This window comes from Papio anubis, chromosome 9, assembly GCF_008728515.1.
Source record: "Papio anubis isolate 15944 chromosome 9, Panubis1.0, whole genome shotgun sequence".
Classification (NCBI taxonomy): Eukaryota; Metazoa; Chordata; class Mammalia; order Primates; family Cercopithecidae; genus Papio; species Papio anubis.
In genome coordinates this window covers 19,696,579-19,814,822 of record NC_044984.1, presented here as the reverse complement: position 1 = coordinate 19,814,822, position 118,244 = coordinate 19,696,579, and the positions used below count along the sequence as shown (strand labels likewise).

Sequence of the window (118,244 nt, the reverse complement as noted above, 5' to 3'; positions counted from 1 at the left end):
GAATGGCACCAGCATGACATTGGTTTTCTCTAACAGAAATCCAAATTAATGCTCAGTTTTAAGATATTTGCTCAATAACACAGCAAACAAAATATTTTTTTTCTGGAAATTTCAACTTTCCTAGAGACTTAGGAAATCATTTGCTTCCACAGGAAATAGCCAAGACCAGGCACAATTACCCAGGTTTTCTTTGGATGACAGTATCCTCCTGCTCTCAACTCCTGATAATCAATTGTCTTGTGAGATTCCAGTTGTGACTATACTTTCTTGGATCACCCTGCCCGTTTTCCTCGGGCCTCTATCCATGTATTCTGTGTGGTATGAACTTTGTTAAGTCTTCTGATGTCCTCTCGGATACCTTGGATATCTGTAGCTTCTTAATATTTTTTTAAAACACAACATTCTGGCTAGTTTTATCACTGATCCCAGAGGCTAGACCTACAGAGATCTGGTAGGTTTTGGAGTGAAGGAGAAGGCTTACATGGAAAAGAGCTGACATTATGCCTAGAAATCAGAAACAAATATAAAGATTCAAGTAGAAATTACCTGTAGAGTATTGATAATTGTGAAATTCTCCAACCAGTAGGTGGAAGCAGACTCCTATCTGTAGAGATGGAGAGTCCAAGCAGTTCGCACATCTGAGTATGCGAAGTCATTTAGCACTTGCAGCAAAGAAAACTTTCACTTGTCAGCAATCAGGAATCAGCTGTTTCTTGGGGAAATATTTATGCAACCACTAATCCCTACTCAAAGGAGATTAGGTGCCTAAACAAATTTAACTCATGCCTGAGCTACTGCAATATTTTCCCAGGCAACTCAGGTTAGAGGATATAAACCTAATAAATACACTTTAAATCATCATCTTAGTAGGTGTTTAATGCTAACAAATTGTGTTACAAAGGTTCCCTGTTAAAATGAATGCTGTTATTGTCTCATCCTCCCCAAATACTGGTCCTATTTGTCTTAGAGTTAGGAAGAGAGGACTGGAATAGGAAGGATAAATTCTGCATACTAGCAGAAAAGGTAGTGAGCAGGATGACATACTTGATTGAGCAAAAAGGATGACATAACCTGTGAGCTCCATGAGGGCAAGAATGTATCTATGAGGTTGGCTTCAAAGGTTAACAAAATTCTAGATACCTGGGGCACAGTTATTAAATATTTGGTGAATAAAATGTTGAAGGACAAACTAGAAGTATGCACTGCCTCTGTTCCCAGGATTTGACATATCAGAATATTCCCTTAAAAATTATGCCGTGTGTGGTGGCTCACATTTATAATCACAGCACTTTAGGAGGCTGGGGCTGGCAGATCACTTGAGGTCAGGAGTTTGAGACCAGCCTGGCCAACATGATGAAACCCCGTCTCTACTAAAAATACAAAAATTAGCCAGGTGTGGTGGTGCATGGCTGTAGTCCCAGCTACTAGAAAAGGAGGCTGAGGCAGGATAATCTCTTTAACTCAGAAGGCAGAGGTTTCAGTGAGCTGAGATGCACCAATGTACTCCAGCCTGGGCGACAGAGCGAGACTCTGTCTAAAAAAATTAATAAAATAAAAATTATGCATTATATAAAAGAAAGGTGAAGAGCAGTGAAGATTGGTGGTATGGTAGGCCCAATCCCTGGAACCTGTGGATATTAATTTATATGGCAAAAGGAACGTTGCCGATGTGATTAAGCTAAGAATCTTAACATGGGGAGAGTACCCTGGATTATCTGGTTGGGCAAACTTCTATTTTATCATTCAACATTTTTTTTAACATCCACAGGTTATAGCTCCAATCTGTGCAATGCACTTTGAAAATGGAGAAATGGAACACGTCAAGGAATACAGGAAGCCGCTAGAAGCTGGAAAAAAGCCAGGAGACAGATTTCCCTCCCAGATCATCCAGAAGGAATGAACCATGCTAAAACCTTGACTTTAGCTCATTACAAAGGATTTCAAACTTATAGCCTCCGTAAGGGTAAGACAATACCTTTGTGTTATTTTAAGCTACCAAGTTTGTGACACTCCTACAGTAGCAGCAATAGGAAAATAATACAGATGGTAACTGGCTTCTTTGTCCCTAATCATCTCTCTTCCTTCACTAACTCCCACACTCCTATCTCTTTCAGAGACTGTCAATAGTGAAATATTGAATCAAGTCCCCCTGAATATTTTATACACACTCTTATGAGATTAGAGTGTGTGATTACTGTTGTTATAATACAGGATTCAAGTCTAATAAGGTGGGCTCCAGGGACCTACACAACCAAGAACTGGTATTTCCACCATTAAAAAGTATTCTAAACTCTTTCCTTTTGTTATGATTATTATTATTCTAAGTTACTATGCTTTCTTTTGGTCTTGGTGTCCTTCAGAATGCACCTCACACAACTCTAACAACATGAGCATAATTGACCAATGGTCTCAAGCACATTTAATCCCATTTTGTTATTTCCTAATTCTTAGAGACCTAATATATTTGCTATCTTAAACAGAATCCAGTTTTATTTTTCATAGCACTTTATTCTGGAACTTTTCCTAGTCATCTAGACTATTGACCATAGTTCTGTTTAGCCCATTTTCTTCCAAGAAATTGAATATGTTTTGTTCACTGTCACTTCACAATGAGATTCTTCGCTACACTAGGGTATTATAATAATATTGTTCACTCAACCATAGATATTCTATTTTCCCACAGACTCTGGTTGCTTTTCTGCCCATCCTTGGTCACGCTGGAGATAAAGTTTGATGAATCTCCTTAGATGAGGAAGAAATTGTGTGGTGGTTCAGATCACAGACTCTGAATACAGATGGTCTGGGCTTAAATCCCAGGTCTTTCATTTATGAATTGTGTGACTTGGTCAAGTTACTAAATCAGTCTCAATTTTTCTATCTGTTGAATAGTAATAATAAAATATGAAATAAGAGGCTGGGCGCATTGGCTCATACCCAATCCCAGCACTTTGGGAGGCCAAGGTGGGCAGATCACAAGGTCAGGAGATAGAGACCATCCTGGCTAACACGGTGAAACCCCATCTCTACTAAAAATACAAAAAATTAGCCAGCCGTGGTGGCACTCCCCTATAGTCCCACTCACTCAGGAGGCTGAGGCAGGAGAATTGCTTGAACCTGGGAGGTGGAGGTTGCAGTGAGCCGAGATCATGCCACTGCACTCCAGCCTGGGTGACAGAGTGAGACTCAGTTTGAAAAAAGAAAAAAGAAATAAGATTATTGTGAAGATTAAATAAGTGAGCTATTTAAAGCATTTAAAACAGTGCTGGTCACAAAAGATCACATACTTGATAATAGCTTTTGTATGAAAATCTAGAATTCTCAAATTTATAGAGATGAAAAGTAGATTTGTGCTTGCCATGGGCTAGAAGAAGGAGAGAAAAAGAAATGACTATTAATGGGGACAGAGTTTCTTTTAGGAGTGATGAAATTATTCTAAAACGAGGTAGTGGTGATGGGTATACAATTCTGTGAATATATTAAAAACACCACTGAATGATATACCTTTGAAAGGTAAATTTTATCATAGGTAAAGTATATATCAACCAAAAAATAATGCTGGCCCCTTGTATTGTGGTTATTTTAAATTATTATTGAGATCAATGTTTCTAGTCATCCTCTTCAGGGCCTTCTTCAGAAGGAGGTGCTACATACTGAATTGCATTTCTCCAAATTCATATGTTGAAGCCCTCATCCCAAAGTGACTATAATTAGAGACAGGGTCTTTAGAAAATAATTAAGATTAAATAAGCTTATGAGTATGCCCTTACCTGAAAGAACTGGTGGCCTTACAAGTAGAGAAAGGAAGTGCTCTCTCTTTCTTCCTCTGTCTCTCTCTTTCTCTCCACGTGATCACAACGAAAAGGCCATGTAACAACTCAGGGAGAAGGTAGCTGTCTCCAAGCTGAGAAGAGGGCACTTACCAGGAATTGTATCAGCTGGCACCTTCTTCTTGGACTTCTTAGCCTGCAGAATATGAGAAATAAATTTCTTGTTTAAGCCATCCAGTATTCGGTATTTTGTAACAGCAGCCTGAATACTTTAGTACATAGTTTGTTGCCATAGAATAGGGTGATGCTGCAACAAATACCTAAAAATGTGGAAGTGGCTTTGGGGACTAGGTGATGAGCAGAGCCTAGAAAATTTTGAAGTGGCACTAGAAAAAGCCGAGATTACCATGAAGTGATTGTTGGTAGTAATTTGGACAGTAACAGCAATTATGGTGAGGGTTCAAAAAGAAAAGAGGAGAGTTGAAGAGAAAGCCTACATATAATCATAAAAAAATTTTGATAGAAGTACGAACATGAAATGCCATTCTAGTAAGGTCTCATAAAGTAATGAAGATCAGATCATGTGACTGGAAAATGGAGAAAAGTTTTTTTTTTTTTTTTTTTTTTTTTTTTTTTGGTTTGATGGAGTCTTGCTCTGTCACCCAGGCTGGAGTGCAGTGGTGTGATCTCGACTCACTGCAACCTCTGCCTCCCAGGTTCAAGCCATTCTCCTGCCTCAACCCCCCAAGTAGCTGGGACTACAGGTGCCTGCTACCACGCCCAGCTAATTTTTTTGTATTTTCAGTAGAGATGGGTTTCACCATGTTGGCCAGGATGGTCTCGATCTCCTGACCTCGTGATCCACCTGCCTCGGCCTCCTGAAGTTCTGGGATTACAGGAGTAAGCCACCATTCCCAGGATGGTCTCGATCTCCTGACCTTGTGATCCACCTGCCTCGGCCTCCTGAAGTTCTGGAATTACAGGAGTGTGCCACCACGCCCAGCCAAATGGTTCTTATATTGTGTCAGAAACACTGCCAACTGGGGCAAAGGAGAAAAAAAAATTGAACAGAATGAAAGAAGTATTTTGAACTTCTTAGATTCTACAGGGTAAGATTATAGAGTTATTTGGTTCAAAAAAGGCAAGAGTGACCCTAAAGGCAATTCAGAGATCATCAAGGATATCACTCCCAAAGCTGGCAGGGCTAGTTCCTCCTTAGATTCAAAGAGTGGGGTTTTCAAATCTCTTCAGTTTTAGAGGGTCAAAATGCCCCCACCTCGCACCTCAGGGTGGGGATATCCCTCCAGAGAGCCCTAGCAAGGCAGGTAATGCTGTTGTTCAAGTGGGCCTGGAGGGCAGAACACTGAACCACAGAAGATTACTTTTAAGCCTTCAGATCCAATGAAATTTACCTTGCTAGTTTTGGGGCTTGTTTAGGACTTGTCATCCTTTCTTCCAATTTCTTTCATTTGGAATGGGAATGTCTATCCTATGCCCATTCCACCACTGTATTTTGGAAGCTCATAATTTGTCTGACATTACAGGCTCAAAGCTGGATGGGAATTTGGGATATCTGTAATTCAGTAGAGATGTGTTCTATTGGCAGCACAGAATCTCAGCCCAGGAGAATATCAATGAAAAGAGTTGAGCTCAGTAAAATATTTGAAGAGATTCATTCTGAGCCAAATATGAGTGATCGATGGCCCGTGACACAACCCTAGGAGATCCTGAGAACATGCATCCAAAGTGGTGGGGTTACAGCTTCGTTTTACAAATTTTAGGGAGCCATAAGACATCAATTATAACATGTAAGATTGGCCGGACGTGGTGACTCACGCCTGTAATCCCAGCACTTTGGGAGGCCGAGGAGGGCAGATCACAAGGTCAGGAGATCAAGAACATCCTGGATAACACAGTGAAACCCCATCTCTACTAAAAATACAAAAAGTTAGCCGGTCATGGTAGCAGGTACCTGTAGTCCCAGCTACTCAGGAGGCTGAGGCAGGAGGATGGCATGAACCCGGTAGGTGGAACTTGTAGTGAGTTGAGATCATGCCACTGAACTGTAGCGTGAGCAACAAAGTGAGACTCCGTCTCTAAAAAAAAAAAAAAAGGCAAGATTTACATTGGTTTGGTCCAGAAAAATGAAACAATTGGAAGTTGGGGCTTCCAGGTCACAGAAGATTCAAAGATTTTCTGATTGGCAATTGTTTGAAAGAGTTATTATCTAAAAAACCTGGAATCAGTAGAAAACAATGTCTGGGTTAAGATAAGGGGTTGTGGAAACCAAGATCTATCATGCAGATGAAGCTGTAGCAGGCTTCAGAGAGAATAGACTGAAAAAGAGTTTCTTCTGTCAGTCTCAAGGTTTCTGTATTGATGCTAATGCTGGTCAGCTGTGCTTGAATTCCAAAAGAGAGGAGAGTATAATGAGACGTGTCTGATCCCCACTTCCCATCATGGTCTGAGTTTTTCAAGTTAACTTTGGGATGCCCTTGGCTGAGAGGAGGGCTCCACTCAGTGGTTAGGGAGTAGGGAGATTAGAGTTTTACTTTTGGGTTATAAGAAAGTTCTGGGTTAGAGATGTCACTTTTAGCAGTCATCAACATATAAATAGTAAAAGAAATCTCTGAAGATAAAGTAAGTCTCCCAGGTGAGGGTATACATATGTATGTAAACACATGAAAATTCAGCAGATATGATAATGAAAAAAGACAGAGAAAAAACAGATTACAGTCACAGAAGCCAAGAGAGCAGGTAATATCAAGTTTAAAAAAAGAATGAAAAGGCCAGGTGCGGTGGCTCACGCATGCCTGTAATTGTTTACACTTTGGGAGGCGAGGTAGGCGGAATAAAGGTCAGGTAATGGAGCCATCCTGGCCAACATAATTGAAACCCCATCTCTGCCACTAAAAATGCAAAAATTAGCCAGGCCAGTGGTGGGCACCCCAGCAGATCTAATACTCAGGAGGCTGAGGCAAGAGAATGGCGTGAACCCAGGAGGCGGAAGCTTGCAGTGAGGCTGGAGTGGCGCCACTGCACTCCAGCCTGGGCAACAGAGCAAGACTGCATCTCTAAAAAAAAAAAAGAATTAAAGATAGTTCTGAAGAAAGATTGAAAAAATGAGGCCTAAAATTTATTTATTGAATAGGAAACTTCATTATCTGGAAATCAGATTACAGTGTTTTGTAAAATTAACGTGTGTTGAGTTCAGGTAGACAGCGTGTCTTGGCTATCTCAGAATATGGCATACTAGAGTGCCACACCTCTTTTTTGTACATTAGCAGCTCTTGATACTCCTGGGTAGCCGAGAATTTCCAAAGAACTATAAAATGTTTTGATGTTAGCAGCTCTTGATACTCCTGGGTAGCCGAGAATTTCCAAAGAACTATAAAATGTTGGAGGCTGAATGTTAGAAAATACAATCTATTAAAGGATCTTATGTGTGGATCCACCTGAGTAGCCTCAGCAGTAAATTCAAATTAATTGTAAATAATACCTTAATAAGCCCTTTTTGTAGGAATCCATCATGTAAAACTTATGAGTTAAAAGGTTGTTACTGAAGTGGAGCAAGATGTGGAATAGAAGCCTGCACAGTCCATCCTCCTTGCTGGAACATTGCATTTTAAAACCTATCTGCACACACAAAAGCACCATCACAAGAACCAAAATTCAGGTGAGCAATCACAGTATCTGCTTTTAACTTTGTGTCATGGGAAGAGGCATTGAAGAGGGCAGGAGCAACAGTTTCAAATTGCCAATGCTACCCCGTCCACATTTCTGGCAGCAACCTGAGGGAAGCAGAGAGAACCTGTGCACCACGAGGAGGGAAAGAACAGCAACTGGGGGACTTTACATTAAACTCACTGCTGCTCTGTCACAGTGGAGAATAAAATCATGCTGAAATCAGCCTGCACCAATGCACAGAGGGAAAATTTGGACCAGTTCTAGCCAAAGGGGATTCAGCCATCCCAGCTGTTGGAAATTGAGTTACTCAGCAAGCCATGCTACCACAGAGTGAAGCGTTCTGAGATCCTAAGAAAACTTGAAAGGCAGCATAAGATACAAGGACTGCAATTTCTAGGCAACTCCTAGGGTTAGGCTGTGCTTAGAGTCAGTGAATTAGCTTGCCACATGACCTAGGTAGACACTAGCTGACACAGCTAAAGAAGGGCTTGCTCCATCCCTTCCCCAACTGCAGGCAGTGAAGCTCATAACAATAAAAGTGATTCCTTCCTCTTAAGGAGAAGAGAGTGAAAAGTAAAGAGGACTTTGTCTTGCATTTTGCACACCAGCTCAACCACAGTAGGATAAGGCACCAGGCAGAGTCATGAGGCCCCCATTCTATGCCCTGACATTTGTAGAGACATCCTGGGACAAAAGCGAACCAGATAACCTTGATGGGAAGGACCCAGTCCTACCAGGAAAAATCATCTGCTGACTAAAATGCCCGTGGGCCCTGAATAACCAGAAGCGATACTGAGGAAATACACCATGGGCCTTGGGCTCTGAGATGTGCTGGCTTCAGGGGAGACCCAGCATATTCCCAGCTGTGGTGACCAAGATGAAGGACTCCTGCTGTTGAGGAAAGCAGGGGGAAAAGTAAATAGGCCTTCATCTTGCATTCTAGGACCAGCTCAGCCACAGAGGGATAGACCAACAAGCAGGCTCTTGGGGTCCCCAAGTACAGGCCTAGGCTCTTGGACAGCATTTCTGGACCTGCCTGGGCCAGAGGGAAGCCCATTGCCTTGAAGAATGAGACCTAGGGCTTGGCATTATTCACCACAAGCTGATGGAAGAACTCGTGGGCTTTAAGCAAACATGGGAGGTGGCCTAGGAGAAATCCCTGTAGACTAGCAGTGATGGTGGCCACAGGGAGAGGCAACTCTGCCTGTGGAAAGGAGAGAAGAGTGGAAAGGACTTTGTATTGTGGTTTGAGTGCCAGTTTTGCTGCAGAAGAATAGAACATCAGGTAAATTACTAAGATTTTTTACTCCAATTCCTGACTCTCAAACAGCATCTCCAGACATGACCACAGCATTGGGTAACTCACCACCCTAAAGGAAAGGGCCTTGCACAAAGCCCACTGCTGTGCTGTCTTCAGGTCTGAATAGGCACAGTCTCAGTTGTGGCAACAGCATGCTTGCATCACCATAGCTTCAGTTCCAGGTGACTCAGCACAGAAAGAGAGACTCCATATGTTTGGGGGAAAGTAAGGGAAAAGAACAAGAGTCTCTGCCTGGTAATCCAGAGAATTCTTCCAGATCTTATCCAAGGCTACCAAGGTGGTACCTCTATGAGTCTGCAAACACCACAGTGTCATTGGGCTGGGGCGCAAGTCCGTTCAAACACCTAGAAAGCCTTCCCAAGAAGGACAGGCACAAACAAGCCCAGACTGTGAAGATTACAATAAATACCTAATTCTTCAATGCCCAGACATCAAAGAACACCTACAAGCATCAATACCATCCAGAAAAACATAACCTCACCAAATCAACTAAATAAGACAGTAAGGACCAATCTTGAAGAAACATAGATAAATGACCTTTCAGGCAGAGAATTCAAAATAGCTGTTTAGAGGTAACTAAAAGACATTCAAGATAATACAGAGAATGAATTTAGAATTTTATCAGATACATTTAACAGAGATTGAAATAATTAAGAAGAATTAAGTAGAAATTATAGACATGAAAAAATGCAGCTGACATGCTGAAGAATGTACCAGTCTCTTAACAGCAGAATTGATCAAACTGAAGAAAGAATTCGTGAGCTAGAAAATAAGCTACTTGAAAATACATAATCAGAGGAGACAAAAAATAATGAGAAACAATGAAGCAAGCCTACAAGATCTAGAAAATAGCCCCAAAAGGATAAACCTAAGAGTTATTATCCTTAAAGAGGAGGTGGAGAAAGAGATAGAAGTAGAAAGTTTATTCAAAGGGAAAATATCAGAGAATTTTCCAAACATTGAGAAAGATATCAAAATACAAATACAAGGAGGTTATAGAACACCAAGCAGATTCAACCCAAAGAAGACTACCTCAAGGCATTTTATAAGCAAACTGTCAAAGGTCAAGGAAAAAGAAAGGATCCTAAAAGCATCAAGAGAAATGAAACAAATAACATACAATAGAGCTCCAATGTTTTGTTCAGCAGACTTTTCAGTGGAAACTTTACAGGTCAGGAGAGAATGGCATGATATACTTAAAGTGCTGAAAGAAAAAAAACTTTTACCTTAGAATAGTATATCCATTGAAAACACACTGTAAGTATGAAAAAACCCAAAGACATTCCCAAGAAATGAAAGCTGAGGGATTTCATCAACACCAGACCTGTCCTACAAGAAATGCTAATAGGAGTTATTCATGCTAAAAGAAAAATGTGTCAATGAGCAAGAAGATATCATCAGAAGGTAAAAACTCACTGGTACTAGTTAACAGACAGAAAATCACAGATTAGTGTAACACTGTAATTGTGGTATGTAAGCTTCTCGACTTAAATAGAAAGACTAAATGATGAATGAATAAAAAATAACAACTACAACATTTCAACACGTAGTAACAAAAGACATAAAGAGAAACAACAAAATGTTAAAAATTGGGAAGACAAAGTTAAAGTGTGGAATTTTTATTAGTTTCCTCTCTACATGTTTGTTTGTTTAACTAATCAGTGTTATGTTTTCATCAGTTTAAATAATGGGTTATAAGATAGTATCTGTAAGCTTCATTGTAAACGCAAATGAAAAAAACATACAACAGATATGCAAAAAATAAAAAGCAAGAAATTAATGTGTACCACCAATGAAAATTACCTTTACATTTTCTTTCCTAACTGCTCTGGTTAGAACGTCCAGTCATTACTATATTGAATGGGAGTCTTGAAATTAGACATTCTTATCTTCCAGTGCTTAGACGAAAGGCTTTCTGCTATTCTCCATTCTGTATGATGTTAGCTCTGGGTTTGTCATATATGGCATTTATTATGCTGAAATATGTTCCTTCAGTGCCTAATTTGTTGAGGTTTTATCATGAGAAGGATGTTTAATGTTATCAAATACTTTTCTGCATCTATTGAGATGATCATTTAGTTTTTGTTTTTTGTTCTGTTGATGTGATGTATCACAATTATTGATTGGCATATGTTGAATCATCCTTGCATCTCTGGGACAAATCCCACATGATTATGGTGTGTTATCTTTTTGATGGGCTTTTGAATTCAATGGACAAGTATTTTGTTAAAGACTTTTTTGTCTATGTTCATCAGGGATAGTTTTGTGTAGTTTGTTTTTGTTGTTTTTTGTGCTCATGTGTGGTTTTCAAATGTGAGTAATGTTAGCCTTATAGAATTACTCAGTAGGAATTCCCTCATCAATGTTTTTTGAAATACTGTGAGAAGAATTCCTTTTATTTCTTTGTAACAGTGTGAAAAATAGCTATTATTTATTAATTGCTATAAGTTGACCTGTCTTAGCACTGCTTTTGCTGTATCTCATAGATTTTTGTATGTTGTGTTTTCATTTTTCTTTCAATAATTTGTTTTAAATTTTATTCTTAATTTCTTCACTGACCTAATGATCAGTCAGGAGGATGCTTCTTAATTTACATGTGTTTGTACAGTTTCTAAACTTCCTCTTGTTATTAATTTACACTTCTAGTTCATTATGTCCTGAGAACATACTTGATAAGATTTTGATTTTTAAAAGTATGTTGAAACTTGTTTGATGGACTAACATATAGTCTATCCTAGAGAATGTTTCATGTGCTAATGAGAATAATGTGTATTCGGCAGCTATTGGAAATAATGTTCTTTAAATGTCTGTTAGGTCCATTTGGTCGGTAGTGCAGATTAAGCCTGATGTTTCCTAGTCGAATTTCTGTCTAGATGATCTATCGAATTGCTTAAAGTGGGTTATTGAAGTGTGCAGCTATTACTGCATTGAGGTCTGTCTCTCTTTTTAGCTGTAATAATATTTATATATCTGGGTGTTCTAGTGTTGGGGGCATATATATTTATGATTGGTGTATATTCTCTTGCTGAATTGAGCCCTTTATCGTAAAATAATGACCATTTTTGTTTTCTTTTATATTTTTATTTTATTTTATTTTTGCTTAAAGTCTTTTTGTCTTATATAAACATAGCTACTACTGCATGTCTTTGGTTTCTGCTTCATTGGAATATTTTTTCTGTCTTTTTTCTTTTCTTTTTTGAGACGTAGTCTTGCTCTGTCACCAGGCTGGAGTGCAGTGGCGCAATCTTGGCTCACTGCAACCTCTGCTTCCTGGTTCAAGTGATTCTCCTACCTCAGCCACCCAAGCAGCTGGGACTGCAGGCACCACACCCAGCTAATTGTTGTATTTTTAGTAGAGATGGGGTTTCACCATATTGGCCAGGATGGTCTCGATCTCTTAACCCTGTGATCCGCCCTTGTTGGCCTCTCAAAGTGCTGGGATTACAGGCGTGAGCCACCACCCCTGGCTGGAAACTTTTTTAAAAAAGAGACAGTGTCCTGCTCTGTTGCCCAGTCTAGAGTGCAGTGGCATGATTATAGCTCACTGTAACCTCGAACCGCTGGCCTTCAGTGATTGATCCTTCCACCTCAGCCTCACAAAATGTTAGAATTACAGACATGAGCAACCATGCCCAACCTTGGTACTATTAGAACCTGAAAAAATAATCTTGAATATATCCAGAAGAAATAAATATGAACGAATATATTTAAGAAACTTTTGAATCATTCAAAGGAGGATACGAGTTGCCAGAAATTAAAATGTATTTTTATAATTTACATATGTAATTCTTACATGGTATAACCATGGTCAGAAATAGGCATATTGTTGAGATTCATAAGTCTCCAAACACTCATAATATAGTAGTTCTTAAGTATAGAAAACAGGGATTTTTCAATAATCAGATCTGGGACAAGTGGCCAACCATCATCCAAATAACATTTCCTTATTTCGAAATAGAATGTCAAAATAAATCCATGTGTATTAAACATCTTAATTTTAGAAATTATATCATAAAATGCAGATAAATGTAGGTAATTATCCATCTAAAGGTAAGAAAACAATTTTAAGCACACATGCAAATATAAAATCTGTTTAAAAAGGAGATATAAAATTATATAAACATTTTTAAAAACTGTGAGTCAAAATTACATAAAATAAAATTTTAAATTAAGACTTCAAATTGGAAAACATCATTATGATACATGGGACCTGCCAAAGGCTAATATCATTGATAAGATAAATACTCAAATAAAAATATTTTAAAAGACAGTGAACTTATTTATCAAAAAAGTAGATATGACCAGTGCACTAATAAAAGTTCAAACTCACTATTCACAAATTGTATATTTGTGCAAATACACAATTTCATGTATTTTCATGCAAATACATGAAAAGTAAAACATTGAAATGCTATTTTAAACTTATAAATCCGTAACTTGGTGAAAGTTTAGGAGAAGCTAATCTTTTAAATGCTGTTTGTGTTATACTCTATTACCATTCCTTTCTTGAATGCTGTTGGTTAATCTGTTTGAAACAGTGTCTCCAGGAATCCATTTTAAAGAAATAAATGAAGATAGGAAAAAAGGCAAGTGCATAAAATATTCTTTGTAGATTTGTTTATATAGCCAATAGAAAACATATAAAGTAGAAATAATTTATTAATAATTTAGTTCTTAGATTCTTGATTATATTAGCAAAAAATCTTGGCATTGTGGGTAAAAAAGGAGACAGGAAGTAAAATACTTAAGACTTTTAATCTTATACAAAGGGAATCAATAGTATTTATTATTCAATTCTTGGTATTTCTAAGTAGAGATAGTTATTGTTAAGACAGATTTTTATAATTTGTGGGTCATTAATTACAAAATAATTTTCAGTTTGCTAAAATACTTCCACATTTCTAGTGAAAAGATAAAAAGTAATAATATAGTACATTTAGCATATGAAAGAATAAAAGAAAAACCATAATGAAACATTTACAAAGTAATAAACAATAAAACAGAAGTAAAGGCAAACATCTGATATGACAATTAAACTTCTTTAATAATAGAGAAAATTTTAGATAAAGTAAAGATAAAATCAAATTTCTTGCTGTTAAAAAATAACTAACCATGAACAAAACACAGAAAAATTTAAAAAGTAAAGGGAGGACCAAAGATACATAGAATTTAAAAAATTAAGAATAACAACAGTTCTTAAAATCAAATCTATACATAATATGATAGTTACAAAACATAATATTAAATTCTACAAATAAAAATAACTTTTTAATGGAAACAATTCACAAAACTCGATTATATTGGAAAATTTTAGCATATTACTACTCTCAAGAGAGAAAACAGAAAAGAATGTAAGTACCAAATATGCAAATAGTATAATTAGATTTGATAAATATATTTCCATTATTTTCCTCTATGATAAGAGAAATACTTTTTCTTCAAAATCCAAAACATTTTTACAAATTGATGATTTTAAAAGGCAAATTTAAATTAAAATATCCAAGCACAAGAAAATTTTTAAATATTCTCCTTCTAGAGTAAATAGAAATTTTCAATCAAATAGAAAATCAAGAACCTATTTGTAAACAATTCAAGAAACATCATTGCTGCTACAGCATGTTCAACCTTATGAATCATAAAGCTGCACATTGCAGCAAATTAATGTTTGAATTACTAAACTAGAGAATACAGTTACAAGCCTACAAACCAATCATTTAGGAAAATATTTTTAAAAGTATGTCTAAAGAAAATAGAAGAAAGAAAGTAACAAAATTAAACAAAAAATTAATCAATTAGGTAGCAAGGAAACAATTTAAAAGCCATTTCTTTGAAAAATTCAATGAAATAAGTAATTGACAAGCATAATGCACAAAAGACAAACTCAATACACCAAATTAGGAATAAAGAAGCACCATAATAAGAAATACTAAGTTTGGATGCTCCAAGTTTATAAAGCTAAAATTATTTTTTTTTAATCTAAATTTTTGGCCAGCACGGTGCCTCATCCTTGTAATCTCAGCACTTTGGGAGGCTAAGGCGGGCCAGATCACAAGGTCAGGAGATCAAGACCATCCTGACTAACACGGTGAAACCCCATCTCTATTAAAAATACAAAAAATTAGCTGGGTGTGGGGGCGGGTGCCTGTAACCCCAGCTACTTGGGAGGCTGAGGCAGGAGAATGACGTTAACCTAAGAGGCAGAGCTTGCAGTGAGCCGAGATAGCACCACTGTATTCCAGCTTGGGTGACAGAGCAAAACTCCGTCTCAAAAAAAAAAAAATATATATATATATATATATATGTAAATTTTTCTAGAAAAAGTACAAATTTTCAAAGTTAAATTAATAAGCATATACTTTTGAAAAACCACAATGACCAATCAAAAGCTTTTCAAAGTATTATTTTTCAAAAAGACTAAGACATTCTTTCTAACATAAAAGGAACAGATAATTCTTATGCTATAAAAATTGTTCCAAGATATTAATTAAGTAGTTTTCTAGTTAATTTTATAAAGCTGTATAATCCTGATATCAGAATTTGACAAAGATGGCAAAATACAAAAAAGGATGAAATTGTATTTTTAAATATATTTTATTGAAAATTATGTTCAAGACTTGTTATAGAAAAATGGATTCAATGCCAAAGAAGTGTGAGATAATCATCCCCTGTAGAAGTTCAACAATGTACACCATCATATTGAAGAATCTATGATTCTGCAGTTATAAGTGTTATTAACTCAACATATTCCAAAATTATTTGGACAGAAAACATATTTTTATATTACACTTACTAATATTTAAATGTTATATGTCTCTAATGCCTGATACGTAGTAGGTCCTCAATAAATTTTAGTTTGTTTGTTTGTTTGTTTGTTTTACCCTCTCTCATTCTGTTTTCAAGTGCTGAGCTTTTATACCATGGAAAGTGGATGGCGTTGATCTTCATGGTGACTATTCAGGCCTTTCCTAGATTAGTATGACTGACTACAGAGCTGACTAAAAATGTTATTCTCGACAATGTAAAAGTAAAGGTACAGCTAGCATAAAGAGGGAGATAGAAGAGAATTTGAAGACCTGGAGAAAAGTTAGGAAGTTCTAAGTTCTTCATTTTGCAAAATGCACATAGTGACCTGTGTACTTAGTGACCTTACTATGTACAGAGAACAGAAGAACAACGGAGGATTTATGAGTGACATTAGTACCAATCTATCAGAGTAGACAGCCAACAGACATTGCCCAAAGTTGGTAAATCAAGACTAGTCATATGAGCATACATTTAAAGATATGAAAGTGACCTTCGAAAAACCAACAAACAAGCCAGGCACAGTGACTCACACCTGTCCTCCTAACTATTTAGGGGGCTGAGGCAGGTGCATGGCTTGAGCCCAGGAGTTCAGAGGCAACATAGTGAGACCTTTGTTTCTAAAAATAATAATTAAAAAAAAAAAAAAAAAGAAACAGGAAAAGAAAAGCCCACAACAGAAACTAGTGAGTAGTTAGTTGTTGCCTTTGAGGAATAGAAGTCAAGGTGGCATAGAGGGCTATTACTTCTCATTTCAAATTTTTTTCATTTTTTAAACCATGTATATGTTTTAGTGTGTTAAAACTTTTCTAATAGCGATGTCCAAATTTTGATTTTTAGCAGAGTTAGTGAAAGCCAGTGATTTAGGGTATAGATTAATGAAGGCACAACATGGCTTTTTGAACCTGATAACCTTCAGTTTAAGTCTTGGCTCTACCAGCTGCTAAAACTGATTGGCTTTGGACAGACCACTAACTCTTTAAGACTCAGTTTGTTTCTCTGAAAATGTCAGTAATAATACCTTACACATAAAGCTATTTTAATCTTTAAAACTGAGAATATCTAAGGCATTTAGCACACATACAGAGGGTACTTAATATAAATTGTTTCATTTAATATAATAGTGAATATGTTATTATCAAGTATGTGTCAATTCTCAAGTATATGTCTCAAGTATATGTCAATTTATCTCTTGAATCTCTCTTTATGCACAAGTATAGGTATAGGTATGTAATATTTAAGTGTAAATTCTATAAATACTATAAATTCTATAAATACTAATGGTCCAGCAGTTTTTAGAGGCTTCAGAATGTCTGTTTTTTGTTTGTAGTAGGAATCATGATGTAATGAAAGAACCCAGTATTGGCTTTCACACACCCACATTGGGAAAGTCATTTAATCCAATTTAAGTCACTCCCCCTATAAAATGACATTGCTGGAGCTTTACCTGTAGGAAGGTTATAGTGAATCAGATGTTCAGTGGGGATGCTGGTCACCTCTAGGGCCCATGGCTGCAGAATAAGAGAATAATGTTGCCCATTAAACTTGGAGAAATTGTAGGATCCTACACATCAATTACAGCTCTACCTCAAAAGTTTGGTCTTGGAACTGAGGGAATTTCCTTGACTTCTGAAATGGAGCTTGGTTTGTTGGAAAAAAAAAAAAAACTAATCGTGCTTTCTGAGGCATAACAAGTCTGCTTACCTCTGTCAAATGAGTTTACTTATCTAAAATATGAGCGTTCCTCTTAGTAAATTCAATTTCCTGCTAAATGATACCCTCATTTGTTATACAGCTGAGTTTAATATGTGTAATTCCACTGTAAAATTAATGGTTGTGCATAAAAATATGCTTCCTTTAAACTGACCTTCAGTTCTTTCATAAAAAGATCATTGTTTATTCATCCTTTGTGTTGTTTTTTATTTTTCAAGTTATTCAAGAATAAATTGGAAACTATTCTGTTTGGAAATTTACTTGCAAAGAAGTTATTTTTCAAGGTATTGTGACAAAAAGCCTTGAAAAATAACGAGGATGTAGGAGGCAGGATTAAGACTTTGAAGTTTAATTATATCTCTACAAAGAAAACTCTTGGCAAGTGTACTCACTCACCCATTCAGTAAATATTTATATGGGTAAGATTCATACAGGGATGACAAAAAGGATTCTTGCTCATAAGCTAGCAGGGGAGCAGCAGGTCTGAAGTAGGCCTGCTGGAAACGAAAGTGTAAATAAAAATTTAACAGTCTTTATTTTCAAAAATAGCAAAATACAAAACAATTGAACATCACCAATTCAAATAAATTGACAAAGTTAATATACATTTAGAGAACATTTCCTTCTTTCTCCAATTCCAAATTTTCCATCTCCTTTTTTCCCATTAGTATTTGCAAGATTGATATAAAATTAAAAGAATGCAAATGATTTTGGTTGTACTGTATGATCACTTCACCTGAAGGAGCAGTGGCTTGCACCTGTAGTCCTAGTCCTAGCTACTGGGGAGACTGAAGCACGTGCATCGGTTGAGCTCAGGAATTGGAAGGCAACATAATGGGGCAACGTGAATGAGGCCCCCATATTTTTGAGCTGGGCCTTCTTGTTGAATTTAGGCTTCAAGAAATGCCTCAAACAGACTGCTCTGGTTGGAGTGTTCTGTTGACTTGTGCTGATTGTTCTAAAGGCTACTAAAATTGTGTTGCAATTCCAAGTTTCCATAATTCTAAAGGATTATCTTTGATCATCAGACTTAAATGTTTTGGGCTTCTTTGTTAGCACTACAGTATTTCAAAATATAAATCAACAACATTTGGAGAAAACAATATGCTAAAGAAATTATTTGTGTGGTTTATAGTAGTTGTTGATGACCTGCATGGTACTGAAATACGCAATGAAGACAACTATAGGAGCAAACTGATTCAGTGAAATAAAATAATGCAGAGACATTACAAATGACAGTAGCAGTTTAGTGTAACATTATAGGGTCATGTTGGTATGGTGGAAAGATAACTTCAGATTCAACCTGGTTTTAATCCTCTCTGTGCCCCTCCAAGGTTGAGCAATGTATCTAACCTCTCTTAGCCTGTTTCATTGCAAAACGGGGATTCAGATACTAGGAGTGCTATACAGATTAAGTAACACAATTTTTGGTGTGGCTGGTACATAGTAGAATTATGGGTTCCCATTGTAACCTTGAAAATCTCTTAAGTAAGGGTCCTCCTGTGCATTTGAAGGACTCTGTGGCCTCACTTAGGCTGCAGTGTCCTTCAGGTTATCTTTTCTAACCCAACTTTTCCTTTCATCTAGTCTTCTCCGGATTGTACCGGACTAACAGAATGCGGACAGAATTGGATGGTGAGCCAGTAGTAGCTGAACAGGATACCTCACTAGGGTGGTCTCTGTCTTAAGTCTGCTTTTCTTGGAAGGATTAAGCCTTTCTTTACAGCTATGGTGGAGGAGGAAACATATAGTACATAATAGAGCTAAAGATTAAAGATTTTTGACTGCTGAACCTACCAGCCCCCATCAGAAGAGCACCAGGAAGTCAGGAAAGAAGAAACTCTTGGCCGGGCGCGGTGGCTCACGCCTGTTATCTCAGCACTTTGGGAGGCCGACGTGGGCGGATCACGAGGTCAGAAAGTCGAGACCGTCATGGCTAATACGGTGAAACCCCATCTCTACTAAAAATACAAAAAATTAACCGGGCTTGGTGGCGGGCGCCTGTAGTCCCAGCTACTCTGGAGGCCAAGGCAGGAGAATGGCGGGAACCCGGGAGGCGGAGCTTGCAGTGAGCTGAGATCGCGCCACTGCACTCCAGCCTGAGCGACAGAGCGAGACTCTGTCTGAAAAAAAAAAAGAAAAAAAGAAAAAAAACCTCTTGGCTTGACTTTTTCAGTTGCAGAGAAACAGGGCTATCTGGCAAGCTGTCCCCGTGGCAACTCCCTGCGCAGGAGTCCCTCGGCCCTGTGATGCGGGAAGGTGGAGCACCAAAAGGTACCACACTCAGACTTCCTATCACTCATGCATCACTCTCTATTCCTGTTGTAACACCTACATTTATTGTAGACGTTCAGAAATTCACCTTTCAAACATGTTTTAGGAACACGTCATGTATATAAGTAGGAAGTTGCTTACATATATTAAATTAGGGGCAGCATTATATTTTACAATAGTTTTAAATTCACTGAATTCATAAAAGAACAATAAGGCATGTTAACATCAATTTTATTACTTTACAACCGTAGTCACTTATAGCGCCACACAGAAAGCACATGTAAATGAATAGTAGGAGAGCTATTAATTCCAAATTCTAATCCCCAATATAATTTGCTGCTATACATTTCTATATAAATTACTGTATTTCAAAGAAAAGGAGATGCTTAAAATGAAATCTTCCTCTCCATGTTCTGCTCCATCCTAAGTTCATTATTAAAATACACAGATGAAGACAGCTATGGGAGAAAATACTATAGAAGTAATACTTGAAGGAGCCCAAAGTATGAGTTAATTTTTAGCAGTATTTTCTTACTCTAGACACATGACACAGTTCAGAAATTACTTTGAATATAACCATGTGTGACAATAGAGACAATTGTTCTTCTAGAAGTACAGCTAATATATATCAATAAGCACAAGGCAAAATAAAGTGAAATAAGTAAATGATATAAAAAATTCATATAAATTAAAAAGTTCAAAATTAGTTTTATCATCTGCATCTTCCATTATATGTTTCAGTATATTTGTTATCAGTTATATTATCTAATGCCTAGGGCCAAAAACAAAGTAGACATTTTTTGAAAGGAGAAAGAAATTACAAATTTAGAGCTCTTTTGATTACAATTTATTTGTTTGCAAAATGTCCACCAATTAGAACACATGACTTCCAGTTATCATGTTTCTAAAGTTGAGTTTCCTTGCCTGGCCAGTATTTGGGTTGTAGCAGATGATCACTTGTAGTGCAATTTTCCTTTTGGAATCTTGTAGACACCATTGTTCTTTCTCTCTTCATTATAAAACTTCTGTGTTTTGAAACATAATTTTTCTTTAAAATGAAAAGTACTGCAATGCTGAGGAAAATTGACACTGTGCCCAGTATCACAGTTAGTCCCAGATATATATGTCTAGAAGAAGAGAGAATCTCTGTTAGAATTATTGCAACTACCCAACTTCAGAGAAAATTTAAAAGGTAGGTAATAATATCATTCTGATGCTTTTCTTTAAGAATGCAGATTTGGTGGTTTATATAAAAGACGATTTTATGAATACTGACAGACCGTTGAAGGCAGTTTATAAAATAAAGCAATGTCTTAGTAGCACCATCATTTTCAGTTACTACTAATTACATAATCAGTTTTATCCTTTCTGTAAATTATTTCCTTAGACCAGGTAACCATATCCCTGTTTGCCTAGAACAGCCCCGGTTTATGCTGGTGTTGGCCCAGTGTAATTTTCATAGTGCTCCTTTTCACATTCAAAAGTACCCAGTTTTGAATGATAAATTATGTGGCTACCCTATCCTCAGACCTTTCCCAACTTCATTCTTTGGAAAACTTGCATGAAGCAATGCTAAGGGGAACTGGAGCTCTGAGTAAAGCAGAGTGATTTCAGAATAAACCAGTTATTTAAATCAGTTTATTTCATGAGAAACCTATAGTTCTATGCTTTGTCAGAAGATGCTAAGATATGGAAGGGCAGGTTGCATGTCTCATTCTGGTTACCTTGAAAACATACTCTCAATCTCTGATTGAGTTGCATTGTCTCTACATTACAGTTAATACAGCCTTAGCAAAAATGTGAGGAAATCCTAAACTATACTCACAGATTGGGTCCCTTTCAAAAACCAAAATAAATTTCACGCATAGCATCAAAACCTATTAACTCAAACAGATTTATTTGAAATGGTGTACCCAATTCACATCCAACTAAGATGGTTCAGTACCAGGTTTATTTCTCTAGAAAATGCTCAGCTTGTAAGTCTTTTAAACAATCTTCCTTGCTTTTAAGCCATTGAAGCATTGCTTTAAGCAATAAGGGACTAAATGTTTGATGAGCTGAACTGAATGACACCATAGTGAAAAAGCCATGCCACCCAACCCCCATATACACTCACCCACACAGAGAAAACCTTTTACTTTTGTGCATTTCAAGTACGAGAATAATTGAACATCAGTTTGGCAATAAAAGCCGGACAGATTTAGAGCCAAATCCAACTCTTGCCCAGGGGGATTATATCTGACGTAAGTGGTACAGTTTGGCTCAGTTTGAAAAAGAATAAAATCAAACCCAAAATGTGACCTAAATTTAAATGCCTCTGAATTTCAGGGAAATACTTGCCCATTTGTGTGCATAAACTTTCAAAATTCTACTCTATTCTGGACATTTTTGTCATATTTTAAAAATGATTACTCATTTAAAATGGGAGTCAAGGTAATGAATAGGGACAAAAATCAAAGATCTAATCAAATAATAATATAATTATTCTATGATTACAGATCACACTTTTTGATTAGACTATTCTTTACCTTACAAGCAGTGAAATGACATGAAAACTTGTTAGTGTCAGTGGCATTGTGTAAATCTGGGATGCTGTAGCAGTGAGATGCGGGAATGCTTTTGATTTGGTACCTGAAGACATTTGAATCATATAATCTGCATGATCCTCTACTTCCACATCTTTTAAATCCCCATTTGAGGCATGAAGTATCAATCAAAACTCCAAAATATACTGGAGCTGGGATTCCTGCTGTGAGAAAAACAACTGCTGTTAAAAAACATATGCACATCTTTTTGTCTATGAATGATTGTCTGAAACCACTTACTTTAATTTAATTACTGTTTTGGAGATGAAAGGCCATCAATTACATGCTGAAATCTCCAAAACCTCTCTCTAATCCAGTCTTTTCTCATAAGCTCCAGAATCATGCAGTAACTGCCATTTATTTTTCTCCAGAAGCATGTCACTCAGGTACTTCAAACTCAACATGAGCTCAACTTCTTCCCCTACAGACCTGTCCCTTTATCAGTGGAAGCCCAGTCATTAAAGCAGACTTGGGAGTCATCATTGAGCCTTCTTTCTCTCCTCTGTCTGGCTATCACTATATTTAATTTATCCCTCAAACATACCAATTCTACCTACTAGGTATATCTTAAACAGTTTCTCTTCTTTCCATTCCCACTGCCACTCCTTCTACCCTAACATAAAGCAACAGCCAATTCATGATTTCTTGGCTTCCTTCATTAACCTTCTCGAATCTAACCATCATACAGAGATTGCATCAGTGAATTAAGTAGGTGACTTCCCAAGACATCGCTTCCAAAAGAAGAGTAGTTAACTGAACACTGGGTTATTCTACTTTTGTGGCCTCGCTTTGGGCAAGATTGTTGTCTTATATTTCAGAATGCAATTTTCTTGGATTTCTTTCAGTGACTAAAATGTTCTCTCTTCTTGTCTCAATGCCTTGTGTAGTTTCCTTTATCCCAAGCAATACTTTTCTCTTCTTTACCTTCTTAATACACACTCACTTTTAAAATCTCAGTTTGAACGTTTTCCTTCATGGTAGGCTATTTTGATGAACTAAACTTGTTTTACATCTCATAAAACTTTTAATACTCCTGTAATAGCTTGTCGAATTGCCTTGTCTGCTAGACTATAAGCTCACCATGGTAGGAAATCTGTCCTTCTTTTTCAAGCTATAAACCCTCAGAAAATGTTCAGAATTTAATCCCTCCTTAAGAGAAAAGGTATCTCTAGTGTACAAATATTAATGAAAGTATCTTAACTAGTTGTTCATAGCTCAGGGTATATTTTACGTGTTCTAAATTGGTGGTTCATTAACATCTGTTATTTAGTTCTCTTAAGAACTATATTGTCTGGCAGTTCATGGTCATAGTTGGCTGGAGTTGAGCAGGAGCTACCTCCATGCCTCACTCCTCACTCACTGCTTACACTTGGAGTCCACTGCGAGTCCATACAGCTTTCTCTCTGCCTACATCACTCATTTCCATCAACAGCCTGCTTGTTTCTGGCATTTGAGTTTTAACCTTTTTATATGTTTGTAGGCTTATATTGAACAAAATAATCTCATTAAATTTTTAAAATCATCTAATAATATTTATGGCACTTCTAAATTCCAGAGATTATCCATTTGTTATTTGAAAACAAATGAAAATATTTAAAAATATTTTCTGGCCAGGTGCAGTAGCTCACGCCTATAATCCCAGCACTTTGGGAGGCCACTTTGGGAGGGTGGATCACGAGGTCAGGATAGAGACCATCCTGGCTAACATGGTGAAACCCCATCTCTACTAAAAATACAAAAAAAAATTAGCCGGGTGTGGTGGCGGGTGGGTGTACTTCCAGCTACTCAGGAGGCTGAGGCAGGAAAATGGTGTGAACCTGGGAGGCAGAGCTTGCAGTGAGCAGACAGCGCACCACTGCGCTCCAGCCTGGTGACTACAGGCAAAGACACACCGTCTCAAAAAAAAAAATATATATATATATATATATATATATATATATATATCACACACACACACATTTATGTAAAGGTTTACCTAAACTTTGCAAATACTCATGTAAAAAATTGATTCAATCCAGACTCATTGGTGGCTGCCAAAGTTTTGAGTGAAAGATTTTTGGGAAACAGAATGGTGACATAATCTCGAAGTGTCAAATTATAGATGACTTATTAACTGCAGAGTACAATGGAGAGAAAACTTGTTAACTAAAGGACGAGGTAAATTCCAATGATGGTATAAACTGAATTGATGTGCTTCCTGATGTGATTCATTAAGCATCATGCAAATCATCTGTGTAGTATTGCCACCAACAATATTTTACCTGGACATGCTCAAAAGCAAACACATCCAATAGGTGGGATATTTTACAAAACAACTGGCTTTGCCTCTTGAAAAAAAAATGTAAATGTTGCAAAAGAACAAAAAAATAAGAATGAGGAATTTTTGGAGATAAAAAAGGTAACTAAACACAATATGTGGTCTTTGATTTTGGATCAAAAGAGATAATAAAACACTATAGAAGACACTATTGTTATAATGAAAGAAATTTGAATGAGGAATTATATTAGACAGAGTAGCATATCAATGTTGAATTTCTGAAGTGTGAGAATGGTATTGTGGTTATACAGGACGACAGACGTGCTCTTGTAGAAGAATACAAGTCGAGGACTTTAGGACTGAAGTGTCAGCATGTTCACTACTTATTTTAAAATGATTGAGCAAAATATTTGTATGCTCAGAGAAACAGAGGAGAGAGATTTCTGGTTTTTGGACACAGTTGATAAATCCCAGTAAAAGTTTTACAATTATTCATTGTCATTTAAATTTTTGTTTTGTAGATTTCAAATTTTCACAACAAATGGGAGAGAAAGAAAGAGGGAAGTGAAACCTATGGATTAAAAAAGATTTTAGCAATATATCACCTAAATGCAACTGTGGACCTTGTTTGGTTCTTGATTGAAACGTACATGTATAAAGAAACATCAGATAATATAAAGAATTTGAGCAGTAATTGGGTATTTGCTAATATTAAGAAGTTATTTTTTAAGATGCAAGAATCACCAGATTAAAACAGGTCATTATGGTTTTGATTAGAAGAGCACACCAAACATGTTATAGAAGAAATGCAGTAGTCTAAGACTTACTTCAAAATAAGCTAGTTGGGGTAAGGAGTTAGGCACACAGATGTCCTAAGATGAGCTGTGTGTTGATAACTGTTGAAATTGGGTAATGGATAAATGGGAGTTCATTGCTATCTTTGCTGTATACAAACAAAGTTCTTGCTATCTTTGTACATGTTTACATTTTAAATAACAAATGAGTATAGGAATATCTAATTTAATCTATTTTGCATGAAACCCCATGAACAAGAAGAGCAGAAAATTTATCTAGCATTCAGTTTGGATTATTTGGTGCCTCAAAAACCAACCAAATAGATGATTTACCACTTAAAAAATCCAGGTGATAACCAATTTTACATTACCTTTAATGACGTGAAGACAAGCCAAAAGATTCAAATGTTCTCAATTTTCTGTACATGGTTTAAGATTATTGTAATAGAACATTTTCAAAGATTCACAAAAGCAGAGAGAATGATGTAATTAACCCTCGTGTACCATCATGGCTTTGACAATTATTAATGTTTTGCCATTGCTATTTCATCCCTCTCTCCACTCTGAACTCTATTTTTATTTTTATTTTTATTTATTTTTTATTTTTTTTATTTTTTGAGATAGAGTCTGCCTCTGTCACCCAAGCTGGAGTACAGTGGCACAATGTCAGCTCACTGCAACCTCTGCCTCCTGGGTTGAAGCAATTCTTGTGACTCAGATTCCCTGAATATCTGGGACCACAAGCATGCACCACCATGCCAGGCTAATTTTTGTATTTTTAGTAGAGATTGGGGTTTAGCTATGTTGAAACCAGGCTGGTCTCGAACTCCTGGTCTCAAGAGATCCACCCGCCTCAGCCTCCCAAAGTGCTGGGATTGTAGGCATGAACAACTGTGCCCGGCCTGAACTCTTATTTTAATATTTTAAAGGCAATCTCAGACATCATGTCATTTCAATTATGTATATTTCAGCATGTATCTCTACCTGATGACATTTTTTTGTTTTGTTTTGTTTTGTTTTGAGACGGAGTCTCGCTCTGTCGCCCAGGCTAGAGTACAGTGGCCGGATCTCAGCCCACTGCAAGCTCCGCCTCCCGAGTTTACACCATTCTCCTGCCTCAGCCTCCCGAGTAGCTGGGACTACAGGTGCTCGCCACCTCTCCCGGCTAGTTTTTTGTATTTTTTAGTAGAGACAGTGTTTCACCGTGTTAGCCAGGATGGTCTCGATCTCCTGACCTCGTGATCCGCCCGTCTTGGCCTCCCAAAGTGCGGGATTACAGGCTTGAGCCACCGTGCCCGGCATTTTTAAAAAACATGACTGCTATGTCATTCTCACACCTAATATATTTTACAATAATTTCTTAGTTTTACCTAAAATGTAGTACATATTCAAGTTTTTGGATTGTCTCCAAGGATTTTTTTAAAATTCATTTGTTTTTATAAGGATCCAAACCAAATAAATACATTGTATTTAGTTGATGACTCTTTATAGCAATATACTCTCTTCACTTTTTTTCTTACTAATGGTTTTTGAAAAAAAGACACCACCAAGTCCTATAGGATATGCCACAGTCTGGATTTAATTGCTTCTTTATAACATTATTTAATTTATTCCTCTTTCATCCATCTTTCCTAGAATCTGGTAGTTATATCTTGTTAGATTCAGGTTCAATTTACTTCAGGCTAACGTACTGTGTGTTTTTTTATTCTGTCCCAGTTAGAAGGCACATGCAACTTAGTTGCCACTCTTAGTAATGCTAAGATGGGCATGAAGTTCAGACTAGGCCAGTCTGATCCCTCCATTATGCAGTTGTTCATCAACTTTCGTCTAAAGCTTTTAACTATTTTTAAGGCCACAAGACAGAATTTTTTTTTTTTTAAATCTATGCTTCTTACAGAAAGTATTTTTGGGATTTTCTCTAAAAAGGAATTTTCCTTAATTGACTAATTTGGATACTTTGACATACAGTTAATAGAAGAAAGGCAGGATAAATCATTTTTTTCCCCTTTATTTCTCAATTTTCAGAATAATGACTTGATGTCCTGATATTCTCCAGATTTTTAAAATATCATTATAAACTCATGTGTTTTAATATATTCTATGTATTTCAATAAACTGCAGCCATTATTGTTACTACTGCTACAACTATTTTGAGTTTCAATTTATCTCACCTTGAGGCCAATCTCCTCAAATTGGTTCTGTTCCCTTGTGATATATCCTTCTTAGGCTTTGATAGCGCATTCGTTTTCTAGTATAAAAAGATGTCCCATAATCATCTTATGCATTTTCTACCCTAGGCCTTGAACCAGTCATTTCTCCAAGGTGCCATATCTTTTACTGTGAGATTATATTTAGATATCACAGATTAAGTGTTGTGGTGTTCATTTCTTCTGGGTTTCAAAGTTTCTAGAGTTTTCAGGAGATGGAGCTATAAAATACACATTATTTTAAAATAAAAATATGTGAGTTCATATTGATGTTTTAAGTTCAAATTTAAGAATGAGATTTATTTACTTTTTTTTTTTTTAGATGGAGTCTTCCTCTGTCACCCAGGCTGGAGTGCAGTGGCACGATCTTGGCTCACTGCAACTTCTGCCTCCTGGGTTCAAGCGATTCTCCTGCCTCAGCCTCCCTAGTAGCTGGGATTGCAGGCACGCGCCACCACACCCAGCTAATTTTTGTATTTTTAGTAGAGATGGGGTTTCACCATGTTGGCCAGGCTGATCCGAACTCCCACCCTCAGTTGATCTGCCTGCCTCAGCCTCCCAAAGTGCTGGGATTACTGGCATAAGCCACCACACCCGGCCTTTAAATTTTTAAATTTTATTCTTGTATCACTTTTCTATTTTACTAAAAATATTGATTCCAAGTAATCTTAACATATTTCAATTGCTTTGTCTTAAATACATAATAGTTTCAATATAAAAATATTGATATTAGTACTAATAATAACTACAAATCCAGCTAATCTATAAGGATTTGGTAAAAACTTTTATTTTTTAAGGCATTTAAAGTTTTTCATGTATGCTTATTTAACCAACATATGCTTACGTTAAACAGTTTCAGTTTAATATGTGGTTATTTTAAATTTTATTTTCAGTTATATTAAAACTTTATATAATTTTGATTAAACAATCACAGAAAAAGTTATGTTTACAAAGTCTTACTTCCATCCTGAACTTTATCCCTCTTCCCTTTCTTCTCCTACAGGTATAACCATTTTTTAAAATTCATTTTTAGTTTATGCTTCCATTGTTTCTTTTATAAAAAAGAGCAAAATGCCTTTGCACATGCATATAATGTTTACACCGTTCCACACATAACACCAAAAACATCATACAATAAAAATTGTTCTCCATTTTGCTTCTTTTTACATAATACTATATAGTGGAGATCGGTTGGTAACATTAGATAGATTTTCCCCATTCATCTTTACAGCTCTGTTATGTGTGTGTACTACAGTTTATTCAACCAATCTCCTACCGATGGACATTTAGGTCACTTCCAGTTTTTTGTTATTATAAAAAGTCACAATTATTGCACCTATTAATGATTGAATTTATTTTATAATTTTTGCTAGCAAATTTTTGGTATAATTCTTAGAAGTAAAGATATTAGGTTAAAAGGTAAATATATATATATATATATATGTAATTTTACCTGTTATTGCCCAATAAAGAACATCATTTTCCCAACAGCAATGTGTAAGCATAATCTATTTTTCCATACATTGCAAATAAAATTTGGCAATTTGTCAACCTGATAAGAAAGGTGGTTCTAACTTGGCTCTTTTTATGAGTGGATTTGAGCATCTTTCTATATATTAAATGGCAATTACATTTATTTTTCCATGAAAAATTCACATCTTTGGCTCGTTTTCCTACTTTGTTGCTTGTTGTTTTCTTCTCAAAACTTAGGAGTTTTCTTTATAATAGGAATATTAGGCAATTGTCTGTTACATAAATTGCAAGTTCGTCATTTGCCATTTGACTTTGCTTATGATACTTTTGCCAATTTCAAATATTATTTTTGTCAAATCAACTTTGTAAACCATTTGTTTATGTTGGAACAATTTTTGCTCTGTAGGCTCCATCTCTATTCCCAAAGACAGGTAGATATGGGGGCCAATTCTTGCCAGGCATATACTACAGGCTCTATATATGACACTTTTCTAGCTAATACCTATTTTCATATTGTAAAATTAGGGCCAGTCATGATGCCACATAACCCTATTTTTGTTTCTTTTTCAATGTTGTCAGGATTCTATTATCTTGCTATGCAACCATTTTACAACAATATCTATGTAAACCAAATTTAATTTCAGATTTTTTAAGCTTTGAGTTTGTTCTTGTTTCTGGGTTGTTCCTTTCTGACAAATGTCAGTGAAATATTCAAAATTATTTTATTTTATTCTTTAATATATAAACTCTTTAAGGATAAAACTTTAAGGATAAAAACCTTATTTGTCTCATTCACTGTTTAAGGATAAAACTCTTTAACAATAAAACTGTTTAAGGATAAAACTCTTTAAGGATACAAACTTTGTCTCATTCACTGTTTCCTATGGGTTTTAACCAATACATATTTAAAAATTTGGTAGTCACAAAAAACATTTCAATTGCAATTTAAAGTATGACCTACTCAAATTTATTTGCTTGGTTTAAATAACACCTTATCTTTCTCCCTAATGACATAAGGGATAAGCATTGAGAGTAACTCAAAATAATTATTTCCATTTTAAGAACTGAAAAAATTATATTTAGGCTTCAGCCTTTCTTACTCATTAATTTCTGAGAGCTGTCTTGTGAAAGCCATGGGTTTTCTGAGAACACACAAGTGCTAGAAAAGGTAAGATTGTTAAACAAAAATTGTGATTAATTATTATTAATCTCACAAAATCTCTGTTATATCTGGAGCACAAAATAGGCAATACATTTCTGTAACAAAAGAAGAAAGGAGTCAAGAAAATGAGGAAGGGAATAAATAAATGAAGAAAGGAATAAAAAAGACTATGAACTTTGCTACCTACAACATATATTTATGCATGGCAATTCTGTAAAAATATTTAGAAAAGTCTTCAAAATACACTTATGGTGGCTACCATAAATTAAAGCATAGGTTAACTTACCAAGAACTCTTATTGATAATGTGTAGATACCCAAGGCAAAAGACTTAAGCTGTGGCTTAATACACCTAAAATCAACAAAAGCACCATTACAAGAAATATATAATCCATTAAAGCAAATAGAAATTTGAATGATAATCTGCCTAACATTCATGAAATCATGTTAGAATTCAAGTGCCATTTATGTTGAACCCATTGTTGTGCTAACATAGGGAGGGCAAAATATGTAAAAGCCATATTCCATTTCATGCAATGCTATAAGAAGTTTATAATTAATATTTCTAGAAACTAAATCACCCATACATGCCATATTCATATGGTGCCGATAGTCAAATTTAAGTGTAATCACCAAAATGCAAAGATTCAGAATAAAACTCAAATTTCTAAGAAATGTTAGAATTTGAAGCAACAATAAATAATTAATAGCCTACAATTTTTATGGCTTTTTGTCTAAAAGCACAGGGCCAAATTGATCAGCATTGATATAATCACTGTGGCATGCTAAAAAGTTGTTGCTAAATAGAGGGAATTTTAAAAAATCAGAAAAGTGCAAAAACACCTAAATAATAAGAGTGTCATTAATATGACTGTAAAGCTTAAACTGATTGGCCTATGAAATTTAATAGTAATAATCATGGTGATATATAAAATAACTGCTGAGTGTTAACCATGGTATTAACTACTTCTTACATATTATATCTTTTAGTTTCTGTTTAAAAGAGGCAAAAAAAAAAAAGACATGCCTTTTCTTCTGAAATCAAAATTCACAATAGTTAATATGACGGACTAGTGGTTAGAAAGATGCTTTCTGTGGTAAGTAACCTGATTCTACACTTGGCACAATATAAGAAGATGTTGAAGAAGTAGCCACAATGTTCTGGAAAGTCTAGGACAATGTTTTGCCATTTTGTCAAACTCAGGCTGCCATTTGTAAATGTAACTATCTCATGTTCTCCATGCTGTATTTCCCATGATTTGATGAAAGCTGTTTTGAGAATAGCAGGTTTGTGGTTAATAAGTTCTATTTTCTGTTTGTCATTTCTAAACAATTTCCAGATAAAAACTGTGGGAAATAAAAAAAATGTACACAATACTTTGCTTAGTCTTGCTTTAGGAAAAAAATTAGTATTCATCCTTAAATATATGAATTAATTTGAAAATCACCCAGTCCATCTCATAAATGTATAGAAACATTTGCAAAGCTAAAGCTAGCTCAATTAGGTTGAAAATATTATAACTGAGGCTTCTGTTTTCAAAACTATTTACAATTTGGATTCATATAATTTTTACAGGTGTATGATAGCATAATCAGTAAAAAAAAATTCGAGCACAAATTCTGCTTTAATATAAGAAAAACGTTATAGGGAATTTGAATGGAGATATAAATACAGGAACAAGGAAATATGTAGTGCTTGTCACTGTTAAAGTAGTTATACAATTCTTACTCAGGTGATGTTGGTTAACAAATCACTATGTTTTAGATCCCATTAATGACATTAGAAAGTGACTTACATTTAAAACCGTTATTTTTAAAATAGAAATATTTATAATGTACCAGAAATCAATTTAGTTACTATTTAAACTTATGATAAAGATTTTATGTGTCAAATTATAAATATGCAAGAAGCTACATACTGTTACAAATTTTTTTAGGGTTTTATAAGCAAAAATGGTTGAAGTCATTGATATGGTCTGGCTCTGTGTTCCCACCCAAATCTCATCTTGAATAGCAATCCAAATTTTAATCCCCGCATGTTGGGAGAGGGACCTCTTTGGAGGTGATTGGCTCATGGGTGTGGCTCCCCCATGATGTTCTTGTGATAGTGAGTTCTCACAAGATCTGATGGTGTTGTAAGAGGTTCTTCCCTCTTCACTCTGTACTTCTCTCTCCTGTGCCTTGTGAGGAAGGACTTGTTTCCCCTCCCCTGACTATTGTAAGTTTCCTAAGGCCTCTCCAGCCATGCGGAACTGTGAGACAATTAAACCTCTTTCCTTTATAAATTACCCCATCTCAGGTATTTCTTTCTATCAGTGTGAAAATGTAATAATACAGTCATTAACATCATGGATTAGGAGCCTCAATTTACCCAAAAGCCATGAAATCCCCCACAGATAATTCCAGTCATGGCAAAAATATACAGATAAAACTATATATATATAATAAATTCTAATATTATTGTATTAGATGAGCCTTAAAATATTTTATAAATTGTATTTCCCATGATTTGGTGAAACTATATTTAATCTAAAATGCATGTTACCTATGCTAATTAATATTATCACCAGTGTTAGAAGTTGGATACTACATTTATTAAGCAATTCTAGTGATATAGGCACTAACATTGCCTCCTAGACCAATAGTTTACAAACATTTTTAACTAAGAAAACTTCTATTCAGCCACATTTTTGTATAAATACCCAAAGTGCAATAACATATAAAAGTGAAACAAGGATATGGGACAAGTTTCTTGAAAAAAACTAAGAGGAATCATAACGATTCCACAGAAAAAAATTTAAATCATTCCTCGAGATGATTGTGTCTTATATTAAAATTAGAATAGGGAGAATCAGTACTCACCTCAGAAGTAATATGTATCCAGGTATGCCACCTAGGGATAAAGTATAGGATGTGATGACTGAAATTACAAGGAAATACAGAAACATTTGGGGACATCCATTGTCTTTCTGACATCTTCCCACTATGCCTGAGGAATTTCCGGATTTAGAAGCTGCAAGTCCCACACATGTGCAGTTGTAAAATATCTGTAACACAATAGGGAAAAGTCCAATTATTTCAGTAACATTTAAATAAAATTAAAGATAGTCACTTTAAAAATTTTTACAGCACCATAGCCTTGCATTACATAAACAATGAGGAAATATTCTTTTATTTTTCTGTTTTAGAGTATATTGAGCAAAGCAAAATCTATACAGATACAACATTTCATTATCTAAATAGCAGATGGTTGATCTACAAACTACTAATCCTATACAACAATCTCAAAGCAAATCCTGCCTAATCTAACCATACCTTACCTCCTTCACTACTACTTCCAATTCTAAGTAACCATTATTTCTTGCCTAGATTGCTACAATGCTCCCTTTATGCTCAACTCGTTTCCACTCTTACCTAGCTAGAATCTGTTTTCCACCCAGTAAGCAAAGTGAACCTTTAAACATGACAGTCAGACTGCATCAATACCCTCAACCTGACAGTGGTTTCTCATTATACTTGCATGAAACCCCACATCCTTATAACAGTTTACACTTTCTCCATCATGTAGCACCTGCATGCCACTCTAATCTCTTCATTCAGTGATCTTCCCTCTCTTCTTTTGTGTCAGCCACACACGTGACCCTTGCAAAGGCCCTATTTTGCCCTTTCCAAACTTCCCCTCAAACCTGGCAAGTTTATCCATGCCTCATGGCCCTGCTATTTTCTCTGCCCAGGCAGCTCTTCTTGGTGATTACACAGCTGGCATCCATACCTTAGTTCTCTTTATAGAGGTTTTAATAGAGAACTTCCATGACTACCCATTAAAAAAAAAAAAAAAAAAAAAAACTCCCATCTCTCCATTTTCTTATTCTAATTTACGTCTTTTTTTTTACAGGGCTTCTTGCTGCCTATCAGGATATCCTATATTTACTTATTTTTAAAATATACTTTCCCAACAGAATGTAACCTCTATGAAAGCAGAAACTGCTGCTTTGTTATTATGCAACCAGGGAATGGAATAGGCTCTCATCTTAGGCATTTGACAAAACTTGGTTAAGTAATTGGGCACAATTTGAGGATATGACATAATTTACAGTGGCTATGAGAAAAAAATAATTCTGGTGCATAAAACTAAACTAAATTTTGACTGAAGAGAGATAATTTGTATAATCCAATAGTTTATTATTGAGTAAACTCAATAGTTTATTTCTGTAAATTTTATTTATGAATGTGTACATATAATGTTACCATTTTAATCACAAAAGAGTTTGTGAGTTTTTAGACAATAAATAAAGCTGGCATTTCCTTTTCTAAAATAGTAGTAATATAGATTTTTTGTAATGTCAAGTGGAAACCTTTGAATCTTAATTCTGGTTGCCCACTAGGTAACTGAGTTAAGTAAGTCCTTTGTATCTCAGTGCCTCAGTTCTCATATGAAGAAAATACTGAAAATAATGCAAATTATTTTAGGACCATGAGATTTGAGTGTAATTTTGTTCTTAGAACACCAATCTTTAGCCCTTCCTTATAATGTCTTTTATAAATGGTAGCTCTCATTACAAAAAACCTTCATGCAGCTGTGAGCAAAAATAACAGTAGCTGAAAGAAAAATAACAAAGAAAGAAAGCAAAGACAGGAAGAAAAGAGAAGCATGAAAACGTATTTCAGATGAGTAGGTCGTCTTATTCATTGTTGCTAGAAACCAATCCTTTCTGCTCTAAATAAGTCAAAATAATAATACAATGAACAGAGTCAATCAACAAACATAACTGTATATCTGTGGGTATACAGCCTAAGCATTCATACCTAATATGTAAATAAATGAAATATATGTGTGGTCTAATTTTCTGCCCTCTAGGATTGTCAAATAAAGGCAAATTTAATCAGTCACAAATAGGAAGCAGTCTCAAAGAGCAAGGATAAGGAAGAGTCTGGGACAGGAATGGAAAGGTGTGCTTAGAAGAATGAATCTGTTAATGATTTAAGTACTTCATATCCTTCACAATTGCTGTCTGCTAAGGATTGAATATTTGTCCAAAGTTCATATGTTGAAATCCTAACCTTCAATGTGATGGTATTTGGAATACAGCATTTAGGACGTAATTAGTTCATGAAGGTAGAGTCCTCATGAATGTGATTTTAGTGCCCTTATAGAAAGAGACAGGAGACCTGTCTCTCCCTGCCTGCTCTCTGCCATGGCAGGATAGAAGGTGAAGATGGCCATCTACAAACCAGAAAGCGGGTCCTCACCAGGCACCATAGCTGCTGGCACCTTGATCTTGGGCTTCCCATCATCCAGAACTATGAGAAATAAATGTTTGAAGCCACCCATTCTATGGTATATTTGTTATAGCAGCCTGGACTGACTAAAACAGATTCCTACCTATATTTCCTACCTCTTCTCCCTCTTCTGCCCTATGGAAACCCTCCATTTCAGCCCACCTGCGCTTTCATTATTATACAAATTGACTTGATTTTCCAAACAAAGTTGTCCTAGAACCATCAATCTCCTCATAATCAGATCCCTGACCCCAAGGTCTAGAATCTCTAGACCTAAGCCTCCTAACACTGGCATCTATTTGTCCATCCCCTAAAACCTCCAAGAACCACTGGTCTTGGGGTCAGAAGACAGGGATCTGAAAGCATATCTTATTATTTGATCATATGACAGACATTCTCATTCAGGGCTAACACTTCTTAAAAGCAAAATGAGAGAAATAGACTACATAATTACAAAAGCTCTTCCACCCTATTTCGTGACTCTAATTCTCACTCCAATTTTTTCAGCAACTCCAGTACTACTAGGAATAGTTATAACATTTTCTTTTTCTACATAAAAGGACCAGGCAGCAGAGGGGTAAGCCTCCCACTAGTAGTGGTCTGCTGTGAGCCCCCATGGAGTTTTGTTGTTTATATTGTAACAGGACCATCGCCATATACTTGAGAGGTGATTTCTTACAATATTTTTTCCACTCCTGTTGGAGGTTTGACAACCAGCAAGACAAGCTGATACATATGTGATTCCATTTTCACCACACATGGGTTCCCATTTTGTCTCTGAACATTTGCATCTTGAGTTGCAATCTGAAAAGAGAGCTCGTTCATGATAAGAGACAGGTTTGGTTCTGAAAAGAAATATAACAATATAAAATATTACCTCTTGGCAGGTAGCACCCGAATATTTTCAAAAAAATCAATGTTCTTGGGTGATATAAATGATACTACCAACAAAATTTGCCTTTTAGAAACACAGTTGTCATCAGAAATGCCAGCTTCTGGTCATGAAATGTAAGTTTACTAATAAAAAACTTTCTTTTGAAAGTTATCTTTAGAGGTTTACAAATTCACATGATGTCCAATTCTTAGCTTATAGGTTTTAGTCTACTGTCCCTAGGATCGTCTAATATATTTCTGTGCAAAAGTGTACAAAAATAGTTAACAAGGTAGAAAAGTAAACTTTTAGAGCAATTTATGACATTACTTAAATGCATCACAGGTGGTGTGTGTGTGTGTGTGTGTGTGTGCAAATTTCATTCAGAATTGTTGTCTAAGTGTGAGTGCAATGGCTGTTGCTAATGGTCCAGTAAAAGCAAAAATAGCCAATCAGTTATCAGGTAATTCTCTTTCGGTGTTTGCAGGAGTTACATGTCCTCTTGCATATGTGTTACCAATAAGTGCATTCCCAGTTCATTCAACCTTTCTCCCGTGTATCCTACCAGTGTGTAGTGCTCTTTCTTAGCTGATAGCATCCTTTCTTGCTCAAATTCACAAGTAAGTTCAATGACTTACACATTTATTTGTTCATAAAATTTTACTGGAAGCCTACTAAGTGCTAGCTCTGGGAGAATAGGAGATAGTTACAAATATTAATGAGACAAAATTTGTCCCCTTTCAATTGACTTTTTTGAGTTATTACACAAAATTTTGATTGCATTCTTTCTTTTCTCCTTCATTTTTTTTTTGTTCTCTGCCATTTGCTCTTATATTTACCCTTCATCTCTCCCAGTATTCTCTCTCCCTCACTTTTTTTTTCTGTCACATGAATGGCCTAATCCTTCTGCTGTTATCCTTTTTATTATTTATATCCCTCTATTCTCAAAGGGAACTTTTGCAATGGTAAGTCATTTCTATCTGCACCATACATGCCATTCATTGGTCCTCCATACTTCATTCTTTCTGCTCCTTAGTTTCAAATGTGTTTATTTATTTGTTTATTCCTCCTCTTCCCCCCCCCCATTTTTTAAAAAAAAATATTTGAGGAGCTTAAACAAACAAGAAATACACTGAAATATACAATCAACAGAGGTAGGAACTACTTTTTTATTCACTCCCATATCTCCAGAACCAAGAATAATTCCTGTCACACAGCTAGCTAAGAAACAAAACTTCTAGTAAGTTAGTCAATAAAAAAAAAAGATACTTTATTTTGGAGAGAGAAATTAATCACTTGGGATTCTGCCTCTGAGAAGTATTGTCATTAATGATGGCAACCATAATTTCTTAATCAATATAATACTCCGTCTAGTAGAGCTGGTATGATGAATTCTGTCACCTCAAAAGTACAAACCAAAGACCTCTGAGATGTCTCCAAATAGTGTGAAAGGGTACTGAACTAGGCCTTCCGAGATGTGCTATAGGAATATTTAATCCTACTCCCTTCCATAAAATTTTAATTGTTAACTGAGACTGTTTGTAATATCTGAAAGTATAAAACTTGCTCAAATTCACACTGCTTGCTAGTGACAAACCTGGAAACAGAACCCTGCAAGCCCTCTTGATTCTAAATTCTTATGTCACATCAGAGTTATCTTCGTTATTGCAGAAGAGAGATTTCCTCCATTATCATATCTAAGGCTTGTCTTCAGTTTTCCTGTTGAATATCCAGGTCAAGACAGCGTTTGGAATAATGCAACATGGAAAAACCCATGGGAACCATTTTATATTTTATAAAGAAAAATATTTTATATTATTGAGAGTAAGTTTAATTTATCACCAGGAGCAGGAATCAACGGCATACATGTTTTCTGAAGGATGTGCTGACAGTAGATTTGTAATTTAGAATTTTAATTATAAGAAGAGTTTTGACAAATATGCCAGAATGTTTATACCCAAATGAGATTTTCTTTCAAAATAGTTATTTTGAAAGATGAGAGCTTTTCCTTAAAGGTTAAATATTTGACCTTGTTAAGAATATTCTCAAAAATATACAAAGAAATTTCAAAAGAAGAGCCTTAGAATATTTTAAACAACAATAGCATTACTGCAATAGTTATAGTCTTTCAAGGTGACTGCTTTGAAGAGGCTAGTACTCACTCAATGAAAATGTTACCTTTTATTACTTTAAAATATTTAATCTTTGATTATGTAGGAATACTTTAATGGGAATCTCAAAGTTTACTTTTGTTGCCTGCTTTGTGTTTACTTTTGGCTTAGAAATTATAATGTAGAAAGAACGTTCTACTTTGAGTCATGCCTGTGTTCAAGTCCCAGATCCATGCAGTTGCCTTTAAACAAGGATAACAAAACTAACCTCATCAAGGTGTTCTGAGGATAGAAATGAGATCATGAAAGTTAAGGTGTTTTGGAAATCACAAACTATAAAGTCCTCAACAACTGTCCCTCTACTGTGAGGATTTCTGGGACAGTTAAAGATGGCGCTGGGCTTCTGCTGTCTCCAAATGGAAGAATCTTCTTCCATTTCACGGTTACAACTAACTTTCTTAATCCACATCACTGACTTTCACTAAGGCAGCACTACACTCAGCTGAGTCTAACAATGTGGCTGTGATAACTCCCAGAAGCCATAACTTATGAACTTTGCATTAACCAATTTTCCTGAACATTGTAGACGGCCAAAACTATAACAGGTGCTCATTTAGCAGCAGGTGAAACCAGGTTAATAAAGGTGATGGAAGTTGGAACATAGAGACAAGACAGATAAGCAGTGAAGCAAGAGTAGGAAGGGAGATGGACAGCAGGCTATAAGCAAGAAGCCACAGAATAGGCAGGAAACAGAATATAGTGTCAGGAGTGTTTGCCTTTGAGCCACAGGCAGAGTTTCAGGTGGCTAGGCAGATACAGTTGGAGAGGCCTTCCTGGCACATGATGGAGGCTTGACATTTTTTTTAGAAAACAAATAATGCATAGATAGGTGAAATGATGAAGAAAGTTACCTCTGGAAACTCATGTTAAATGGTAGAGTGATGGGAAAGACTCTCAATGGGCAAGGGCAACATAGTCCCTACAAGATCCAACCTTGTATTGAGAGAGACTCTGGGAACCAAGCAATGTAATCACCCACCTCATACAAGATGACAGGCCTGATGACAGGCATCACTAAATATTCTCCTGACCAATTGCAAGACACTCAGCTAAAGAGAACTTTTATGGGGAGCACTGAGTTGAAGGACAGACACTCTTTCCCGAAACTTTACATGATTCAAGCACAACAGCAACTATGGAGGATTGCAAAGAGGTAACTCCAGTTCCTCAGATATCCAAAGGAGAAAAAAACTATTGTTTCCATGAATGGCACATTTATTTTGTGTCAGGCAAGTAGTATTCACTTTCATGTATGTTAGCTTGCTTAAACCCTACAAAGGTTTAAAAGGTAGTTATTCTGTTTTTAAGATGGGAAAATTGAAATTGGATTAGTTTAAACCATATGTACATCATTTCATTAAGAATAGACAGAGGCATGATTCAAGGTTTGTATTTCCACTATCATGTTTTTCTAAATTAATCAGGTTGGTTCTCTAGTGTAAAATACGGGTTTAGCAATTTTTGTATTTCTCTAAAATCAAAGGAGATGACAAATTCTGGTGACAATAACAGATTCTAAATATTGTCAGTTATTCCATAGTTGTGATGTTTAAAAATCAAATTCCTTTTTGCAGCTCCACCAATAATTGATTTAGTTAAACAAACCAATGTCCTCAAACTATTTAATGAGGGAACATACCCTTGGTAGGAGACAGTGAGTCCTGCCACATCAGAATTTTCACAGCCCAGTGCAAACAGGGAAAGGAATAGGAGGTAACCAAAGACAGATGATCCCAAGTAGAGTTTTGCAGCTCCACACACACTGATTCTGAATTTTTTCATAGCTATCCCCCCAGAGAATATTCCAAGGGCCACTGCTGGAATGTTGATGAGCCCTGAGAAATGAGAAAAATATATCATTTGTGAATCTCTAAAAAAGATCTGAGTGCACTAACACAAACTTTCTAAAGACTATTTTGTCACTTTAAATTATAGAAATATTCAGTCACTATCATCTACTGACATATACAAAGGGTGTATGATGAGTGTCTAGGTTATAGATTAATGGTGGTACAACTGTACAGTCTCAGGTTCTGTCTAGCACAATGTCTAGCACAGAGTATTAAATTAATAAATACCAAATGAATCAATAAATCTTTCTGGTCTTTCTGGTCCAATTCCAGCATTAACAAGTACAATTAGGTGCCCATTAATGTTCTTTAACATTGTATATAAAAAATAACAGGCACATAGAATATAGAAAACTTTTTTTTTTAAGTCTTGGTTTCTATTTTCTGCCTCCCACCCTGGCAAAATTTGTTTTTGTTGAGCCAGCTTCTTAGCTTTGAGTGTGGTATCCTTCCTAGTAACAACCACTACCACCTATATTTATTTGCTTATAATGTACCAGTCACTGAACTGAGCATTTGATATGTTAATATTATCACATTGAATTTTCACCACAACCTTAAGAGTAGGCATATTATTAGCTTCACTTCAGAGAGCTATTTGTTCACAGTCACAGTTAGTAAGAGGGCAAAGCAGCTTTGAATGCAGAGAGTCTGATGTCAAGTCCTACGCTTTCAATCACTGCTATGTTGCCTCTCCTTCAGGGGTTTGGGAAATAGTATCCTTGATAAATAGATGTATGTTATCTTTTTTGATAGATGTGCAACCTCACTAGTAATCTAATAACTGTGAGCTGTAAACAATACTAGGAAGAGGTTCAACTTAGTAGTTAAGAGCTTAGACTCTGGAATCCCAGCTGCCTGGGTTTAGATCTCAGTTCCACCGCTGAATAGCTGTGCAACTGCAGGTAATTCTTTGAATGTCTCTAAACCTGTCTCCTCACCTACAATATGGAGGTAATAATAGCATTGTAGAGGTAACTAAATTCCATTATTTATGAAGAGTTATCAGCACAACGTTTAGCACAAAAATATCATGCAATTAATTTCTATCCATTCGATTTACGAAGATGAAAATATTGGAGGTGGGGTGGGGAATGGAACCCTTGTATTGCAAAAGACTTGGGAAAAGAGGCACTTTGGTGCCATATGTTGGATTGTAAATGGTGTAACTCTAAAGAAGAACAATCTGGCACTCAACAATAAATAAATTCTCTGCTAATTAGAATTTATTTCTCATATTGTCTACCTATCAGTCATTGATGTCCATGTTTTCTTGAGGTTTTGAGATAATCCATCTCTTTCAAATAATGAAAGGGCTAAAGTTTGCATGTACTCTAGTCAACAGATAAGGTTCAAAGACAAAATCAGCATTTGCTGTAGTAAAAAATAATCTCAAGAACACAAGTCTGACTTACAACCCAATGTGAAATTGTAAAATAAAAATGAAAACACTGACATCTAGTGATAATGACATGCAAATTTTCTTCTTTCTTTCCCTTTTTTTGTTCTTTTTAAGTTTACATATTTAGTTTCTTAACAAAACATCATAGAACCCCAAATATCAACATACAATGGTCTTTGGCTTGCTATTACATTATTTAAAAAAATATATTGTGGGAGATCAGTCAGAGTGGCAGAAGAAATTATAGGAATAGAAAGAAGCAGACCCTCTTGGAAGACCGAGCGTGGTTTGCATAACTTCAGATAGTTTGGCTGAAGGCAGCCAGATTCTCTTTTCAGGAACCAGATAGCTTAGGGCGCAGATACAAAGGAATATAGAGGAGTTTATCTAAATAGCTTATTTACTCATGTGGTCCTAAAATCAACCTTTGATCGTGGGCAGGATGCCCATCTCCGGGGTGGGGGGCAACCAGGTTAATTACCCACAGGTGTGTTGACTCAACGCCTTTGCCAATTAAATCTGTGCTAAACAAATGCAAGTGTTACCAGCTTGGAGGGGCAGCAAACTCTCTTGGGCCCCTAGTGCCGGCAGCCCCCTGGCCCACTGTTATAGTGATTATCTGTGTCTGAGTACGTGTCTCAGCTGTCATGCAGCTGGGGACTGCAGGACAGACCCCTGCAAAATATTCCTAACATGTACAGATGATAACAAAGGGACATTTTGATTCATCTGTTTTTATTTGACCACCGGTTGTATAAGTTAACATTTAAATTATCATATTAGAAATCAGCCCACCTTAAAGGGGGCATGATCATTAAGTTAGCCAAATGAAAAAGAGAAGAAATGCTAACTTTTGCTTTTCCATCTGAACTGAGGTTCCTGGGTATGGTAAAGCAGCAGAGATGAAAATCTGGAAACCTTAACAGCCAAAAGTCAACTTAGAGGCACCTGATTACTATTTTAAAAACAATGAATAGATTATAGAAAATATATCAACAAACCCAGTTATTTAGGGCCCAATTAATTAATGTTAATGCTTTCTCCTAAATTTTCTGATTTTTTTAAATGTGGAAGTAGATTAAATTAATTTTCCCTTTGTTTCAGGTTTCATCTTCCTTCTCCCGAAGTAAGTGCTGCTATGAATTTGATATATATCCTCGAAGTGCCTACTTTTACACACACACATACATGCAATGAATATATAAAACATAGTACCTGACTATGAATGCCTTCCACAAAGCCAAAGCTGACACAAACAACAGAGTCCTACATTTTCACTCTCAATTCCGTCTCCAAATTGGTTTATGAAAAAAGCATCTTCTGAAAACCAAACTCCAAACTGAAACCTTCAGAGCATCTTTCTAGCATTTTATTTTATTTTGTAAAGTACCAATTGAACCTGGTACTTAAGGAGTAATAACACAAGGTGTAGCCTTGTCTGTAGCTATGTGCCGTGTTGGATTCCATTGACATCCCCCACCCCCAGCACCCTAGAATAGCCTGAGAACTGAAATGAGATAATCCTAGGGACATCTGCACCCTCAGTATAAATTATTAAAAATCAGGAATATCCTTTCCTGATTTACCTCTTTTTGGTGGACAGTGTTTCCTTGAAACTTCCAGAATATTTCTTGACTCCAGATCCTTCCGCACAAGATATTTGCTTTGTCTGATATAAACCTCTACCCTCTTTCTTACATTTTCATCTTTTAATACTTTCTTATCCTTTTCTCTTGATTTAGGTATCATCATCTTCTGCTTGAGAATTCTTCCTGGCTCCAAGATTAGGTTTGTTCTCCCGAGTACTCTGAGCTTCCCCCAAGTAGAGTTCCTTCTCACAGGTTCCACCAATCATATGGGGCTTCCAGAGGACACACTTGGCACCAGGGCTCACAACTTGGTCATCAGAACCTCATTTTCTCGCTCATCAGGTGTTCCTTGTGCAGGGGCCCATAGGCAGCAGACTTGGTGCTTTAACAATTACCTGCTAGTTTTTTCAATTCATGTATCCCAACCTCCAACCAAACCCTCAAAGAAAGAACGGTGAATTGAATTGAATCCCATGTTCTTCAACGGTTTCCAATAAAATGTGCTAAATGAATAAACCTTAGTGTATTAATTTATAGCACTTCTCCTGATATCTTACTCTCCTGTTTCAAGATAACTAAATTATAACACAATTCCAAAAAATATTAGTACATTTCAAATATAATGTTGGTTTGATTCTCCCTTTCAAATTTCACAGGATGTATTATGTTGTCCATGGTGGGTCAAGTTGATGACAAATTTCCTTTACATCATATAAGATGTGTTTCTTCCCTCCCCAGGCTTCTCTTTCATTTTAGGTATTTTTAAATCATTTAGTGAGATAGAAATTAAACTTTGATTTATTCTCCACCCACATCATAAAATTTGTTGATCTAAAAATTTTTACCATCTACCATCAAGGAAGTATTCCAAATGGAAATATTGATTTACACTAGTGTCTGAAATTTGTTTCAATTTATTTTCTGTGTTTTCTTTTGAATTCAACATGCATATTTACTCAAATATCAGAAAAACTTGGAGAAATTTAAAAGCGCATTTATTATTATATTGTTATATTTTATTACATAATTATTATTGTTTTAGCACACTCATCAGGTTAAAGATCTTATTCCTTGAGACTGATGTAAAAAGGAGTTATAAGGGATATGTAAAATGTTTGACTAGATTATAGTAGACTAGGAATTAGAAACTTTGATTTCCATACCGATGCCTTGGATTGAAATAGTTATGAGTTATAATAATAGTACTTGGAGATGTTTTAGAATTTTTCTCCTAGTAAACTTGATGTTATATCCTGGACTTTCACAAGAATAATAATAATGTTTTTTATAAGCAACTGTCCTTCAAATAATTCTCTTAATTTTTTCTTACTTGTCTGTGTAACACCTCCAAAAATTGACAGTGATAATCATTGTCATAAATGATAGTTGATATATCTTGTCTACTAGAGGTCTACAAAAGGCATTCTAAGAAATTAAGCAAAAATTACTAAATTATTACAGTCTCTGTATTGAGAAGGAAAAGATAAGATCATTTGTATGTAACTTAATATTTATAGGAGAAGCTTAAATTGAAATAAAGCCACACACCTACAACCATTTCATCTTCAACAACGCTGACAAAAACAAGAAATGGAAAAAGGACTCTGTGTTCAATAAATGGTACTGTGATAACTGGCTAGTCATATGCAAAAGAATGAAACTGGACCCCTTCTTATCATCATATATAAAAATTAACTCAACATGGATTAAAGACTTTTGGGTAAGAATCTAAACTATAAAAATCCTGAAGAAAGCCTAGTAAATACCCTTCTCAGTCTCACACTTGGCAAACAATTTATGTCTTTGTCCTCAAAAGCAACTGCAACAAAGCCAAAAATTGGTAAGTTAATTGAACTAAAGAGCTTGCACAGCAAGAGACACCATCAAGGAAGTAAACAGAAATTCTACAGAATGGGAGAAAATATTCATGAACTATGCATTTGATGAAGATCTAATATCCAGACTTAAAACAACAAGAAAATAGCATATAACTCAATTAAGAAATAGACAACGGACAAGTACAGACACTTCACAAAAGAAAATATGTAGCTGGGTGTGGTGGCTCATGCCTGTAATCCCAGCACTTTGGGGAGTCGAGGCGGGCGGATCATGAGGTCAGGAGATTGACACCATCCTGGCTAACACGGTGAAACCCTGTCTCTACTAAAAATACAAAAAATCAGCCGGGTGTGGTGGCGGGCACCTGTAGTCCCAGCTACTCGGGAGGCTGAGGCAGGAGAATGGTGTGAGCCCGGGAGTCGGAGCTTGCAATGAGCTGAGATCGGGCCACTGCACTCCAGCCTGAGCAATAGAGAGAGAGAGACTCCGTCTCAAAAACAAACAAACAAACAAACCCAAAAACAAACAAACAAACAAACAAAAAAACATTTAAGCAGCCAACAGAGATATGAAGAAATGCTCTCAGAAATAATCATCACAGAAATGCAAATAAAAACCACAATGAGAAACCATCTCACACCAGTCAAAATGGCTTTTGTTAAAAAGTTGAAAAATAACAGATGTTGGTGAGGCTGAGGACAAAAGGGAATACTTGCACAATTTTTGGTGGGAATGTAAATCAGTCCACTATTTTGGAGAGCAGTTTGGATATTTCTCAAATAACTAAGAGTTGAACTAACATTTGACCTAGCAATCCATCAGTGGGTATAAGTCGAAAAGCAAATAAAGTATTCTATCAAAAGGACACATGCACCCATATGTTCATCACAGCTCTATTCACAAGAACAAAAATGTGGAATCAGTCACCCATCAACAATGGATTGAATAAAGAAAATGTGGTACATATACACCACGGAATATTATGCAATCATAGAAAGAATGAAATCATGCCCTTTGCAGCAACACAGATGGAGCTGGAGGCCATTATCCTAAGTGAACTAACTCAGAAACAGAAAACCAAATACTACATGTTCTCACATATCAATGGGAGCTAAATACTGAACACACATGGACGTAAAGTTGGGAACAATAGACACTGGGAACTACTAGAGAGGGAAAGAAAGGAGAAGAGAAAGATTGAAAAGTTACCCATGCTCACTACCTGGGCGACAGGTTCAGTCATACCCTAAACCTCAGCATTATGCAATATAGCTTTGTAACAAACCTGCACTGTACATGTACTCCCTATTCCAAAAAGAAAGTTGAAAAATAAAAATAAATAAATAAATGACAAAAGAAAAAATGCAAATTAGCTGTTTATCCAAATTTCTTTCGTTAAAAATCTTTTTAAAATTCCACAAACTTTAAAAAGCCAAATCATTTCACAATATGCTTCCCAGCCTTTGAATTTAAATTTTATTGTTATTTATTTTCCTTTATTATTTTTTCTACAAAGTTAAAGTAATTAGCATGAGAAAAAATGCTATCTCTAAATTTTAGAAAGAATGTGGCTAACGTTTAAAAACCTGTACAGCAAGGCTAAGTTATCATTGTAACAGTTGGCCCTTGAACATGTCAGGAAATTTCTGTTTATTCTCCCCTCCATGGTATATCAAATGTCTTCTCTCAAATAAGTAAAGGAAGTGTGCTTTTTTGTGTCTATCTCATATTTTATTGCAGGAAGATCGTTATTCCATAGCTCAAGTTAAAAAAAAAATTAAGAAAAAAAGAGAAAGGTTAAAGAAGAAAGACAGAAATAATATTTATTGAATGAGAGATATATGCATTTACCATGCATTTTATCTGTATACTTTCATCTTTATTTCAACCTAGTGATATATTTATTTTCACCATTGTACAAATATAATCAAGGTAAGAGTGAGAGGATATTGAATAATTGGCCCGCTTACCCTTAGTCGGCTGCACCCCATACTTACTAATGTGAAACCAAGATGATCTCAGGAACAATCCTAGCTATAACGATGTGAAATTGTTAAATACTATTACTTATCTCTCACAAAAGTATTTGAATTATCTGTAGACATGACATGTCAGAAACTTTGAAGAATAGAGTTTTAGGTAAATGCAAATTAAACCACCATGAAATACCACAACCCACCCATAAGAATGGTTACAATGAAAAGAATTAACAATTCCAAGTGTTGATAAGGATATGGGGCAACTGGAATGCTCTTACATTTCTAATAGGAGTATAAATTTGCACAACTTCCTTGTGTTTTGGTAATATCTACTCTATTTAAACACATATTCTCCCTCTGACTTAGCAACTGCATTTAGCAATATAATATATATTATATATATTATATTATCTATTATAATACTATAAATAACTCTTAGCTAAAAGCAGAAAACAACACAAATGTCCATTGCACTCCAGGGTATAGCCATGAAAAATGAGCATAGTGGCCCACCAATAAACATGCGGAATGTTGTTTTCTGCTTTTAACTATTATAAATATATTATTTATAATAGCATTATTATTACACATTATAGTATATGTAATATACTATATGTAATACCATATATTATTACTATATTACTATAGTATTACCATATATTTATATATTATATTATATATATTATATATAATATACTATAAATTATAATAGTGTATATAATACTATCTTATTATATAGTGTAATATGCTATAATACATTATAAATAATATATTATATATTATATTAACATATTAAAATGCATAATATTTTATTTGTATTTTTTCTGCCTTTATATTTAAAATACTATTATAAATAATAATTATAATATGATTTATAATACTATTATAAATAATTGTTATAAAAATAATTATAATAATTATTTTATATATTATATACAATAGTTATAGATCATATTATATATTATATTTATTTTATATAATTTATTATTATATATTATAACATATAATATATACAATATATAATTAATAAATATTACATAATTAAGATATATTACATGGTTTAAATATATATTTTATAATGTAATCATTTATAATACTATCATAAGTTTATAATATAATCTATACATATACATATAAAATCATAATTTCTAATGCTATTATAAATAATTGTATGTATAATTATTTTCATAATACATAAAATTGTATATTTTTAATAATACATATTATTATATTACCTATTATAGTATTATAAATAACTATTAGTTAAAAGCAGAAAACAACAGAAATGTCCATCAACTATAAAATGAATAAACAAACTGTGGTATATTTATGTAATAGGCTATGACATAGCATGAAAAAGAATATACCACTGCTATATACAATAGAAAATAATCTCATAGATTTCACTTCAGTTGAAAAAAGCTAGACACAAAAGAGTATATAATATACTATTTAATTTATATGAATTTCAAAAACAGGCATGGATAGTCTATGATAATATAGTTTAGGATAGTTATTAGCTTTGGGGAAAAGTATTGACTGATAAGAGATTTAAGCTTTCTGGGGAGCTAAAATATTCTATATATTCTGAATGCTGGATGTGACACACGCACACATATATATATACACACACATACATATATATATATATCCATCTGAACTGTTTAAGGTCTGTAGACTTAACTCTTGATAAGTTATATCTCAGTATACACATAAAAATGAAATAAAATAAAGTCTTTCTTAAACTTTAAATCCTCATCTATTCATGTTAAAATCAATATAAAGCATTGATTAGCATGCATGGGGTATTGGAGAAAAAAGCCACAAAATATTTCTTTAGTAATAAAATTAGTAATAAATAAGCCAATAAGAAATAAAATTAATTTGAACCAATTGATGTTAAAAGTAAAAATGTTCAGTGATGTAACCTTAACATCAAGAATTTTGGAGAAAAATCTTTTAAACTAAGAGTCAATTATATTAGCATGTGCTATGTGCCCATTACCAAGATTATCATAGAAAAATTATATCTCCTAAAATACATTTGGCTGTTTTTTTTTTTTTTTTCTCCTTCCAGGTCTCTTTCAGAGGTAGAAATATAAAGTGATTTTTTACAATACTAAGAGAAAATTATTTTTTACCACTGGAGTCTCTTATCATAAAGGAGTATGTCCCAAGAAACAAAATATTTTATGCCTTGAAATAGTAACATTAAATAATATCTTTGTGGATTAAAGAAATGAATCTAGATTTTTTTTTAATATCTAATTACTTCCACAGTGGTAGTCATCATGTATTTGTAGGTTCTGGTTTCTCTTCTTTCATTTCTTCATACTTTTCTATCTTTTTATTGACCATGTTGCTAGAAACACAACCCTTTGAACTAACCCAGTTGCCAGGAGTCAGAAAAGTTTTTTGACTGTGAAAATGCAAGCTTTGTTTTGGAATGAACATCTTTTAACCTATCTCATTGTCCATTTTATATAATCCTGGAAACTGTTCATGTAAAATGGTCACTGTTTTGAGGCTTTCACTACACTTAAAAGACAAATATCCAGTATTATTAACAAATTCCTCATAAAATGCATGTTTCATCTCTATGATATCACTTCAAGAACTGCGTGCTCTCTGGGTTACTTACCCACAGATGCAAATAATTCTAGCTACAAAATTCTTGCTACTTTTTGAGCTCATCTAAAATGTCATAAATTACCTAAATCTTGGAACGATCTTCTCTAAGATTCCCAAGTTAATCAGGTACATCTAAGAGAATCCCTCTGAGGAAGCATGAAAGGCAGATGAGCCTACCGATCACAAAGTTGGCCCTGGAGGATGACTGTCCATACTGCTGCTCAATGTACTTTGGTTTGTACGTCACCATGCCGAACAGAGAATTGAACTGAACAGTGCTTGTACATAAATAGAGGAAGTATACTGGATTTCCGAAAAGATTCTTCAGTGACGGAAGAAAATCTATAAAACAAAAATAACAGACTAATTAAAGTTGCTGTCATGCATGGAAGAAGAGGTAGCTGTGGTGGCAGGACTTTCCATTGTCACAGAGTTTGGAAGTAGTCATAGTTTGGCGCACATACACTATGTATGGTAAGCCACTGGCATGCATCAAGCCTGCGATCTGGCTAGGTTCAAATCCAGACATAGGTACTCATTTCTACAGACGTGCAGTATAGGTTATATTAAAGGTAAGAGTCAGAAAAGAACAGATCCCTCCAACTGATGTGGGCAAAAGATGAAAAGGATGAGAATACTCCCTCATCATCCAGCTGGGAGTCACAGGCAGGACATAAAGACCTTCACTTTTCTTGTCTCTATTCCTCAAACTTATCTTGTGGTCAAAGAGAAAGAAATACGAGAGTTATCTCCATTTAATATGTGAATTTTAGTGTGAGAAATGAGCATTGATCTTTTCCCTTTTTCCTATTATGTAGACTACTAATTAGACATGTGAAGAATTTCTGCAAATGTAACTATTGCTTGAAGGGACACGAAGAGGGGCTGCTCATTTCCATGAAGGGGGTTCATTAGAACACTAGGTTTTTGCCTACAGAACACTCACCCCTCTGATCATTGGTGAGAGACATGCATTGATACACATCTCTCAAATGAATAGATCTTATCTGTGGAAAGGCTGCCAACCCTGAAGATTAAGCTTTTTATTTTCTGTATACACAGAGTTACAGGAAGCAGCAATCCTGGGTAGAGACAACTGTAGGAGCTACACTGAGGAGGTGTGAGAGGGTAGGGACATCAGCAGGAAAGGCTGTCAAGCCTTTGGTCTTTGGTCGTGTACTGCAATCAGTTGTTCAGTAATAAAGCTGACATCAGTTTCCAGTTTTGCTTCTGATATGGTTTCTCAATTTTTTTAATACATGAAGGGAAGTGAAGGATATAATTTATAAATCTCCTTAAGTCCCAACAGAAAAATGAAAATACTACAAAATCGAGAATTTTACTTACCTCTTGCCATTTCCATTATTTTTGCATTTTCTCCCTGGGGTGTTTGGTAGTCTGTGTGATCATCTCTAATAAACTTGGATTTCTCAGAGGAAGAATTAGAATCCTCTCTACTTTGGGATCTTGGTAAACTCTTTGGTAAATACCAGAAAGGCACAGCTGCAAGAAGACTTATGATTCCTGCTATTAGATAGCCAAGCCACCAGGCTCCTACCCACTGGGGATCTTTTGGGGTAATGGTTATGTGATCTGAAAGACAGAGGAGATGGCTAAGTAATACAAACAGCAAAGCTAATATGTTAAAATAATCTACTTAAAAATAAATCATTGCAAAACTCTATAACATCATAAAAATACCTAATAATTCATCTATGCTATTTTTTTTTTTTGATCTGGATATTATCACAGGCATACCTTGGAGATTTTGCAGGTTCAACTCCAGACCATCACAATGAAGTGAATCTCACAATAGAGAGTCACATGAATTTTTTTGTTTCCCAGGGCATACAAAAGTTATGTTTAATTATACTGTAGTCTACTAAGTATGCAATAGCATTATGTCTGAAAAATGTACATACCTTCATTTAAAATATTATTGCTAAAAAATGCTAATGATCATTTGAGCCTTCAGTGAATAGCCATCTCAATGTTGATGGCTGCTGACTAAAGAGGGCAGTGGTTGTTGGAGGTTGAGATGACTGTGGCAATGTATGAATATAAGGAAATGATGAAGTTTGTCACATAGATCAACTCTTTCCTTCATGAAAGTTTTCTCTGTAGTATGCAATGCTATTTGATAGCATTTTACCCACAGTCAAACGTCTTTCAAAATTGGAGTCAGTCCTCTCAAACCCTGCCACTGCTTTATCAACTAAGTTTCTGTAATTTACTAAATATTTTGTTGTCATTTCAGTAACGTACACAGCATCTTCATCAGGAGTGGATTCCACCTCAAGAAGCCATTCACTTTGCTCATCCACAAGAAGCAACCCCTCATCTGTTCAAGCTTTATCACGAGATTGCAGCAATTTGGTCACATCTTCAAGCTTCATTTCCAATTATAGTTGTCTTGCTATTTCTACCACATATGCACTTACTTTCTCCACTAAAGTGTTAAACACCTCAAAGTCATCCAGGAGGGTTGAAATCAATTACTCTCACACTCTTGCTAATGTGGATATTTTGACCTCCTCCTATGAATTACAAATGCTTTTAATGGCATCTAAAATGGTGAATCCTTTCCAGAAGATTTTAAATTTATTTTGTCTAGATTCATTAGAAATCACTATTGATTGTAGCTATAGCTTTGCAAAATATATTTCTTAAATAATAAGACTTGAAAGTCAAAATTACTCCTTGATCCATGGGGTAGAAAATGGATGGTATGTTAGCAGCCATGAAAACATTTATCTATTTGTACAACTCTGTCAGAGTTCTTGGGTGACTAGGTACATTGTCAATGAGCAGCAATATTTTGAAAGGAATCTTTTTCATAATTCTGAGCAGTAGATCTCAACAGTGGGCTTCAAATAGTTAGTAAACTATGCTACAAAAAGATGTGCTGTCATTCAGCACATCTTTATTGATCTAGTTGTAGAGCACAGGAAGAGTCTATGTGTAGGAATTTCAGAGTGTTAAATGAGCATTGGCTTCAACTTAAAGTCACCAGTGGCCTTAGCCCCCCAACAAGAGAATCACCCTGCCCTTTGAAGCTTTAAAGTCAGGATTGACTTCTCCCCTATGGCTGTGAAAGCCCTAGATGGCATCTTCTTCCAGTAGAAGCCTATTTCATCTAGGATGAAAATCTGTTATTTAGCATAGCCACTTTCATCAATAATCCTAGTTAAATATGCTGGGTAACTTTCTGCAGCTTCTCCACCAGCACTTGCTGTTTCACCTTGCACTTTTGTGTTACGGAGACAGCTTCTTTCCTAAAACCTCATGAACCTATCTCCGCCAGCTTCAAACTTTTCTTCTGCAGCTTCCTCATCTCTCTCAGCCTTCATAGAATTAAAGAGGGTTAGGCCTTGTTCTGAATTAGGTTTTGGCTTAAGGGAATGTTGTGGCTGGTTTAATCCTCTCTCCAGACTACTAAAACTTTATCTCAATAAGGCTGTTTCACTTTCTTATCCTTCATGTGTTTGCTGGAGTATCACTTTTGTAATTTCCTGCCAGAATTTACATTCACAACTTGGGTAACTGTTTGGTGCAAGAGGCCTAGATTTTTGCCTGTCTTGGCATTCAACATACCTTCCTCATTAAGCCTAATCTTTTCCAGTTTTTGTTTTAAAGTGAGAGACATGCAACTCTTCCTTTCACTTGAACACCTAGAGGTCATTGTAGGGTTACTAATTGGCCTAATTTCAATATTATTGTGTCTCAGGGCATAGGGAAGTCCAAAAAGAGAGACAGGGGAATGGCCAGTGGAGCAGTCAGAACACAGGCAACAATTATCAATTAAATTTGCTGTCTTATATGGGCACAATTGTGGTGCCCCAAAACAATTACAATAATAACATCAAATATCACGATCACAGATCTCCATAATGGGTATGATAATAATAATAATGATAATAAATAACAATAAAAGCTTGCGATATTAGGAGAATTACCAAAATGTGACACAGAGACACAAAGTAAACACATGCTGTTGGAAAAATGGTGCCTATAGACTTGCTCAACACAGGGTTGCCACAAACCTTAAATTTACTTTATTGTATTTGCAAAATGCCATAAAGTAAAGCACAGTAAAACAAGCTATGTCTGTATTATCTCTGTTATTGAAGGAAAGAGAGTGCTTTTTGGAGCAAGATACTTTCTTTTGTTCATTAGATTAAAAATAAAGAGTCTAAATTCTGGAAGAGGCCTTATGATTTTCTTTTTTTCTTTTTTGAGACGGAGTCTTGCTCTGTCGCCCAGGCTGGAGTGCAGTGGCGCCATCTCGGCTCACTGTAAGCTCCGCCTCCCGGGTTCACACCATTCTCCTGGCTCAGCCTCCTGAGTAGCTGGGACTACAGGCGCCCGCCACCACGCCCGGCTAATTTTTTTGTATTTTTAGTAGAGATGGGGTTTCACCGTGTTAGCCAGGATGTTCTCGATCTCCTGACCTTGTGATCCGCCCGCCTCGGCCTCCCAAAGTGCTGGGATTACAGGCTTGAGCCACCGCGCCCGGCCTGCCTCATGATTTTCAAACCGTGCTCTCAGGTTCTGCAGAGAGACCCCTGGTAAAAGGAAGGCAACCCATGGGGAGAACTTTGAAGGCTCAAAACCTCATGTGGTGGCTCTTCTATATCAGCACCACTTTCATTTGATTTGCATATTGAATATCTGTGTGAGATTTTACTCGAAGAGTTATGCCCTGCACCCTCCAGTCCAAACCCCGTGGAAACCTCTCACTATGATACTAAATTTGAGATTCATTCAAATCAGTGGAATATTTTTAAATAAATGGTGGTTAATACTACTTCAGAGCTATTCTGGATACGAAGAGGTATTTGTATGTGTAACCAAAACTTTAGTATTTTATTCGTCGTAAAAACTTTGTTTTTGAAATCATTTCTGATTTGCCTAAAAATAAGTATTGACAGGTTTTTGAATCAAAGCAAGTGGGTGTTGTTTTCTTCCTAGGCAAGAACCTAGAAAACATTTCATTATATCCTATCATAACATTCTGTGAGAACAAAATAAACACAGGTCCCTTGAGAAGTAGGCTCAACTGCCACTGAATTATACTAGATAAAATGCTTATACTAGGTTATTACTGCATGTGAATTGCTTCCCCTTAACAATTTTCCTCTGTGCTGCTCATTGCATCTATACTTTCTTGTCTTTAAAATCCATCAGTGGATTTTAAACTTTGTGAAGTCAAGGAACTCAACTGATTTGTTCAGAGCTGTAGAATAGCACCTGGCATAAAGTAAATGCAAAATAATTGGATGGGAACTAATGAATGAGTAAATAACATTTTTGAAGCTTGCCTTGTAGTTTATTTGATTTAAATGCAAGAATTTTGCTTTCTGTTTTAACATGCGAAACTTCAAAATGCAATTCCACATTTGTTTTTTAAGTGAAACTTGTTTACTTTGTAACAGATCTCTTGGAATTCTTTAAAAAAAACTGACAAGTGCCCTCTATTTCTAGAGGGTGCATCTCACAGAGATAGAAACAAATTATTAGCTATGAAAAGATCAGTGTCCCCTCTGCCATTTATTTCCTACACAAGCAATATCCCAGAAGAAAAGCCAGTCTTGCTCGATAATATGCTATAATATGTTTCCACCTAAAAATGACTTGTAGAGTAAAAACAAAAAGAAGGGCTGTTTGGTTGCCAGTAGACTTTAAATCCTTGGTCTTTCTGTCAAGTCCCCAAATACATTATTAATTGACGTAACTGTAATAAATGTTGACACACCTGAAGCCAACAAGAACGAACAAGTAGCTACAGTTTTCAGTCTTAACTATGCTGGAATGCATTTAAACTGACAAATCAGATGTGAAAAAGGATACATCTTAATAACAAATCATTGGTCATCCAGTTCTAATCATCACCTATTTTTCGTATTCCATTTATTAATCTGTGTAACTATATTAATAATAAATTTTTAGTTTATGAAAGATTATGACTGCCATTTTATAAAAAGGCAATTTGATAATTTCCACACCGTTCCCATTAAAAAGTTACAGTAACTAAAATAAATGAATAAATAAAAAATAAACTCCCTTACCTAGGTTTACAAAGCCAATGTCAACATATAGTTTGGCACATAATGAGCCTAGCAGGAAACCAAAAATTGGTCCTATAATTGCAACCGTCTGCACACACCCTGCACCAATAAAAGAAAAGGAAGAAAAAAGCTGTCATTTCTTTACTTTGATAAATTAATACAATTTTAAACAAGAAATGTGAGATCCAGTCAGTAGCTCAAAATGTTTTAACTCATTTGCATGTGTTTAGTCAACTTTAAAACCACATTGAATCAGAAAATAATCCTTCACTGCTTTGGGAGAAGAATGAACAATTTTAAGGCATTAAGTATGTCTTAGTAAGAAAATAACATTAATACTCTGAGGAAGTTAACTTTCCAAAATGGAACAAACTGTATTTCCTAGGATTAGATTGCCCATTGATAAAAATTGGAATTGTATTAATTTTGATAGTTTGTCAAAAACATTTTACATTCAGTTAAGCGTAAGACTTGTCTTGACATTCAAATGGATTTCTTCCACTTTAGTAAAAAATTGCATCCATTCACTCCGAGATTCTGTGGGATCATTAGTGAGAGCAGGACCTATGCAGATCCCCAGATCCAGCTAACAAAGGTACTAGGATTTGGAGCAGGAAAAGTGCTCTCTGGAACCCTCTTGACCATTCAGGTCAACCTTCATAGATAGGTGGAACAGATGGCCTAAAGGACACCATTTCTAATAACCAGAAAGGTACTTCTTCCCTTCCAAACATCTCCAATCTGTCTTTCATTTCACCACAAGGTTTAAAACACACATATTCATGGGAGATTAAGTTAACTGGAAGAGTAAACAGCAGTTACTAGATACTTTTTACCAGAGGGAAAAGAGAACAAGCCCTGAGTTCCTAGAGAAGAAGGGGACACCTACGCACCTGTATGCTTCTCCTGGCTGTGACCTTTCCTCCAGTCTCCAGAGTAATTGCCTAGTGCAGGTGATGAAGTGTTTGTTGCAGTTCCAGTTCCTGATTTTTTTTTTTTTTTTTTTTTTTGAGACGGAGTCTCGCGCTGTCACCCAGGCTGGAGTGCAGTGGCACGATCTCGGCTCACTGCAAGCTCCGCCTCCTGGGTTCACGCCATTCTCCTGCCTCAGCCTCCTGAGTAGCTGGGACTACAGGCGCCCACCACCGCGCCCGGCTAATTTTTTGTATTTTTAGTAGAGACGGGGTTTCACTGTGGTCTCGATCTCCTGACCTTGTGATCCGCCCGCCTCGGCCTCCCAAAGTGCTGGGATTACAGGCGTGAGCCACCGCGCCCGGCCCAGTTCCTGATTTTACTGGAGTTTTCTGTTAGAATAAGAGCTGTGATCTTAACTATAGCCTATCTGGGTGTAACCAGCACCCCTTGGAGTCCTGCAGAGCATAGCCCGGGCAAGATTATACAGTGGACCTAGCTGTAGCATCCCCTCAATGAATTTAAATCTTGCCTTTCTGTCCCTGAACGTGAGACCTTTAAAAGATCAGAATTTCAAGAAATCAAGACTGATGTGTGTCAACACCATAGGAAAGGGTACAATAAAAATTTAAAAAGGAGAGACTGACGTGTGTTTCTAGCTTAATATTAAGACATCAGAGGAAACCAAAAAATGCTCTGTAGATGCATCTTACCTTAGGAGTTTGCCTCTGCTATATTATTTTGGTTTTTGAGATTTTTAGTTACTGGTCTATTTACTGGAATGTGTTCCAGAGATGAGGTAGCCTCATGCCTTGCTTCTTTTTTTTTTTTTAAATAATTCTCTTTATCCATTTCTACCTGCTTTTGAGATCTCAAGATTTCTCGTTGCCTATCCCTCATAGCTTAAAATAATTAGGACTCATCAAATGGAAAGCAGTTTCTAAGGCTCAAGAAACAAACTTTTAAGTAAACTAAAATACCTAAATGCTTTAGCTGTATAGTTAACCCACTAAAAATCACCTATGAAACCTGAAGCCCACGAAGCTTCACAAGGTCATACATCATTGCAGTTGAGCTCACAGTTATTTTCTTTTAATCTGATGCTCCCTTTCTAATGCAATAGGTCCCTCTAACTGTGGCGTCTTCATCATCCAAATCTTAAGTGTGCACTTCAGAAATGTGTGAGCTAAACAAAGGAGTTGGATATGAAGTATACAAAGCTTCCACATTTAATCTAGCATAGAGTGGAATTCAGAAAACTAGACACCCTTCTTCCCAAGAAGCTAAGTGAAGCAATATGTCAGTATTACCAATATAGAAAGCTGCATTGTCTTCACTGGCAAAATCATCCAGGTAGGCAATGCCCAGAGGCTGAATGGGAGTTTCTCCTATTCCGCGAAGAAGATTGCCCAGGAAAACATAAATCCACATGGAAGAGCTAGTGTCCACTTCACATTCTTGAAAGAAAGGCAAACCAGAGGATTGAAAATAGATCACTATAAAAATTAAATATTTATTCTGCATTTCTACATTTCTACAATATATCTTAAACTGAACTAGAACGCAGGAGTTTTTGTGCAATAGTCATAATTTGATGGGAGTTTGGTCAAGTTCTAAAAATGTTTTATATCTTCAACCTTTTAGGCAGAGTAAATCTCCGAGAGACTTCACCGAGGAACTCTATTGCTTCTTGCTCCTCATCCCTTTACTTTTTATTCTCTCCTTTCCATTTCATTCCTGCCCTGAGCTATCTGAGTTCCCACACTACAATGACATTCAATATCTATCTGGCGCAAAACAGAAAATTTGGAACAAAGTCTTTCTCACCTTAATTTTTAGTTCTGTTTTTCAGCAGAAATCACTAGTACTCTTATCGTTCCCTCAGTTTTATCTGAAATTCGAATTTTTATATGGTTGATATTCCAACATTTGGGCAGTATTGCCTACATTTATATTTGTTTGTTAGTGAATAACCATTTTTAGGACTCTAGAAACAAATTTACATAAAAATGATAAATCCCTATACTTTAGCAGTATAGTTATTCCAACAAAAACGTTTTGACAGCATTTTTAGAGTAAAATTCAATGCTAACCATTTTAAAATGCTTTTGTAAAACTCATGTCTTAATATGATCATGTGCACTAGGATAATTACCCTCATATCATAAATGAAACATAGCTTTGAAGGTTTAGGTGTTTTAATAAAATTGATAATGTTAACAACCTCCAACAATCATCACTGCTGAATGTTCTTTCTCTGCCACGTGCTGAACTAACTGGTTTGCAGGCATTTTTTAATTGAATCTTCCTAACAATCCTATGAAGCAGGAGTTATCTTTACCTGTTAATAACTCTTAAAGTAATTTTTGGCTGTGAAGAATAGATTATGCGAAGATCCAAGGTGAACACCTTTGGGCAAGTGAATCAGACTGCATAATTAACAGAAAAGACTCCTTTGCACTCATGTGGATTCTATCTGACTCTGCTTCTTCTAGAAAAGTTCAAATGACCATGGAATTTTCACTTGTCTGGATTTCTATTCTGCTTCCAAAAATACTATATGAATTAGTTTTCTAAAATTAACTCTAATGTATATTCTAGCCCTAGCAATTGTATAATTCTAAGAAGCTTGTTGGTAGGAGAGTCTCATAGTAGAGAAGTGTAGACATCTTAGGTGTGTGCTTTTTAATACAGTAACCATAAGCCACACGTGGCTATTAAAATTGAAATTAAATAAAATTAAAATTCAGTTTTTCTGTCACAGTAGCTATATTTCAAATACCCAACAGTCGCCTGCAGCTAGGGGCTACTGTATTGGACAGCAAAGATATAAGACGTTCCCATTATCACAGATAGTTCTGTGGACAGCTCTGCTATAGAGTGTTGTAGGGGAGATGAGGATTGTATGTGGAGCACTTTTGAGAAGATCCTTATTATCAGCTTTAGGGTGAGCCTTGTGTCCACTATGCTTAAGGAAACAGACGTTAAGGGAACAGGACCTCACCTGAAGGAAAGAAAATAATTGTCTGTTTTTCTCTGTATCTGTCCGCTAACTTGTCCTTTTATTAAAAACATTTTAATTACTGAGTCTCTGTTTCACCTTTCACCTTTTTACATTACAGGTTTAACTATTTCCTAACTAGTTGTGCTGTCATTATATCATGTCTCTTTCAAAACAAACCACCTTCCCTGACTGTACATTGTATACAGATGAAACTGCAAGCCCGTAAGTCAGCTCCCTGCCTTCTTATTTGAACCTAAGCCATATTTATTATCCGTTACATTTTTACATAAACAAGGATGCTGTTCTTGTCCATTGATTTGAATGCATCCTCCTGAACATATCTATTACCCCCTTTCCTATTCTCCTCTTTGTCTAGAATGTGTTCTTTCTTTTGATACAGCAGGAGAGGGTAAATTTTTTACATTTCTGTGCTCTTCCCTTCCTTCTCCTTCCACATTTCCATATGTTTTTAGTCCTTTGTCCCCTCCCTTCATTCAAACAGACAGGGTTCATTGCCCAGAAAAAAAAGACATCTCAACAGAAAGTACTAATGAGAATATTAGGGGAGTGAAAAGGTCTTGTGGAATAGATAAGAGATTTGGATGGATCACAGGTACATATTAATTTTAAAAAGGCTTCCATTCTGCCTGTATACAGTGTGGTTCCTCCGGTTAGGAGTAGGGGGTGAAATCGGGAGGTGGCAGGGAAGGATTGTGGAGCATATTGATGCTGAAGGGAAGCTGAAGGGAGAAGAGGGGATTTGCTCTCCCTGCCTGCACTGAGTCCTAGAGACACAGTAAACACCTGTGGATAAATTCATGGCTACTCTGAGTAAGGAAAACCTGTGTTACCTTGGCCAGGTGAAGCCCAGGCAGGAGGCAAGACTCTATTTCAGTCTAGTTCAGATTCCTGCCTTTGACTCGCGGGACTTCCGGTGTCGACAGTGATATAGAAGAGAGTATCCCTATATTCCCAAGGGTGTCTCAGACAAAGCATTGCTGTGCCGTATGCATCAGCCATCTAGAACACTAGACGCTTTGATAAAATTCCTGCATCCTAGCTCAGGTGAAAAATATAATTATTCCCATGTATCTAAGATGGCCACTTCCGTACTAGAGAGAGCTGCTGTGAGAAAAAAAAGTATGAACATGGACATAAGATAGCCCATGGTGACAAGTATGACCAAATATTGTGACCACAAGGGTTTTAGATATCTAAGCTGGCAGGGAACTGATAACACCAGGAGCTCCCCCGACAGGTGTCCATTTTACTCTTATGTAAGCTCCCTAGATTGTAAATAACCCCTGGGGACAAAAAGGGAGGTTAGGGACAAATTGAGATTACATTTTTTGTCAGAATTACATTTGTACTTCTGACAAAAAGTAGCTGAACACAGAAATTAAATTGACTTATGGGAAAAATTTTATTTCTTTGATAGCTGAGCAATGGATTGAGAGTTGTATGTGCTAAACTAGTTTCACCCTGCTTTCAAGACCCACTTATTCAGAAGCATTGAAAGACTTTCCCAGGCACTATCAATTAATGCTCCTTTTTTTCCAAAAGATTTGATCATCTGGTATATTTTCTTAGGATCTAATCAAACATTGCTTTATATTCTAGGAATTTTTATGGCATTGTGATATCTCAATTTAAGTAGTAAAGCTTTTGGAAGCAAAAATCATAGATACTTTTGTCCATCCTAAAGCACATATAAAGTCTTTTTTTAAAAAGCTTGCTTAGTCAAGTCAAAAAAATGATCTTACCGTTACTTATTTTGGATTTTGATTTTTCCATCACTGAAACTGGTAATTGACTGCTTGACTCTAGGAGACATGGAGAGATGCTGAGAGTAGAATTGGAGGAAGGAGAATATATTTCATATTTGTACCTGTATAAGAAGAATGTTTTCTTCATGATAGACTCATTAACATCATACTAAGAATATTATACGTATACTCTATGAATCGTTAGGGTGCCAGGTTGAGCTTGCAGCTGTCTCTGAATCTAATTCACCAAACCAAGCCAACATTTAACAGTAGATTTTGCTGAAGAGGTAGCCAGAAGATCTAGCTCATAGACTCAACACCAAGCTTGTCCTACCCGCGGTCTGTGGGCCGCATGTGGCCCAAGATGGCCTTGAATGCAGCCCAACATGAATTCATAAACTTTCTAAAAACATTATGAATTTTTTTTTTTGCAATCTTTTTAGCTCATCAACTATTGTTAGTGTATTTTAAGTATGGCCCAAGACAATTCTTCTTCTTCCAATGTGGCCCAGGGAAGCCAAAATTTGGACACCCGTGCTTTGCACCATACCTGGGCCAGTCAATTAATGACACAAAATAAAAGTAAAAAGTACTCATAGAGGCTCATCTTAAAGCAAACTAATGACTATAAATCACCTCCCCCCTAGGTGAAAAAGTATTCGACTTGATAAAAGCATGATTTTTTCTGAGTCAGAGAAAGAGCCATAATTAAACAATGTATTGCCATGAGCATACTTTAAAGTTGTACATGTAGTCGAATTACAAGGCTGATTCTGGAGAATGGAAAATGACACACTTTGTACCCTTTATCCTGATGATATTCTGCTTTTTCTCTGCTGGTTACTAGTATAGCAACAAGTTACTTTTTTTTTTTATTTTTTTATTTTTTTTAAGACATGGAGTCTTGCTCTGTCGCCCAGGCTGGAGTGCAGTGGCAGGATCACTGCTCACTGCAAGCTCCGCCTCCTGGGTTCACGCCATTCTCCTGCCTCAGCCTCCCGAGTATCTGAGACTACAGGCACCCACCACCATGCCCGGCTAACTTTTTGTATTTTTAGTACAGACAGGGTTTCACCGTGTTGGTCAGAATGGTCTTGATCTCCTGACCTCGGTCTCCCAAAGTGCTGGAATTACAGGCGTGAGCCACCGTGCCCGGCCACAAGTTACTTCTAATTCCACCCGTTCCCCTGTTTATAAGGTTATGATAGCAGCTGGGATAAAGGGCCATTGCTTAGTGGGCGGCCTGTGATAATGCTAATCTACAATCCCCCAGTTCTACTCTTGCACTCAAATTACCCTTCATATGCCACATTCTCCACACTCTTTGTACCCCTTGGGGGAGAGGTATCTGGTAAGAAAACATCCCAATATCATCTTGATTCTCATTTTATTCAGGCACTATTTGGCCAAAGGCTAGTATTCATAGGAATATGCACTGGCATATTAATAGTAAAGAACAGTTTGTTCAGCATAGTAAAGAAAAGATGTATTGCATTATTAAAATACTCAAGTTGATAAACAGGTTACCTTAAATCTGTTTTGTGCAGTCTACACCTCAATGGGTTGATGAACCCCACTGAAAATGTAAGAACATTTTTGTATGTATGTTTTTATGTGAATGCTTAAGAGAAGAGGGTTACAGGTTTTATAATTTTATCAAAGGTTCCCTGACCGTAGTAGGTTAAGAATCACTCAATGAGGTTGACTGTTTTCGATTCTTAAGTACACATGAAACATTTACCATTGAAATCATGGTAAATATAATTTTATTTTGTTAATAATTACAGAGAAACTATTGACTGTTATGATGCTTCAAGACTATTGAAGTAAGTACGGATGGTGATCATGGAGTATTTTGAAAAATTTTCATTATTTTAACTCAGTTCCTGCTGACAACAGGTTACTGTTGCAAGTATCATAATTATTTTGATTTCAAATAACTGGTACCTTATCTAAGTGCCACTTTTGTTACTAACTGCTATCTGTGATACTCTAAAAAAATTAACGTTTAGGTTTTAATTGATTTAGTTGTAAAATGAGAGTTATGGATGTGGTCTGTACCTAAACTCTGTTGAAGAAGAGACAAAGGTGTAATTATGTAAATCTGGGACTAATATTATAAATGCTTTCATATTAGGGGCTTTAGCTTTAATTCCGACCTGCATTCAAATCCTGACTGATGCACTCTTGACTTTGATGTAGGAAATTTTACAGTAGCCTCCTAAATAGTCTGCCTGCTTCCAAGCTTGCCCACCAGAGTCAATTCTCCAAGCAGCAGTCAGTGTGATCCTTTAAAAATATAAGTAAGATCATGTCACTCTGCTTAAAGCCTTCTCACAACTTCGCATCTCATTCAGAGGACAAACTAAATACTTGTACTTGTCTTAACCTTACGACTCAAAGGATGGTCTGCAGACCAGCAACATCAGCTGAATCTCAGCACCAACCCCAGGGCCATTGAATCACAATCTGCAGTTTACCAAGAGCCTCAGGTGATTCAAATGCCCATCAAAGTGAGAAACAATGTTGACATATTCTCTCATTCCCTTTTACTTCTCAACACTCATCTTCTGTGCTTTCCCCGTGGTCATTGCCTTTTAGCCACACAGGCCTCCTTGCAGGTCATCCATGCGCCACACTTCCTCTTACTAAAGAAACTTTGCCTTCACTGTTCACTCAGGCTAGAAGTCTTCTTCCCCAGATATCCACATGACTGTCCTCTTTACTATTATCAGGTCTTCTTCAAATATCATGAACTCTCTGAGCCATACGTTGACTACCCTACTTGATACTGCAACCACCCCCAACCCACCACACATACTCCTTATGTGTCTTTACTGGGTTATTTTTCTCTGTAGTTCTTACCATTCTCTGACATACTGTATTTATCTGTTTATTTTCTGTCTCCTCCTCAGAAGATCTATGAGGGCAGGGATTATTTTGTCACTACTCTTTCTTGACTGCCTAGAAAAATTATATATATATATGTGTGTATATATATATATATTTGAAATGTATATATATGTGAAATATATATATGTGTGTATATATGTGTGAAATATGTGTGTATATATATATTTCACATATATATATATATACTTGCTAAATTAATAAGTTAAATGAGCTAACACATAAAACTAAACAGCCTATTAGGAATAGGCCCTCAATAGTTGCTATCCATGATTAATAGCTTTTGTTGGATATCAAGGATATTTCTGTAAAGGAGACAGAGCACAGTTATCTGTTAGAGAACAAAAATCACAGTTTGGATAAGTACCCAGTTAGTGACTAATGTTGTGTAAAGATGGAAAGAAATTAGAGTGATAGTCCTCAGTAGAGAGCAAGCCTCATGAAGGAAGAATTGTGTGTGTGTTTGTTCTATTTTGTTTTCTCACAGAAATAGCTCCATTACCTGCCATTGTACCTGGCAAGTATATTAAATAATACATAAACAAATATATCCTCTAGCATATCAAAAATGTTGGATAAGAATCTGTCTCTGTCCCTTTGATATCCTTTGTCAACACTAGCCTGTCTGGTTGTCCGACCTTCTTTTTAATACATTTTTTCCTCTGATTTTCTTATATGGGTATTCGATATTTGTCACTAACCTAAAGTAATAAAATCATCTGTATACAGCAGCTTTAAGACAAAACCATTGCTGGTTAAAACCAGGTGGCTTAATTAGCTAAAAGGATTGATAACAGACAACAATGATGACACAGCTACTAGTTAGGCTGGTAACCTTTATAAGCATTTTACCTGTGTCATCTCACTTAATATTTGCAATGGCATTATGAGCTAGGAATTATTTTTAATACCTGTTTTAAGATGCAGAAAGTGAGACCTAGAAAAATTAAGTAATGTAGCCATTGTCACATGGAAGAGCTACTGATCCACTGTAGAGTGATTTAAGTCTAGAGTAATGGATTTATCCATCCTATGTGACTACTTTCACGTTTTTAATTGTTTCAGTAGTGGAACTGCTTTTCCCCCTGAGTAAACTGTCACATGGAGGCTCAATGAATCGGCAGATAACAGCAACTAAGATCAAGCAGGAATTAGGCAGGTTGGAGACCCATTTTCTCATTCTTCTTTTCCATTCCTTCTACAGGCTGAACACATATAACATTTCTGTGGAATCTCAATGATCAAGGAAACTTCTGACCTAGGGAAGGAGGTTGTCCAAAGAGCAGGCAGCAGCCCCAAACCACAGAACCCCCCAACTGAAAATTTAGGGTCCCAGGAATTCACCCCAATGGGTAGAAAATTCTCAAAGAATTCTGGGCCCTACCTTGATAGATTGGCTAGGGAGGTCAAAATCTGACTGTACTTATATAAGTGGTCTAGAAATTCAAGAAAAAGTTCAGACTAGATCATTTCTAAGTCTCTCCAGCTTTAAACTGTCCTGATACAATGATCTAGAGTGGACAATAAAGTATCACTTGAAATATAATTTTCTAAAATATTCTCTTACTTTGAAACCTTTTGGTAGTCATTTCCTTTATCAGCAATAGATAAACACAGAGAAAGGCAGTGACATGGGTATATATGCAGACTGCTGCTTGATAAGTCAACTGACCTGTTTTAGGGTTCTGGTTCCATAATTACAAGACACCTAAATTTACAAAAGTCATAAAACTCTTCAAGTCATGGTGTCTGGTCCTTAGCTCTAAAGTAAAAAAGATAAACTATGTTCTCTTACCCCACAGGTTACTATAAGGGTAAAAATGATATAGGTAAAAATCTTCGGAACTACTAAAGTCATGTGCATGTATTAACAAAAGTACCAAAAGTAGGCTTTAGGGTTAGAGGATACAGACACCCCGCTTCCACTGATAAAGGTCTAAGAGATACTGTTGAGACACTGAATAGTTGTTTGAGTTGATAATATATCCCTGAGTTAATTATCTACCAGCCAGTGTTCCCTAATCCAGAATTTATTATCTGTAGTGTTCATTAATTACCTATTTGACATTTACCACATGTTAATTTATTTTCAGTTACATATTTTGCCTCCACAGCTAAATTAAAGCATTTGACTCAAAGCATAGTTGGTAAAATCTTTCTTTAATCTTGTTGATATCAATATACAGTAATCTATCAGTTTTTTTACAGTTTGTTGTCAGAAGAAAAATTATAAAATTGTTCTGAAATTTTATCCAAAGAGAATGTAATAAAAGTAAGACAAAGTTATCATGCATTAAGCTTAAATTTACATAATTAATTGTCATCATAAAAGGGAGAAATGCAGTTGTTTGGAAAGGCAAGGAAAAGATGATTGCTTTAGACTTACTGCTCCATGAAGAACTGAGGCATTGCAATGAGCAATGTTCCAACTCCCATTATTAGACACCCTGCTCCAATTATTTTTGGCCTGTGAAGTTTGGCTCCAAAGTAGCTAACAAATGTTATAACTAAGAGATTCCCTTTGAGGAAAAGAATAAAACATCATAAATTAGAGAACTTAGAAAGAAGTCAACAGCATAACCGAATGAATGTATATAGCAGACCAAGCAATGTTTTCTTTTGACTAAGCCATCTCTGCATCATTTAATTTTTTTCCTTTAATCCAATATGACCCTTGAAATTCTCATGTTCATTACTTCAATCACCTCATCCCTTTATCGAAATATTTTAATTCAATCCTTCTACCTCACTTCACCCAACCTAATTATTCTAATTATTTGTCCTTGTAAAATATTTTATCAGTAAGTCAAATTCTAGAAGGCTTCCTTTAGTTTCTCTCTTAAATATTTTTTAGTAATTTTGAAGTAAACTTCATATTTTTTCTTTATTCATTAAAATTTCTGTGAAAACTTCTATTAGTGTTCTAACTGCTCGTGAACTACATTACAAATTATTTAGCTGATATCCTTTATAGAAAAATTAAACACGACTGTACTTCACTTTAAATGAAATAAAATGATGAAACACATTTACACAAATGATATTTTATGATTTGTTAATAAACTTTGTACAAAAAGATTAAGACTCAAAATAGAAATAAAAATTATTCCACATAGGCAACTTCAGGTATACATCAATTATGTAACTACAACATATGTCTATAACACAAATTTTATGAAATACAAAATCTCCATAAAATATGCCCATCTATCTCTTTTGTGAAAAATGGTTTAAAACTCTTGGGGTTTTTTTGAAAATAGAAATTATGGTTTCCCAAAATGTCTCTACTGAAGCATGTGATACATTACTTTTAGTTGATGATGGTGATAAGTGATTAAACACACTTCAAGTAATATCTCTCAGGCTTTGCTATGCATAAAAATACTGAAAGGAAATGGTTAAGCAAATGGAAACTTGTTAAAAATGCAGATTCTTGGCAAATACCAAATGTTTCTGAGTCCATGGCTCTGGGGTCAGGCCAAGAAATCTGCATTTCTAATACTAAGTCCAGTGTGTTGATGGAGATGATTCCTAGAACATGCTTTGATAAACATTGTTAAGGTTTTAGACTTCAAGGGACTTTAAAGCTTTAGCTGTATTTATTTGAGATATTTAGTTTTTAAGATGTACAGTGCTAGATAGAGTAAGATCTTAACAATTTCCCAGCAATTGATTGTGATGGCTAATGCGTGGCCTTGCTTTGAAGTCCTCCTCATTTCCAATTTTGGGGCAAAAGCATGTTTCCCTATATCTGTAAGCAATCATCTAATTTACTACTGTTCACTCACATTGCCAGCTTTAGTAAATTGGAAATAAAGCAGTAATTTTTGTGGGCTTGAGGATAATAAGAGTGATAGTGAGAAACATGACTTGAACAGTGGTCCTAGTCTTTATGGCTCCAAGAAGAATTAAGCTCTTCTTAATGTTCATATTAAAAAACTAATAACTGAGCACAAGATTTCTCATTTGAAATTTAAGAATTTAGTGGAAGACATTGTACATCATATTATTTTGATAATCTATCTATATGTTTGTTAATTTACCACAATAAACAAACCAATAGAAACTGAAAGTTGACTGTGACTTTATAGGCAATTCTCTCCTATTCTCGCCTACACTTCACCAACACCACACAATAAAGGACTCCTGTTTACAGGCTATTTCTGTGTTATGTTAATGGGCATATCATATACAAGACAATATGAGTTCAGTATCTGTAATATGTATATATATATACACATATATATATACACACACACACACATACACACTGTATCTATCAAAGTTTTTGCTTCCTTAATATCTTTTCTGAGATCTCAGGAGATACACTTGGAATGTAAATGATGATACAAAATCTTTAAAAAATGAAATTGGATATAAAAATTTTTCCGTATCTACCATCATTAGCCTCTCACAAAAAAACAGATACAGAAAGTTTTAGAAATATGTCTTACCAAACTTTAAAGTAACATATTCTTGCTCTCTTCTCTCTTTTTCTCTCTATGCACACACATGCACGCGCGCGCACACACACACACACACTTCAGATAACAGAAAAGAAAGAAAGCTATTCAATTCATCTTGTAAGGCTACTATTTTCTTAAAACCAAAACTGGTCAAGGATAATATAAGAAAAGACAATTAGAGCCTAAACTTGGTTATGAAGATAGGTGTAAAAATCCTAAACAAAATATTAGCAAACTGAATAGTATATAAAAATAAAAATATCCTAACCAAGCGCAATTTATTATACTAGTACAAGAGTAACACCAAGTAAAAATAAATTATTAATTAAATCACTATATAACAAATGGAAGGGGAATAATTCCATAGTTAACTTAATAGACATTGTAAAAGTACTGAATAAAATTAACCATTCATTTATGGTAGGAAAAACAAATCTGAGCACACCAGCTTTTAAAGTGTATCTATCAAAACCACAAAGCAAGCATATTGCTTAATGCTAAAATTTTAAAAGTATTTGCATCAAGGTCAAACAGAAGAGAAAGATGTCCATTGTAAATGCTTCTCTTCAACATAGTACTGAGGCTAATGTAATAAGGTAATAACGACAACAACAACAACAACAAAAAAACAGATCCAAGAGTTGCAAAGAAAGATACGAAATTATATTTTGTTTCAGACAATTTGTCCAGAAAACTCTACAGTTTCCATGGAAAATCAATTAAAACTAACAGAATTTCAACAAAGTTGCCACATACAAATAACATAAAGATGGAGGATGATGTTGGTTCCAGAACCTTGGAAGGAAGGAATGCAAAAAGAGGCAAAAGAAATAAATTAAGATTATGTTCAGGAAAGTCATTTGTCTGGAAATTTATGTAATTCAAATAATTAGGGCAAACCTGTGATGTTTGGGATGAAGGTTTTCAACGGAAGTAAGAGAACTTTTAAGCCATTTTAAGGCAACTGATCCAATAAAGAATTTATATACGTAGAATAGTCTAGAAGAATTAATGTGAATTTGGAGTCATGGGTTTCTGCTACTTCCGGTGAAAACTTAGTACTCTCTATCGACTTTTCTCTCAAGTTGCATCGGGACCTGGGACCCCAAACAAAGCTTTGGACCAAATCATTTATATGCCTCTTCAGCTCTGAAATATTTTTATATAATAATCTAGAGTGAGAAAAACATCAAAACATCATGATATGTAATGTTTTGCCTGCTCATATCTGCTCTATTCTTTTATCTGCACCAGTTACCTCTTTCTCCTTGTTTCCTCTCATGATATAATGTGTCAGCCTTTACCTTGATTCTCTTTGGCCCTTCATTCAGCGCAGGGCCATCAGTAGAACAGGGCTCAAGGAATAAATCAACCATCTGGGCCAATCTAAGCAAATTACATAAAAGATTGATGTGATCAGATGTTTCGGAAACCTGCTACACAAAGTGTGATCAACTGACTAGAAGCATCAGCATCATTTAGGAGTTTATTAGAAATTCAGAATTTTTTTCTGTTCCTACCGAATCAGGTTTTAAAAAAGATTTTTAAAAGATTGCCCAGTAATTTGTGTGGACATTAAAATTTGATTGGCACTAAGAAATGTCATTCTGGAAGGATGACAAAAGATGAATTTGGGAAGCAAATGCCTGAAGGCAAAAGGTTACTTACTCATTTTATTTTTTCTGTGATATTCAGAGTGAGAACCAAAACACATAGTATGTACAAAAAGAAATAAATTGTTAAGGGGTTGAAAAATATGTATTCACTGTTCTGAAAGTTCACCAGGTAAAGTTAAAATTGGAGCAGTTAGAGGTTTTACTATAGCGTATATCTGAATCTAAACGAGCCTTAAGGACCAGAGAGGGTACTGTTTTGTTTACTTCAACAAAAAATTAAAGCCTTTTAGTTTATCAATTCAGGAAGCAGACTAACTAGGATTATCCTCTTTAAATTACTTCTAAAATAGTGACTCAAATTACTCGGTCTTTTTAATTTCTAAGGAGTCTATAGTCAATTGCTAATCAAAGACACCTGAGATTTGAATTTTTATTGCCTGCTCGAATCTTGTGCTCTGGGTAATAGAATTCCTTTATTCTTCTTTCTTGGCCACTGGGTGGAAAAATCCCTTTTATGATGTAACTTCTTTCATCATTGCAGTACATTCTTGTAGAGCGCATTTGGATTATTCCACATCTCTAAAATTGAATCATAGGGCTCCCAGGGTGTATTGCTCTTCTGTAAAGACACTTCTACATATTTATAACTCAAAATACCAATTAACATCTCACCCTCTTCGCCAAGAAAGTCACTTACTCTGATGTGGAACTCTGAATTGTGTGAACCATACAATACCGAACACCTTGGGAGAAAAATTTACTGTTGATTTCTCTGAGAAAATTGCCTCTCCTGTAGAATAAGATCATGGCAAATTCTGTCCCCCCCAAAAAAGATTTTATGAATAGAATCAGATCCCAGCAGACAACAGAATGCAGAAGATGTCCTGTAGCGACGCCTCTAAGATCTTGGGCTTAAAATTAAAGTCAGGCATCTGTAATACCTACCGATTTCAAAACTACCATCAATAACTCCCACCAGTGAAGAAGGGATATCAAACCTTCTCTCTATCTGAGTGATGGTGCTCTTCAGATAGCCTTCTGCCAATGCTTTGGCAAAGTAAACAAAAGACAAGGCACCCAAGAACACCTGGAAAATATGACAGGTCACACTTAGTCTGACTCCAGCTTGACATACAGTTGGAAACTAAGTAAACAGACAAACAAATACAAAACAAACAACAAAGAACAATGTATGATATCAACTTTATTCTCGCTGAAATTCAAACACTGATCAAGGTTTCCACCAGCCTTAAGCACATGTACATTTTCAAAAGTTCAAATTCTCTTGGAATTTAAAATATATATTTGATTTTTATGCGAAATGTGTATTGAATTCCCTTTGTCTTCTTCCACTCTGGTCCAGAGGGGCACTCAAAGGAGTCTTACATCAAAGAGTCAGTGTATGGTGAGATATTCATTGGTAAGAAAGTAAATGAAACCATAAGCCACACAACTGACATCCTATAACACATCCAGCATTTGAGAGTATGTATTTCACAGGGTGGTGCGTGCACCAGCAGGGAACATAATGTACAGACTGAAAAAGTGCAACTATTATTCCTTGTGTTTATGTTTATGCTTATTAAATTCATAGTCCAATATTTTTCTCAATGGAAAACATGTCTTTGATATCCAGCTTATATATTTTGCTAGACATGGAACTGTGACAGAACATTCATAGGGAAGGTTAGCATTTATATGAAAAAAACAGATTTGTTGAGCGAATATTTGTATAAAGAAAGAATAGGAGCACACAAAGCTGCATTAAAAAGCAGCTCTTCTCCTTACTCTGTAACATTATTCCCATTTTTATTTGCAAAATGGGAGTAATGTGATGTTTCACAGATTAAATGTTATATCTGTGCTTGGCGTAATATCTGGCACATGGCAGAAGTTCAATAAATAGTAGTTTCTACTATTTCTGTCTTTTCTGTTTAGGAGGGGCATTTAAATGAGCCCTGGAAAGTAATTTAACCCACATGGTCAGGTCCAGAGATTGCTTGCACCACCTGGCAAGGTGTGGTTTTAGTAAATTGCATCTAAGATCGTTTTTTAAAAAGGAGAAAACAATGCTCATTCTAACTTCATATAGAAGATATCTGGACAGAAAACTAAGAGCATCAACACTATTTACTTCTTGGTTGCTCTACCTTTAGTTCACCACAGCATGGTTGCTTTTCCTCTGAGGAGGGATATTCTGTTTTAAAAGAAGGCCTTCCAACAGGTTGCACTGAAGTTTTGCAGAATAACTGGATATTTTCTTTGGATGAAGTGTCCATTATAAACACATTCCTTGACTCTGATCTGTCAAAGTTAGTTTTTAAAGTAAGAATAAATAAATAAATAAATAAATAAATAAATACTACACAATTTATTAAAGTTTTTTATTCAACAGTATACCACAATTCTATGGACCCAATTTAAAGTGAATCTACCTTTTGTTGTCACAGTAAGTTGGCAAATGTTTTCAATTAAAATCAACCAGGATATCTGATTAACTAATCCTGCTATTGGAACTCTGTAGCCAGCATTCTTTCTCAATCCCTCCAGTTTAAGCCTCATTATGGCAAAGAATAAATTTAAGTGTTGCCTTTGGAATAAATAATGAGGCAGAATTTTGCTAACTTTGTGGTCTTGCCAGTTTAAACTAGGAGCAAGCAGGAAAGGAAGAAGAGGAATTCAACTATTTGAATATTGATTCATTAGAATAAAGTCTTTAAAGCCTTTAAATCTGTCTTCATAGCAAAACAAATAGAAAAGTTTTACATTCATTATAGATCCTTATACCACCTTATGATTCCTGTAGCACCCAAAGTGAGCCTTAAAATGGGACAAAAGAGAAGAGGTCCAATTTGTGTATTGTTTTTGTTTGACAAATAAGGGAGCAACATGATTTGTGCCTCAGGCTTAGATTGAATTCAGGTGAAAGAACAGTCTTTGATCAGTCTTAAAAAAGACAGCCTTGCTTCCCATGCTCAATTTCCCACCGCCCCTCACAGGACGGGATCACACATTGAACCTATTTTCTCCCTGTTCACATCAATATTTACATATCCTGTGCCCCTACTTCTTTAGGATTCCACATGGCTCAGTGCCTGCCTGCTAATCTAACCTAAATCAAGGAATTCAACAAAGTAATTTCTCAGTCTCCCTAATATTGCCAGATGATACAATTGTACATTAATAGAGAACTTCTATATCCACATCATAGAAGTGGAATAATATTATTCCTAAAGGAATAATGTTATGAGTCAAATTTCGTGTATTGTGGCAGAAATTTATTCTGACTATGTGTATATCACCTTGACTTTATGCAATGCTTGTTTTGTGTTTACTAAACCTCATCCAACATCATTTCAATTCATACTTTCTCAAACTGAAAAATCAAGTAATAGTAGTATAAACGGTTTGCTTTGTGTTAATAATAAGAAGGTAAAACATCAGAGGACTTCAACAATTTAAAAGTTAAGTAGATTCCTCCAGGGAGTGGGAAATGAGTAAAGAAAGGATGAGGCAAAGGTCTGGTTTCAAAAAAATTATTATTAGGCTTTTAGATTCATTTTATAAGCATGCATAACTTTAATTTTTTAATTGAAAAAGAAGAGTGAAACAGAAAAATTTAAAAACAAAAAATAAGCAAAACAAAGAGCTAATAACGCTAATCAAGACAAAAAACAAAGATACAAATACATATTAATGAGATAAAACAGATATTTAGGAGTATAAAACATAAGAAGATGCATCAAATGTAGAAGTAAGTTTAATATCTTGACTTAATGGTTAAGTTTCTAGCAAATACTCATTACCTTTATTGATAAAAACCAGAAGAGAAAATAGTCAGGAAAGACATTATCAAAAATACTCTGAAACTATTCCCTAAACAAAGATACTAAGGATAGATGATGTACCAGAAGTGCTTTATCAAGGGATATTCTTTGAGGAAAGATAGCAGATAATGGAAACAGATAATCTTTGTCTCCATTAGTTTGACAAAACTAAAATTATCTTGGTAACAAAACAGCACAAAGATAGCACAGTAAGGAAAACTTCAGATCAAGCCCACAGATTACAAAAATTCTAAGTAAAATGCTAGCAAATCCAAATTAACTCTTATTCTATGGTTAGAATTATTTTAAAAGATGAAACAATTGGTTAATTACAGGAAATTTATTCACGTAAATTACCACATGAATAATTCAAAATAAAAAATAGAATTTCAGTACATGAAAAACATGTTGATAAAATTCAGCATCTATTACTGATTTAAAAAACAAAGTTTAAGAAATGAAGAATATAGAGATTCTTCCTTACCAGTATCTGATACCAAAAGCCAACTTCCTATATCTACTGAGTCACTAGGACTACTTTTCTAGAACAATATTTTGCCAGGACAAGGAAAACAGGGTTTGGGAAACACAGAGTTATACAATGACAATGTTAAATAGATATCTTTACTACAAAACTATGAGTAAAAACATTGCCAAGCAAGAGATATACGAACCAGAAAGGTTTTAAAATAAGAAATGGATAATTACTAAATTTATGGCTTAAATTGCAATCTTCTTCAAACAATTAAATTATATAATTTAAATTGGCCTTCTGTTTTGGGGATTCAGATATCATATTATTTCTCATCAGTCATAATATTAAAGCCAGTGGCCAGAAAATACAAATAAATTGTTTAATAATAAAATATGCATCACTTATCCTAAATTTATCTTTAAAAGATCCAAAGTGTTACATCTAGAATGCTAATGCCAAAGAGAAAAAATAATTATGTCAAAAACACTACTGAAAAACTTGAGACACTATAGGACATTTTAAGTTATCTAATATATGGAGGTATTGACAGAAAAATCACTGTAACTGAAATTCAAAAGTGATAACGAAAGATAAATATAGTCATCTCAGTTCACTTTGTGTTAGGGCAAAATAGTATCCAGCTTAAACTATTGGCACTACATAGCTTTACTGAAGTGTCTTGATGGCTAATGCGCAAATTATTGCAAGTGTAGTATGTTCCAAGGAGGCTACAGTTCATCTCCTGTAAAAAGAGAGGGAAGGAAGCTCAATGACATGAATGGAAAGATCCTTGGGGCCTGAAGGCTCTCTCTCTTCATTTGCAACTGCAGAAGTAGAGCAAGAGTACACAGTTATTCAGAATGATTTGCATTTGGCAAATCCTTAATTGATCTCTGGCCACTTGAATAGATTCTTCCAGGAAAAGACATATGACAGTTTTCATCCAATACCCTGGGTTTGGAGCATAACTTATTCTGGAGGCCAAAGAAAAACAAGCCAAGCAGTTTCTCTTCCTTTAGTTCAAAAACATTGAATAATCTATCCTCATGAGTTTCAAAATCAACCCTTCGAATTTTAAATATAGAGAGCAAGTGGCTTATGAAGATTGTAGTTGGATCCCACAGATGTACTCAACCCCTCCGCTCTGCAACTGATTCGGACTCTGTCCAGCAATCGGTCCCCAAGGACTGCCACAGAGAAAGTCCTAAAGGCAACCACGCTCCTCCCTGTCTTCTCTTGGCCATCTCCCATGAGGAAAACCTCTGTCCGGGCTTGACTTCTGGGCACCAGGTTGCCTCCCTTCAGACGAGCTAAAAAATAGCCTCATGGCAGTTGCTGGAGAGGAGTGTGTGTTGTTTAAAAACTAATTTCCCAAACAATACAAATTATTTGTGTCCGACTCAGATTTAATAAGTACTATTTTTGTGTTGGGTGATGTATGTACTTTTTGTAATCCTTAAAACAACCCAACAAGCATAGTATTAGAATTCCATTGTTTAAATTAGATGGCCCAAAGCAATTAAGTGACTTGTCAAAAGCTAAACAACTTACAAGCATGAGATTCAAAATTTGAACTCAAATTTGAGTTTATCTGATTTCCTTAACCAATCTTCTGTCTTATTTCCATCAAACTAACAAGGGGATCATCATCTTTCATTGATAATTTTTATGGATAAAACATAAATAGCACATAAATTAAGGGTTAATCTCCCATAAGAATCTGATGTATTAGTCACAAAATATAAAATGAGAGAACCAAGTCTTACCTGGAGGTAGAGATCAAAGATAGCCAGTTCCTTTCAATGTGCTCAGCAAGAAGATGGACCACACACCACAGGCTGAAAGAGGAAACTGAGGTAAACTCCACAGCAATTTTGAACAATTTTGCCAGGTGGGGAGAGCGTGGGTGAACACAGGCAGAGCAGATTAGGGGAAAGAAAAGATGAAGGGCATGGTCTCACCCCTGAGCAATCTCTTCTCTTTCCTCTTTCCTCCTGGCCTCTTTTTTCTGGCAGTCAGCAGAGAATTGGCCACGCTGGCAAGGCCACTGACGTGCATCTCAGCTCCCAGGGCACAGAAAGAGCTGAAGCTTTTGAGCCATTTCTTTGCAATTTGCTGCAAGTTTAAGGCCACACGTGATAAAGCTTTCTTTATGGGAGAGAGTGAATAAAAGAAAAGACCACTTGTGATCTTACTTGCTGATTCCCAGAAAACACAACTCCGCAGGGGGCAGAGGGTAAGGGAACAGAAGCCAGAGGAGGGCGGAAGTTTATACCAGAGACCTCTCCTCCTTCCAAAAAGTTTTTAAGCCAACTATTCCTTAGGGACATCACTGGGATCCTTGTGTTTTCTTTGTTTGTTTGTTTTTGTTTTGTTTTGTCTTTAATGGTTCTTGGGCTAATTTGCTACATGGTTTTCTTTTCCATTGGTATTCTAGACTCTTTAGGGACGAAGTATCAGGTCACATCAAAGCTCTGCAGTGCTCTGTACAGAAAGAGTTAATTCTCAGAGACATGATCAATTGCTCATATTTACAATTTCTATGAGTTTTGAAAACAGAAAAAAAAAACACACATTGAATTTTTGGCATTGTTTATTCTGCCTAATTCCAAGGATAAAGAAATCCTTGCACTGAGAAAGTCTACAATTCTAATAAATTCTTTTTCCAAGAGAAAAACTTTAGAGGATCTTAAGCAGTATTAGTTTGCATTTGTTTTCTACCAACAAATAAGTTTGCTACAAGAATTATCCAAGATTCACCCTACTCTTAAGTGGCTGAGACTCTGGGATGGTCACTTAATTTTACTGAGTCTCAACCTCTTCCTTTGTAAAGCAGAATTTTTTTTGTTTAAAAAAAACAGTTTTATAGGGTTGTTTTAAGGATTAAATTATATAATGTATTCAAAAGCACGTTGCAAGAAAATGACTGCAAGGTATCATCATTTTATATATATAGAGAGAGATATATATTTGGTTCACATAATGGTCAGGATAGTTAATCAATATTATTCAAGCACATTTTACTACAAAAGAAAGAAAAGAAAAATGGGTTTATCTTAAACCTTGCAATGAAGCAATGGTGTTTTCAGACTCTGAAAGGCCAAATATTTCACTTTAACAATCAAACCAGACTTTTCCATTGGAAATAGTGAGCAAACATCCGAATACATTGAGTGTTAGTCTAGACTTCTCAGTGTCTAACAGGTGGCCAGGCCACTGTTTTATTAAAGAGGAGATAATATTTACCAACCCAAAGGGCATAATTTTCCTCACCAAGAAATGAAATTCTCCCCTGAGAATGTAATTTGGTCTATTCCCAACTGGCTCAATTTCACTCTCCAACATGATTCCTTTTCTTATTTCCAGAGTCCACAGTTAATGTTACTGTTTTGAATGCACATAATTTTTACACTTATTCAGACCTTCTTATATGCACCTTTGCATTGGATTGTGGCCTACTTTAGCCTTTCATTCCCATTTCCAAACTCTAGACCAGGGGGTTAACAAACATCTATAAAAGGCTTTGTAGGATCATGCGATCTCTATCACAACCACCCACCTCTGCCATTGTGGTGTTAAGTTAACCACAGACAACATAAAAATGAAAGCATTTCCTAAGACTGCAGTAACAAAGTACCACAAGCTGTGTGACTTTAAATGGAACTTTATTGTCTCACACTTTTGAAGGCCAGAAATCCAGGTGTCAGCAGAGCCATGCTCCCTCTGAGACTTGTAGGGAAGAATCCTCCTTACCTCTTCCACCTTCTGGTGTTTGCCGACAGCCTGAATTCCTTGTTTTATAGGTGTATCACTCCAACAGCTGCTTCTGTTACCACACGGCCATCTTCTCCCTTTATGTCTCTTTCTTCTGTTCTTAAAAAGACACTAGTCATCTTTGACTAAGGCCCACCCTAATGACCTCATCTTAACTTGATAAGGTCTGCAAAGACTCTCTTTTCAGAAAAGGTCACATTCACAGGTACAGGGGTTCAGGACTTGCTCATATCTTTTTGGGAGACACAATTCAAGCCAGGACACTCATATTCTCATTTTCCTCCTTACTTGAATTTTTTCCTGCAATTATTTTACTCACTTCCTTCTGTATAACCTCAATTCTTCTGTTTCTCTTTCAATTTATTGATCTTCCCAGGCAAACCTCACCTCAGTTGAATCCACTTTCTTTCTCCTTAGTATTTCCATCCGCACTGTTTTAAATGAATGATTGAAGAACAACTGAGTAACATGACCTTAGGGCTTATTTTATATTTATAACCACTAAACTCACTGAGTCATAGAGGCATTGCTAGACATAATACCTTTTAATGACCCAATCACTTTACCTCTCTCAAATCTTCATTTCTGTTTGCACCCTGATTATTAGCTGATGATCTTGTCTAGGAAATTCACTAAAAAAACCCAGAAATATTGGGAGAAATATTACACTCTGTCCTCATGACATCTACTCTCTACCCAAATGTACATTGCTATTAGCTGTCTTCCTTCCTGCTCCTACAGTCCATGTTTCTAAGCCCACATTTTAGTCATATTCCTTGTATATATTTCCTCTCCTCCAGTTCATTTTTCACCAACTCTAATCAGTTTTTTCCTTTACCACTCCAATGCAAATATTTTCATCAATAACATTAAAGGCATTCACAGTAATAAATCCAGTGATCAATATCCAGACCTCCTTTTAATTGATGTATTAGCAGAATTATATGTCATTAATGTGCCCTTCTCTTGGATACATTTTATTCACTTGGTTTCACCACACTCCCCTGGTTTTCCTCCTACTTCAGTGGTCATGTGCTCTTAGTCTTCATTGCTGGAGTGTTCCAAAATTCAATCTGTAGAATATCTTCTTTTGCTGTCTATATTTACTTCCTTAATGACCTTATCTGGTGTCATGGCTTTAAATGTAATCTATAATATAAGATCCAGTGAGGTTAGGCAATATGTTGTATACCCAAATTTGAGTTAAGAGTTTTTCAGTCTGGAAACATGTATACATATATACAGTAGATACACACACACACACACACACACACACACACAGAGAGAGAGAGAGAGAGAGAGAGAGAGATATCTACGTGTGTGTGTGTATTAGCACTCTCCACTGAAAAGGTCTAGAAACAATGATCAACTAAGTAGCAATCAGTGCAACTAGCACCATAAATAAAGGCACCATGGATCCTTGGTAAGTGACTAATACCAGCTGTAAAGACATAAGATGGGCCTGGAATATCTTGTCATAAAAAGGAGCTAGGATGCCTTGAAGAATACATTGTGCCAATAGGAGTCAGAAGCCAGCCTGAACAGGCTCCTGCTAATCAAATATAGGAAAGTTTGAGCATCAGTAAGAATGACTGTAATGGTTGAAACATATAAAATAGTAATGGTTGAAACATTATTTTAATAAAATTTATGTTAAAAAACACTATAAAAACATCACATGGTCATTTTGGAATAATTCTAAACACAACTTAAATATTAATATATTTAAACATATTAATATTTATATATTTATATTATATATAATATATATCATATTATATATAAATATTAATATATTTAAAATTAGCGGTATTTAGGGAGAAATTGTGTGTTTATCTTAGCTTTCCTATTCCATTCTTTCCTTAGAGTTATTACAGAGTAAAGATAAATTTCTCTTCATAGAATTCCAACTAATAAAAAAAGGATGAGAGAATATTATAATTTTCTTTTCTTTCTTAGGGTAATTAATATTTATTGAAATGTAATTCAATCTTAAAGTATCCTGAAAGGATTTTGGTAAGGTTTTGAAGTTTTACTGAAATAATACCAGTGCAACCTTGGTTCAGTCCAACAAATAGTCTGAAAATAAAGGCTATTCTCCAGAGATGACAAATTTATTTGTAGAACAGTTTTAATAAAAACAAGATTAAAAATACAAAATCCTTAAACTTATTTGAGTCAAATGCAACAGTTAAAGGAAAAAATGTAGAAAATATACTATAATTTTCAATCGCTTTTAGATTGGTAGAACTCTAATGGGTTTTATTTGCACAGCTTGGTTTTTGTGTCACAGTAGAGAAATTGAGAAAGTAGTTATTGTATAGGGATAATTCTTAACGGTTTTGAAAAATTTCTGTTAATATGATCAGTTCAGACCCTCTGTGTAAAGTTTTTATAATTCTATATTATATGTAAGTAGATTAATTTCTAGTAAGAATTAAGCTATTACATATTTAATTTTATAATTTTAATTTTTATTTAAGATTCAGAGAGTATATATGCAGATTTTTTACATGGGTATATTGTGAGACACTGAGTTTTGGGGTAAAAATGATTCCATCCACTAGATAATGAGCATGGTACCCAATAGGTAGTTTTGCAGCCCTTGCCTTTCTCCTCCATCTCCCCCTCAAGTAATGTGTCATGTCTATTGTTCCCATTTTTATGTCCATGTGTACTTAATGTTTAGCCCCACTTATAGGTGAGAATAGTGTACTTTTCAAATCCCTAATGAATTAATAAATTTAGCAAAAGGCGATCAATAACCAATAATATCACCAAAAATCTCGAGCCATTTTGAACATACTGGTGGAAGTTAAAAGCTTGAAACACCACCTTTGAAATAGTCCTCCTTTTTACTTCCAAAGAAAACTAATCTTATCGAATCTCAGATTAGATTTAAATACCAGTACATAAGAAATATAGGGAAGAGAAGAAGACGCTAAATGACACTGCAAAAGATACAATCAGCAAAATTGAAAGTAAAGAATCTTTTTAGGACAAATAACTCAATATTTTTTCCAACCAAAAAATGCAAGGAGAAAAGGAGATGAGGGAGAAATTTTATATTTTAACTTAAGAAATGAACTCACCAATTACAATGTATGGACTTTGTACACCTATTCAAAGAGAAACAAACTGTAACAAGACTTCTTTGTAATCTTCTTAGAAGTTTTATAACCTCAGAAATGAGAACACTGTGGATATTTGTTGTATTGAGTAATTTGTGTTAGTTTTTTTTAGACATGATAATGGTAGTGTCATTGTTTTAGAGGTAAATATAGCATTGCTTTTTTTTTTTTTTTACAAAGCATTTACTAATAAAAGGATATATTTATATTTTCAAGATAATTTAGAGGAGATGCACTAAATATTAGGAGGTATATATGGAACAGATTGGCTGTATATTAATTGTTTGAGCTAGGTGATAGGCACCTGGTGTTCACTCTACTATTCTCTCTGGTTTGAATACATTTGAAAATTTTCATATTGAGTTTTAAATAAATGATACAGAGACAGATATATATATATATGTGTGTGTATGTGTGTGTGTGTGTGTATATATATATGTAAATAGATTAAAAAGTGTTACTGGATAAATTCCAAATTTCTTTCTATATTTGGCTACGAAGCCATTGTTGATATAAAAACTTATGTTTTCTACTATCCATTCCATGTTTTCATTGCCGTCTGCTAGGACTTCTCTTGGTGGAACATTTTTACTGACAGGATGACCTGCAAGTTAATTCTTGCCAGGTCAATTTTCTTAGTAGTTCTGTTTTTGTTTGGTGACTCCAGTGTTCCTCTATACTTACTATGTAACATGGAAGCATTAAGGGCTCCATGGAGAATTCTTTGTGTTCCAAACACAATCTTTCTTGCCACTATTTTGTATCAGAAACCATACTTCAGCCTAGTAAATTGGGATCAATCACTTCCTCCTCTGATGGTTCAGTAATATGAGACAACAAAATATCCAAATAGTAGCCTTGGTTCCAGGGTACCATTACTATTACCATTGTGTATTCTGGTGAAAGTCTCCCTTACTTGGAAATTATTTCATCTGGACAAGCCGAATCAAAAATTTTAGAGATAGAAAGCACCCCCAAACCTGCTGAATCACATGGGGTAGAATTTATAGGCTTGGGGGTGACCTGTAAAGCTGGACTAAGTGTGAATTGGTGTGAACAGGGACGCACTAATCTGATGTCTGAGGCTTCCTATTTTAGGTAATGATCATAGTAATCCCTCTCCTCTGACCTGGATGTTAGTCTCCATTAGAACTTACCCATTATGACCCCTCACACCATGTAATTTAAATTTTCCTTCCTTAAGACTTGTTTTGAGAATATTTAATTGAAGGATGACGTTAAAGGTTCAGACTAGACTGCCAAGCAATCATCTCCCTTCCACTCAGAGCCATGGCATGACTGTAAGAGGAAAATCCTGAGAGAGGAGTAAAATACACACCTGAAGAAGAGATAGTCAAACTCGTCTTCTTGTGCTGTGTATAGTTGGAAGTGTGTGTGTGTGTGAGAGAGACAGAGAAAGTATATGTATATAGAAAGTGTGCATTAACTCAACTGATGTATTTGCCCGAGATAAATAAATATAAATGATAAGTGGAAGGTTCCTTTTGGAGCAGGAAGCTGGAGAGGGTAGTTTCAGGCCAGAGCAAAGGGAGATTTGAAAACACCAGGCTAAGGAGTTGGGATTTGATATCATAGGTAATGGGGAAATAATAGGTGTAGATTGAAGAATCAGTTCCTTAGGAAACTTAGCTAGAAATACAACTGTCTATTTTATAGGACTCTAAAGCCGAATGCCAGAAATGTGGATATTTTGGCTTCGGTGCTATTTGATTAAAGAAAGGACACAACTTAGTTGCAGAAAGTTAGATGATGACTAAATGTGGCTATGAATTCATTAGTGATAGTGAGAAAGATGTGACCGTGAGAATGTAAGCCCCATAAGGTTCTTTGGAGACTGTAGGAAGGTCAGGAGATGTCTGTCTCATGACAGAGTAAGTTAGGTACCACACCACCGTATTTGCATATAAGAGGAAAGGATGCCTTCAGAGGACTGGAGGAAGTGGATTGTACAAATACTACATAAATCATAATACCACAGAATTATTTTTATATTATACATTATCTTCACTCATAACATCGACAGATAATCTATGACATAATTTTAATAATTTCGAGTATATATTTACTATAATATTTATATATTATATATATAAAACCATGAGGCACTTCCAGTAATTTTGGCAAAAAGGGAGCATCAACATAGTATCTAAGCTAAAAAATAATAAAAATAAACACAATTGATATAGTTTTTTCTGTACAGATTCTACTTTTTACAAACATTTCTCAGCCACTAAGTCAGTCGCTTAACAATACTTGTGATGGGATGATACTAAGTATTGCTATGTATATTAAATGGAAGGTACAGGCGAAAGGATAAGATTTATTTCAATTGCAAAATGATTACTTAAGTTCAAAAGCCTCACTCTTGTTGTTTTAGAAGTTGAAAAATTTGGCAAAGTTATTAGTTAGTAAACATATTCAGGTTCAGGTCGGTTGAGAATGGTAAGAATTACATTGTTAAAAATTGTCATGTACAAATGACATTCCTACAGTGTCACTTTGGTTGGCAGTTATTTGAAAATATTGCTTTTCAGAAACAGTAAATTCAGCTAATTAAATACTCTCTGGTTTACAAATATCCTTCAAGGTCAATTTTTGGGCCATATTTATTAAAACTTGCTAATGTCATTTTTTTTTTTTCCTGTCAGGAAGAGGTAATGACTGGTCAGAACAAATGCCTGCAGAAATCAGAGCACATTTTAATACCAAAATGCAAATCAAATTATTCAAACCAACCAAAACCCAAAACACTCTAAATTTAGATTAAAGTTCCTTCAGTCACATATCCTAATATATTATAGACAACCAGGGAGAATCTCACTTTTATTATTTTGCATTGAGAGCTTCTGAATATTTATAAAAGCACCAATTTTCATTTTGTGACTTGCATGATAGAAATCTTGAGGAAGAAATATCAGGGGTTGGGTGGGTTCAGTGATATTTATTACCAATGCTTATCAACTAACAGATTGTCCTTGTTGGAACAAAAATGGTATGCATTCTTCTGTGACAATATATTAAGACATAAACTGACAGTCATAAGTGAAAAAAACACCAGTTAAGCAAACATAATATGCTAAAATTCCCATGCAAATATTTTACAAAGTATAAAAAATTTAGTGATTTTTTAAGCTGATGAATATGTATTAAGTAAAGCCATTAAAACTTCACTAACAGGTAATATATAGATATGTTAGAATTATTAAAGTTAGCAATACTACAATACTAAATTATACTTATAGTTAAAATGAAATCTCTGATATAAGATGGAGTTTTGGACCCGTAATCAGTTGGGAATTTTAAAAAGAAAAGGGATAGGGAAACTGCTATCAACCAACACTTTATATACACAAATAACTATTTATTGAAGTATATATACTTCAAACAACTATTTTTAATGTCACATTTAACATCTGAGTATTTTGCCTTTTTAGGGAGTAAAACTACTGGAAAGAAAATCTTTCTCTTCAAAAGTTATTCAAGTAGCAGTTTTCAAACTAATTCAAGGGCTAATTCACATTTGGAAACATGTATAAGTGCTCCTTGTCATACAGAAAGTAATGGTTGAACCGTGTATTCACAAGTCATTTCACTCCAGAGTAACTAAATTGGTTTGTATCAAAGATGGAGGGGTGTCCTGGATACCCTGCAAATTTGACGTAGTGTTCACTTCCAATCCACAGCTCTGCTTTTTTTGCTTCTTAGTACCATCGGTTTTACAAGGAAAGCAGGCTTGAGGAACTAGAACTTAAGTTGAAGGCCGTTCTTTCTTTTTATTATGGCAGAGGAGAATTTCTGCTTATTTTTTTGGTTACTCATATTGAGTAAGAGGAGTATAATTGAAGTGAAGCCATGCTTTCCTCCTATGAGTTTGTCTTTGTTTTTTCTTCATCTGGTTTTTGTTTTGAAACAGGAAAGGAAAATTATCCTGCTGTACTTTAATTTGAAATAGGAACTTTCAACGACACTGAAATATTAAACCATTAAGGCTTACAAAGTTTTGTTATTAGTTTTTTATTAATGAATTTCAAATTCTAACCTACTATCTGATCATGCTAGGCAGATTAATGCAGTGGCTGTTGTTTATTGATTGGTCAGTGTTTCATCTGTGAAAGTCAAGATGAATAAGGTTTAATTTTTCATAGTAGGACAGATAAATATTTGGCCTTTTGTGTTAGAACTTAGTAAAATAAAATATACATTAATAGAACATTTATAACAACACAAAACATAATAAATTGCTGGATAATACACTCCTTTGTCTTATGAAAACTCAGAAGATCTCAGACTATAATTTGTACAAAGTTAAATTACTGACACTAATTTTTATCTAATGTATTTGAATAATTCATAAAACATTTCTCCCATGAGGCTTGTAGAATATTAGAAAAAAAGAATTAAATCTTCTTTCTAGTTTTCTGTTATATGATACTAGTTCTTATTATATCAAAATATTCAGCCTCTGATTATATGAAAATAATCAGTAGTTTACAGTTCTGATTATATGAAAATACTCAGTACCATGGAATGTCGTTTTGTGGGTTTCATTTTAATGGAAGAATTTTAAAATTAAATAACTTTCAAGAAAATAAATCAAATTTAAACATTCTTGAGAGTACTTACCTATGGTGATTTATTATTACTCTTTGAAGCATTTTTGGTTACACTGAATTATTTGCATAATTAAAGAACCACTTCTTAATGCGAAGCAATGAGGAAATCATTGCTTCATTGTCAGAACATGAACATGTTCAACATTTTTATCTGTTAGGAGAAGGCTTTTCTTCTGTGCTCCACAACTTTTCAAGGAAGCAGAAACCCAAGGATACCAATGTGTGTCAAGGCAATCAACCTTTAAAACATGTGGAGAAAAACTAGCTGTCCCTAGAAAGAAAATGCGGATTCCTTCTAGAGTCTTACACATATGTCAAAAGCCAATTTTGTTTTCCATTTATACATAATTCCATATACTGTATTTTATGGTCTTACCTACACTAGTTGATACTAGGTCAGTATTTTTGAATCAGCAGGTGAACATTGAGTTCCACTATGGAAATGAAGCCTTAATCTTCAGCAGTTTTGTGTCTTCACACATATTTTGCTGAATTTTTTTTTCTGAGGCAAAGTTTAACTCTCGTTGCCCAGCCTGGAGTGCAATGGTGCGATCTCAGCTCACCATAACCTCTGCCTCCCAGGTTCAAGCGATTATCCTGCCTCGGCCTCCCAGGTAGTTGGGATTACACGCGTGCACCACCATGCCCGGATAATTTTGTATTTTTAGTAAAGACAGGGTTTCTCCATGTTGGTCAGGCTGGTGTCGAACTCCCAACCTCAGGTGATCCACCCGCTTTGGCCTCCCAAAGTGCTGGGATTACAGGCGTGAGCCACCGCGCCCGGACCAAAAACGTTCATTTTATTTCACCATTGTTAGCCTGCTGTTAGAATGATTTGCTAGTGGGAACACAAAGAGCAATTCAAGTTAGGTAAAAGCACCATTAGGTAAGGTAAAAGCAACATTTATTTTAACAAATACAATGTGTAGGCAATAACACACATTGCCTAACATCCATGGTGCACAACATAGACTGGGAAACATGTTACTGTTCTCTGAGCATGGTTCATTGGTGTGAAACATACAAATACGTATGGAAATCTCAATTTAAGTTATATGTAGTTTTAGCACAACTCATTGTTTGTAGTGTAATTCATTCCCAATAAGAATTTGAGTATCTTCCAGATGAACAAATTGATGGGTGAATAAAGGACCTAAAACTGATATATTTCTTAAAAAGAAAAATTTAATTTTGGAATATTCTTTACCTAAAATTTCTGATTTCTTAATCTCAAAATTGAATTTTGTTGAAGATTTAAAAAATGGACTGACAATATCAGCAAATTCATAAAGACACAAATGACCTAGGACAATGGTCATAAAATGTGTTGCTGCTTGTTCGATCAATGAAATAAACACAGTTTCGTTTCAAAGTACATAAATATTTTAGCTTTCAATTATCTGGAATTGAGCTATTAGCATTTGAACTTTTATTGATATTTCTTCCACACATTAGCTAATAATCGCTAAATAAGGGGGATCTTGTTGGTGTTTCTAGACTATGAAAGTTCATAGAACTTTGTTTTATTGGCGTGTTCTAACAGTTTGAAAGGCAGTTGATTTGCAAATGGCATATAAGTCAGCAAAGGCATTAAACTAGAATCAGGGTTAGGATGACAGAAGAGGACAAGACCCTTATTGAGGTTTCCATTATTATTTTAGAAGTACTATAAATGACGAGGACAATGGAGAGCCCCTTACTGACATGGAAGCACCAAGAATACCTCCCACAGTAGAATATAAATGAGTTTTAGATTATTCACTTCTCATTAATCAAGATTTGATAATCACACAATTAGTTCACTTTTATAAATTAATAATTTCAAACTTTAGACTTTATTTATAATGATAATTTTTATATTTTTATTACTTAGAAAATAATTTATATTTTTCCATCATTTAAACAAAGAGTAGGCCTGAGTCTCATGCCTTTTGCACAGCTTTTACCTTCAAAGAAAGTTCTCTGGGTAAGATAGGCAGGGAATATGGGGAAACTGCAAATTAACAGTCTACATACATCTAATATGAACAGTCTGTAAGATATTCCTTTGCTTTAGTTTAACTGGGATTGCAACGGTAAGATTTGTTCTGGTATTCAACCAAAATAGACAGAATTTGGTGTTCTGTTTTTAGGAAGTAAATACTTTCTTGAACATAATATGAGAAAATTTCTTCGTTCATCAGATGAAGACTAATATAGATAGATCCCTGTACAGAGCTACCGTCTTCATCTTTTATTGAGAGCCAAACCAGGTCTTATACAAATGACAAAAAATATTACAGCTAACAAAAGCAAAAGTGGTGCTTTTATCAAGGAAACCAATATTTTAAAGGTTAATTTAGATATATAACTGGAAAGACGTTTATTAGCATGCTGAAAATAACACTGATGACACTCAGAATATACCTGGTTTTTACTTAACAGAGAACCATGGCATCCAGGTAACCAGTTCCAACTTTTCCTACCATTGATTTTATGGTTTTCTAAACAATTATCTTTTTCCCTAGGTGGGCTAGAAACTCTTTCATTTGAAAGACCTGAGTTTATTTAATGGCACCTATAAATAGGCTCATATAAAAATGTAGTAAATTGCAACAAATACATTGGCACCACAGGAAGTAAGCTCTGGATTTGGATGTGAACATAACAATATTGCTGTCACCTAAAAGGGGGAAAACTCTACTGGCAGAAAATGTCCCTTAGCATCCTTTGAGATGTACTGGGTGTGTACGAAAGTCACATACTTGGTGGATCTTCATCCCTTTATTTATCCCAATTGACTTCTAGCTGTAATAGTAATTTATTTTTAAAGAAAAATGTATCAATCTTCCTGGATTGATGAACACAGTTCTGGAATGAAGATGTTCTAATTGCTTTGGCCACTATTATTCCTCTTATTTCCTGTACCTTAAAACAAAACAAACAAACAAAACCAGGCAGTTTGCTGAGACTTCCACTGTAGTAGCCAAGATGCCCTGCTAATTGGACTATACAGCTTTGATGAAACTGCCAACAGACTGTGATGGGCTTCCAACTGTCCTGCCAGTCCACTCACTCCAAACGTAGCTTTATGTTCAATTAATATTTATGTTAGAGATGGATAGGCTTTGGAAGATGGGAAAATATTGGCTTTGTTAAGTAATTAGACACAAGGGGTATGAGAAGTTAAATGCTTTTCTCCCCCTTCTCTTAATTGCAATGAAAGGAAAATAGTTAAATTCACTGGCAAAATTTGACTCATAGTAATTTTTGCAAACATAGAGACACACAGGCAAAACTAAGGAAATGAAAACAATTAGGTAAGTTCTAAAAAATGAAGACCTGGTGTTAATTCAGAAATCTACTGAAATATATTTTAATTATTTAGGTAGAGGCTGCATCCACTTGATCCTTTTTACATTTTCCTACTTATTGGAGAATTTGCCTTGAAACCATGAATATTTTTTGTTGTATTATCTTTGCCTTATTTTTTAAAATGCCGTGAATTACTGTAAAATAATGCTTCGAAAGGGGAGAGTACAATATCCATTTATGAGAAATAAAAGTATTTTTAATGTAAACATTCCTTTCTACTACGTCAGAGAAAATAAAAACTGGAAATCACAATCAAGGTTTACATAGAAGCTAAGATTGTTTAGATAATGAGTAGGTCTATATATAGTACTGAAGGAAGAATCATAACCAAACAGTGTTGGAAAGAAATGGACACCAACTATAAAAATATGGTATTGGCTAACAGTCTTTCATCTGGGAGATATGGACCCAGAATTCATTCAGTTAGCAAAAGTTACTAGTGAAAAAAACATTCTTTGCAGCATCCTCATTTAATTGGCGCAAAAAAAAAAAAAAACTATATCAGATTATCATTTAAATTATAATAGGTAGATGATTGGCTGTCCATCGACCTCCATGCAAATGAATCATCATTCTCTTACTGGGCTTGGAGAGAACTACAATGTATAAAAATGGTGATTAAAGTATAACTTTATAAAAATGTTTCCCTTTTCCTTTTTTAAAAAAAGAGTTTACTATCTACAGAAACAAAAAAATCTTCATATTTACATCAAGATAACTATCATGACATATATAATAATACGAAATAAAATATTGAAAGTGAGTATCAACTTTTTAAATAGAGGTTTGGCTCACAGCATAAACAAGTGTAGATAACAAACAAACCAAAACAAAACAAACAAAAAGACTTTCAATAATAACCTGATCCTCAAACAATCTCTCTATAATCTCCCCTGCCAGAAGAAGCATGACTGACAATGGGCCAGATTGCCGACGGAGGCTACCCCGACAAAATGACTGACAATGGGCCAGATTGCCGATGGAGGCTACCCGGACAAACAGCGTGTGGATACCACAACAGGGGTTGTCAGCGGGACCTTTGCCCCTGAAAGACAAACTACAACAGTTGCCAAGAATCAGGCTTTTCCTACATCAACACAAAAACCCTGGGTTGAAATAATCTCCTTCCTCTCTTGCTATATAACCCAGAGTGATTTTTCTGTTTCCTTTTCTTCCTCTACCACATGTTTTGCAGCAAATTAAGAAGACACAGGCGATCACACTGAAGTACAATTTCCCAAGCCTTCTCTGGCATCATTTAGAATTCTAACCTGACTGAAAGACCTGACTCCAGCTCTTTCCTAGGTGTTTATGGATAAAGAATGCCATCCCCTTAAATGGTGATTTGATCTCAGTTGAGTGACATCCATAATCACAGACAGCTCCTATACATTCATTAGGCAAGTAGACTGGAAAATGCCTCGGTCTTCCAGGTTTGAGGCTGGTGATAGAGCTCCTTCAAGTGGTGCATAACAGTAATGTAATACCAAACATGTGGCCCTCTCACCCAGCCCTTCAGTGCCCTCCAACTGCAAAAGGCCCTTTATTTGAAGCTAAATGGAGGAGGGCATTTGGAATGGCTGCCTCCCAAAGACACTCCACAGTGAACTTCCTTCTGTTTGTTCACATGTACTCAGTCATTTGCTACAGCTATTCTATGAGTTACTGAAACCACAAAAATCTCTTTACATATGCACACACATGCACACAAGCACCCTTTCAAACCGTTCCCTTCTCTCTTTCACACACACACACACACACACACACACACACACACACACACAGTGTTGGCAGGATGTATCAGAATTCAAATAATGCTCTGGAACTTTCATCCCTCAGTACTAAGAGCAAAAGCTGCTTAGTTGGTAACCTACATTTCCTGCACTGTTTCCTTGCTAAGCCACACCATCTCCTTTGTGATTTGGTTTCCTTTATGATTTATTATATCACAGTGACCACTATATATCTTAATATAAATGTTACTAAATTGTGGAGCCAGCAATCCTGGCCTTCAGTGTGTATGTGTGTGCGTGCATGGGTGTGAATATGTTTTACATGTATCTATGTGGGAGCTTATATACACACACACATATATATTCCCTCCTTAAAAAATCCTTAGAAGCTGGTGTTGCAATGTGAAAGCTTCTTTGAGCAAAGAGTTTTTAACATGTACCTCACTGTAAAAATATACACACAAAATGCGAAGAATCCCAAAATGCAATAGCCATTTGCCCATCTTCTCAAATTTCTACAGTGTTGTGTCTAAATGTTGTGCTGGCTTGAAGAGAGTCTTTGACAAGTCAATCTGTTTGGAAACACAGCCCATTCTATCCATTGTCACTGGTCTGGCTTTGGGGTTGGTATCTCCTCCCCTCTTGGTTTCCCTTTCTCTTCTTCTTCTTCCTTGATAGCCTGGATCTGTTCTGAAGAGTGCGATTGAGGGGTCGGGTCCAGGGATTGATTTTCAACACCTGCCAACCGTTGCTCCTCTTCAATGACTTTCTTCCACATCTTGTGGTTCTGTAAGAGGTGCTGAGTTATTTGGCAGTAGATTTTTCTCCTTTTGAAAGTCTTCTTTTCTAAAATAAATAAAATAAAATGCACTAAATTAGACTACTTAGTTGTGTGCTGAGCACACAAATGTTATATCTTTTAAGATAATTAAGAGGAGGTAATCCATAACCTTGGTTTGTATATTATAATAATGCAGTTTTGGAGAATGGGGAAGAAAGAGGAAAATGGCAATAATCATTAAAATATCACTCACAAATAACTAGGGATGGTATTTAATATTTGGCAATGTCCAGAGCAAGATTCTGCTTTTATCTTGGTATTATTCTCCTTACATTCAGGCTCCCAAGGCTTTTTACATAGATCATTGAAATAACTTCTTGCTATGTCTGTCTCTGTCAGTCAATTTAATTCACAAACATCTACAAGACTGATATATTTAAAGATGGTTCTGATGTTCCTCATCTGCTTCATGTGGACTAAATAATTAATTTCAGGCTGGGCGCAGTGGCTCAGGCCTGTAATCCCAGCACTTTGGGAGGCTGAGGAGGGCGGATCATGAGGTCAGGAGATTAAGACCATACTGGCTAACACGGTGAAACCTCATCTCTACTAAAAATACAAAAAATTAGCTGGGTGTGGTGGCGGGCACCTGTAGTCCCAGGTACTCGGGAGGCTGAGGCAGGAGAATGGCGTGAACCCGGGAGGTGGAGCTTGCAGTGAGCTAAGATTGCGCCACTGCACTCCAGCCTGGGAAGACAGCAAGACTCCATCTCAAAAACTAAACTAAACTAAACTAAAATAAAAGAAAAATAATTTCAAAATGTAGTTAACTATACTTTACCCTGCTTTTTTAATTTTTAAAACATCTACACTTAACTCATATTTTCAAGCTGGTACTACCTATCCTTCTGAAATGTTCTTTGCAACCACTGAGAGTATATATCCATTCATTTTTCAAAGACTCCATCAGATTTCACTGAATTCTTCTAAGAAATAATCCCTTTCTTCTAAATTTCTATGTTACTCCATATATGCCTCCTAGAGTATATACTGTTTCTGTTTTTATTTTTTCCCTTTTGTTCTCCTTATTATCTCTTCTTTTGGTAACTGTGCATCCAAAATCATTTAGAGAGAACTTTTCTCCCTCCCTTCAATTATGCGGTTCTAGAAAAGGTTTTTAAATTCTACTTCCTCACTCACAACCGGTCTACAAAATTGTATCACAGTGACTGGTCAATAGTTGCGTGGGTGACCCAAGTTGGGCCTGAGTCCTTCCTTGAGATATTTCCCATTTGCACATAATGAATGTGGGTTTGAGAGGTGTAATTGGAGATCCTTTCTCCTTTGCCTATGCATCTGGAATGAAGTGAACTTATAGCTGGCTATAGTTCCAGCCTCATGAAGAAAGCAAAGCTGAAAGAACAAGCTGTTAGGCAGGTGAGGCAGAGACAAAAGCAAGAACAAATAAGCACTGATAATAGCCAACATCATGTTTACATGAACCAATAATGTTCACTTTTTGTATATCCTCATTCCATTGGAATTTTATAACTTGTAACAACAAAAAAAGTTCTACCTTAGTATACCTCCTTTAAGAAACTAATCTTGGGCCAGGCGCGGTGGCTCATGGCTGTAATCCCAGCACTTTGGGAGGTCGAGGCGGGCGGATCATGAGGTCATGAGATCGAGACCATCCTGGCTAACACAGTAAAACCCCGTCTCCACTAAAAATACAAAAAATTAGCCAAGCGTGGTGGCAGGCACCTGTAGTCCCAGCTACTCAGGAGGCTGAGGCAGGAGAATGGTGTGAACCCGGGAGGCGGAGCTTGCAGTGAGCCAAGATCGGCCACTGCACTCCAGCCTGGGCGACAGAGTGAGACTCCGTCTCAAAAAAAAAAAAAAGACACTTATCTTGGCATCTTCAAGATGGTAGGCTAGAGACATCTGGTACTTGCCTCCTCCAGAGAGAAGAACCAATGGACTGAGTAGGTAATCAGACTTATCATCTAAAATATAATTTTGAATTCAACAGAGAAATGACAGGAAATACCTAAGATAAGGAAGAAGAAAAACAATTCGTAATATGAATGAGAAATTTACTAAAGAGACAGGTATCAAGAAAAGAAAAAAGAGGAACCAAAGAGAAACTCTGGAATGAAGAATTCATTGAAAGAAATACATATACATTCAAAAGTTTTAACAATAGACTAGATCAAGTTGAAAAAAGAATCAGAATTTGAAGATGGGTCTTTTGACATAACCCAGTCAGATGAACATTAAAAACATAAAAAATAATAATAATGAACAAAGCTTGCATGACATATTTGAATTTTCAGTGTCCCAGAAGGTGAAAAGAAAATGAAAGGGACAGAAAACCTGTTTAACAAAATTATAGGTCAAAACTTCCCAACTCTAACAAACAGAGATTTAGACATCTAGATGCAGGAAGCTCAGAGAAACTCACAAAAATACAATTCAAGGTCTTCTCCATGGTGCACTGTAGTCAAACTGTCAAAAGTCAAAGACACAGAGAGTTCTAAAAACAGTAAAAGAAAAGTATCTGGTAACTTATAAGGAAACTTCCATCAGACTAACAGATTTCTCAGCAGAAATCTTTCAGGCCAGAAGATAATGGGATAATATATTCATACTGCTGAAAGAAAAAACCATAAACCCAGCCAAGTTATCCTTCATAAATGAAGGAAAAATAAAGTCTTTTTTCACAGAAGCAAAACTCAGAGAATTAATCACCACTAGACCAGCACTACAAGAAATACCTAAGGGAGGCCTACAAGTGAAAGCAAAAGGATGGTATCTATCATTATGAAAACACTTGAAAGTGTAAAACCCACTGGTGGAACAAACATGAATAAGGAAATGAAAGGAATCAAATGTTACCACTACAGAAAACTACCCAACTGCAATGATAAACAATGAGAGAGAGAGAAAGGAACAAAAGATATACATAACAATTATAAATCAATTAACAAAATGACAGGAATAAGGACTCATATATCGATAATCACCTTGAGTGTAAACAGACTAAGATTTCCACTTACAAGACACAGAATGGGTGAATTGATTAAAAAACATGACTTAATTATGTGCTAAGAAACTCATCTCTCCTGTAGACAGATACAGACTAGAAGTAAAAGAAAATACAGATATAGACTAGAAGTAAAAGAAAAAATATACTTCATGCAAACAAAAACAAAAAAGAATCAAGAGTAGCTATACTTATGTTAGATGAAACAGAAATTAAGTCAAAACAGTAAAAAGTGGACATAGTCATTATATAATGAAAAAGAGATCAATTCAGTAAGAAGATAAAATAGTTCTAAACATATATGCACTAACACCAGAGCACCCAGATACTAAATCTGATCTTAGCCAAGAGGCCGAGAAGCAATATCACACCCAGATATATGCAAAGCAAATATTAATAGATCGAGAGAGAGAGAGAGAGAGAGAGAGACACTTCAACACAAAAATAGTTGAGGACTTCAACATCCCACTCTCAGAACTAGACAGGTCATCTAGACAGAAACTTAATAAATAAACATTGGATTTAAACTGCATTTTAGACCAATGGACCTAACAGATATTTACAGAACATTTTGTTGAACAGCTACAGAATACTCATTGTTAGCACATGGAATTATTCTCCAGGATAGACCAGATGTTAGGACACAAAACAAGTCTCAACACATTTTTAAAAAATCTAAATCATATCAAGTTTCTTGTTAGACCACAATGAATAAAACTAGAAATCAGTAACAAGACAAACTTTGGAAACTATATAAATACACGAAAATTAGAAAATTTGTTCCTGAATGACCTTTCGGTTAAACAGATAATTAAGGAATAAATCAATAAATTTCTTGAAACAAATGAAAATGGAAACAACACAAAGTAGTAGTCAAAGGGAAGTTTAACACAATAAATACCAACAACAAAAAACTAAAAATATTTCAAATAAGCAACCCAATAATGCACCTCAAGGAACTTGAAAAGCAAGAACTAATTAGGCCATGAATTAGTAGAATAAAAGAAATAATAAAGATAAGAAGAGAACTGAATACAATAGAAAATTAAAGACACAATGTATCTAGGAAACAAAAAGTTGGTTTTTTGAAAAGATAAACAAAATGAGTAAGTCACTAGGTAGACTAACCAAGAAAAAAGAGAAGGCCTCCAAAACTAAAATCAGAAATGAAAAAGGAGACATTATAACGGATACCATAGAAATACAAAAGATTATCAGAGATTATTATCAACAAGTATGTATTAGCAAACTAGAAAACCTAGATGAAATAGATAAATTCCTGGAAATATATGCCAAAATTGAATCAGGAAGAAATAGAAAACCTGAACAGACCAATAATAAGTAATCACATTAAATCAACAATAAAGACTCCCAACAATAAAAAGTCTACTACTGGATGACTTTGCATAAAAATGCTTTTTCTTCATCTATCCTCTCAATAGATGCAGAAAAAACATTTGATAAAATTCAACATCACTTTACGATAAAAACTAAAAATACTAGGAAGGAACATGCCTGAACATAATAAACACCACACATAATAAAACCACAGCTAATATCTGAATGTGGAAAGTTGAAAGCCTTTCCTCTAAGAACTGGAAAAGGACAAGATGCTCACTATCACTGTTGCTATTCAAAATTATACTAGAAGCCCTACTCGGAGCAATCAGGCATCCAAATTGGAAAAGAGGACGTTAAATTGTCCCTCTTTGTAGATGATATAGTCCTATATCTAGAAAAACCTAGACTCCACCAAAAAACACTTAGATCTGATAAATACATTGAGTAAAGTTGCAGGATACAAAAATTAATATACGCCGGGCGCGGTGGCTCAAGCCTGTAATCCCAGCACTTTGGGAGGCCGAGGCGGGTGGATCACGAGGTCAGGAGATCGAGACCATCCTGGCTAACATGGTGAAACCCCGTCTCTACTAAAAATACAAAAAACTAGCCGGGCGTGGTGGCGGGCGCCTGTAGTCCCAGCTACTCGGAGGCTGAGGCAGGAGAATGGCCTGAACCTGGGAGGCGGAGCTTGCAGTGAGCCGAGATCACGCCACTGCACTCCAGCCTGGGTGACACAGCGCGAGACTCCGTCTCAAAAAAAAAAAAAAAAATTAATATACAAAAATCAGTAGTATTTCTATACACCAATGATGAACTAGCTGACAAAGAAATTAAGAAGGCAATCCCTTTTACAATAGCTAAAAAATAATTAGAAATAAATTTAACCAAGGTAGATAAAGACCTCTACATGGAAAACTACAAAAATCTGATGAAACATGTTGAAGACAACACAAACAAATACAAAGACATTCCATGATCATGGATCTGAAGTATTAACATTTTTAAAATGACTGTTCTACCCAAGCAATGTATAGATTAAATGCAATCTTTATTTAAAAAAAAAAAGACCAACACATTATTCAAAAAAACAGGAAAAACAATTATAAAACTTCTATGGAACCAAAAAAGAGCTTGAATAGCCAAAACAATCCTGAACAAAAATAACAAAGATGCAGGCATCACACTACCTGACTTCAAAATATACCACAAGGGTATAGTAAACAAAACAGCATGGTGTTGGTATAAAAACGGACACATAGACCAAGAAAACAGAGACTCCAGAAATAAATGCATGTACTTATAGCCAACTGATTTATGACAAAGGTGCCAAGAATATATATTGAAGAAAGGACATATTTTTTATTAAGTGGTGCTGGGTAAATTGGATATTCACATGCAGAAGAATGAAACTAGACTCCATTTCTCACCATATACAAAAATGAGCTCAAGACAGATTAAAGACTTAAGTAAGGCCAAAACTAAAAAATGGTTAGAAGACAACATAAGGGAGATTCTATAGGACATTGACCTAAGCAAAGATTTTATGATTAAGACCTCAAAAACCCAGGCAAATAAAACAAATATAGACAAATGGGACTAAACTAAACACTAAAACCCTCTGTACAGCAAAGGAATCAACACAGTGAAGAGAAAATCTATAGAATGGAAGAAAATATATGCAAATTTTTCTTACAACAAGAGACTAATATCCAGAATATACAAGAAAATCAAATAACAATTAAAAAACAAAAACAAAAAATTCTATTAAAAAGTAGGCAAAGACACGAATAGACATTTCTCAAAAGAAGACATAAAAATGGTCAACAGGTATATGAAAAAATGCTCAACATCACTAATCACCAGGAAAGTGCAAATCAAAACCACAATGAGATATCATCTTACCCCAGTTAGAATGGCTATTAGTAAAAACAAAAAAACAATAGATGCTGGCAAGAATGTGGCAAAAAGGGAACTCATAACACTGTAGGAATATAAGTTAGTATAGCCACTATGGAAAACAGTATGCAGATTTCTCAAAACCTCAAAAGAGAACTACCGTATGATCTAGCAACCCCACTACTGGGCATTTATCAAAAGGAAAAGAAATTAGTATATTAAAAAGATAATTGCACCCCCATATTTATTGCAGCAGTCTTCACAATAGCAAAGGTATGGAATCAACCTAAGTGTCCATCAGCTGATGAATGGATAAAGAAAATGTGGTATACATACACAATGGAATAATATTCAGACATAAAAAGAATAAAATCATGTCATTTGCAGCATCATTAATGGAACAGGAGATCATTACATTAAATGAAATAAACCTAGAAAAGAAAGACAAATATCGCATGTTCTCACTCTTATGTGGGAGCTAGAAAAGTTGATCTCATGGAAGTGAGAGTAGAATGACAGACACCAGAGGCTGAGAAGGGTATATGGTTGGGGGTTAGGAGGAATGAAGAGGTACTGATTAATTAGTACAGACATACTAGTTAGAATAAATAAGTTCTTATCTTCGATAGCAGAGTAAGGTGACTACTGTTAATAATGTATTGCATACTTCAAAATAGTGAGAAGACGGGACTTCTCAACACATAGAAATGATAAATATGGTCGGGTGCAGTGGCTCCGGGCTCATGCCTGTAATCCCAGCACTTTGGGAGGCCGGGGCGGGTGGATCACCTGAGGTCGGGAGTTCAAGACCAGCCTGACCAACATGGAGAAACTCCATTGCTACTAAAAATACAAAAATTGGCTGGGCATGGTGGCATATGCCTGTCCTAGCTACCTGGGGGGCTGAGGCAGGAGAATCACTTCAATCCAGGAGGTGGAGCATGCGGTGAGCCGAGAATGCACCACTGCACTCCAGCCTGGGCAACAGAGTGAGGGATACTCTAAATATGCTGATTTAATCATTACACATTCCATGTATGTGACAAAATATCACATGTGCCCCACATAAATATGTACAAATATGTATTGATTAAACATACAAAAAGTTGCTTATAAGACAGGGAAATGCAAATGAAAACTATGCCTACTTAGAATAGCTAAAATGAAAATGTTTCTAAAAAATCAAGTGTAGACAAGGAATTTAACAATTAGAAATAATATATTGCTTATAGGAATATACATTTTTACATCTACTTTGGAAAATTATTCAGTTCTGTCTATTAATCTGAATAAATGAGTACCCTACTTAAAAAATAAAAACTCAAATCTTATTCTCATATATTCCAAACAGTTTCTCTTCTAGACTATAGGGTCTTTGAGGGAGCCTTGGACACACCTGTACAGATCTGACACATCAGCAAATATGCATTTAAAAAAGAAATACATTTTCTTTGACCAAATCATTCAGAGTTTTCAACATGGAAATATTAACAATAATTTTCACAGGATTATATCCTTTGACTGAGGAAAAATAATAAACCCAATTTAAACAGAAAAAAGTACAAGATATTTTAAAGAAGACTGTTTAATCAGCATTCACTATTTAGGCTTCTAATTCCTTATTTATTTATGAATCACCTGGTATGTACCAAATGTTGTCCTCAGTTCTAGTGACCCTCTGACAGACAAGATAAATATGATGCTTGCCAGCAGCAGGCTTTTACTCTCGTGGAAAGATAGTGAACAAGCAGGCACAATAATACTGAGTCTTAAGGAGTCTTTGAAAGTCAGCAGAAAGGGAAGGAAATGGCTCAGTTGGTACAATATTGTATGAAGGTGGTGGCTGGATTAGGACAGGGGTAATGAAAATGAAGAAAAGTCAATAAATATGAGATATATTTGTATGGTAGAATCAACAGGACTTGGCAACTGATTAGAGGTAGGCAATTAAGAGGGAGGAATCAGAGACAACCCTGTTTTCTGACCTGAGCAGTTGAGCATGTTGGTAAGATGCACTGAGAAAGGGAAGGTTGAATGAGGTGTAGATTTGAAGGTGTATTAGTCCATTTCACACTGCTGATAAAGACATACCTGAGACTGGGTAATTTTTAAAGAAAAAAAGAGGTTTAATGGACTAAGAGTTCTACTTGGCTGGGGAGGTCTCACAAAAACGGCAGAAGGCAAAAGGCATGTCTTACATGGTATCAGGCAAAAAGAGAATGAGAGAGCCAAGCGAAAGAGGAAACCTCTTATAAAATCATCAGATCCATGACTTATTCACTACCAGGAGAACAATATGGGGGAAACTGCCCTCATGATTCAAGTGTCTCCCGCTGGGTCCTTTCCACAACACATGAGAGTTATTGGAGCTACAATTCAAAATTAGATTTGGGTGAGGACACAGCCAAACCATATCAGAAGAAAATGAATAGAGGTATTCTGAACATGAGGTGTCTGGAAGACCTCTAAGTAGAGAGGTAAAGTAGGCAGCTGGTAGAGAGCTTAGAAGAGAGGTCTGTTCTATTCCAAGAAACCAGAATATCATGTAACTCTCAGTACCGTCATCTAAGTGACGACTTTAGACTTGAGCCAAGAGTTCAGAAGTTCAGCTAAGATCCTCCCATTAGACTGAATTTCCCTGGTGTATTAGTCCATTCTCATGCTGCTATAAAAAACTGCCCAAGACTGGGTAATTTATAAAGGAAAGAGGTTTAATTGACTCACAGTTCCACAGGGCTGGGGAGGCCTCAGGAAACTTATAATCATGGTGGAAGGGGAAGCAAACATGTCCTTATTCACATGGTGGCAGGAAGAGAGAAGTGCCAAGCAAAGGGGGAAAAGCCCCTTTTAACCTTTAGATCTCATAAGAACTCATTATCACAAGAACAGCATGACAATAACCACCCCCATGATTCAATTATCTCCGATTGGGTCCCTCCCACAACACATGGGGATTATGGAAACTACAATTCAAGATGAGATTTGGGTGGCAACATAGCCAAATCATATTATTCTGCCCCTTACCCCTCCCAAAACTAATATTCCCACATTTTAAAACACAAGCTTGCCTTTCCAAAAGTCCCCCAAAGTCTTAACTCATTCCAGCATTAACCCAAAGTCCAAGTCCAAGGTCTCATCTGAGACAAGCCCAGTCATTTCTGCCTATAAACCTGCAAAATCAAAAGCAAATTAGTTACTTCCCAGATACAATGGTGGTACAGGCATTGGGTAAATACAGTAATTCCAAATGGGAGAAATCTGCCAAAACAAAGGGGCTACAGGCCCCATATAAGTCTAAAATTCAATAGGGCAGTCATTATACCTTAAAGTTCAAAAATGATCTATTTTGACTCCATGTCTCACATCCAGGTCAAACTGATGCAAGAGGTGTGCTCCCACAGCCTTGGACAGCTTTGCCCCTGTGGCTTTGCAGGGTACAGCACCTCCCCTCCAGCTGCTTTCACAGGCTGGCATTGACGGCCTGTGGCTTTTCCAGGTGTACAGTGCAAGCTGTTGGTGGATCTACCATTCTGGGATCTGGAGGACAATGGCCCTCTTCTTACAGCTCCACCAGGCAGTGCACCAGTGGGAACTCTGTGTGGTGGCTCCAACCCCACATTTCTCTTCCATACTGCCCTAGCAGAGGTTGTCCATGAGGGCTCTGCCCCTGTAGCAAACTTCTGCTGGAACATCCAGGCATTTCCATATATCCTCTCTAATCTAGGTGGAGGTTCCTAGACCTCAATACCTGTCTTTTGAACACCACAGACCTAACATGATGTGGAAGTTGCCAATGCTTGGGGATTGCACCCTCTGAAGCCATGAACTGAGCTGTACATTGGCCCCTTTTCATCATGGCTGAAGCAGCTGGGACTCATGGCACCAAGTCCCTATGCTGCACACAGCAGAGGGTCTGGGACCCGGCCTGTAAAGTCATTTTTTCCTCCTAGGCCTCTGGGTCTATGATAGGAGGGGCTGCTGCTAAGGTCTCTGACATGCCCTGGAGACATTTTCTCCATTGTCTTGGAGATGAACATTTTGCTCCTTGTTACTTATGCAAATTTTCTACAGCCAACTTGAGTTTCTCCTAAAAAAAGGGTTTTTCTTTCCTATCACATCCTCAGGCTGCAAATTTTCTGAATTTTTATGCTCAGCTTCCCTGTTAAACCTAAGTTCCAATTCCAAACCATGTCTTTCTGAATACATAAAACTGAATGTTTTTAATAGCACCAAAGTCACCTCTTGAGTGCTTTGCTGCTTAGAGATGTCTTTGGCCAGATACCCTAAATCATCTCTCTCAAGTTCAAAGTTTCACAGATCTCTAGGACTGGGGAAAAATGCCACCAGTCTCTTTGCTAAAACAAAGGGACTACAGGCCCCATGCAAGTCTAAAATTCAATAGGGCAGTCATTAAACCTTGAAGTTCAAAACTGGCCATGAATCATAGCCAGGTCAAAATGATGCAAGAGGTGTGCTCCCACAGCCTTGGGCAGCTTTGCCCCTGTGACTTTGCAGGGTAAGCAAAGCAGGAGTGACTTTTACTCCAGTTCTCAACAAGTTCCTCATCTTCATCTGAGACCACCTCAGCCTGGACTTTATTGTCCATATCACTATCAGCATTTTGGTCAGTGCCATTCAACAAGTCTCTAGAAGTTCCAAACTTTCCCACATCTTCCTGTCTTCTGAGTCCTCTGTATTAGTCCATTTTCACGCTGCTGATAAAGACATACCCAAGATTGGGCAATTTACAAAAGAAAGAATTTTACTGGACTTACAGTTTCACATGGCTGGAGAGACCTGACAATCATGGTGGAAGGCAAGGAGGAGCATCCTATAGTCTTGGGCAGCTCTGCCCCTGTGGCTTTACAGGGTACAGCCTCCCTCCTGGCTGCTTTCATGGGCTGTCACTGAGTGTGGGCTTTTTCAGGCACACGGTGCAAGCTGTTGGTGGATCTACCATTCTGGGGTCTGGAGGATAGTGGCTGTCTTCTCACAGTTCCACTAGGCACTGCCCCCGTAGTAACTCTGTGTGGTAGCTCTGACCCTATACTTCCCTTCTGCACTGCCCTAGCAGAGGTTCTCCATGAGAGCCCCACCCCTGCAGCAAACTTCTGCCTGAACATCCAAGAATTTCCATACATCCTCTGAAATCTAGGTGGAGGTTCCCAAACCTCAATTCTTGACTTCTGTGTATTCACAGGCTCAACACCATGTGGAAGGTGCCAAGGCTTGAGGCTTCCATCCTCTAAAGCAACATCCCAAGCTGTACCTTGGCCTCTTTCAGTGACAACTGGAGCGGCTGGGATGCAGGGAACCAAGTCCCTAGGCTGCACACTGCTCGGGGACCCTGAACCCAGCCCATGAAATCACTTTTTCCTGCTAGGCCCCCAGGCCTGTGATAGGAGGGGCTGCCATGAAGACCTCTGACATATACTGGAGACATTTTCCTCATTGTCTTGGGGATCAACATTTGGCTCCTCATTACTTATGTAAATTTCTGCAGCTGGCTTGCATTTATCCTCAGAAAATGGGATTTTCTTTTCTATTGCATTGCCAGATGGCAAATTTTCTGAATTTTTATGTTCTGCTTCCCTTATAAAATGGAATGCCTTTAAGAGAAGCACCCAAGTCGCCTTTGAATGCTTTGCTGCTTAGAAATTTCTTTCACCAGATACCCTAACTCATCTCTCTCAAGTTCAAAGTTCCACAAATCTCTAGGGCAGGGGGATAATGCTGCCAGTCTCTTTGCTAAAATAGAACAAGTGTCACATTTGCTCCAGTTTCTCAACAAATTCCTCATCTCTATCTGAGACCACCTCAGCCTGGACTTTATTGTGCATATCACTATCAGCATTTTTTGTCAAAGCCATTCAACAAGTCTCCAGAAAATTCCAAACTTTCCCACATTTTCTTGTTTTCTTCTGAGCCCTCCAAACTGTTCCAACCTCTTCCTGTTACCCAGTTTCAAAGTCATTTCCATATTTGTGATTATCTTTTCAGCAGCATCCCACTTTACCAGTACCAATTTACTGTATTCGTCCATTTTCATGCATCTGACAAAGACATACCCGAGACTGGGCAATTTACAAAGGAAAGAGATTTAATGGAGAACTCACAGTTCCATGTTGCTGGGGAAGCCTCACAATCAAGGGGAAAGGCAAGGAGAAGCAAGTCCTATCTTACATGGATGACAACATCCAAAAAGAACTTGTGCAAGGGAACTCCTCTTTTTAAAACCATTAGATCTTGTGAGACTTATTCACTATTACAAGAACAGCACAGAAAAGACTTGCCACCATGATGCAATTACCTCCCACCAGGTCCCTCCACAACACATGGGAATTCAAGATTAGACTTAGGTGGAGACACAGCCAAACCATATTACCCTCCAATCTCTAGGAAGTTCCAAACTTTCCTTCATTTTTCTGTCTTCTTCTGAGCCCTCCAAACTGTTCCAACCTCTGCCTGTTACTCTGTTCCAAAGTTGCTTCCACATTTTTGGATATCTTTATAGCAGCACCCCACTTCTGGTACCAACTTACTGGATTAGTCCATTTCACACTGCTATAAAGAATGCCCGAGACTGGGTAATTCAGAAAGAAAAGAGATTTAATTGACTCAGGGCTATGGAGGCCTCAGGAAATTATAATCATGGTGGAAGGGGAAGTAAGCATCCTTCTTCACTTGGTGGCACAGAGAAGTGCCAGGGAAAGGGGGAAAAGCCCCTTATAAAACCAGCAGATCTTGTAAGAACTCACTCACTATCATGAGAACAGTAGCATGGGGGTAACTCCCCCTATGGTTCGATTACCTCCCACCAGGTCCCTCCCATGACACATGGGGATTATGGGAACTACAATTCAAGATGAGAGTTGGGTGGGGACACAGCCAAACCATATCACCTGGTATATAGGCTTTTCTCTTTTCTTTTGTGTATATATAATATCTGTGGAGACCTAGACTTTAGTAAAGCATTCGGTAAAAGTTTACTAAATGAGTAATTTTCTCTCTAGTTTTTGTTCCACATTTCCAGGTAAATGATGAAGTATTGATAAATGGTAAAATAAAACCAATATGAAAAAGTGGTCTACAGGAAATCCTGATCTAATTGAGACTGCATTAAAGAGTTAATAGTTCAAGCTGGCTATGGTGGATCATGCTGCCTGTAATCTTAGCTACTTGGGAGGCTGAAGCAGGAAGATCACTTGAGGTCAGGGGTTCAAAACCAGCCTGGGAAACATAGTGAGGCCCTGTCTCTACAGAAATAAATGAAGTGAGACTGCTGTCTCTACAAAAGTAAATAAACAATTTTTAAAAAAGTACAAGTTAGCAGTAAGATCAAAAGGGATATTTGGGTCTACTTAATGAGGTAGATATGACTTACTCTGGGAGCAAGAAAAAAAAGAAGAAAAGTATTAATAGCACAATAATGAAACAAAAAAACAAAGCCAATTTCTATAGGTGACAAACTTGGAGGTCATCTACCAACATCTTTGTGGAAGTGCTAGTCATTCTTTTAACAGTTTTATTACAATGCACTGCAGAAATTTCTTGTACTCTACAGAACAACAAAATTAATTTTTAAAACATAGTGCAGAAAAAGGACATTAAATTATCTTGAATTAGTTTTGAACCATATGGACACAGAATGACAATTATTAAATTGAATGAGTGCCGAGGGAAATGAACACAGGCAGAGTCAAAAGGAAAAAAATATATTTATGATATTCATCATTTCTGCATGAGATAAACTCAAACTAACTGGCAAATACTTTCCAGGATACTTTGGAAACAAAGATCAATTAAGCTCAGAGCTTGCCTTAAAGGAGCTTATACTCTCTCTGTAAGAGAGCGCGCCAAGAATACAAAAACTGAAATACAAGTGCTATGTTTTATGACAGATATATTCTTGTGACCAAGACAGGCTTGCCATTTCTCTCAGTTTGACTCAATTTTAGACTTCTAGACTACAGGACCCTGACGACCTCCCTCTTGTCAGAGCATTTACTTTAGAAAACCTGAAACAGCAAATTATTTCTCTCTCCCTCTGGAATATAGGTAAATCTTCTCCCAGCCTCTAACTAGCTTTACAATCTTACAAAATAAAATTTAAATTTTAAAATTTAAAAAAGATTTCAATGAAGGAAGGAAGGATGGAAGGAAAAAAGAAAGGTAGGCGAGCAGGCAGGCCCATCTCCTAGTCTCTGTGGGGAGGGAGGAGCCTAACTTTAGTAAGTACCAATTAACAGGTGACTTAATCATACTAGCCAAAGCTCCCATAACGTCTTCCAGCACTTTTTCACTAGCTTACAGCAGCATTTAACAATTCTCCCGCCTTTTGCTTCAACAGAGTTCAATCTGTCTCCCCTATTACAAGAGTCTTGAATAAAGCCTTCGTTGCCATTTTTAACAAATGTCTGGTGCAATTTATCTTTGATACATCAAACCATGTCAACACAAAAGACTCAAACTGTGGAAAATTAGGTATAATTTTTTTAAAGGACCTGGTACCTGGGCTGGATGTAAGTAATGAGAATTAAATACACTGGATGAAAAGGGGCTAGCAGTATTCCAAGCAAAGTTTGAAGAACTGGGCCACAGGCAAAAGTGTATGGGCCACAGGCTATGACTCCTTATATCAGTTCTTCCATTTGAAAGCTTCCTAACAAGGGCAGTAGATATAATTGCAATTTAAATAAATTTGAATTCTTTCTATGAAAGTCAATAAAATACATTAATACATCAGATTTTTTAAAAGCAAATTAAAAATTACTCTTCTACCTCTACTTGTCTATTTCTACTTTGTTTTTGTTATAAATCAAATTCCGTTGAGAAATTTTTAAATGTTAATATACTTTTTAACCTAATCGTTTGAATCAAGAGAGTTGCAGAGGACCCCTGTGTGATGGACAGGTTTGAATCACGGTTGCAGCAAACACTCTTCAGTTCAAGGTGATTATTTCATCTTAAAGTTATACACATTGATGGAAGTGCATTCATAGGGAAGAAGCTAACAAAAGCTCAATTTTCCTCTTATTCCCTTCCAGGGCAGTCCCCCTGAGAGTAGCCGTCCTCTTATTAATACTGTTAAATGTTAGCAATAAACCTCTCTGGAATTATACTGAATAAGAAGGTGACGTAGAAGAAAGTTTGTACCAAATAAATTTGCGTAGATTAGAGTCCGCAGGTGGTCTAAAACATGCCTGTATTGGGAGCCAAATTGTTCAGTACTGGAACCTTTTGAAAGGAGAACAAAGAGCCTTTCATTACTCAAATTCTAAATGCAGCTTAGTACTTCATTAGAAACCTCTTAGTTCGCTGTAGGAATCTTTCAGATTTAATTATAAGGTGGGATAAAAACCTTCTTTTCCTAGGATACCATATTGAATCATTTTATTTTGTGTTTCCTGGGACATCTCCAAATTTTACAAACTACAGAACATATCTGTGCATATTTATTTTTTTCTGAAACCTAAGTATTAGGCAAAGTCAAGGTAACCATTTTAGCCAATATGAATTCTGAAATTAAAATTACTAAGAGCCAAAAGCATTGAAGTCAAAAATTAAGAAACCTAGGTTCCCTTTCTGATTCTACAACCTTGCGATGTTATTTAAATTTCTGAGCCTTAGTTTAATCTTTTGTAAAGTGAGGCAGCTAAACTGATAAGCATCGATTCCCCCTTCATTTCTAAAGTTCCGTTACTCTACGTGGCCAATATTTAGTAAATACTAATGTTGCTCCATATTTACCATTTTCTTGGTTGAAAAGAAATACTTTAAAGATATTATTTCCAAAGCTACATATCAAATCATTGTGGATGGGATATTTTTAAATTGTAATATAATGTGGTCAGTTAACTTTTGGAAGGCACGAGCAAACAGAACCCCAAAAACTCTCATTCCTGCTTTAGTGAACTTGATAAAAATGGGAAGGCATAACAACCCAACCCTTCAGAACAGAAAGAAATGCAATATGTGGTTGTAGCATTTGCTGCTAAAGGCTAGGTTGACAAGTTGAGCCTGTTAAATCTTCTGGCCTGGGTCCTTCAATTCCCAATGCCTGGATCTATGTGTCCGTATTTTCTATGTGTCCGTATTTTCCATGTGTTTGAGTTCAAATAGCAGTAAGTCAGGGCCCCTGGGAACAAAGCTTTTCCAGAGACTAAGCCAACAATACCTTCATTCAGTGGAAAAACTGTCTTATTCTTAGTAAGACAGCAAACTACCTGGCTCTTCGAAATGAAAACAAATGAAAAGAGAAAACTAATACATGTTTATTGAGTGAAAAAAATGAATGAATAACCCATGAAATCCAAGTCTCGGCTTCTAGCTCTGAATCCCAAGATCAGTACAAAGTTTCTAATGGAAGTCTTCTTATTTGCATCAGATAAATAAAATATAATTACTCTGACAGTAGCATATTGAAGAAAAACAACTTTTATTTTCCTCCATTCTACAAAAAATAATTAACAGGCCAGATCTGACCTAAAGTTCAATTTGCAAAATTCTACCTCATAAGTTCATAATTGGTAATGACTTCTTTATGTTTGCTTATGTGTGCCTACAACAAGGTGCTTTATATGAGAGCAAAATGGATCAGTATAAGGTTAATCTGCTTACAAGATGGTTGGAATGAACCAAGTTGTGCATTATCCTGACTGTGATAAAAATAGGCACAAAATGATCAGAATGTCTTTCATTGGTTGTATTTTTGGTAAGAACTTTAAGAATATTAAGATTGTACTTTATCTGTAAAGGTAAACAGAAATCACATACTATGTTCTTACAAACACAGGAACAGTATTTGTGTAATGTCATTGTAAGGGTCATGGATTTTTACTAATTATGCTATTAGTCACTGTTTGTTTCATGACAGGATAAATAGGAGAGTAGCTTTAGAGGCATAAATAAAAATGATTTTATCGTCGATTAAGCTAAATAGGTTAGATTGGCCACATGATGCACTCTAGCCAATTACCAGATGTGATAGGTTGTCATTGTCACTGTTGCTACTGCCCTGGTCCAAAGTCACAGTCATCTCTCACTTGGATAATTTCAGCGGTCTCCTAACTGATCCCCCTATGTCTATCCTTGCTCCCTTCCCAATCCCAAGCATATTCTCAATAGAGCAGCTGAAGCAGTCCAGTTAAAATGTAAGTTGAGTCTACTAACGCTTCTGTTCAAAACCACTGACGATTTCCCATCTTACTCAGAGTAAAAGCCACAACTCTTACCGTGACCTATAGAGTCCTATCTTCCAAGCTTGTCCAGGCTGACTTATTTGTTGTTGCTGTTCTTCTGTGTTGTTTTGTTTTAGGCTTTCAGCACCTGAAACCATGGTTTTTAGTTTCTGTCTCTAGTGATAAGCAGAACAGAGGCATGAGGAAGGGGCTTTACTGGCCCAACCAGAAACAGAAACTAAGAACCCATGACTGTATTCTCTCCCTTGGACAGCTTGGTTCCCGACTGCCTCCGTCCTGCTGCTCCGGCTATCCCAGTTCTCCTGCTGCTCCCTGAACACCCCACCCAATGTGTACCTCCGGACGTTTGCACAGGTTGCTTTCTTCTCTCTTTGGAATCCTCTTTCCACATACAGCCCCAGGGAGCACTCCCTTACTTCTTGCAGGTCTTTTCTTTTTATTTTTACAAATCTTTCCCTTGTTTACATCTTTCCTATCACTGGTTATCTTACCTAAAATTTTAACCTATCTCTATAATATTTTATATCTCCCTCCTTTTATTTTCACTCTCATATTTCTCAGTATTTATCACTACAGTAAATAATACTGTATCTAACACACTATAGATATACTCACTTGTTTTGCTTATTGTCTACTGATCCCACTAGAATGTATTTCTATAAGGGCAAGGATTTTTTTTTTTTTTTTGGTCTTTTTTCCCCACAGCTCTATCTCTAGTACCTAGAAGGATGTCTGACACAGAGCAGGTGCTCAATAAATGTCTGTTGAATGAACAAATGAATACTACCACCTATCTCTTCACATGGAGTTCCCCTAACCAAGCCAATAAAAACCTATGATTGGTCTTCATGGTAACTGAAACTCTTTCACTTTTAAATCACTAAGATAACGTGAAGTGGCCGGGCGCGGTGGCTCACACTTGTAATCCCAGCACTTTGGGAGGTCAAGGCTGGTGGATCACAAGGTCAGGAGATTGAGACCATTGGGCTAACGTGGTGAAACCTCGTCTCTACTAAGAATACAAAAAAAAAAAAAAAAAATAGCCCGGTGTAGCGTCAGGCACCTGTAGTCACAGCTACTTGGGAGGCTGAGGCAGGAGAATGGTGTGAACCTGGGAGGTGGAGCTTGCAGTGGGCCGAGATGGCGCCACTGCACTCCAGCCTGGGCGACAGAGTGAGACTCCATCTCAAAAAAAAAAAAACCGAAGAAAAACCCCAAAAAGCAGTTACCCTGAAGAATAGGCTTCAAATCCTTTTTTTTTTTTTTTTTTTTTTTTTAACTTCATGATGGAGAAGATATCTTTGTATCATCTTTCTACCATATGTGTTATTATTATAGATTCTGTAGTCTGGAATTTCTATTATTATGATATTGGCGAAGGGAGCTACCTGTAATCAAACTCGGCAAATGATGTGTAGACCTGGAGTATTGTATTTCATGAGAAGCATAACATTCATCTAAAGTAAGAAAGCAATCCCAGGGAAAACACATTAGAACTAGGTTTTAGAACTTACTTGGAGATTCATTATTTTCACAGGTTTCCTCTTCATTTGGTGCTGCTGCTTCTTCCTCCTCTTCTTCTGGGTCATCGGTATCTCCTGACTCATCGCTGTCTTCCACCCATTTTCCTGGCATTAGTCCTGCTGAATCATAGGAGTTGCACAGAGGCCCCACAATGTGAGAGATGAAGGATTCCTGAAGGTTGGCTAACTGAGGAGCAGAACGATCCATGAAGGGGCTTATGGGTAACCCAAGGCTGGCCTCTTCATCGCCCTAGAAATAAAACGCAACCGAAGTCAACATTCACCTGGCGTCTGATATTTGTAAATATGCAAAACCCCAGGCATTAATGTACAAATTTCTTTACTTGACTCCTAAAGGATCCTACCTCAATTGCTAAGATTCCTATAGAAACACTGTTGCTAATTAGTACTTTTGTGATCTTGAGGTTTTTGATTTTTATCAAGGAGAAATACAGAAAGTCTAAATTCTAATGTATAAGTAGATGATATTTGTATCACACAAGTCAGTGTCTCACATTTATATGAAAATATAAATGCATTAAAATGCAATGGTGAGGCTGGGCGCGGTGGCTCACGCCTGTAATCCCAGCACTTTGGGAGGCCGAGGTGGGAAAATCACAAGGTCAGGTGTTCGAGACCAGCCTGACCAACATGGTGAAACCCCATCTCTATTAAAAATACAAAAAATTAGCGGGGCGTAGTGGCAGGCGCCTGTAATCCCAGCTACTCGGGAGGCTTAGGCAGGAGAATCACTTGAACCCAGGAGGTGGAGGTTGCAGTGAGCTGAGACTACACCATTGCACTACAGAGTGACAGAGTGAGACTGTCTCAAAACAAAACAAAACAAAAAGCAATAGTGAGAAGAATTCTTTAAAAATATGTAAATGTAGACTATTTTCCTTTTTTGTTGTGGCTTCCAGAAAGCTTTAAAGAATTTATTGCTCAATTCAAGGGGTTACCTTATCCCAGATTTTGTTTGAATTTTTAATGTACCTCCTGTGATTGTGTGGTTTCTGATATTCTTATTTATCTATATGTTTAATAATATTACCGTACAAATGTTTTACTTTGAAGTGCTTCAAATGTTTCTGAGGAAAACAGGGAGATTTTTAACCAGCAGTTATCTAGCAAAATTAAAAACATCCCAAAATATCAGCAACAATTACGTCTAAGAAGTGGTATTATTATACATGAATTTTCCCTTTAATTTACATTTTTCTGCATTTCCATATTTCAGGAATGATTATGAATTAATCCCATTCTTAGGAAGGGCAATACATTATTTTTTAAAAATACAAACCTTTCATTCTATATATGAATCCTACCTATACCATAAAATTTCATTCTAATCTGTTTAAATATGTCCAATGACAGTCAATTTATTATCATTAATAAGGCGTCTCAGCCTAATTTTGGACAGCTTTAGCAATATAAATTTCTTTCTGACATTGACCTGAACTCTACCTCCCAATAACTTCTATAGACTGGTATATTCATACCTTTTTTAGGGCAGTAGAGAGGGATCTAACTTTTTTTATGAATCAGATCCTGTGCTAAGTATGTTACATAATTTATCTTCTTTAATCTCCACAGCAATGTTATGATTAACCTATTTCTAAATTAGTATGTCACTCCTTTAAATATCTGAACACAGTTATATTTCCCCAAGAGTAAATATCTTCATTTTTTTCATGTGCTTTTCTGTCACTTATCCCTGTCCTTTATGCATGCTCCTTCACCTCCACATTATTTTTAAGAGTGGTTCACAGTACCAAACAGGAAGGTTCAAGTGCATTCTGATTGGTGTAGGCTAATGTCGGAAGGATCAACCCCGGCTTATGTAATTGTGGTAGCTTTTTGAGTAGTCTGTTAACTCTCACATTATCATGTCAAATGAAAAGCCTATTTCTTTTTAGCTTTTTCATATAATGCTGTTAATAATTTTTTTTACAAAAGTGAAGTTAATCTAACATGCAGATACATTTGAACTACCATATACATATACATATAAACTATTCCATATATGTTTAAACTACCTTCTATGATAATACATAATTTTTTAGGAAAGCAAGTGAAATTAATGTGATATGCATATACATTTAAACTACCATATACATATAAGCTACTCCATATACATTTAAACTACCTTCTATGATAATAAATATATCTATAAAGAGCAGTATTTCAAGGATCTTCCTAACGTCTGACTTCCACTATCTCAAATGCTTGCAAGTAACTTTATCATAGAGTTCTACGATTATATTTTAGTCCAATTTTTACATGTCACTTTTTATCTCCTGATCAAAATTGACCAGTGCAATTTCTGATAAAAATATGAATATAAAATAGAGTGATCACACTTTCATAGCTGTTAGAAGCTTTCAGCAATTCATGAGCAACCTGTAAGTATAGATTAAGCTATATTAAACAGTTGTCAGTTACCTGTTCATAAAATTCATTGACAATACCATCTGTCCACTGAAGATGGAGTTCTTTACATTTAGCTGGACCATTGATATCAGCCAACTTTATACACATTTGACAAACCAGTAGACGATCATTTTCATTGGTCCAATCTATTCCAACATCATCATTTACCTATTTGAGAGACAAAGTTAAAATATGTTTTGCTTTGATAAAAACAAAAGTTGAACAGAAAACAATAGAACATTTATTGTCTTCATATTATACAGGGATCATAATACCAAATAATTGGGAACCTGTAGCTACTTAAAAATGTTATTGGCCTGTGTAAATTAATGGTAAAAAATGTTCATGAAAAAATAAAATAATGAATTATGGATAAAATAATAATAATGGGTGACAGGGTGAGTGTAGTCAAAAATAATTTAATTATACATTTTAAAATAACTAAAAGAGTATAACTGGATTGTTTGTAACACAATGGATAAATATTTGAGGTGACAGATACCCCATTTACTCTGTTGTGATTATTACACATTATATGAATTTATTAACGTAACCCATAAATATATACACCTACTATGTACCTACAAAAATGAAAATTAAAAAAATCATTAATTATTGAATTAGCAACAAATGCTTTTTAAAACTGGCATATATAATCAATTACTTTTCTTTTCTTTTTTTTGAGACAGAGTCTTGCTCTGTCTCTCAGGCTGGAGTGTCATGGTGCAGTCTTGGCTCACTGCAACCTCCACCTCCTGGGTTCAAGCAATCTTCCTGCCTCAGCCCCCCAAGTAGGTAGGACTACAGGTGTGCGCCACCACACCTGGCCAATTTTGTACTTTCAGTAGGGATGGTGTTTCGCCATATTAGCCAGACTGGTCTCGAACTCCTGGCCTCAAGTGATCCACCCACCTTGGCCTCCCAAAGTGTTGAGATGACAGGCGTGAGCCATTGCGCTTGGCCTTATTATCAATGACTATTAAAATAATATAGTTACAGTTCATAAAAAATTGTCATAACTTAATATTTGGGCATTTACTCTTGAGGTATAAAATTGTGCTTCAAGATTTTGATCTGTACTGCTGCCAGATAATTTATATAAATATACCATAGAGATGAGAACAAATTAAATCAATCAAAAACCACAATGACAGAATGTGTTATTTCTCTGTGGTACAAAGCATAATCCATAGACGAAGCATCTCAGCTTCTTGGGCATCTAGATTCAGATAAACACCTATATGTCTGCTTCTGGTTAAACATTTTATTGTATTCCATTTTCACATTTGACATATGAGAGTTGATAGTAACATGTTTTGTTCAACAGTTTACTTCCATGATATCTTTCAATGTGTCTGTAAAATGAAGACTGGTGTAGCCAGGCACGGTGCCTCACACCTGTAATCCCAGCACTTTGGGAGGCCAAGGCAGGCAGATCACGAGGTCAGGAGTTTGAGACCAGCCTGGCCAACATGGTGGAACTCCATCTCCACTGAAAAAAAAAAAATACAAAAATTAACAGGTGTGGTGGCATGAGCCTGTAATCCCAGCTACTTGGCAGGCTGAGGCAGGAGAATTGCTTGAACTCAGGAGGCGGAGGTTGCAGTGAGCCAAGATCGTGCCACTGCACTCCAGCCTGGGCAACAGAGCAAGACTCTGTCTCAGAAAAAAAAAAAAAAAAAAAAAATGTGAAGACTGGTCCAGCTCTATTTACCTTGCCATTAAATTTGGCTACAAAGTCAAAGTGTTTCTTCAGGTCAGTGGCCAAAATTGCTTCAATGACAAGGAAACGGAAATGCTTAAATTCCACATGGTCAAGGTTAACTAAGAAGTTATACTCTGGCCGGGACATGAAAAGATTCCATGCAGCAGCTGCGTGATGATTCTCCAAAACTGAACGATCGTTATATAGCACCGCCTACGAAAATAAGAGAGTTAAGAGTTTAACTTTTTAAGAAAAAAAATCATAAAAATCATGAGCATATGCAATGCTTTTGAAATTGCTTTTTATTCATACAACAAAGAAATGTAATCATATGACTCCTGCTTATTAAGAATCACTTATTACTGTACAATAGGTATTATTTTTCTTGATTAAATTTACCTTTTTTGTAAAATAAATTCATTTCCTTGAAAACTTAGTTCAAACTCTTGTGAGGGACACTAGCCTATCTTAATAGATTTTTTTTAAAGATTTTTTCTTTAGATTTCTTTGTAGGGTACAGGAATTTAAACGTAAAAAATATATACAAATAGAAAAGAAAGAGGAGGGAGGAAGAAAAAAATTATGTTTACATATATATGTAAATATATATATACACATATATAAAATATGTAATTATACCAATGCTACAATACCTCAAGAGGTAACTAGGTTACTTTCTATATTTGGCATAAGCATTACCTCCTCTTAAACACATATAGCTATTAAAGATGAACGGAATCCCCCAAATGCTCATGATTTAAAACATTTTCACTCCACTCCACAGGAAATATCACCTTTTATCTAGTATTTGAAGACATAAAATGACATTTACTTGTTTGAAATTCTCTAATAATGCAGAGAGAAGTTTTATTAGAGAATTTTTTTAAAAGGGAAGCTGCCTACAAAATGCCTGAACACTAGTGTGCAAGATAGCCTATGGAGAAATAAAAAGACAGGACACAAAGAAAACACTAAGCACTGAATATTAATATAGAGGTATATAAAAATGTAGATGTGTAAAAAAATCTGAATGGCAAATTATCCTGGCCAGTGGATTTTTGCCTATATTTAGAAAAAACAATTTTGGTGTATGAAAGACAAGTGGAAAGAAGGTAGACAGTCAAGAAAAAAATTACCAGATAATTTTTATTGTATATAGATTCAAGAAAAACTATAGAACAGTCCATAAGATCAGCTACGGAAATGGAAAGCAGTGGAATAGAACATAAGAGGCAAAGAAGAAAACAGAAAAGTCAATATCGAATGAAACTGGCCTCTAGATCTTGTAGAAGAACAGAGGATCTCAGAATGTTTGGTAACTTGGGTTCAGCTAATTAAATACATTAGGGGCTAAATTTGATTGTATAAATGGGTATGTCTAGATACTCAGTGATGAATTTTTTACTTAGATAGAATTACACACCAAGATGAACTTTAAATTTATTCACTGTTTTTGGAATCTATGTTTAGGCAAAAAAAAAAAAAAATTCCTCCAATGAAATAAATTGATGCCAAAATCCTACCAACCTATAGCTATGTCATAAGAATCATAATTGTTATAATGAATATATTTCAAAGGAATGGTATTTATATACAAAGAAACCTTACATTCTTAAAAGTCCAAGAAATACTTGGTTCTCTAATCTTTTCAGAAAGGGGCTTTTGTATAGGTTGCCTTTTATTTGTTGAAGAGGTCCATTAACATGAATTCAAGTAGGTTTTCTTCCTAGGAAGAAAACTGAGAAATGATTCCCACGGATAATAAAGTTGTATACCTGCTATTAGAATCTTGGAAGAATCCATGGTTTCTTTTCAGAATCAGCATGGTCTCTGAGAATTTTAACATGAGACTATATATAGTTTGGCTTATATTAACTTGGGGCCTATTATAAATCACACTCAACTTCACTTTCTTGAGAAATCTTTAAATTAGTTCTCCTAACCAAAATCTAAAGATTTACCTGAGGAGCACTAGTTGCAACCAGGAAAGCATTAGTCCTTCCTGGGTGATCATAATCATGCATGGCTGCAGCCACATACAGAGCCATCAACTCTAAGGCAGGGATATTCCCAGACAGACATCCGTATTTATCATCTGTCACATTATACGTCTTTGAGAATACATATCCCATATGTCCATGTGTAAATCCACTGTCAGAATCTGAGAAGAGAAAACGAGAGTCAAAGAAATTTTTTTAAAAGTATTAAACTGACATGATTTGTCTTGACTTTCTTTTTTTTGAAAAAAACACCCTTGTTCCCACCTCTCATATAAGGCAGTGCAGATTCACTTTGTACATACCTGAATCACTGGTTGAACCATGATCACTAATCACAGTTGAAAGGCCTGGAATAGGCTGTGTAGTAAGATACCAAACAGCATGTAAAACATCAGTGGCGTGGATTCTGTTATGATCTGTAACCAGTGAATAGGAACAGTCATCAATTTACGAACTTTGGGGTCCAAGAACTAAGAGTGCCATCTACTGGACAAACAGTTTAGTTCTAACATTTTACTATTTCCATGAAAGTCGGCCAAACTTTCTAGGACAAATATTCTTTGATTACTCTTCCATAACTCTATAACATCCATAGTAACGAGAAAAAAAAACAACAACCCTACTTGTAACATTTATTATGCGTGTAGGTATCTGAGGTAGAAAAATCTGTGTCAATAGTCGACTAGAAACTACATATACAGGAAACACACTGTGTGAAACAGTGTAATGTTTACTCTGGTACTTATTTTCATGCTCCTGCATAAAACTATGCAGAGAACAAGAATAAATGTAATAGCTATGACATACTTCAACTAAATCAGACAGAATATTTCATCTCTGATAAATGGTACTCAAAAATAATCTGGGAATAGAACATAATACCATTTCTCTGTATCAATCTTAAAGCACTGCAGTAAAATATCTTTTATATGTAGATTTCATCCACAAGCAAAATTCAAAGCCACAATCAATTACATTCTCTGATCTAGACAATCT

The 118,244-nt window shown here is 35.8% G+C and overlaps 2 protein-coding genes across 7 annotated transcripts in view; both read right to left on the bottom strand.

Annotated features, from left to right (window-relative positions):
• Positions 1 to 19,605: 19,605 nt before the first annotated feature.
• SLCO1C1 (solute carrier organic anion transporter family member 1C1) lies at positions 19,606 to 80,112 on the bottom strand. Of its 4 annotated transcripts, none has more exons than XM_009180337.4 (16): positions 76,658 to 80,112; positions 76,463 to 76,534; positions 72,545 to 72,698; positions 71,340 to 71,481; positions 66,699 to 66,831; positions 61,400 to 61,524; positions 57,943 to 58,089; positions 55,721 to 55,819; positions 51,000 to 51,245; positions 49,830 to 49,994; positions 40,002 to 40,197; positions 36,000 to 36,165; positions 32,903 to 33,087; positions 30,328 to 30,392; positions 22,092 to 22,309; positions 19,606 to 20,690 (listed from the first exon to the last, which is right to left on the bottom strand). In XM_009180337.4, exons 3-16 carry the CDS (start codon positions 72,671 to 72,673, stop codon positions 20,517 to 20,519), a joined length of 2,190 nt encoding a protein of 729 aa, XP_009178601.1. In that variant the 5' UTR covers positions 72,674 to 72,698; positions 76,463 to 76,534; positions 76,658 to 80,112; the 3' UTR covers positions 19,606 to 20,516. The 4 variants fall into 4 exon arrangements, with proteins under 4 accessions (XP_009178601.1, XP_003906135.1, XP_009178602.1 ...); XM_003906086.5 differs by having other exon boundaries at positions 22,092 to 22,312; positions 76,658 to 80,110; XM_009180338.4 differs by having other exon boundaries at positions 22,195 to 22,312; positions 76,658 to 80,109.
• A 10,996-nt stretch (positions 80,113 to 91,108) lies between these two features.
• Positions 91,109 to 118,244, bottom strand: part of PDE3A (phosphodiesterase 3A) — a 344,786-nt gene continuing 317,650 nt past the window's right edge. For 2 of the 3 annotated variants that reach the window (XM_009180335.4, XM_021922099.2), the window contains exons 11-16: positions 117,551 to 117,664; positions 117,210 to 117,409; positions 115,258 to 115,461; positions 113,556 to 113,711; positions 111,105 to 111,363; positions 91,927 to 92,168 (exon numbers count right to left, since the gene is read on the bottom strand). In XM_009180335.4, coding sequence (XP_009178599.1) covers positions 91,927 to 92,168; positions 111,105 to 111,363; positions 113,556 to 113,711; positions 115,258 to 115,461; positions 117,210 to 117,409; positions 117,551 to 117,664 — 1,175 coding nt within the window. Of the gene's footprint in view, positions 92,169 to 111,104; positions 111,364 to 113,555; positions 113,712 to 115,257; positions 115,462 to 117,209; positions 117,410 to 117,550; positions 117,665 to 118,244 lie in introns of all 3 variants that reach the window. The other variant, XM_003906085.5, reaches the window with a different exon arrangement.

Excerpts from the sequence above, each read along its gene's own strand:
- SLCO1C1 (XM_003906086.5), bottom strand. The coding sequence starts at position 72,673 with ATGGACACTTCATCCAAAGAAAATATCCAGTTATTCTGCAAAACTTCA. Across the intron at positions 40,198-49,829 it reads CAGGGCCAACTTTGTGATCG|GGCTCATCAACATTCCAGCA; the intron begins GTAGGCTCATCT and ends CTCATTTCTCAG. Across the intron at positions 20,691-22,091 it reads GTCATTTCACTGCTTGTAAG|ACATATATATCTGGGACTAA; the intron begins GTAAAGAATAGT and ends CTCTTCTTCTAG.